We start from the raw sequence: 137,276 nt of genomic DNA, 5'->3' as shown, positions 1-137,276 counted from the left end.
AACGAAGAGAGCTTGAGCGCCTTCTCGGGTAGGGCATCGCGCGCAAAACGAAGGGAAGTTGCGTTGTAGCCATATGTGCAGACGCGAAATTACGCATATATGTATGTATGCAATGCATAAGACCTTTTGGAACGTGCACGAGGAGCCTAGCTACGCGTCGCCGCTGAGTAGAGGCGTATGCATCCCGCACGCTCTAACGCTGTCTGATTCGCCGTTTGGGTTTCCGTGCGCGTGTCTGGGAAGGACGAGATGGAGAGAAGAAGCTTGTGTTCCTGCTGGCCGTTCGATTGGTCTTCTCAGGAGCTCTCTCGGCGATCGTCTCGAAGATGGAGAGTTTTTTCTTCTTCACAAAGAAGCAGGACTGTCTGCGGTGCGCGCCCGTTCTCTCACTTGTCGCTAGAGGGCGTTTCTTGGGTTGCCTTTTGTGTACGCGTCAGTGGACTCTGGGGCGTCTCGCCTCTTCTGCACATCACTTCTGGAGAGACGATACCTACTTACAATGCGACAATGGCCTAGCTTTATCTTTATCTTCTTGATGGCTGCTTTGTGCGGAGTGCATGCCGCTTTCTGTCCCACTGGATCTGACAACGCGCTGCTTCAAACTGCGCCCTTCCCGCGGTCTTCAGTCGTTTTTTTTTCGCGTCTTTCTGGTTCACTCGTTGCCGCGTCGTCGTCTGTGGCTGGTGGAGTCCCAATTGCTTCTGACATGCGGCTCTCTCGTGTCTCTCTTCTCCGCCTTCAGGAGCATGCTCGCGGGCGATCGCCGCTTTGTGTTTCTGCGCCGCGGGCCTCTGTACCTCGTCAGCGTCGACAGTGTGTCTGCGAATGTGCAGCAAATTCGCAGCGCGTTGATGCTGGTTCACAGACAGGTATCTCCTGCCTCTGTTCTGCTCAAGCGGAGCACTCAAAACTTCAGCGCTCACCTCTCTCCAGTGGCTGTCAGGCGCGTTGCATACTGTCGGGTCTCCAGTGCATCGGCGCGTCTGAATGTACTTGCAAGTAAAACATCCCTTTTCTCTGAAACACCCTTCCTCAGAGATAGATCCATATTTGTATGTATGTATGTATAAATATAGATGTATATATCTATGTATGTATGCATGCTGAGTCACAGATATCGCGTAGCCGGTGACATTCGGCGTTCGGCTGTGGCGTCTGTGTCCTAGGCAAGGCGAGCTGAAGGTCTCTGCAGAGTGCCACATAGGCGGAGGCGCGTCAGCGAGAGCCGAGACTCAAGAATCTGCATGCGTGCGGTATTTGGGTCGCAATCGAAAGGCGCCTGGGTTGCGTATGTGGCTGTGTCTCACGTGCGCATTTCTCAGCTTCTCTGCATCCTCACGAAGGGCATCGAAAAAACTCTTTACAGTCGTCCGAACTTCGACGTTCGGCCTCTCCTTGGAGGTCAGCAGAGTTCCTTCGATTTCATCTTTTTGCGCGTTCCACGTCGCCTCTTTGCTTCATCTGACCGCCTGTCGCCGCGCGGTAGCGCCGGCTCGGCCTCGTGGGGCTCCGAGGGCTGCGGGAGGCCTCGCTGTCGCTGTCTGTGTGGGATTCAATGCCCTGTTTCCATGCGGCTTGGTCTCCCTCTGCCATGTTTTGCATCGATTCCTTCGCCCTCTTTCCCGCTCGCCGCAGCTCACAGGAGCGGTAGACGCGCCGCGCAGGCGGCACCGCTGCATGCAGATGTGCCCGCGGACCTGCGGCTGCATGCGTGTTCGCTCGTTCCCCCGAATGGTGAAATGAGGAAGTTATCTGCGGATGGCGTCTCTCGGGTGTGTACGTGTCCGCAGGCACCGACGGCATTCTGAGGAATCTTCTGTCGCACTACTCGTCGTCGCTGCTCTGCGTCTTGTACGCGGCTTCGGCGGCTTCGAGTCCGCGGAAGGGGCCTCCGTCTCGCTTGCCGTCGCCCTCCGCTGCCCTGGCGCCCGGCGCGGGCTCCGCCGCCTCTGCAGGGGACGTGGAGGCCCTGGAGACTGAGGCCCTGGAAGAGAAGGGGGGCTTCGAGCCCCTGCCGCTCAACTCGACGATGCGCCACATCGCCAACAACATGCTCAAATCCTTCGGCACTTCCCATGTTCTGTGAGCGAACAGAGCACCTGATTTATATGTAAATATATATATATATATATATATATATTCACGCGTGGAAGTGGGGTGGCGTCTGGGGGGCGTAGAAGGGTGGACAGACAGACCTGCAGGGAGGCGGTGCTCCTTAGTCTCCGCTGGAAGTAGAGATATTTTTTTAAGTTGCCACATCTATAATATTCTTGGCAGAAACAAGTTTGCATTAATTTCTATAGGCTCTACACTAGAACTCAATGAGGGGGAAAAACTACTCATATTTGTGTGTGAAATTAGTTAGCTTCCGCATGCGGCTGCGTGCGCAGAACCTTCTCGGGCACAAAGAACTCATCTGTGGAAAACAGACATCGGCGGGAAGCAGATTTGCGCTGTGTATCGTGTCGTGGATGGCGATGCTTTTGCCTCGGAGTCGTCACTGGAGCCCGCCTGCAGTTCTCTCTCTTTTCTCGTCTTTCGTGTTCATCCTCGCTGCAGCTTCCTCTGCCTCCAGTGTTTTCCGGTGCGGTATCTTTTCTCCTCAGGGCGGGTTTAGTTCTCGCGGATCACCGCGTCGTCGCGATGTCGCTCGCAAAGGATGTCGTTCTGCAGCCAACTGGTATCGAAAACGTTTTTGATTCGCCATTCCTTGCTGTGGTATCCATTGCGTCGTGCCTGGAAGGTGGCGGCGGGCCTCTGTGAGGAGCTCGGCAGACTGTGTTGCTTCGATGGCATGGATAGAGATGGGCGCAGATATGTGCAGATGCGTGCGCGCGTAGTCTAGAGATGAAAAGATGTGTGGAGTTCCTACGTAAGAAGAGAAGAAGAGGCCTGCTTGTGTAGGGGAGCGGAAAGCGTCTCTTTCATAGCCACGCCCTGGCCTCACTCTGCAGTCGCGGCGGCCGCAGGCTCGCCTCGATCTTTTTCTTCACTTGAATTCCTTCTAGCGAGCCAATGCCAAAAACTGCATACATGTGTATCTACGGCATATATTCATATATTAACGGAGGCTGTACATTTGTAAATAGGTGCTGTGTCGTGCGGGATGTGGGTCGCCTGCATGCCTGGGCGTCGTTGACGAGTAGCGAGTTCTTTCTGCGTCTGGTGCAACGTGTTCAGACATCATTCTCCTCATCAACTTCGTTGTCGCCTCTCCTGCTCTCCGCCAAGCGGAGAGTTGGACGCCCGTCTGCCTCCCTGGCTTCAATGACAGGTTCGCTTGCTTTTCGTCTCGCTCCAAAACCTCTCGTTCTTCCTCGTCTTCGTCTCTGTCGCTGCTCTGCGATTCACTGGGGCTGCTGGATGCCCTCGTCGTTCGTTTTTGGTTTCCCTCGTGCGTATGCATGCGCATACATGCATGCGTATGTAGGCCTCCGCGGAGGCTGGTGGGCGCTTGCGCAGCCTGTGGAAGCGGCAGCACGGAAGTACGCAGCTGCTTCAAGGGCTCATGTTCAAGCAGAGTCTCTGCAATCCAGCGTCAACGAGCGATGCCTTTCCTTTCGCGGATCAGGTTCTTCACTCCGCCTTCGTGGCTATGTCTACGTTGACTGTCGCAGTCTGCGCGTTAGGGATAATATCTCAATGAAACCCGCCCGTGTTCACCAGCCCTAGCGTCATCTCTCTCAGGCTCCGTATCTGTGCGTGCATGCACCAGCGTGCGCATGTTCACGCATATGCCTCCTCTGCCGACTTGAATTGCATATCCAGAATTCTGCGGAGGCGATTGTAGCGTGCCGCCCACGCGCCCTGGCATGTGCTTAGCGAAGCATTGTGGCATTTTGCGATTGTGGAAATGTCTGGCTGTGTCTCGTTTCAGGGCCTTCCTGTACATGTATGTGCGATACCTCGCGCCGCATGTGTGCTACATCTGCCTCTCCTCCAAGAACGACGGCGAGCAGTTCTTCGCGTTGTCTTCGCACTGCACCAAAACGTTTGCGGTACGTTGAGAAGACGGCGAGGAACCGTGGCGACTCTTTCTTTCTTTTCTTCTCTCGGCTGTCGCGGGTCTCAGCTCGTGTCGCCGTCATGGGCCTGTCTCCAGCCACTCGGCGCCAGTATCTTTCTTGAATGACGTAGTTTGCTTGTGTAGTCTCCCTCTTGCTTTATCTCAGATTTTCCTCTGCCCTGTGTCTGCTGGGTTTCTCCGTCTTTCGCAGCCCATGTCTCTCTGGCTTCAGCATTCAGCGCTTTGTGTCCTGCTATGTCTTCTTCCTCCTGAGTCCTCGTATGCGGCTCGTTGCCTCCGCTCTCTGTCTTCTATTCCGCCGCCGGAGTCCTCTCTCTGCGGGTTTTTTCAGCTTTTAACCAACACAGGTTGCCTAAACGCCATCGAGAGGTCAAGGGAGTACTGCCCCTACAGTCTGCGTACGTCTGAAAGGGGGATAGAGGGCGTGTCCGTTAGTCGTCGCCAGTAGTTCACCGCCCTCGATTAAGTTCCTTCTCGTTCTCCTGCAGTCAGAACCAGCGTGCGCGTGGGGTCTAGGAGTGTGCATCGTTGCGCATGCGTGAAACCCGCTAGCGGTGAATGCCTCCGAAAAACGCGATGAATCAGCCTTCAGTTCCAAGGGACAGTCACACAGGGTGGAATGTTTCTACAAGAGGAGCGTTTCCTTCTTTCTTTCCGTCTCGGGATCAGAACTTTTCTTTCTCTCCCTCCCTGTGTGGACTAGATCGTACCTGGCTAGCTCTTGAGTCCTCAGGCACGTGAGTCTTCAAGTCCACTTTTTTTTCCGCTCGCTTGTCGTCCGTGGAGAGGGCGCCCGCTCGTGTCGCGCAACGTCTGCGTGGATTACCTCCGTTTTTTTTTTTGGACATCTGGCGTCTGCGTTCGTATCTGCAGCGCGGAGCCTCTGGGGCTCTCTGGCGCTTTTGCACGTCGGGTTTTTCCTCCCGTCGTCCAAGCAATTCTTTTCCTCTGCCCTGTCTTCTGAAATCGACACTGGAAAGCATGCGATCCGCGAGTTAGTAGGGGCGGGGGCTGTTTAGATGAAAGAAGTCCACGCGGGGGATCACGCGAAGGAGAACGCTGAGCGGGTTAGGCAGCCTAGAGGGATGACCTTGAGAGACGCGTGGCGCTGATATTCGTTTTCCATTCTCTCAGCTTGCCTCGCGTTTCCCGCTTCGCACTGCTCGCCACATGTACGCATGCGTTCGCGTTTCACATCATGTGCGTCCTCGATTCTGTCGGGTTTCTCCAAAAGGCCGCGTAAAACAGAGAGATGCGAAGTTCGGTGTGACTCGACATCTGTGGTCCGGATATCTGTTTCTGTCTGTCTGCCAGCATCCTGAAGCTGTACGTGCAGTGCGACGAATCTGTGCAAGGCGCCAAACTGCCCACACACGCATACATCGAAACCGAGGTAAGGTGCCTCACCGCACGTTATTCCGACAGCCTAGAAGAGCCTCAGAGCCCGCGTGTTGGGGCGCGCGTCGGTCTCGCGGTTGTCGTCTCGAGTCTTCTCGCTTTCGAATTCTCTGCAGGGTTCTGAGTCCCCCCCTACCCTTCCCCCCCGCAACGACGGCAGAGTTTGTGAAGGTTTTCCGTCTCCAGCTCTCGCGGCGGCATCGTATGGAGTTTTTTGAGGGCGCGCTAGGCGCAGGGGTGAGGGTCCCGATATCTTGGAGGCATGTGGAGACGTCGCAGCTTGTGCGCGACGTTCAGCGCGGTGCGCAGAAGGCGAGGTGCTGTTCAGGCGGTCTGTGGGCTGCAAAGCAGGAAGCTCGTCGCGCAGGAGTGGGATGTTCATGCACGTGCAGTCTGTTGTTGTGTCGGTTTGCAGCGCCACAAAGCCTACGTCTGGCGGACGACCGAATTCCATCTCTACGCGGCTGTGCCTTCGTGGATCGGTAGGATCTCTCACTTTCAGGGCGCGTGCAGCTGGCGAGGGCTGTGTGCATCTCACGTGCGGGCGGACACTAGAAAGCGAAAAAGGGTACCGAACTCGAACGCGAGGCACGTTTTGGTTGTATTGCGCGGTAACGTCGCGAGTCCGCCTATAAAGACGCGTGTAGTGTAGCAGTTAGCTGTCCGGGGGCCGCAGGCCGCGTCTGCTTCTGTGCTTGTGGAACGGGAATTCACCGCTGTCGTGTTGGTTTGGCTGCAGAACTGACGACTGCTGTGCTCGAGCAACTCGCCAAGTGGGTGATGGACCAGCAGCCCTTCCTCTTCATCACAAACATCCCGACGATTGCAGGATGAAACGAGTCGGCAGATGTCGATGTAAAACGCTTCGCGCGCGTTCCCTGCGCCGAGCGACGTCGGCGTCATGCGAGCCTGCATCGGAGGGGATAGTTTCAGATGTGTGGCGGTGTAAGCATGCATATATATAAGTATACGAATATATATATATATATATATATATATATATATATATATATATATATATATTGTGCGTTGTCGACTGCAGTGTGTGGAGCTGGGTATGCGCACGTGCACTCATTTGCGTTGCGGTGCAAGGAGAGAATTTCACGTGTGTATGCATCCGTCAATCCTATTATGGAGAGACGGAGGTCGCGGTAGGTTAGTCGGTATACAGGTAGCGCTTCCATGCGTGCGGATGCGCACACCAGAGCGGAGGACTGTTGGGGAGAGCGCAGATTGGCGGCTTTGAAACCGGAGGCTTCCAGACGTCTCACGTTTCGGTTTTGGTGAGATAAGAGCCCGAAGAGACGCAGGACACACAGTTGCGTGTGTACATTGTGAGGGTCAGAAAGCCTGCTGTACAGAGGAAAACAGTAGCTGTGTATTTGTGGTTTTGTGTGTGTGTTCCCGACGGAGCCTCGGAAGGCACGAGGCATCGAGTTTGTTTGTTCTGTGTTAACCCTTTTTCCGTTGTTTCGCTGTTAATTACCGGCGTTGTTTGTGTTTCATGGGCGACACATAGGCGAGTGCGGTGTTTGCCGCATTTTCGTTCAACATGAGCTCAGGGAGAGGGTGACGTAGAAAGGCGAGTTTGAAGCAAAAGGTGTATTTATGTGTCTGCACCGTGCACGCTAGACTAGGTTGTATCTCAACAAGGTCACTCCCACAGACTGTTTGGGTTCTCCGCAACGAAGGGGAGGGCACACGCTTCCTCGTTACTCACTGACCACGTTTAGCCTCACGCGGGTTTCATGAACAGGCTGCTTGCTGTGCGCAGTGGAACAATTCGGACCTCTTGTGGGTCAACTGACAACTGCGGAGCCACAAAGTGTAGGCATCCGAAGCTAAGCAAGCGAAGTGTTGACGGGGCCCATACTCTCTTGCTGGTGCACGTCGATGTTGCCAATTCCGTAGAAGGGTTTATTTGATCCTTTTCACAAACACTGGAGTGTCTCTGCAGGCACATAATTTACCGCCTCCTCAGTACTGCAGCACGGAATTCTGTTTTTTTTAGCCATTCCGGACGGGTGACCGGTGGAGACGCAGAGCTCACATCGCCGATTCACTGGTAGCATGCGGCAAAGAGTCGTTTGCGATCTCACACAGAAGTGAAGGCACAGCAAGATATTGATTTTCGGCACTAGCACGTCGGGTGTGTGCGCACACGTAGAGGCATCTGGTTGAGGGATTCGTGTCCATCGTTCCTCGCTCAGTTCCGTGGCGGACGCGAGAAGGTACCTCGACTTTCTACTGCTGAAGGAAACGATGCCATTGGTTCCTTAGAGGCCTAACTCGCTTTGCAACGTGTCTTGTGTGGGCTTGTTCGCATTCACCACGCGTTTTACATCCGCAGGCCTGTGACCGTAGGCTATACTTTGGTGGTATGTAGCATGGCAAGTATGTTTGCTTGATCCACTAGTTTTGCCGGCACCTGGCCTAGACGGTGTACCTGTTCAGTAATTCATGAATAATTTCTGGCACTCCGTTGACTGCGGAGCGAGCTATTGTCTCGTGTATGGTTGGTGTTCCATGAATCGCCAAGCCTTTCAAAAAGCGTGTCAATACTGTATGCTCGGGGGGTCATTTGTCACTCTCCGCCCGCCAAAATGTTTAGACATTGCAGTACGGAACGAAGTGCTGTTGAATGATAGTAGTCTGCTATTTAACGCGCACGACAACTGCCAGTAGACGTTACGAACCTTGACGTTGCATGCTTGTTGCTCGGCTTTGGTAGAACTGACTCAGTCCTCGTCGTGGTCGCAGATCGAAGCATCTCGAACTGATCTGCCGCCGTGGAGGACAAACAAAGACAGCGGAAACGCCCAAAAAAGAGGAAGAGAGTGGAGACGTACGGCGGCACGGAACATATCGACTCTCAGGCTGTACGGAGACGAGGGCTGCAGCCCCAGCCCCACTGTACCCGAAGATTTCCTCCGTAGTGATTCCTTGCTAAACCACCGCTGCGAACAACCAATACACGTCCGTCCGAGCCTCTCCCTTTTTCTCCAAATGTTGAAGCGGCATTTCTGCTTCAGTGCCTCACGTCTGGTCATTGGGTAGCATCGAATGAAAGATGGAAGAGAACGGGGAAGCGCTATGGCAGTACGATGTCACGGGGGAACCCCAAGATGTAGAAAAGAACACTGGGCGAACAACATATCACGTTCAAATGCCTATCGGCGAGACAGAGGATAGAACGGGCGCCCACCGACGTGTCTCGTCTCGCGGTTCGGGGGATGAAGAGAGGCATGACCGGCAGAGCGCTTCTTACCAGCAACAGTGCCTGGAGCAAGGAGAGGAAAAGGATGTCTTGCAGCAGAGGACGCTGGGCGGCAATTCTTTGACAAAAATGGCGGATGACAGGAGAGAAGCAGGGGCGCATGAACAGGATGAAGAGAACGACGACGAAAACGCGGAGAGGGAGTTGGATGGGCACAGCGCGCCCGGCGGGGGTTTAACTGTAGAGCAACTCACTGCAAACGAAGGGCAGTTTAGAACTGGACAATGTGAGCAAGAGCTGCAGTCACGCGAGGCAGAAAATAGAGAGCAGGACGAGGCACGAGGGCACGGACAGGGTACTGCCGGTGAGCTCGACCTTGCTTCTGGTAGCGCGGAAGATAATAGAGCGCACGGTTTCCATTTCGCCGGCGTCATAGATAGTGACGCGAAACCAGAATTCCACCCCGATAACGAAGGTGCCCTCCTGACTCACACACCCTCTGCTGAGACTCCTGAAAAGAGCACATCCCCGAGGCCACCCGCGTCGTCGAAATCAGGGCTGCGTCTTCGGTTCAGGACGATCGCATCAATCGTTGACTGCCTACCACGTCTCCAAGATCCTGCGGCGCGACGCCGCGAAGCCGCAGCAGTGGCTGGCGAGATTCTCGATTCTCTGGAGCACAGAGCTGAAACACTGCTCTGCTGCTACAACACACGGAGTGTCGCACAAATGAACAAGCACGCAAGAAGCGGCCGCGCAGGCTCCGAGTCGGCAGCTTGGCCACGGTTTGAACCTTCACCCGAGCCAATCGAGGAAGGCGCAAGCACCATGTATGGACAGTGGAAACTTAAAGAGGAGGCGGCCGCTGGGGTAGCCACGGAAGCTCTCCGTGCAGTTGCCCAGCTCGCAATAGACCAGATTGCGACCTCGCGTATTTCAGCTCAAGCTCGCGGTGAGGACACAAAGACGATGTCCCCTAGATTATGGAAAGCTCAGACCGATAGTGAAGACCCGGTGAGAGGACCCGAGAGCACTTCAGCAAAAGGTGCTTCCTCGGGGTGGCTGCCCTCTGAGGAAAGAATGTTGGGAGACAGGACAGACTCGCGAATGACCGTGGACGGAGACAGTGCTGCTGCGACTGAAACGCGCCGCGAGGAGCCACGAGGAGATGTCACGTGCAAGCCAGACGACAAGGCTGCGGAGGAATTCGATCTTTGGGTTGGACGAGACGCCAAACTCTGTCCCCAAGGCATGCCAGGTGTAGGTCCGAGAGCTTTGCTGGCTCCTGTGGAGGAGGCAAGGGGAGGCGGTACAGGAACTTTTCTGCGGGATACTGGTTTCACTGTTCCACGGCATCAAGGAGGCCAAAACCCGACGCAGAACCGACAAGACTCCTCTTGTACTTTCGCGAATAAAGCCGACATTTCAGCCAAGGCCGCGGCTGCACGAGCTGCCCTCACGCCTGCGCTGAAGCACGAGAAGCTGTGGCAAATATTCGGTCGAAACACTGACGCAGGTAGGCTGTGGTATCGGGTGAAGATCCGGCTTCGCAGTTACGGAGCTACAAATAGGGGAGTGCCGAGACTTATTAGTTCAGCAAAGAAAGTATGGGCTCGCGCAACGTCCTCTACGGAGTTCCAGGTTGCCCTTCCAACGTTCAGCTTGTTTTCTAGTCTAACATGGAGCTTCTACGCACAAATTAGCACCCGCTGCTGGGCTGGGCCCTACAGACGAACATGGGGGGGCCTGGATGACAGCTGACGGAGATGATGTAAAAGGCTCAAACAGATGGCCAGGACGTTGGTCCTATTTAGTGGCGACAAGTAGTGATCCCGATGCAGGATTAAGAAAGACCAGCTTCTGCGCTGACCGACGTTCTGTGCGACTTCTTACCAAAAACTGTGAATTCTACTCAATTCATCAACCCGGCTGCACATATTCTTTCATCTGACGTGCTCTACGTTGTTTCTTCTGAGCCGCAGCACGCTCTTTCTGTATTTCCTTTGCAGCTGCGACACGATACCGAGAAACATTTTTGCATCGTTCGGATGACGCTTCCGCATGTTTGCAGCGGCGCGTCACTCGTTTAGAAGCTCTCAGGTCGCGTATGTTCTCGACTCTTTGCTTGATCTGTTTCTCATTTGTCCGCGTTCTAGGGCGGCTGCTCCATCAGTTGTACGCGTCAAAAATAGCTGCAGTCGGAGCCGCGGATATCGTGTATCCCGTGCCGAAGTCTATCAAGGTAGGTGGCTGCCGCAATCCAAGGGCCCGTGTTCGTCGTGCGGAAGCGACATATTCGGGGCACAAGCTGCGTTCAATCCCGTTTCTCCTGCCGTCCGCACAACCTCTCAGGATCTAAGGGGGAGCCCGAGCTTCCGTATCATCAATCCGCCTACGAGGAAACCTGGCGCGGGACCGGGAGGTGTGTCCAGTAGAGCACGAATTGCAGTTCCTCGTGTAGGCCGCCATCCTGTCACCCGGACCGGCATTTCTGAGGGGCCCGATGGCGGGGGTTGCGGCTCATCCGCAGTGTCAGGCCGAGCTGTGCGCGGAAAGCGCTCGTTAGCAAAGATAGCAGAAGGGGCGGAGAGACAGAGAAGAGAAATTCTAGCCGAGGCCACAGCAGCGGCTGTTAGAGCTGCAACATCATGCAGCGGACACTCACGGACTCGTGAGCACGCGAAAGAAGTCCTCCAAGAAGCGTTCTATGTAGGGGAATGTATGATTCTTCCCCCCGAAGCGCGCCTTCCCGCCGTAACTAAAACGGCGCGTGCGAAAGTCTTCGAGACTGTTGTCGGCACTGGACAAGCTACAGAAGGGCACACAGGGAGTGAGGGGCGAACAGCAGCGAAGTCGACCTTTAGTGGAAAAGCGAGTGAGCGCGATGGCCGCCACCAGACGGACCCCGAGACGGGGATGACCCTAGAGCAGCGGACGCTGTATGCTCAAACCATTCGTGAAATCCAGCATCGGCAGGAAAGGCTACAAAAACTTCGCGAGTCGCTTCCCGATGAGGTCCTCGCCGCAGCCGCGTTTCATGGGACTGAGGGTGGAACCAGCTTGGGCAAGTTCACTCAAAATAGTCACGCGAAAGCGGGTGAGGCTCTGGTAGCACAGCTGGCGCGCAGTCGTCGGGCGAAAAGAAAGGTTCAAGAAAATCTCTACCAGGAAACCAAGCTGGAACGCGAGATTGCAGAGCGTGTCCGTGACCTTCAGACGCTGACTCGGCTTTGCGAGGATCAGCTCCGCCAGCGAGACGGCTCAACTCAAGACTAACTGGCACGCGAATCTGTCTCTGATCTGCGAACCATGATGGCGCTTGCGTTGCCTCGCACAGGCAGAGCTCTGCTGACAGCCACAGTGCCAAGCGGCCAGTCGCTTCTTATACAACCGTCGTTTTCTGCTGATATGCGTAGAGACTTCGCCTCGCACTACATGCACCGAAGTCCGCGCCACAACCCCTGAGCGCACTGGGTAGGCGAGCTACGACTGACTTTTGTCCCGCCTCTCTGCTCTGGGATTCACCAGTAGTAGATGACCGGACAGTATACCATTAGATGCCACGAAATGTATGCGGGGTGGAAAAACCAAGGAATTCCTTCCACGAGTGCGTTCCCCCTGACCTCGCCCTCACGCCACGGGTCTACACAGCTCTTCATCTTGACTAGCTCCCTGGGGAAGTTAACGACAGATGCCTATGCGGCGCCTGCGTCCCGCCTCGTTCCAACAGCACTGTTGCCCGACAAGGCAGCCACGCACGGCTGGTGCCCTGCCACTTGGCACGTTACGTACTCGCTGTTAGTGCGCCTCTCTGTTTCTGCATCCACACGAAATCCTCACAGCGACGACAGCGCAGGACGTCGCAGACCGTTGCCTTCGTCGTAGAATGGAATCACAAGAAAAAGCTGTGATGACTGCCACTTCACCCTCGTCTTGGTTTGAGTCGCACGTCCGGCGTCTCCACGTTTGCTTACTTGAGGATCCCATTCCAACAGATGCAACGGAACGACACTGCCGGCGCAAACCCAGACGTCAGGGCCACAGTACCTGCCAAGGAACATGAGCAGAGCTCGGTACTTGCCATAAGGAAACTCACGTTCACGCGAGTTATATTAGTAACTGCAGGGTTCCTACGCCTGTGCAGCGGCATCCTAATATGTAGCTGTAACGACCCGCCGTCGGCTGCCGCCGCAACCCCAACACAGAGTCTCCCTTGGCCCTCCTCCCTCGATGTGCGAACTCGAAGAAAAGAAGCAATCGCTGCAGTCTTTCGTTGCTTCCTCTCTTCTGGATTTGCGGCTTTAAATGACCCGCGGAAGTTTTACATGGGGAAGAAACATTCCTCCAGGCAAAGGAAGAGAAATGCAGCGCTTCTTCACTGGATGGAAGCTGGGCAAGGGGCGCGGGGGGAGGGAGACTACGCGTCGCCCGGTGTAACCGCGAAAGGGTCGTCCGCGGCAAAGCAGGGGGAGAACGCAGAGGCCACAGTATATAAGGAAAAAATGCACTCTCCCAACACTTCTTTGTGCTCTCTTCCGCTCACTGACCGCTCCCCGGTCTTTCGATATCGCTCTATTCCTGTTTGCTTTTCCCCGTTTCCGGTTTCAGTTTTTCTCTGCCTTGTTCCGCGAACTTTTCGGAACTTGGGCCCTCCTTGCTTTCTTTGGTCTGGTCCGTCTCCGTAGGTCGTCAACACGTCCTTCCGTTCCGTGTGTTTGCCTGCTCTCCCTCTGTCTGCTTCTTACTCTATCCTCTGAACTTTTTCGGGTACCGCTGGTACTGCGGGTGCACCGGGCCTCTTCGTACTTTTTCCACTTTATCCGCTCACACCGACGCGCTTGCCTTGCTTTGCAAAGAAATCCTCATCTTCTCTTTATCCCCCCCAAGGGGGGGGGTCCGCGCCTCCCTCGTCTCTTTCTTTCTGTTCGCCCCACTTCATGCCGGTTTTTTGCGAGGTCTACCCGGGGGGGCTAGTAAGCCTGCGTGATTTTTTCCGTGCTTGTTCCCCCTGATTTTCTCGTTTGTTTTTTTCTCTTTTGCACAGTTTCCTTTATTTTTTGCGCCTGTCTCGTCCGTTTGACGCTTCGTACTGCAGCCTCCATGGTTTCTCGGGAGGCTGCTTGCGCTCAGCGCGTTTCTTCGGTCTGTTTTTTTCCGTTGTGTTTGCGCGTCTCTTCGCGTGCTTCGATTTGTTTGTAGTGTTCTCGCTTCGCGCCACTTCTTACCTCGTTATTGGTTTTTGCGCCGTTTCTCTGCAGTGAATTCCTCCCTTCCGGCAGGGATTGTCTGGCGTTGCTTCCGGGTCGACATCCGCTTGTGTAGACACTCCTCCCAGTCTGTCTCGTAGGGTTTCCGGATCGAATTCCTTTTCCCCGCGAGAGTCCCCGCCATGGGGGACCCGGGCAGGGGCGACGGCTCGTTTCCTTCCCTGAAGGCGAGCGCGGCGTCAGCCGCAGCTCCGTCCGCGGGAGGAAACTCGGCCGGTTCGCACGTTGGACCTGGGGGCACGTCTTCGGCGACTTCGGGAGGCGCCTCCGCGGGCGGGGTTCCCTCCACGTCGCCGACCGGTAGCAACAGCGGCGTCGTGAACGCTGAACTCCAGAGTAGCAGCAACCAAGGTGGAGGCGGCGCAGAGGAAGGAGGGAACTGTGGAGGCGGAAAACCCGCAGGCGCAGCGGGCTCCGCGACCACCGGCGGTAGCTCTCCAGCGGGACTCGCGGCGGGCGACGGCGATGGGGCGGCCGCGGCGCTACGGGGCCTCTCTTCGCAGCCTGCGGAAAACTCCGAGGCTGGAGGGGGGGCGAAGGGCGCTGGGCAAGGTGCCAACGGAGGAGCGGGAGCGGCTTCACTGTCTCAGGCTCAGCAGCTGGCGCAGGGCAACAAGCCAGCGCAGGACTTCGAGGCCGAAGTTAACAGCTGCTTCCAAAAGATGTACTCAGGTACGCATCATAAAGCCATCAGATACGACGGAGAGGCGAAGATCTTCACCACAGACGCATAGTTGTGTGCGTGGCCTACGATTCGACTGCCGTAGTGTGTAGCCGGGCACGAGGACGCGCGTTTTTTTCTCACTCATGTGGTGTAGACGAGCGCTATCTTTCTCCGGACTATGTTGACACACTATCCCGCTGTTGATTTTCTGCTTCCGCACATGCGTCATGTCGCACTTTGACTGGAATGCGTCATTTCGAGGGTGCCAGTATCCCAGACGGCCACGCGGGGGAGGGGAGGGGGGGGGGGGGAAGTTGGGGGGTTGGGGGGGGAGGGGGACGCGGGAAGGGGGGGAGGAAGGTGTTGTCGCCCAGCGGTGTGTTCTTGTGAACCCGTCCCTTGGTTCTCTTTTCGATTTGTTTCCCATCCCTTTTTTCCGTGTGTGGACTGCTTTTTCCAGGGATTTACTCGGTGGACATGGTGGTGGCGCTGCTGCAGCGGCTGTCTCAGGCGCCGCCGGGGTCGCGCGACAGCGGGTTGTTTGTTTCGATGATTCGCACGCTCTTTTTTGAATGCCGGCACTTCCCCAAGTATCCGCCGCACGAGTTGGCATTGACGGCTGAGTTGTTCGGCCAGCTGATTCATCACCACGTCCTAATCAACAGCGGCAACTCAATTCTGATTGCTCTGCGTTGCGTGCTGGAGGCCATCCGCAAGGGGCCGAGTTCGAAGATGTTTGTCTTCGGCATCGCCGCTCTCGAGCAGTTTCTTGACCGTATCTTTCTTTTTCCTCAATTCCTCGTCGCTCTCGCCTCTCTCACTGAACTCCAAGAACAACACCCGCACTACGCACACTACGCACAGTCCGTCCTCCATCTGATTCCTGAGAAATTCCACTCCCTTGTCGTTTTAGATCCCAGACTCGCAGCTTCGCTGCCCCCGATGCCCGAGCCTCCCCCTGTGGTCGGGGTCACGGCCGCGGCCCGGCAGGCGGCCAGCGGAGGTAGGAAAAGAAGACTTCTCATCAGCGACTCACCGACCTTTTCTCTGGCTCCCTTCCCACCGGGGTAGTAGGAGCGCCCAGTCGTGTTGTTTTTTTGCAGTCTCAGCATGTGCTTTGTTTCCGCTTCGTACGCTTCTTTGCGTAGAAGGAGCCAGCGCGAGTGTGCGTTCTCTTTCGTGTGGCGCAGTTACATTGGAGAGGAGGGCGACGGTAGCTTTCTCGCGTCGCTCGCGGTGCATGCCGCTCATTCGCGCTTCCCCGCCTGCGAGGACGGCCCCCGAAGCGCCCGTCACCAGCCGGCCGAGCGTCGGCAGTGTGTTTCTGTTTTTGGTTTGACTTCTCTGCAGTGTGGTACTTGTCGCGTGGTTGTCGGCGTGCAGCAGCGGCCTAGCGTCAGTTTCCCACTCCAAACACGCGCAAGTTGTGCTGTGTCTGTCTCTTTCAGGGCAGGCGTCGGGCCCTGCAGGCGGCGCGGCGGCGGGAGGAGGGCGGGGGGCGTTTGGAGCGGGCGGCAACACCTCGCTTCCGCACGCACTGTCGCACAGCCCGCCGCCCGCGTCTCTGCTTCAGGGATCCTCGGCGCTTCCGTCGCCGCCGCTGTCGGGCTCGCCGTCGCCGCAGGGCACCACCGGGGGGGCGAGCGCGTTGGGGGGGTCGAGCGCCGGCGGGGCGAGCGGCCCGAGCAAGGCTTCTCTCGGGGGCCTGGGCGCAGCCTCGGCGGGGAACGCGATCCTCGCGGGCAGCCACGGCGGCGGCGCGGGCGCCGTGTTGGGCGCAGGGGCCCTGCTGCAGGGCGTAGGCCTGGGTCAGGTGGAGGGCCTGATGAACGATCCCGACATTACGGCGAAGTTGGAGCAGCCGCCGCAGTGGGTGGCGGACCAAGTGATTGCCGCATGCAACAGCGTGTGCGAGGGGAACGTTGACGACAAAGTCGAGAGCTTGAAGGACGTGTTGACCGAAGAGCACGCCCCGTGGCTCACGTATTACATCGTTAAGAGTCGGGCTGCGAAGGAGCCGAATCTGCACAGCATTTTCGTCCTCTTCTTGGAGAAACTGAAGCTGCCGGGGCTGTGGGAAGCGGTTATCAACATGACTTACAACTGCATCCACGTGTTGCTCAAATACGTCGACGAAGCTAAGGAATCGAGTTCCTACCGAACTCTGCTGAAAAACTTGGGCCTTTGGCTCGGATCCATCACGCTCGCCAGGTACAGATTCTGAACGATCGAAGCGAACAGTGGCGGTATTTGAGACATTCAGCGAGTTCGCGCATGTATTTTCTTCGGGCGTGAACCACAAACGCAGCGCCTCTGACGGTGCCTCTGGATCGTCTAGGATCGGGCTCCTGCGTACCTTTGCAAACCGAGAGAAGCAGGATGCGGAGTTGGGTAAACAGCAAGAGTTTGTTAAAATTGTTGATTCCTTCAACACTTTCCTTCTTTGGAACACATGCGTGAGTTTCGTACTGTTTTGCGCGAACGTGTACACTTTGCTTCGAGCTTGCTGTGTATTCTTCCACAGAAACCGCCCGTTGAAGTCGAAGCGGATGGACCTGAAGCAGCTCTTGTTTGCGGGCTACGAACAGGGGCATCTGGTTGCGGTGTTGCCTCTTGTGTGTAAAATCATGGAGGGCATCAAAGCCTCGAAGCTCTTCAAGCCCCCGAATCCGTGGACGACGGCCGTCATGTCGCTCCTTGCGGAGATCCACCTGCAGCCCAACATCCGAACGAACCTGGTCTTCGAGGTCGAGGTCCTCTTCAAGCATCTTCACCTAAATGTCATGGAGTACCATAATCGCACAGAGCATCTGACCAAGCGGTCGCCGCCTCCGGGATCCGCCGACTTCGTCGTCCGAGCCTCCACGGCCACGGGGGCGACCCCTGCGACTGCGGCGTGCGGGCCTCTCGGGACAGCGGGCCCGGGGATCCCCCCGGGGGGGACGCCGCAGGGAGCGACCTCTGCGACGGGGACTTCCGGGCGCCCCGGGGCAGGGGTCGGGAGCGGTGGAGTACCAGGCGGCGTTCGCAGCTCGCCTGGCGCACTCGTGGGGCGTCTGCCGGGGGGCAGCCAAGGTCTTTCTCTGAATACTGCTGCGGCGGCCGCCGCACTGGGTCTTGGCGGGTCAGCGGGTGCCGGAGGCCCAGGGGCCGGCGGAGACCCGTCGTCGTCTCCGCTCGGGGTGCAGCACCAGCGCGGTCTCCAGGGCCTCGGCCCCGGCGGCCTGGGTCAACTGGACGGTGCCTCTGGAGCTCACGGGCGTCTCATGGAGGCAGCAGCCGCGGTTGCGTCAGCTGCCGCCGCTGCAGCGGGCATGGGCCGCCCCGGAGGAACCCCACCCCAACCGGGAGGCGGGGCTGGGCCCGCGGTCCCTGGCATTGGGCTCCAACAAGGCCCCGGAGGACAAGGCGGCGCGGCAGGGCTCGGAATGCTACAGGGACAAGGCGACGGCCCCGGGGGACCCAGCCCCGACGGCCTCGAGGTGAGCATCCATGTGTGGGCTGCGGCGCGGAATCGGTCGTCTTTGCGATTTGCGAGGGACTGGACTCAACCCCAAGGTGGGGGACGGCCGGGCGACGCCAGCGATTAGAGGGTCATTAGGGATGAGAGAGAAGAGCAGCAGAGGGGCGCTTAAGCGCGCTGCCTCTCGCTTTGGCTGTGGAAACACACGCGTGTCGTTGTGTCGGTTACTTCGAGTGCCGCCTTTTCGTCTTTCCACGGTGTTTGACATGGGTGATTGCTTCCTTTTTTTTGTTATGTTCAGCCTTCTCATCCCTCGTCGTGGTCTTCATCGCTTCTCCAAGGCGCGGGCGGCGGCGTGGCGCCTCCTTCGCACCACCCGCACAGGGCTCTGTTGCCGCTTCTCGGGGCTTTGGGGGCCTCGGGAGGGACCGACCAGACCTCAAGCGTCTCGTCGGCGAGCATCCTGCAGCCGGATCGTCTGCTGCAAAATCTGAGCCAAAACGTCATCATCTCGCCGTCCATCGCGCTTCTCAGCATCCAGCCAAATCTGCGGCCTCTCGTCCCGCTTGCTGTTGACCGCGCGATCAGAGAAATCATTTCGGCAGTCGTGGAACGCTCAGGTAAGCTTGGCACGCCGCCGTTTCAAGAGCAAGCTGACTCGCAGCGGACTGACGGCGTGCTGGTGCTGGAGGGGAATGCGGGCCCGGAATCACAACGGGCGAGGACAGATGATAAAACATTGAGAAAACATGGCGACTACAAACTGCCCACTGTCGATGGATCTTCATTTGCGAGGCGTTTTTGGCGTGGCGTGCTTCTGTTTGTTCACCGAGGCCTTACTCGTGTGTGGATATGAATAAGAATAATCTCGGTTCAAGTTATGCCTATGTGTTCGGGTGTGCCTGAGGAGTAGAGCAGAGTCCCGCTTAGTGGTAGTCCGCGCTGGCAGGCGTTTATGGAGAGCATCGCAACAAAACTGCCTGTCACTGTCTCGTTTTTGCTGTTGTGTGGTTTTTCAGTGACGATTTCTTGCGTCACAACTCGGGAGCTGGTATGCAAGGACTTTTGCATGGAGAGTGAAGAGTCTCTGGTAAAGCGGGCTGCCCATCTCATGGTAGCCTCCCTGGCGGGCTCGCTGGCTCTCGTCACGTGCCGCGAGCCTCTGCGAGTGTCACTCAGCCAGAACTTGCGCCAGCTTCTTCAGCCTGCGGCGGGAAGTGACTGCAACGACCAGGTACGTTTTCCACTATGCGCCCGAAGATCTCTCTCGCGGCGTATGTATGTCGCTGTGAGATGGAGTGTGGACGTCGCGAACGACGCGTTTTTTCAGCGGGTATGTAGACAGTGCATCTGCGCTAAAACGCATGCATGCCCTTTTTTAAGGCTTGCACAACGGCGCTCTTGTTAGATCCGAAAAGTTGCCGCCGTCCATTCATTCATGCCTCTGGCGCGGAACTTTTCAATTCCCGCTGCTCTCCTGTGTTGTTTTCGCAGGTGCTGATTGAGCAGGTGGTTCAGATCGTGTCTGCGGATAACCTGGAGCTTGGCTGCTCGTTGATAGAGCAAGCGGTAGTGGAAAAAGTTCTTCGCGACATTGAGCAGACTATGCAGCCTGCGCTGGCGATTCGACGCCAGGCGCGCGAGCGCGGTGTTCCCTTCGTCGACACGAATTACATCAATAGCAGCAGGTGGACGCTTAACCTCCCAGAGCCTCTCAAGCTTCGCCACGTGCTCAACAACCGCCAGCTGCAAGTCTACAAGGACTTCCTCAACTTGGGTCCGCTGAAGAAGCTCCACCAGGAGAGTGCAGCTCACAACAGCAACATGCCGCCGATGTCAGGCGGCGCAGGCGGCCCCCACGCGGGCCTCGTGGGGCCAAGCGGAGCCCATGGCGGACCTTCGTCTCCGGGTCTCCTCCAGGGAGGCGGCGCGGGGTCTGCCCAGATGGGGAGTCTGGGCCCGAACAGCGCGGGCTCCGTCATCGGGGGCAATCCCTCGTCCCTGCCACCGGGGCCCCACAGCCACCCTTTAGGCGGTGGCATGGCTGGCGGCGCCGCTGCACTGATGGTCGGTATGGGGGAGGGCGGCGGGCCCTCTGGAGGAGCTTCGCAGGGTCTCCCTGGGCGAACTATGGGGCCCAACAGCGGGGCCTCGAGTCTCATCGGCCGGGAGAGTCTCTTGCAGCAACACCTCGCGCAGCAGCAGGCCCAGGCTTCTCAGCACGCTGCGCGCCTTCTGGGGCAGCAGCAAGGCAACAAGCTGCTCGCCTCCTTCGCCGGTCACGCGCAAGGCGGCGGCGGGGGCGTGCACCCGCAGGGCGGCAGCAACGCCGGATCGGGTCCGCAGGGCGGCCCCCTGGTGGGCCTGGGCGGCGGCGGCACAGGCAATCTGAACGCGGGCTTGCTCGCCTCGCACCACGCAGCCGAGGGCGGCGCGAGGGCTGGAACGGGCCCGGCGGGAGGCGCCGCGCCGGCAACTGGCCTCGGGGTCAGAGAGCCGATTGCGGTGCAGCCGATGGGCGACGCGCCGCTGTCGACTGTGATGGCCCGACTCGAGGACTGTCTCGTCCAGCTGCGAGACGTCGTCCGCGACATCTTCACCTGCCCGCCGATCGTTCCCACGCCTTCCACCGTTGACTCTGTAAGCAAACAGGAGGAAAGGGAGAAGGGGGGGAGGGGGGGGAGGGGGGAGGGGACTGCCTTGGCTCTGGCGTCGACCCAGTGGGAGTGTCTTTTGGTCGGTTGCAGATGTCTGGTGGAGCTGCAACGCGCGCGGTGTCGCGTTCAGTGTGCTCCGCGTGTATTAAGTTGGGCCTCGACATGCGAGGGGGAGATGCTGAGTTCGCCTGCCTGCTGCATCCTCCGCTGCATCCCGCGGACTCACCAAATTTTGTTGCGTTTGCGTGTTTGTTGCCGCGCAGTACTCGACTCCAGCGGGAAGCCAAGTGTATGCACTGCCGGTGCCTCACTGCGCGACGCCAGTTCTGACAGTATTCGCGTGTCTGCCGTCGAACCACGAAGTTTTTCAGTTGATTCTCGCAGTTTCGGCGATCGCTGGCAGCTGCCCGCGCGTCGAGGAGCTCGCGCCCACTCTGGCGCACAAGCTGATCAAGAGTGTATTCGAGGGAGCTTCGTTGGCAGCCAACAGGACCAGCCACAACGCGATCCGAGGCATCGATCCCACAGGTAGGGGCTGGATCCCCCCTTCTGCGATACGAGCACACACGAAGTCGAGTCGTGATATTTGCGTACAAATCATCTCTCGGCGGTAGATCCCGCGAACCCTTTATCAACTCATTCATGGTGAACGCGAGCGGAATCGGGGAAGGCAGAGGAGAAACGGGGAGTGATGAACGGAGGTGTATCCCCCGCCGTCTGTTGTCTGCTGGCTCACATCGTATCCGCAACCTCCTAGCGGGCGTTTTTTATAGCGTCTTTTTCGGCGATGTGCGCGGCACCTCGTTGGTCGCACGGATGCGTGTACAGTTTTTTCTGCTTTTTTCTGCGGGTTTGGGTGTTGCGTGGTGCGACGGCCACTGGCGGGTTGTCGCGTGTTTGCTTGTTCTGCACACAGGCCTCTACATGGAGGTATTTTTCGCAGTTTTGGCGGCGCTGGGTTGCCAGAGCGACGTGGTGTCTAAGCTGGCGGGCGAGGTGTTGAGCATTTCGTGCTCGTCGGCGACGATTCCGCCCAAGAAGAGCAACACAACTGTCGCCGCGGGCCTGGTGCGCTACCGCCTCGTGAGCCTGGCGGCCTTCGACTTGGTCCTTGCGAACCACCTCGACAACGGCCGAAACGTCGCCGTTCTCGAGTTTATCTTGGCGCTGCTCAAAACGCTTCTGGATCAGAAAGCTATCACGCCAGATGACTTGCCAACTACGTTCAAAATGCTGACCGAGGCCTCAGCCACGACTCTGCCCGCCAAGCTCGTTCAGTTGAAGGGCTGGCAGCCGCTGCCGCTCGCGGAGGCGCGAACAAAGCTCATGGAGGCCTTCAGAGAAGACCAGGAGGAAAGAAAGGTACCGAGCTTCACAACACTTCTAGACGCTGGCGCTGATCCCTTTTCGTGCGTGGATGGGCTGATGGGCGATGCGGGGGGTGGCGCGATCAAGACCATTTTCCTCGTTCGCACGTACCGACGCACACAGAAAGAGGGTTCACATATCCGTATCTGTTGTTATCTGTCGTTTCACCAGGCACACGTGTTGTGAAGGGGTCTCATCCGCGTTGTCTCCATTTCGGTTTTTCGCCTGTTTCCCCGTGTTTTCCCCGTGTCTTGCCTAATTCATCGATGTGCTTTGTTCTCGTTGCGCATTTCCGCAGAATCACCCTCGCGAGCGTGTGACGACTATGACGGAGTTGATGGACACGTACTACAGCGCGAATCCCGTCTGCGTGCGCAGTCTGCCGCGTCTTCCTGCTGTTCCCGCAAAGGAGCGCCAGCTGATTGCGACGATCTTCAGCGAGTGGCTGCGCTTCTGCGCATGCGTCAGTCCCTCGTCACTGGGCGGCGCGGGGGCCGCCGACCGCCTCTCGGGGCTGGCGCAGGGCGCGGGGGGCGTCAGCGGCTTCGGCAGCACCGACAGCGCGTCGCTCCTCCGCGCGACATTCTTCCAGCGCGTCTCGCACCAGGGTTTGCTGCGCATGGACGAAGACACAGATCGCTTTTTCGCGGTCTGCGTCGAAGAAGCCGTGGCGCGGTCGCTCCGCTTCCGCGACGACAAGCCCGAGGCCGCCGGCGAAGGCCCCAGCGCCGGAGGCGAAGGCGCCAACGAGGCCAGCGACGAGGCGGAAGGCCGCAAGACAGAGGAGGGCAGCAAGGCGGAGCAAGAAGGGCGCACGACAGACGGTAAAAAGGGCAACGACGAGCAGGACGCGAAGGCGGAGAAAGCTGTCGACAAGAAGGACGAAGGCCGCTCGGCGGAGAAGGGACGAAGGAGGTTTTCCGGCGCAGCGGAGGACGACGCCGCAAAGGCAGGAAAGGACAAAAAGGCGGCTGCGACCGCGAAGAGTGAGGAGGCGAAGAACAGCGAGGACGGGGCGAAGGAGAGCGAACCTGAGGGTTCCTCGAATGAAGAGACTGCGGACAAGAGCTCGTGCAGATCGTCGACTGTCACGTCGTCACCGATTCTGGAGTACGACGCCTCCACAGTCACCCCGGAGTTCCTCACTGCGATGCAGACGCCGCCTGAAGACACCGAGCCGCTGCTGGACGTTGCGCCGTTGGACGCTGTCGCCAAGATGATTGTGGGCATGATGACCCTCGTGGATCCGGTTCAGATCTCCCCGGTGATGATTCTGCAGAGGGCGTTGGGCATCATTTGCCGCCACATCCACATGGAGGCGGAGCGTCTCGGTTCGGCGTTCAACCAGCGGCCGTATTATCGTCTTCTTCTCGTCATCCTCCTCGAGATCACGTCTTCGGCGCCCTCGCAGGGCGGCAAGGCGGGAGCCGGCGGGGCCTTTGGAAGTCCAGGAAGCGCCGGAGGCGCGGGCCTCGGGGCTGGAGGCCCGAACGCCTCTTGCGGCAACAGCAGCGACGGGAAGACGCTCTTGGGCGGAGGAGGGGTCAGCGAGACGCAGCTTCTCCACTCACTTCTCTCCTTCGCGGAGCACCTGGCGCTCCTGAGTCCGACGCGGGTGCCGGCCTTCGCCTTTGCCTGGTTGGGCCTCGTGGGGCACCGCGTTTTTATGCCGCGCCTCCTCAAGAGCGGCAGAGGCTGGGCGTGCCTGCACCGCCTGCTGCTGCTGCACTTTGAGTTCCTGCATCCGTTCCTCCGCAACGCCGCGCTGACTGACAGTATCCGGCTGCTCTACAAGGGTGCTCTCCGCATTCTGCTCGTCCTTCTCCACGACTTCCCCGAGTTTCTGTGCGACTACCACTTCTCCTTCTGCGACGTGCTGCCGCTGAATTGCGTGCAACTGCGCAACGTCGTTCTCTCGGCCTTCCCGCGCAACATGAAGCTGCCCGATCCGTTCCTTCCGAACCTCAAGGTTGATCTGCTGGCAGACATCAAAACAGTGCCTCGCATTTTGTCGAGTTTCACAGTGACTCTGCTCCAAAAGGGCCTGAAGAAAGATGTCGACACATTCTGGCAGACTCGGGACGCGTCACTGCTCCCGCTGATGCGCTCCAAGCTGCTGCTCGATCGCGAAGACGCTGTGCGCATCGGCACCAAGTACGATGTGCCTCTGCTCAACGCCTTCCTCCTCTACGTGGGCACCGGCGTGCCTGAACGCGTGGGCGGCGGCGCCAGCGGCAGCGACGGCCCCGGGTTGATCATGGACGCCATGCTGGGCATCGGGGGTCTCGGCGGCGGCGTGGGTGGGGCGTCTGCAGGCGCCCGTCGTCCCGGCGGCGAACTCTCGCCGTCGCTCGACATCCTTCTGTACATGTCTAAGGAGCTCGACATGGAGGGGCGCTACTTGCTCATGTCGGCCGTCGCTAACCACCTGCGGTACCCCAACGCCCACACGCACTACTTCTCCTGCGTCCTACTCTGGCTCTTTGGCGAATCGAGGGAAGAACTCATCCAAGAGCAAATCACCAGAGTCCTCCTCGAACGCCTCATCGTCCACCGCCCCCACCCCTGGGGCCTCCTCATCACATTCATCGAACTCATCAAAAACCCGAGGTGGGATGCCTGCACTTCCTGTCCTGGACTCGGTTGGAGGAGCCCACAACGCGGAGAAAAACGATGCAGCAGAGAGAGAATGAGAGACAGGGAGACAGAACGTAGACACGGCACTTAGGAGGGGGAACAGCAATGAGAAGGTGGGAGTTTAGAGTTTTAACGACGTATCCCGCAAGGCTCTTAGGCAGCATGCATATATATGCGTATATACATATATATATATATTATATCCGACAGGTGCATGCTCATGCGTGCATGAATGGGAGTGCGAGACGGCCATAGAAAAGATGAGCTTTTTGATTTTTTGGTGTTTGCGTCCGTTACAGGTTCAGTTTTTGGAATTGTTCCTTCGTCTCTGCGGCCCCCGAGGTGGAGAAGCTGTTTCAATCTGTCGCTCACACGTGCCTCGGTCAAAGCGGCGCGCAGCAGTTGCAGCAACAGCGCCGGCGCTAGTTTGTGTGTGCTTCGTTCAAACGTCTTTTTCCGGTTTTCGCCAGCCGCATTCGTCTGTTCTGTTCATGTCGCTGAGTGCTCGCGCGGAGACGTCTCCGTGCGCAGGGGGTGGGGGGGGGGGGGGGGGGGGTAAGGGTGTGTCCCACAAGGTTCATCGAGTCCCCCACTATGTGAATCCGTTGCACGGATAGACACACTTCGACGTGAGTTCAATTTGGCGAAGATTGGCTTCAGGGACCAACTGTTCCCTTTTTTCGAGCCTTCTAATCTCTCGTGGAGCTCCTGAGTACGTAATCCGTTGGGCAGTTGACTCGTGCGCCGTTGTTTTACGCATCTTCGCAATGCTCTGAAATCGTTTGCTTCGTCCTTTTCTCTGTTGTTTTCGTACGCCGGTTGGTGCCCGTTCACGGCTGCTTCTGTGTATTGTGTGCGTAGCTACGGAGCTCGTGCTGTGTATATTTCTGCAGTCTATGATCAAGGTTTTCACCTTGGATTTGAAGGTGTGCTGGCTGTCCTTCTGCACAGCAGAGAGTGGGCATCGCTTGCTGGTACGCGAGACTCGAAAAAGGACGGGAACTTTCGTCGGTCGTCGCCCATGCACGAACTTCGTGCTCGTTTCAAGAAACTGTCTTTTGTTGCGCGACGTCGTCCTGCCTCACAAGAAAGAAAGCGTGAGGCGAGCCTGTGAAGCGGACTTCCGTGTTGAAGTTTGGGGCCTCTTTTTTTATGTTCCCCTTCTGTCGGTGGTGAACGGTGTGTGCCGCACGCTGCTCTGCAAGACAGCAGTCTTCTCTTGTGTTTTCCTGGTTGCGCCCGATTTTTTCTTCAACAGTCGCTTGCGTGTGCATTCACAAAGACGCATTCGCAACTAAAAAGTCTACACCGTCTTGTTCGCCGTCGTCGCGTGTGTGTATACATCATCCACTCAGCAATTACGTCCCTTCGCCAGCACGCCGCAGAGCTTTGTGTGTCCATGGGTTTCCCCGGCAGTGCGCGGGTGTCTCTTTCTTTCGTGTGAGAGTGAAGGAGTTGCTGCTTTCATGAACAACGACAGATTCCACCATGAAGCATTTATAAGCACTCGTCCAGCCAGCCGTGTCCCACGACGCACACGTCCTCGGCCCCCACACCTGAAGCCGAGCGCTCTTTTAGACAGCAGCGAAACAGAGCCCTGCTTACCGCTCGACCGTCGATGTGCTGTTCACCTCCGCTCGCCGATGCCCATTTGTTGCGTTTATGTATGACTAGCTGTTTAGGAGTATCACGTGTTGCCAACATCGCAAAAGAAAAACATCCTGAAAGCAGGGCAACCGGTCCTTTCGTCTCTTACCAGCTGTCACCAGTATTCTAAACCTCCCTTCAGCGTCCCCCACAACGGTCACTCTGCGTTGCCTACCGGCCGCAGTCTCGACCCCACGGGGCTCCCGGAGTCTCAGCGGAGCCCGCTTGAGTCCTCTGACAAGCGCGAACGAGAGCCAATCTTGCTTCATGCATTTGAATACCAGACAACGGGAGCGGGCTGGTTCTCGAGACTCGAGTCCCAGTCAATATCTTATCCGAAGGACGGGCTTCAAACTGATGCCGTCAGGGGATGAGGGCGTTCTGTGAGATCCTGTACAGCGCCACTGCGCCGGGTTCAGGAAGAGCCAGCTGACCAGCACGCGGGATTCGTCCTAAGGGTCCCCTTATTGAATTGAGGAAGCAGCTGGAGACTGGATGCACACCTACAAACTCCCCCCCACACAGTCGACCGGTCGCCAGTGCTCATAGGAGCGGCTGCCGGCATGTGTCCACGCTGCCGTCTTTTTCTGGGAAAGCAGGGGACGGAGGAGGACTTCAACGAAGCAGAGGCTCTTGCTTTCCCCCCGGCACGAGCGGGCGCTGTGAATGGCAAGGCTGGCCATCTCAAATGGACACGAGCGAGGCACAGAGCCGTCGACAGCCTAAAGGCCAGGAAGGAGAGTCGCCGATCTAAATTCCGTCCAAGCCCTGGACATCTTCCGCATAAACGTGGATTGGAGCCCCTGAGGCACGCATCCATAAAACAAAGCTGCTGATTGGGAAACATGTCGAGCAGACGCACTTCTTGCAGTTGGTGACAGTGGAACACGCAAAATTGTTGAGCGTAGTGCCACTATATTCTGACCATCCATCTTGGCAACCACCGATAAAACAGCATGACGAGCGACGGTTTCTGTACAAGTTGCGGAGGACACACACCCCAGCTGCTGCTTGCTCTATTCTCCGTGGACAAGTGTGTCACTGTAGACGCGCCAGCACAGGCGGAGACATGCCGTTTGCCCCGAGGTGATGCCACACGCAAGAAGTTTTCTCTCAGGACCACGGGTTAATCACTTCGAAAACTGGTAATTGGTAGAGCAGTGACAATCTCTGATGTGCGGAGGTCCCCAGGTTCCCCTGATTGAAAGGCGAGGCAGTGCACACCCACAAATCTGCTCCTGGCTTGCAGGCTTAAGCGCCTGACAGAGGTAACACAGGAACCACACCGTTCATAGTTTCGCTTCCAAGATAGACGGGCGCCTGCAAGCTTGCAATCGCGGCGGCTGCCGGGCTTCTGCTTTGCTTGAGGCTTGGCTGGCCCGATGTATAACAGACAGAACCGTTCAGTACCGCCCAAGGGTATCGCGCTGGTCACAGCATTCTGCGATTGCATCGCTGTTCCTTCTGACGAAACGGGCGGATTCGCAGCCTCTCACCCCAACACGTGATGCCGTCTCCCCCCGCGGGCTGCGCCTCAGAGAACGAGGCAACCCGACTGAGCCCTCAAACCTAAACTGTGCGTTCAAGGCTTTGAATCGGCTGCGAAGATCTTCCAGGTTTGATAACCGAAATGGCCATTCATTGGCGTTGTGTTCAGTTTGGCTTCAGTCAGGAGAACCCTCCCCTTTTGGCCCTCACAACCATGTCCTTTGAGCAGACAGACACTTCCTGCCTTCGTCGGACGTCGCGTTCCAGCGTGGAACGAAGCGGCCACTATCGCGTTGAGGAAATTGGCGTCAGTCAACGACCTGAACCCACGAATCCGTTATCCGCGCCCCGGTCTGCCGTGCTCGTACAGGGCGCGTCCGGAAGGGCTGGGATACCGTTGTCGCCACCGTGGAAGGCCGTACAGCACCAAACTGTGTTCCGTAGGTCCAGACAACAGCCAGAACGGCTTGAAAATATTCACACTTCCGGACAGCCTGTTAAGTATTGACTGTAGACGCTCTTCAATCTTAGCACCAGTTGACCATCCAGGCAGAGCAGATGATCTTGCTTTTCATCAGCCCGTACTATTGACACAGGTTGAGAGAAAACGCAAGTACGACCCGCCGCCTTCATACCTGGCGGACTACCTACACCCCTATAAGCTGCTTCGCGCTTCTGTAGCCAGAAATGCGCCTGAAGACACGAAACAGGAAAGTCCGCGTCTGACGTGCCTCTCCGGCCGCACACGTGCGCTAGCCGAAACCAAGGTAGTGTTGTGTGTGCCCAGGCAAAACGGGTCACCACAAAAAGACGATCTTTCGCTTGGTAAACAAGCGTCAAAACTTCTGGTCTTGGGGCTATGGAGCCCTCTGCCTCAGATGGTGGTCGGCCGGATGTGGTTGAGCACGCAGCGAGGATTCGCTTGCCGACCCCCCCTCCCCACCCAATTGCCCCAATGGTACACCGGGTACTGTCGTGTTTACATCGGCTCCTGCGGCGCGATCCTGTAATTTCGTCTGGAAGACGTTTCATACCAGACGCAAGGGCTTCTGAGACCTGTGAAAGCAGCGTAAGCATGTGCGTTCAATTATGCCTGTCCACATATCGTGGACGCAGGCCCGGGACCCTCCGTTGAGGGGAGTCATGCCAGGATTGAGCAACGGCGATTTGCACACTCAACTCCGCTCTGTCCCAGGACTTAGGGGAGCCACCGGCCCGCTCGTGTTAACAAACTGCCCGCTGCTCAAGAAACCGCGACGCGCACTGCGCACATTGGTCACCTGCAGCACCGTCCAGCCACCAGGAGCAACCGCTTGCAGAATCTCTGGCTGCCCGAGACGCCCTCTAGAGAGCTTCAGAGAGAGGTTCCCATGTTAGAGTAACGGGGGACTCACTGTGAAATTCTTTGCAGTCTGGATAGCTTGGTGACGGCCGTAACTCTTGAAGCGCGAGGAAGTGTCAGACCATCACCGTTGGGTGTCGAGATACTGTTGTCTTTTCTCCTGAGCATAACAGACGACTATGAGGCAGCCAGCCACTGACACAGCTAGCATCTTCAACACATACCTTCATGATGCCAGGGCATCTTTAACTCCTTCCGTCGTGCTCTTCATTGAATAGCTGCCGTGAGAATGCTGAGCAAAAGGTGTGGTGTCTTTGTTCCGACTGTAGGAGAGTAACCTTGTGCTTCAGACATTTGAGCGCCGTGACCATCAGGAAGCCGCGGCTGGTGGAGGGATTTTCCTGTTTCCCATATATCCTGGTTGACCTAAGGACTAGGATTGCAACTGGCATTGACCGACCCTGCTAGCGCCACACTGTGAGTGTACCTCGGTTGTTGGCGGCCTGCACGACGCCCTTGCACATAGTTTATAGGGAAGTAGCACAATGGTGGGAGGCGCACTTTAATGGCGCGAAAACCTACCGAAGCACTCCGGCGGAGGCGAACACAGGCGGCACCGCAGCGGGCTGTATTTCTGAAATTCAGTACGGGCGACCTTCATGCTGGTTCTAGAGGGAACATGCTGATGGAGCGTGTAACCGAAACTGCGAACCGAACGCAAAGGCTGTTGAGGGAAACACGAGGCGATAAGCAGCGGGATACGGACTCCCGGCCCCGCGGTTTTAATGCCGCTCTCATCTCTGCCCCCGGAAACGCAACGGCTGGCGACGCTCAACAGGCCCCCCATGGCCGTTCCACACGGGGAAGGGGGGTCCCCGTATCCGCGGCTAAATCCGTGTCTACTAGCTGGAAGCTGCGGATTTATTCGCACGTTTCTCCCTATTTCTAGCGGAGACATATATCGCTAGTGTCTAGAAGCGAGACATGCGTTAAAAATATTACCACGGGGGTAGAAAAAGGAGTCAAACACACCGGCTACTGACTCTCAGTTCGCTCGTCCGAGTGCCTCCCTCAGCGGTCAAGCAGAGAGCCATACAGCTTCCCCGGGTCATCGCCGCCCCGTTGGTCGCAGTTTCTCCCATGCCTGTCTCCCCATATCCGACCGCCGAAGCGGTGTCTTTTTCGTGGTCCGCCGAAGAGGCAGATGACGGTGCCTGGTACCTCTCTGCCACGATTTAGACAATGGTATAGCCAGAAAAACTTCAGGGCAGGCGCGCGGCTCGCGGCTTGCGCTGGGGTCAACGAGTTTTGCGCTATTTCGTGGCTTCCCCTCCCGTCTCTCTCCGGTTGAGAGACCCGCGTTCGGTCTCCTCGCGCGGCAAGGCGCCTCAGCCACCCTCATGTGTCATTTGACTGTCCCGTAACCAAAGCTTTCCCTTCCTTTCGGTCACGAAATAACCTTAGGCAGGAGGGTGCTGGAAACTCCTTTCTGCTTGCCAGTGCCTCGTCTTTTCGCTGCTCTGCCTCTTTTTTGCTGTCCTGGTTCAAACAGGGGCGCCGCCCCGCGCCCAAGAGAAAGCAGAGAGAGGGACACAAAACAAAAGGGGGCTCTCTGTGGCGGGTGGCCCAACGGCTTCTTGCGCCGCTTCCGACTGCGGCGGACGCCCGACGAAAGAAAAATCGGACTTTTCGTCAACCTTTGGGCTAAGACCGTAGAAACAGAAAAAGTTGGCACGTCTGTTTTGTTGCCTCTCGTCCTTTCCGCCCTCGTATTTATAAAGTTCTTTTGCGTTTCTTCGCGTGTGCTCGTCCCCCTTTCTTGCAACGGGCATGAGAGGGCGTGGGAAGCTTCGATTTCCGGCATTTTCGTGTGTTGCGGTCTCGTGCAAAGGCTCTCTGGTCCATCGGATACACAGTCTCCCGCGCCAGGCTGAAGAGAGACAAAGCCCCGGCGTACATTCTTGTCTTCTCTCGCGTTTACAACGACAACGCTTCCTAGTCAAAGCGCTCGGGCCTGACGACCCCTACAAATTCTCTGGATCAAACGGCCCTCTCATGCATGGTGTGCACCTCGATGTGGTTTTTTAAAGGGATATTTGGAAGGGGACGCATGACCAGTTCTTGAAAAACCCTAGTTTGCGCCTTTTTTTCCGTCATTAAGCCCTGCACAGGCAACCGAACCAGCGAAATGGCAATGCAATTTCCTGTCCCTCGACTGCTTTCCCCATTCCGAGTCCCGTCTTGGTCTGTTTTAGCTCGTGCAGCCACAACTGAGGGCTGGGAATCAAAGATGGTCAACTTGCAGTCGCTTTTGAAGCAGGATACATCCTGTTTGCAGATGCATGCGTAGAACTGCGGGTCAATAAGGCATGAAGATGGAATAATTCATACGTATATGCATACTGCATACCGAGAGCGTGTGATCTTCAAGGTGTATGGCCGCGTATGCACGTGTGTCCATAAGTGTATACGCGCCTACATGCTGGCACCGTGATATGTATCAGTGTTCCAAGCAAAAGGCGACTGACCTAGGGGGCAACAGGCCTGTGCAGGATATTTTGCGTGACAGTTACACTATACGCGTGCGCTCAGCGGACCACCTGCTGCCGGAAGGTTCGTCGACGCGATCACGATACAATCATTGCATGCTTCCAGGTTGACAAGACACACGTAGGCTCCGTTGCCTTGCAGCCCATGTCTCTCCATCACACCATCTCTTGATCCGCATGCGTTGGCCTGAAGGGAGGTAGAGGCCGGACACCGCTGCGCTGCGACACAGTCCCTAACATCTCTACTCGACGTCCGTGACACCTAGCCGACACAGACGATTTCCATCGATTACACCGTTTGCCCCCGCGCGTTCTGGTTCGGCCGGGTGTTGACAGGCTTGTGTCTGTGACGGGGATGGATCCGTGAGTGACAGTGTGGCGTCCACACTCCCTGCCTGCGGGCTTCTATTCTTCCGGAGGGTCGCGCATCATTCCCTCCAAGTCGCCCGGTTGTGGTTTTGCTGTCTTCCTGTGCTGGCCGTAATTCGTTGATTTCCTCGATCCGTTGCCAGCAAGCGTACGCCTCCCTGCACACGAGTCCAGCGTGCGGAGACCGGCGCGCCACCGGCGAGTTTTTCTCCTTCCCAACGATTTTCCGGCAACGTTTTTTTCACTCCTATGGCTTCGCCCGGTCTCTCTCACTCTGGGGTCCCCGTTCCGAGAGGATCTGCGACTCCTCAGTTAGACGGACGGAGCTCCACAGCCTTCCCGGAGTCTCGCTGTTCGAGTGAGACGCTCTCGTCCCTCGGATTGGAGACGACCCCAGGCGGAGAGCTCCGCCAGGCGCCCCCGTCGGGCATTGTAGGAGTGACCTCACCGGTCTGCGGAGTCTCTCATTCTCCCCCTCCTCAGGCTTCGTTTCCAGGGAGTTCTCCGATACCCTCCTTCCGCGGCGCGCCGTCACGCACCCTCAAGAAGAGACACAGCGCTGGCGACTATCTCACTGGCGTAGCGGCGGCTGCTGTGGAGGCAGCGGCGGCTGCCGCTCTTGTGGGAGGAGGAGGGGCGCCTGGAAGTTTGACAGGCGGGTCACCAGGGGGGGGCGTGCTGTTCTGGGGAAAGACTGACGCCGAAGAGGGATCCTGCCGCTTCGCGAACGAGCTAGGGAACACCGCAGAAAGTCTTCTCTTCCCCAGCCTTGCACAGAGGCAGCCCGCCGGTGGAGACGGCACGATGAAGGCGTTCGATAACAACCCGGAGTGGATGCCTCTCCTCCGAGCTGGCCTCCAGAACGCCATGGACACCGACGCAAGAATACACACGCGCGCCATGAGGGAGGACCAAAAAGCAGCGCTGGTTAGTTCCTTTCGTCAGATTTCCTTTCTTCTACTTCACGAAATAGGCACCCCATACTCTGCAACGAAAAACGCCCGTAGGGATGTCCTCCACGAGAGCCACACACAGGCGCTTCCCCACAGTCGAAAGGACGGGGAAAAGTCTTGCATATAATATCTAGCGGCGGTATGGGGCGGCAAACCGGATCTTTCCCGCAAATATGCAGGGCAATCGGATGCATACAAGTCCTCCTGTTCGAACATGGACTGCGAGGGTGGGCTGGTGCATGACTCCCCACTTGCGGCGCTTTTCCAGCAACCGCTTTGGTTGCTTCGTAGGGGCGGCGTCACAACACACAGAAGCGCATTCCAAGAGGAATTTTACTGGTGTATGGAAAGGTGTCTGCCTCCATGTAGATACATGCATAATTGCGCAGCTATTATTGAGCGAGGGCAGCCTTGGCAGCCAGGACGAACTAGTCCCGCCAATGCACTGACATCGCACCGTCGGAATTGTTTCTGGATCACCACTCTTTTGTACGGCTTGATTCCTGCGTGCATTTTCCCTTTCAGCGAGCTCTGCTTACTCTCAAGCAGCACGCATTGCAAGCTCAACTGCAGCAGGTTGAAAAGCTGGTTGCCCCGCTTTACCACGGAGGAAATACCACGATCAATGCGTCATATCTGTTGACTCTCTTCCCTGATATGGCATCCCTGCTTTTTCCTTCGTTTCCGGCTGCCTCTACGCAAGCAAGCATCTCGCCGTCTCAAGGTACCGCCAGCACCCCTTCGCCGCATCCCCCTCCGGGTATTACCAGTCCTGCGGGTCCTCTTCATTCTCCCAGTCCCTCGAAGCCCGCCCAGAGTCAGGTGCCTCTCGGCGTCCTGGGAATGTCAGCTCTGCGGGGCGGCCCTTCCCCTGCCGGAACGTCTGCCACCGTCGCCACGGAGGTAAGCCCCGGCCGGCCTCGGCAAGCTGCATGTGGGCCTTTGTGCCCGTTTTTCAAGCTGAGCGGCCTGCGAGCGTTCCACTTGCGTTTAAATTCGCGGGAACTCCCGAATATGCCCACGGCAAACTTTGCTATCGTCTGCGTACCGTGTCCGTCACTACAGGCTTCCCAAAGTGCGTACGCAACTCCGAAAAGTCAGCGGGGACAAAGCAAGATCGAGGACAGGCTCTTTTTCACATCCAGTGGTTCGACGGTGCTGCCCAACCACCAACCTGGACCGAACGACGCCGACTGCCTCCACAGCAGCCGGAAAGAAACCGCAGAAGGATCAACAGCGTCTGGCGTCACCCCAGAAGTCCAACATTTTCACCGGAGGAACGCGACGAGGTCGAGGACGGCGCCGGCGTATACTTTGGACAATCTCGCGGTATGTGATGACCAAATTACCGTTTGTGGGGACAGAGTGGGAAAGTTGCAGTGGCGAACGGGACGTTCATGCGTATCTTTATGCGTTTCCCGGATCTCACTTAAGAGCCAGCGCCTCCGTTTGCGGCGGAAAAACTGGCACGCGTTTACGCGACACTGCATCCCAAAATCGGCTGATCTTCTATTGCCAGTTTGGTAGTCCAGATGATGCTGTGCTGTGCCAGCAGCAACGACGTCGGTACTGTATCCTCGCCCACAGATTATGTCGCGTACCCACGACGGCGGTGGTAGGCCTGGCAATCCAGCTCGCGAAATCAAAATAGATAGGGATGAGCTGACCGACCAGACCACGCAATTGCTGTTGTTGCTGCGCAGTGCCGTGGATCAGAGTCTCGTCCATACGACTTGACTTGATTTCCATGTGTCTTGTTGATGTGGTTGTCTGTTGTATGCTCGTGCGACGGGTCATGCAGTAGTGTTTGTGCTGTCTGTGTGAGGTTCGCTGCCAGAGCCTTTTCTCTTTGATCTGCGAGGACGCAGGCGGCCCCGGCTCCAGCTCTGCGGCACTCGCCGACGCAGTCCTCCGAGAGGGCCAGTCGGCGGCTGGCGATAGTGCCGGCCCACCTTCCCTGTCGGCGCAGAATGCTTCGCCCCTGAACGAGGCGGCGTCTGCCCAGCATCTCGTCGCAGATACTGCCGCGTCAGACGCTGTGGCGTCTCTCCTTCGAGAGACAACCAACCGCATGTCGACGCTGGAGCTGCGAGACCGGAGAGTGCGATTCGACGAGGAACATAGAGACCCGATTTTCCTGCGCCATAGCACTCGCTCGGCCTCCCTTGGGACATCCCGCGCTCTTGGAGGAAATGCCCTTATGATGTCCGCGGCGGCCACGGCCGTGGCAGCTGCGGTGGCGGCGGCTGAGGCAGCCGCAGCTGGAGAGAGCCAGGGAGAGTTCCTGCTTGACCAGGGCGCTGCTCAACTGACTGCTGGCGAGAGGCCTATCAGTCACGGCGGCGTGAGAGGAGTCTCCCAGGCTTCGCCACTTTCTCCCAACTCGTTGCAGAGCGCCTTGTCGAGCCAAACAAGTCCCTTGTTGAGTCTCTCCGGTGGCGTCGGGGGCGGGGGATCTCCAGGCAGCACCGCGGGCTCTGCGGCTCCGGGGGAAAACTGGCTTTCCGGTCAGAGAGGCAGCGGAGGTGCGTGGGATGCGCTAAGTGGCGTGTCTCGGCCGCAGAGCGTGGACAGATCCGCTACCAGTCCTTCCTATCCACGAACGCAGCGGCGCACTGCGACACTCCCTAGTACTACAGCGAACGCGCAACTACAGTCGAGTAAGAGAGACTTTGAACCGATGCCCAAGCCGGAGAGGGCACACAACAGCACACGTGTTGTGAATCCAACGCTTTTAGTTGTCTTACACAGGCCACCGGAAATGTGGCACCCGCGATGACGCCGTCCCTTCCGTCGTCGTGTCCAAATAGCAGGTTGGCTCCGGGAAACGTGTCGCGCGCACATGCGTATTCTCAGACTCAGACGTTCACACGAGAGTCACGCGCGACCGGCAAAAGGGGCTCTTTGCTGCGTCAGGGATAGGGCCTGCGCTGACCCGTTCCAAATTGAGAAAACCGTTTTCGCGCACAACGGACAATCTTGGTTTGCGTGCGTGATGCTTTGTCCGTGGAGCGCGTACGGTGTTGATACTGAAAATGTAGGAGTGGTCCTGAATGGTCGTTTGTGTTCTTGCAGTGGACGTACAGTGCCTCTTACATCTGCAAGGCTGGTGCAAGCCGTGCGCTTTCTACTACAACCGGAAGGGCTGCCGGAATGGAGCCAACTGCGAGTTCTGCCATCACGAGGTTCACTCGAAGCTGACGTTAAAGCAGTGGAAGAAACAACAGCATAAGCTGAGCAAGCAGGTACGCCGCTACCGTTGTTCGTTGCATTCCACTTCCTCTTGCCTGCAGAGTACTGCTTCCCTCGGTGCACCGGTCCTACGTGATGCGTGACGTATCTTCCCATGCGCGCTGCACAAGCCTCACAGTTGCCGATCCGTTCTTGTTCTTGATGGAGAATGCCCAATTGCAGCTGATGGGCTCTGGTTTTCTGCCCGTTTCGCAGGGCCGTGCAGGACTTGGAGCTGGAGACGACGAACTTGCGGCCGCCGCCGCTGCGGCCGCCGCAGCGGCTCGCGTAGGAGGTTTAAAGACTGGCGCCGGGGCGGCAGGGGAGCTCATGACCACATCGTCTTTGGGCGCAGGGTCGCCGTACTGTTCGCCGCCTGTGGGAGGGCCATCGCCGTGTAGCTCTACAGGAGCGCTCGAGAATGCTGTAATGCGTACCCTGTTTGGGGGCAGTGACATATCAACGAGCCTATCAGCCCTCTCCCTGGTGGGCGACACCGCTTCCGGAGCGACAGCCAGAGAGGACACAACAGAGGGCCTAGACATGTCCCCTGAAGGTGCGTTATGACCGCTGTGATCTGCTGCACACAGATGGGATTGCGGACGGCGTTTATGAAACTATTTTGCTCGAACTGCCACGATGCTGCTCAAAACGCAAATAGCGGCGCCGCAACATACGAACGTGCATCGCTTTCCAAGCTGTGTGCCGCGACGCTGTGCGTAGAATTAGACACAAAGAAGATATGCAGTTCGCCACGGCGGATGCATGCAGCACATGCACACTCGTTGTAACATAACGTAGCGGTAATCGACTAGCGGTCTAGACAGCGGGCTACTGCGCGCCCAACAGCGGCCACTGCAGCAGACTGCATCACGGGACCCGGTAGAAATCTTACGCGTACGCAGGCAGGGCTGCCACTTGGTCAGGACTAGTTTCTTGTCGCAGGGCCTGAACAAGTGTGCACATGCCTTATGCGCTTGCCCTAGGCTGTCGTGGATGAGATTGGAACATAATGCGAGGTTTTGTTGCGGCACACACTCCGCGAAAGGAAATTAGAGGGGGCGCTGCTGTCAAGGGTGGATACGCGATTGCGGGCATCGCCTCACGAACATGTCCATGACATCCAGTTGATTGCGTATGCTGTCCTTTCTTGCGCAGGCACATCCGGGCCTGCTGATCCAACGTCTCGTATCAGGGCCGCCTTGGCAGCGGCGGAAGGCACGCGCCTATCCGCAGCGGCGATTCCCCCCGCAGCACCTGCGGCTTCTGCGGATGGTGAAGGACAAGGTTCACCGGATGGAGGCATCGAGAGACCGGGCCGGGCAGACGACGAGTTTATGACTGGAACCTCGAGCGCAATTTTTACCGACCTTGCAGGCAGTCCTTGCGATAGCGGATCGCGCAGCATATCAAGCGGCGGTGCTGCTTCTGGCAGCCCTGCCTGTCTTACCTTGCTTCGAAGGATTTAGCTGGTACACACGGCCCACCCTCTGTACTCTTGGGCAGCAAGGTATCGGACCCCGCCGGTTCTTGCGAGATTCCGAAGCTCGAGACTGTTCAACGTAGGCTTGCGTTTCAGCTCCAGGGGGCAACGGCTCAAAGGCGTGGCGCCCCATTCTGTAAGGCCGTGTCTAACAGCGCGTAGGATCGACGCTCCCACTTCCGATTTTGTACAAACACCTAAAAAGGCTAACAAAGCTCGTTGTACCGGCTCCTCTTAAGCGGTTGCGCGAACCTTCCGGCTATGATTCATAGTGCGGAATCCGATGTGTTTTGAGGATGCGCTGGGTTGACCAGGCTGATTCGTCGAGGTTATACCAAAACGGTCGTCTGTTACGTCAGCCAGGATCTGCCCTCTGTGCGTAGTGGTGAACAAAAGGCCGTAGCACGCGTATCATGTGGAGCAGGCGGAAAGCTGGGAGTGGAAAAGCCGCAGGATTGTCGTGAACGTCGTGGCACAGAGGTCGGATTATTACCGCCGCCATACGGGGGCAATGTATAGGTACGAGACGTCACACAGTGGTTGAAATTTGGGTGTATCCGGTGCCTTCCACTGTGCGTTTCCGTCAGCTGCGTCCGGCGAGCGAGCCGGTGTGCTCCCGGCCGAGTATTCCAGCGAGGAAATGCTATCATGCTTGGTGCGTGAGCGTTCCTTAAACGGATCTCTCAGGCTTCGGCGTGGAGCGTCCTGTGCTACGCTGCGCATGCGCAGCCGGGTTTTCGTATTTATCATTGCGGTCATGGCCTATTTTCACGGTTCCCGTGCCTTGTCCCGCCGGCCGCTTCATGCGTCCGTTATATTGCGTTGCCATTACTGCACGAGTCATACCCTCCTTTCATTGTCGACAGGCTCCTGCGCCACGGAGCCTTTTTTTCATAACTGTTTCGTAAGGGAGTAACAAGATAGGAACAAGGCATTTCAGGCGTCACTCAAGGGAGCGTCCGATGTGCTGGTCTTATTGCACGTGGGGTTCAGCAAGTGCTTTCGAGGAAATGGCTGGCAGACTGGTGAAGTTGTGAGAGGTCTTCATCAGTGCTGTTCGTGGCTTCACCAGAGAAAGGGCTAACTTCGATTTCGTTGCTCCTTGGTTGCCGCATTGATCTCGAAGATGTGGGGTGCCAGGCAGGGTTTCGATGGCGGCCGTATAATTTGACTGTCCGTTGGGCGACAGTGCTCGAATTAGAAATACCTGGACGTCTGGTGGCAGGCAGTGAAGGCGTTCACGGTCGTTCCACTTGTGTGCATAATTCATACGTAGTATTTCGTCAGGGCGTAGCAGAGGTTAATGCATGCGGTTCAATGTGGGCTTATGTGTTCTAGTGACCTACGCATCGATGCGTTTCTCGGTTGTGCCGAAAGGCGGCTTACGAGGTGCCTAGATAATTGTAAGCCAAAAGCATGTAAGACGATACAGATGCTGCTCTCGAGGAGGCGATCCAAGCGCGTTCTGATTGGTAGTTCAGAGACTGATTCTGCGGGTAGAATGCCAGTTTATTCATCCAGGAAGCCTGCGGTTACGTGCTTGAGGAAGCACATGAAGTCATTTTGATGGGAGTCAACCAGTGCGGCGCGAAATAGCGCCTGGGTCCTCTTTTCGTTATTACCTCTCGACTGGCCACATCTGAGCCGCAAGCCTTATTTTAAAGATCCTGACTGACGATGTCGTCTCCCTCTGTCTTGGTTCAGTGAGGTCTGCGGATTAGAGGTTGTCTGCCTAGTAATGCATGTGCATGCGTGCTGTACGTTTGTCCTTCTGCTGGTGCCGCAGCACGAGTATAACTCGTGCTACGTGCCCTTGTGTCATATGCAGCGACAAGTGTCGATGCCCCCTAGAGCTATGAACACCTTGAGACAACCGTCTTCGTTATTCTAAGAATGTGGAACATGCGATGCCATTGCAGTTCAGCCGTCGCTGATATGAACCGGTCGTGATGTGCTCGCGGAAACTGGGGAATGAATTATGAAGCGGTCTAAATCATTTGGCAGTCATTTGTCAACGCTGTCTCTGCACTACGCGGGGCCCGGACGGCTGACGTTATAGCGTCCCCCCTCATTCAGTTTTATGATCCACAACACTAAATACAAACGAGTGCTGGTTGTTCCCTTTAACGCGGCTCAGATGGTGGAGCAGGCGGGTTTCCTTTTCGAACATACGAGTTTAGGAATTGTATCATTCAGTAAAAGCCCTACTGAGCTGAGTCCGGCGGCTCCTAATGAGATAATTGTGCCTTCCGCGTTCTAGGTGAGAGAGGTGTGGTGATGGATGATACCCGTACTTCTTGGGGAGTCTCGAGATCCTCTACAGTCTTTCCACGGCGCGGGTTCATTGTGAGCCTGCCTAAATCGGTAACGAGAAATTTTGGACTCCCCCGAGTGTTTTTTCAACGTCCTGGTTTTACTAGTGTTGCTGTGTTCTGCTTCGGAATGACCTCTCCAGTCCCACGCGTGGCCTGTCCATAGAGTGACAAGCCCTTTGTCGTGGTCAGTAACTACTGTGTGACGGCTGAAGCGGCCGGTCATGACATGACATTTGCTTCCACACGTCGGAAGCTCTCAGGTTTTGTCGAAGTGCTTCACTGCTACCTGATGTTCTCCGATGTGGAAGCGTGCTCGGAACTGCCGATTGCGGACCGATGTAGGCGTTCAAGAGCCAAGAGCAGCTCCTCTAGGGCGGAGACGCAAGCCAGGTGCACAGCCGTTTAAATAGGCCCAGAAGAAGAAGCGCAAGAGCTCCTGAGGAAATGTTGCGGCCTCGATTGTGTTTTGTGGCTTGCGTTTCCGTTCCTTGAACAATGACCCAGAAAGGGCAGACGCGCGCTGAGTTTTCGCGGTCGGGCTACGGGGCTGGGTCCTCGTGCTTCATTCATGCGGGCAGTGGAGGTATCTGAGAGAAGTTTCTCGAATGTGAAATCTCAAAAGTTCGTGGTTGAGTCAGCAGACACCAACTGTTGTCCATACGCTGCTTCGCGACTGTGATAGTTTGAACTTCTTGTGTGTTCATCGTATCGGAGCGTATATAAGAGGGGCACCACTCTTCGTTTGCGAGCGGGGTGGCACCCCACTAAGAGGCCTTTCCACGAAGATGACAGAACCAATGTGGGATCACAGCAAACACTTCTCTGGGAGCAACAGCTTCGCTGCCGTTTCGACACCAGGAGCTTCGCAGCATGTTCAAACATGATGTGGCCAGCCGACTACTATGGAGCACGCCGATCATCCGTTGCCTCGTTAGACAACAAAAGCACTCAATGATATTTCTTCTATTTCATCTTTTTCTTCGGCAGCCAGTGTCGATGCCTATGGGTCGCAGTATTCGCACCAAAGCAGACAAATTCCGAACGCCATGAGACACGCTGCATACCGGAATCCGTGAACGAGCTGCACTGTTTTGTTAGCGCGTTTACACATGCTACCTAGCTGACAGATCGCTAATCCATTAGTTACGCCGGCAAACAACGCATGGAGCTACGGTAGCGCTAGATAAGGTTCCGTGTCCACCTCATATGACGGACACTGCCTACTTACTCTCTTATTTCTTCTGACTCCGCCGTGTTTTCCTTTGCGCGTGAGCGGCGACTGGGGCCTGCTCTCTTTCCTTTTCTCTGTAACGCACGGGAGAGCAGCAGGCTTTGTGCGCACGTATACACGCACACTCATACGACGACTTCGCTTATTCCGGCACTTCGTCTCTCGGCAGTAGTTGCGCGGATGCATATGCGCTTGCCAGACGCACAGGCGTCTTGGGAGAGGAGTGCTGGTATATCCCCTGGATTGCTGACCGTCCGTCCGTGACCCAGTTTTAATGAGTGAAAGCCCGATGCAGGCTCCCAGCGATACAGTCAGCGTGAGGAGAGACGCTGTTTAATCACACTGTGTGCCTGAACCCTTTGCCTCTGGATGCCCTTAACAACGCACCTTTCGGTATCAGTTCCCTTCGGCGAAGTTCCTCTTTTTCCCAAAGAAATCGATGGTACAGCGCCTAGGCAGGCGTTCAACGCATCCGGACAACACACCACACCATGCGCCGTTCTACTCGCCCAGCAAGGATCGATATGGAAGTATTTGGAACTACAGAGGATACAGTGCCTCCAGTGTGATCCACCAAAGAGACAACCGAGGCCATCAGAGCAGCTGAACTGCTTTTGACTGGCCGCGAGCACCTGCTGACAAGCTTGCTAAGGCATCTGCAGCTCCTGGCGGGCAGTCTGCTGGTGATCCAGACGCCACCAGCTTCTAACCTTCAAAAGAAGGAGACCCTCAATTCTTTTGCTGTTGAAGTCCCGGCAATCCTGGTTCTTGTCCAACGCGTGCTCAACCAAGTGGTAGACTTCCATGCTTTTCAGCCAGTCGGTGAAGCTCCCGTCATTTGCCAACACGAACTCAAGAGAAGGAAACAGTCTACGGCATTCGCCCGCCATGACGGGATTTGCACTGAAAACGGATGAGTCTTCGGGTCCACAGGAATTCGCTGTCATCCCGGCGGCTGCGGCAGCAGCCTCTGACGTGGCCATGCCAGGGGAGGTCCCCACTTCGCGCGGTGCCGTTGGAGATCCCATGGCCGCCACCAGGGGTGCAGACGCTGGCATCATAGCGGAGTCATACGCTGCTCCTGGACCATGTCCCAAAGAGCTAGCGAACTCCACCGCGCTGAGAAAGCCACGAGCACGCCGAAAGTTCCAGGCCAGTTAAAGTAGCATGCGGTCATACAGAGACACCCCTTTGAGTTTACTGCGTCTGCGACGATGGCACCAATCAATAGCACTCGCAGAGGTCTCTCATGGCAGGGATATGTCGACACTGAACGCAGGTAAGAGTTCCAAGCCGCTGCGAGGCTCTCAGGAATGCGACTGCGTTGTGTTCCAGCGGCAAAGATGAACCACGTCTGGATAAGGAAAGACAAATGGGCATTCTTAGGCTACGCAACGCGAGGCATGTGTCCCAACAGGCGCTAACAGATAAAATGTGCCCCGTCAATCACTTTGTGCACATGCATATATATATATATAATATATATATATATATATATATATATATATGGGACACGATCTGGGCAGTGTGCACGTAGTTAGGGGCCTCGAGACGTATCTGGCGCTGGATGGTTTCCACATCAGGTACCCTCACCCATCTATCGATCGCATACTCGAAGCGGGCAGACGACGACATAGAAGCCTACCTATATTCCGGTGCCGCCTCGAGTTCAATCCCATTCTGTCGCAGCTTGACAATGAGCTCTCTGTGTATATCACCGCCACACGCCGGATGTCGACCGAAGGCGCAACTTGGCTTGCGTCCCGACAGAAAACTGGCCCTTCACAAAGTAGCAAGCGCTCGCCGACTCAGGCAACTCGTGGGGTGACAACACTCTGTACGCGAGTTGGCTGGCAGTTTTCATGTTCCATTGCGCTGGACCAAGCGCCATGAAGGAATCGATGAGGGTGAGACGCTGACACGCGCCAACGGATGCTCGCCAAGAGGGCGATCCCTCATGTCACACATCGCAAGCGCAATTCCATATGCCTTACGCTACAGTGAAGTCACGTAACCCAGCCACAGCAGAACCTCACGGGCCAGTTGGACGCCTCTGAGAGTTTTTTTCTTGACGAACCGTAGGCTGTCTGCAGCTTTAGTATTCGGAAAATCCAAGACGTGATCGGTGCTCCGCATCGCCGCAGCACTCAAGTTGGCAATGACCGAAATCTCGGGTTTCTTTCCTACAGAACGGTTGTTGAGGGATCCACAGGTCCGTCAAATGGCCTTGTTGTGGTGAGATAACGCCATCACATGTCGTGCAGAATGAGTATGTTGTTCGGCAAGAGGTCTAAAGTAAAATCCCTTGATTGGGTATTTTCGCGTTCACTGGGAAAATCTACTCCATCTAAAGCCGAAGAGAGCCAGCAACGCGGCTACAGCGTCACATCTGCGCTACACCAATAGCCCTCACTGTCCAGATGAACTTCACAGTGCCCCGCCTCTGCGTGTACAGCTTCTTGAATGTAGGAAGGGCATTCCTTGTTAAGTCAGTATACGCACGAAAGGAGCCACACACTTAGAAAACAGCACACGGCATTTCTGGTATCTTCTACGACACTGCGCTGCTCTGAACGCCCTCATCTCGTCCCCTTGGTGGGCCGTCTTTTACTCGTGCGACTGTATCAGCAAACAGTATCTTGCAAGAACATCCTCACTTCAAGCAACACTCGTCTGACGGCAACAAATCCACTAGCGCTATACCGTAGATAGACGACCCGTATGACGTTTTCCCAGTGTAACACTCGTCTCGCGCACCCGAAAAGGATAGGGGGCCGGTAGAGCAGAGTGAACCGACGCGTGGCCGTAGCTAAGCCTCCTGCTGGGAGTCGCTAATATCCATTGAAGCTCACTTACCAGACGCTAAGTGCTCTCGACGCTTCTGCTCGCACAGCCGCCGGGCAAATGCGTTGTGGTGCTGCCGAAGCTCTTTCACGTCATCAAGAGACAGGGATTCCATTTCCTGCGCACCGCCATGGAGCCGGGGCTTTCACATGCGTCAGGCTCGAGTTTTCGTTCCACGGACATCGAACTCGCTTTCCCCGCTTTCGTGCAGACGTCAAGCGCCGTTCGAGTGTGCATAGGCATGGTGGGTCCTTTTTCAATGCCATTCGTGCGCAAAGACCTAAGCGTACCCCTCCACCAAACGGGCGGAAAACTGAAGCAGGGAACACAAGCCCGAAGCGAAGGCCCCAGAGCTGACAATCGCAAAGGACGGGTATGCCTACCCCCTGGACAGCGCGATGGCGGCTCTTCAGTTGCATAATAGCAAACTCTGTTCCCCGATCGAGCATTGAGTTCGATTTGCGCGTGCCTGAGCTACCCTCCCGCTTGTTAATTCCACGATGATGAGGGGTCGAGCGGACCGTACACCCTGCGGTCGCAGCAGAGCCTGATCGAGAAGTCAATATGGCACAGAAGGACCAGGAAAACCAGGAGACGGACAGGAGGTTCTTGCACGTTTCTTCCCGAGTAATGCGGAGACGGCTAGAAGTCGCTTAACCCCTCGAGTGCTTGCATTAGCAAGTAGCCCCTGGCCCCACAGAGAATGCAGCGGTGCGACGTGGCTTTTTCTATTCCGCTTCCCTGCCAAACAGGTGTGCAGCTGTTCCGTCTTGATTTGCTGCGGACAGATGCTTTCATATCTTGTACAGCTTTTCATACTGCAAGATAAAGTGGTGTCTATGCACATCGTTCGCCGCCACCTCTAACCATTCTTGGCGCAAGGGTGTACACATTTTCACCAGCCGGACTGAAAGACAATTACAATCTTTACGTCATCGAATTTTACTCTGCAGAAGGGAGATGGTGACGTATGTTCTACCCATCTATATTGGGTATTGTAAATCGTGTCTCGCCTCCTTACCCAGCGTGTGTTCCTGTAGTACATACCCACGCCTGATGGAGGTTAGTCTCCTGTAACCGGGTCTCACAGTCTATTCGAGGAAAACATACAGCGTGCATGCTTTACAGGCGTGTAGGGGGAGAATCTACTGTGGCTTTGACGGCTGGCTGCTACCTATGCTTGAGTATCCCACGCCCTGGTTCGGTTTGCGCTTCCGCGTTGCGGCCTCCTCGGCGCTGTTTGGAGACGCCTCTTCAGCATTTGCCGAACAGAGCCCGGCGGCGCGGTTTGACTTTCCGGTTACTGCGTTGCGTTCACGATCGAAAGCGTCACTGTCTGCCGCTCTGGAGATGCTGAAGATACCTGGCAATAAATAGCAAGAGCACGGACGGGACACTCGAACTTGATAGTGAGAAATGCAACTCGGTTTAGAGTTTGAGGGGGGCCGTTAGGTATTAGTCTGAACTTCCGTGCAGCACAAGAGGGGTAAGTTTACCTTCGGCCGATTTATCGGCGCACGGGCTGCTCTGCCTTGGATCGCTGCTTCCGCTAACGACCTCACAGAAAGTGCGTCCATCACCGGAGGCAGAAAGTCCGCCTTGCCGATTTACGGGCTTAGTGATGTCAATTTGTCCACCGAACGAACCCAGTTTCCCATCTGCTGGCCGGGAGGCACCGAGGGCCTCAAGATGCTTTTCGACATTCGCTAAAAGAACATGTTGGCAGGGAAGGCAAGACTTCGCGACGAGACTCGCGGCGACCAATGCTGTTGTTGCCAAAGGGACAGCCTGAGGGGCACGAGACAATGAGCCGCCGTCAGCCACGTTGTCTGCGTACGTAATCTGGTCGACACGCTGCATACATCAATACAAAGATTCTGTCCCTGATGCACTAGATACCGTGGACGGTGAATCCCATTACCCGCGCGCCTCATTTTCCGACCTCCGCTGCGCCACAGCTCCCTTCAGAAATGGATAACACGCCCTAAGGCAATTAGCAGGATGAAGGGTGCATTCGAACGCAGATCATCCGGTAGCTACGCATAGCCTCATTATGCGCGCCTCCCCGCCGCGCCCCCCCCTCCGGTCCCCCGCCCGCGTGACTGTTTACGGGGTCGCTGCATCGTTTGCGAGACCGAGCAATCGCCCCTCTCCCCGCTGTCAGCCGGGGAGTGGTGCCCACGCTTCTGCCGCGATGGATGCCGGTACCTATCGTGTGACTGCTCTGCCGTAGGCCGCACCTCTAGTTTTTTCAGAGCCAGACCGGTTTGCTGGAACGTCGCCACCACCGCCGCTGCCTATTCCCACATTGGAAGACAGACGCTCAAAAACCAAATCGGCGACATGAGAATATCGCCAGCTGCATGAGTAAACCGGCGCAGCTGCTCGCGCTAGCTGCCGAGCGGCGGCGAGCCGTGGTCGACTCCTGGAGACCGCTGCATGGGTGACACTGGAACCAAACTGTAGCCTTCATCAAGCAACCGTTCCTCGGGGGAAGCCATGCCAGAACGGATTATAAATAGGCAGTGCCCGTTTCCGACACGAATAAGAAGAAAACCAGGACCCAACCGAGTCGCTCGGAATCGCAGCTTCCCTGAACCCCGTATCTGGCGCAGCGTCTCTGCCCTTATGGCGCTACGGCGTCAGTGGTGGTCTCTCACCCACTCTTGAAAGAAGACCCGGCTCAGCAACTGATGCAGCGTGCACTTCGCGTAGAGCGTCGCTTCCGGAAGGTTTGTGGCCTCGTCTGATGGGGAAAACGAAGTCGCCCTACAGTATCAACAGATGGCTTGACTAAAGAGAGGGGGCCTCACTATAGCTTATCCGTTGTGGCGCTCGAAAACCTGATGGTGGCTCGAGTGAAAACCACCAGCAGCGGCCGCGCACACGTCACAGCCCACACAGAGAGCACAGTTGCGTGTGTACGTACACCTCCAAAAGAGACATTGAGTTTCGTACTATGTGAGACGGAAACAGCCCGTCTGCCTCTTTTCGGGCCGGCCCTTGGCCAAGTGAGGGATCTACTGGCCGTGAGCGGTCCCATGCCACAACAGCAGCGTACTGAGCTGTACACCTTCTGTACTCAGCCTTCGAGGGCGCCGGGGGGGCGCGTTAGTTGGCTTCGATCACGGTAATAACAGTACACAAGCACATAAAGGCTGCACCACTAAGTCCCGGTCAGCTTACTAAGACTCCGCAGCTTCTCTGCAGCCTCTGGCGAAATCCATCGCCGTGGGCGTACGCTTGCCTTCAGAAACGATAACGCGGCTAACGCGTGATGCAGGGCTTCTAGTGTTCTGCATTGTAGTGAGAGACAACGTCGAAGGCGCTTGTCAGTTGCGGATAAATCCGCTATCCAGTGAGCCAACACTGCTGAGTTCTGGAAATTGGTTCATGCATCCCCCTCGAGTGTAACAACAGGATCCACTCAACTGCCTTTCGGTCATCTTGGCTGAACATGCTGGCATATCTATTGAAAGGAAGAGTAGGGCAGGGGAGGAGGACGAAAGGATGGGGGGGAGGGCGGTGGCAACGTTTGACCACACGCAGGGTGCCGGCGGGGGGGGGGGGGGGGGGGACTGGGGCGGGGACGGGTGATCTCCACTGATTTCCGAGAGCACGTCAAATGGAAACTAACCTGTTCAAGGAGCAAAGGGTGGACGCAAGATTGAGCCTCGTTTGAGCAACTAGTGCGCAGACTCCTGTCCACGAGTCCTTTACTGCTGTTCCTGCCTTGGCGATAAGGGCGCCACCTGCATCTGCTAGTGCTTCGTCCACTGACGCTTCATCTGAGGAAATCATTCGCGCCCCTCCCGCATCATGTCAAACTATCGCGCAGCAGAAGACACTGCGAGAAGAGAGGGATCGGATAGTGCAGCCAGAAGCAGATAAGCGACTGCTACCGGAGGAATTGTTTGTGCGGGAGCACAAGTCCCCCTACGCAGGAGCTAGTCGGAGCCACGTGAGAAACGCACACCCTACCAAACGTATTTGGTAGACTGATAATGGATTCCGACGTGACTGTGGACCTGGGAGCTTGCTACATGGCTGCTCACACAAGGAAGGCGCCACTCGTCGGGTTGATGGACGCATTCCGGGTGGGCATGAGTCACGAACTTTGCAAAGAACCGAGAGCAAAAATGGTTTCAGAGTCAAAGCTGAAGTGGCATGATTGCGGGTCATTCTCGGTTCTGCTCATGAGGATTCGCTGACGCACCCGTAATGGTATTTTGAATGTCGTGCAGCGATGCCACTTCGAATGCTGGTGTTAGAAGCTCTGGGTGTCTCGCGGAATCAAGATTGTCTTCGTCTCGCTCCTCTATTTCCCTTTTGGAATACGAAATGACACAACTCTGGACCGCGAATGCATGAACAGACCGACTAAACGTTGCGAAAATGGGGGAGCGGACATCACTTGAATGTTTAGCTAACATTCACAGATTCTATTTCAAGTTGGGGCTTCCCTTTTAGATAGAGTTCCATGTCGCAATGCATGAAAATCTGTTTTCACATGCATTGCCCACGACGCACTTAAACAATCACAACAGCTAACTCGCATAGGAAAGAAGGAACGTTGGTCCTGGGAGTAGAAGTTTTGAGCGGCACTGTTGTGCGAGTAACGTAAGAAGGCAAGCGAGCTATGGAACAAGCCTTTAAATTGGACTAACCGGAGCGCGTCGCCTAAACTTGCCACCTCGGTGTCGTCGTTGGTTATCCCCGGAAACGGCCTTTTGGCGCATGTTCGTAGGATTCGTTTCTCTAGCGCCTTAGCCTCGTACAGGTATCTCACGGTTGTGTGTTCCTGATTCCGCCTGAGGAATGAAGGTGCATACCAGACTCCCGGTGACACGATGGCCTGCGGTTGTTGGCACAGGGGCGGGTCCCGTGAACCCGCTTTCGGTGCTCGAAAAAATAGACTACGCTGAAAAGGAGGGTAACGAGGGGTTTCCAGCTAGTAGCTGTGGCTAGAGATACGGAGGTGTGCCGGAGGGACAGCATATGACGACCACCGGGCTCAGAACCACACACGATTTCGTTCAAGTATCAGTAATTTAACCCAACGTGCAGCTTTCACAGGCGCACAGGGATAGCAGCTTTTTCCAGCGAGGCCAAAATGCCCGTAGCCCGCGTTCTTCAGCTCTCGGAGCACGGCGCCTGTGCCTCCGCTGTTACGGTTCTCTGGGCACTTCGGGGGAACTGACCGTCTGTGAAAATACGCGTAGGCGTTCAGAACTGCGATGTTGCACCGAAGGAAAGCTACTGCTCCAGCTGCGGCTTTCTCTTGCTTCCAGTACAACAGAGATGTCTCCGCCTGCCTCAAAGCAGTTCCAGCTTCCTCGTACTTCCGCTCCTGCTCAGGATGAGCATGAGGCGAAAGCCACCAACACAGCCATTCGCATGCGGTCGAAAAAGAGTTTCTCACCAGTATACGTCACGTATCCACCGCGGCGGATCGATGCTCGTGTGTGCCATGCTGAGCCCCTCACACGGAAGCCTGTTCGACTTTGTAGCAAAGCGGATTCTGATGCGTTCCAACTTGGTTCATTCTATGACCGTAACGGAGATCCTGCTCTCAGATAGTGCGAAGACGTGTCGTGACAGCTGCCCATACATATTGACATCCACAAACGCGCCTTCAATAACCCCGGCTGCTGGCGATGAGAGGCATCTGCACAACGTCTGCGAACTCACTTTCAAGGCTAGCGGGCCCGTTAGTGTGTTCCCGATCAAAAAAGCCATCAGTTGGCGGCCCCCACATTGATGTATGGCAGGCTCCCATTGCACCACCCTGGAGTGCCACGGTACCCAAGGCCTGTTAGCCCGTACCTGAATTCGCTGAATTGCTGTTTGCGTGCTCGTGGTGCACGCCAAATAATACTGTACTTCACATTCTCGTATGTCCGCCCTCTCCTCTTCGGGTTCGGAATGCGCTATTTCAAGTTCAAGCTGATGCAAACAGGAGAGCATATGATATAGGCAGTCATGTGAGGTGCTCTCGTGCTCGCGCGATGACCGCCTACACTATCCAGAGTTTTCGCTCATGCTGGAGAACGAGGTTCCCCTTCTCAATATCGTAATCGCTTTTCCACTGGTGCCGCATCCATGGGAAAGTAGGCGACGTAGCGCCTCGGGAAGTGTCTCTGCACCGAATTGAGCTGGACACACCACTGGAGATAATTGCTACAAAACTGATACGAAAGGCACATAAATAACATGAAGATATCTATCTTTGTGGTGAATCTAGGCTGCGGCATAGAGGCTTTGACGGCTCGACGAAGGCCACTCTCTACCAATTGACTGTAGGCCCCTCACTGTCACAGTATCGTCAGCGTCCTTCTGCTGTACAGACTGGGTGTCTTGCACAGCAGCGCATAGCAGACGGGTGAAAGAGTTCGGGAGCTATCGAGATGCGCCGTCCGACCTGTTGTCGCGACGCCTCGACATCCTTGAGAACCAGCTGTATGTCTGCTTGAATTTGAACAGCCGCCGGACCCAGCCGCGCGGTCCATCCGCGGTAATCATCTTGATCGTCATCCGCCATATTATCGTCCCGTCTTTCGGCTCGCTGGACAAAGCTTCTCAACTCTTAGCACTCACATGGCGCACGAGGGATGATCAACCGCTGACATGATAACTAGTATATAATGCTGCTCTTTCCCTGTAAAATTGAGGGAGCTCGGGACCAAATCGAGGGAGGCAGAGAGTGTGAAGTTTTGGTGCCCAGCACCACGCGCTGCGCCTCTCGCGTATTGAGGTGGCCTTTCGATGAGATTATGGTGAGAGAATCGCAGCTTTTCGAAGAGGAAACGAGGTCCGTTTTGCCTCTATGAGCGAGAACGGCAGCTCCCACGAGAGGGCAGAAACCCCCCATGAGGTGAGGTCTCAGCAGGCGCCACCAGCGCGTCTCGAAGAAAACAAGGGGAGACAAGGAAAGCCAACTCTCCAGCTGGGTAGCCAGTCGGGGGGTCTTCGTCCGTTTCACCACGGCAGCAGAACAACGGGGCTGGTTAGAAGCGCCCTCGAGGGTTTCCGCGCGAACACGTTGGCAACCCGGTTTTTAGGCTGCAGGCTGTTACCGCCGTACTTCTGTTTTCCCCCCACAGGAGAATTGTTTTCGCCGCCGCAGCATTTTAGTAACTGTATACACGTTCTAAGGTCCGGGAGGTGGCCTGCATCCAGTTCTCCGTTTGGCCCCACAGGCGTATCGAAGGAAAAGCGGTGCTCCGCTAGGGCAGACCGTGAATACATTGAGAAGCAATGCCCAAGCGGCTGCCTTTTTTAATTTATGGAAAGATAATCACACAATGGACTTTGAAGAGCAAAAAATGGAAACTACAGTGGGGGGTAGTGTGGCAGTCCAACTACGACTGTTGGGCGCGAAGCCGTCCAACACCAGTCGCACCACAGCTCCACACAGCCAGGGGCACTAGAGGTCCCACTCTCACGGGGTCGAACAGCGTAAACTGCACTGTCTTAACACGGATCATACAGATTGAAGGCTTTTAGCAAACCCTTTCATCCCCACATGTGCTACCAATAACTCGTACTACCTAGAAAGGAGACGGTGACTGTGTGTCTGTGTGTGAAGGACAACTGAGCCTGACAATCGTTGAAGTAAACACCAATGGAGTTGCATCCGGGTCAGGCGAGCACGGAAGACATCCACGTATTTTGCCCGACTGCTTGAGTCTGCCAACAGAATTCTGAAGTTAGAGGCATTCATCTCCAGTGTGAGATGCATCCCCTCGGCCTTCTGGCAGAGACATCAGGATGAGCGAGCTCAAGGAAGTGCAGCGGTCTGCTTCAACAACGGCCTATGCTGAACATGCACTTTATCTCTTTCAGCCAGTAGAAGACCGTCTTCTTTCTTGCGGTCCTCGTGGTTGTAAGGTTCCCTCTTATTCCCAATGCAAGTTCTGGCGGCATCATATCCCGACCCATGAGCATGCTTGTATTGACATTTTCAGTTTGCTTTCCCTAGCAACTGGAGAACATAGGACAGTTGATTCTCCGAGGAAAGACAACAGGGCACGTCAGGATACGGACTTGATCACTCAGGCATAGGCGCACAACCGGGAGCATAATAAAGGTTCCAACAGCGCCCCGCACACACCAGACAACCGCTGCGTCGTTGCCTCAACACTTAAACGCCAGGATAGATAGGTTGCCCTGGTAGAAAACCAGAAGAAGTGCTTCCTCCTGCACACACGGCATCATTGAATCTCATCGAAACCATGTTGCTACAGCACCATGGGTGTTCGGTTACCAGGTTCTAACATCGCGGCACGCGTCCTGAAAACCTGAATGTAAACTTCTGGACTTCGGGTGCTTCCGGTTCCCCGGCTGAGACTATGCTTCGATCTGTCCCCGTAAGAAGCAGTGGCTTCTGCTCTATTGCAGCAGCTAACCTGAGCCGTGACGTCGAAAGAGAAACCCTCGCCGATAACACAGTGCCACGACGCGCCGTATTGTCGATCCAAGGTATCCTTAACAAGCTTGGCTGCTGGCTGAATGCAGCGAAGATACGCAACCGGACACACATAAGACTGTGCCTTAGTTGTGCGTGTCGCGATGAGGGTCTGTTGTCATGTTGATCAAGGGCAAACAATCGTAACTGGCTCAGTGCTCGGTGGTATTACGACCTGGTGCTCGGGGTCGAGAAGCGCGAAGAGCGCTCTGGCGGAACAACGTAGTCGCTTGTATCAATATGAATGTTTATGTGGCCTTCTGTTTCGGTTCAGGATCCAGAATGTCGTCGGCTCCGTTAGATTTAGATCATTAACTGTATGCGATTTCTCACCTCCACGTTAGGTCCCTTGCTACCAGTGAATTTGTCGATAGCACCGATTATAATATCGACGACTTCTGCTTGCATGTCCGTGTTCATCGTAGAATGCTGCAAGCAGAATTCGTCACCACCAGACATGGTGATTGTCGTTGGCAACTTGATCCTTCCCACTGGAGCATGAGTTCACAAACAGGCTGTCTACCACCTACTGCATCGCATACCTTCACTAAAGGCCTTTGCATGACCTGTTGGAGGTCTTTGTTGAGTCCTTCTTTACCCATCTTTGCCTTCTCTTAGTCACAGCTAGCATGCGGCCTCCCCCCTCTTTTTCAAGGCGCTCCACGCGCTTGCGCTGACGAGGGTGCTCGTTAACAGCTTTACGGCGCCTAATACTTTTTTGGTGCAACCCTCGTGTTCTTCGTTTCCGAATGAGGCATATGACACATGTAAAGGGACGTGCCGGCTCCGCGTTGCTACACGACTGAGTACCAACAGGTGAGGGTACCCCTCGAGGAATGTAGAAGCAACGTCCCCAGTAAACCTCTGCGGCGCCGATGAATACTTACAGTTGGGTAGCTGCGTCGCCTTAAATACACACCAGAACCAACCACAGGGAGGACACGCTGATTCTTTCAGTCGCAAACCAGGAGCTGAAATGGCGTAAGAGTATGCCGCATTTGCGGGGCACAAGCTGAGTAACCGTTTCTGCTTGTGTTTGTGCGGGTTTCGTGCCGCTTTAATCTCCGCGGAACTTCCAAGTATGGCCACAATTGCAGCGGTTTTTGAATAGCTCGCATTCGATTCAACACGATGCAGGCTAAGGTGAAATATGTTTGACGAACGCGTTAACGACGTTGCGGTTGCCTGCCTCGGCAGTCCCCCTGGACGTGCAGCGTGGAGATCGTCAATGCCAGGTGCGCAAGCAATCGTGCCGTGGCGGAGTGTGTCCCCAGGGGTCATCGATGACAAGATATTGAGAAGGCCGCCGTCGGCATCTTGCTTGGTGATCGGAACAATACTGGGTGCGGCGTACGCACCTTTCCGTTAAAAAACATGTGGATTTGTCTGGACTCGCACTGTCCCGCTAGCTGCTGCGATGCTCGAGGAGGGTTCCCGCGAAGCGGAGCAACAGGCTCTGAATCCATGCCAATGTGAAAAGTGATTCCGGTCTCTGCGGGATGCAGGAATATAGAATATACGGGACTTCATCCTGTGACCCTTACACTGATGGAAACGCCTCACCTCGCGCCCCGCACACCCCACGTGATCTTACGCTTTATGCTGGGGCTGTGCCGATCTCTTCCCTCTGCCAACGTTACTGGTGAACATGCAGAACGCCACAGCAATCTTGAAGCCAGCAGAGTCGGGGTGATTCTCCTTCGCTAGCGGAACAGCACAAAACATGGAACGCAGCAGACCGTTTTCAGGGCAGCGGACGCTTGGGTATAGTTTCAGACAGAAATGCCTATCACTATAACCAGTCGCACGGTGAAAGCCGTGCTTTCCTGAGATGGCGCTGCACAGCCTGTGGCGTGCTGGCAGTCGCGCACTGGACCTCTCATGCCAACAATCCTATAACATAATATACACGATGAAAAACACTCTTGCCTGACTTATCTGCCCACTTTTTTGAGGGACTTGGTTTGAGACGTACTGCAACACAGGACCACAGCTAGGAGCTTGTTGCGTAGGTTCGTCCAAAAAGCAAGGCTCACTAGGCAACCACAGATCTCGATGCAGACACGGCGGTGTGCCTGCTACGGCGCGCGGAAATGCGGTGTAGCCACAGGCGAGTGATTGCGCAGCCGCGAAGGTACTCGCAGCGCGGATAATGATTCATTTCGGAAAAGCGACTTCAGGGTTGCCGCTGTTGACGGTGCACGAGTGTGGTCATCGCGGGACCTTGAGCACTGCCACGAGGACAATTTTGGCTCGAAACGTGAAGGTTACTATGGCTTCCAATCTACCGCAGACGTGGGGATCGTTGCGCGAAAAGATGATCAATAGATGGCATCTCCTCACAGCGTGTAAATGGTGCGGGCATGAGACTCCTGCCTTGATTGAGTATGGCTGGAGGTTCTTGGGCTTGGGACGACACATGCTAATGTGAGTTGCGACAAAGTCCTACACACTGCGGACCTCCTTTTCTTGCAAGGAAGGTGCCATTGTGATGCGGTTCGTACATAGCTTTTTCGGGGTGCCTGGGAGATCTTTCGCAAAAAATCCGTGAACCCCTCCTTATCGGGAAGACTTTGATTCAGAACTCGACAAGACATTTCTTGTAACCGTTTCAGGTGGCGATCCCAGCCAACTTTCCGTCAGAAATGATGTACTACATCTTTTGTTTTAGAACATGTTGGTCTCCCTTTCAGGTCGGCAACGCGTGGTCGGTAGCGCTTTGACCGGGCATGTACGATGGTGTCAGTGAGAAGGCAGACGTGATGTCATGCAGTGCTCACCTATGACCAGTTGCATGTGACAGTCGTGAGTTAGTCCTGTGAGTTGGGACCTCGCGACATTTCCGAGCAGGAGTGAGTGAAAAACTAGTTTGACGTGACCCGCTGAGGCAGTCGAATTGCTGCCTCCTGTGTATGCCAACAGAATCCTTGCGCGCTTACACGTGTATGCATTCTGGAAGGACAAGGCAACGCGATTGTTCTGGCTGCATCCAGTCATTCATAATGAGACGTCTCCCCATTCCCGTTTTTTCCCAACCAGGGAGAGAGAGGAAGAACCTCAGGTGGCTTTTCGAGAAGTTCGACCCCGTGACGTGCAAAGCCAATCTGAAAATGGCAATGAGCAGAGGTATGAATCATCTTGCTTGCCTCCGCCGGCCGGAACCGCAGGTCTCGGATACGTATACGTTGACTGCCTGTCAAAGGGAACATAGCGACGACAGCAAACACACACGAGAAACAGCTGCATTTCCCGTGCTCCTGTTGTGTCCGCGGAAACTTGCTTTCTGATTAGGGGAGGCGAGTACCCTCCACAAAGATCTGATACCCCTATCGAACTAATTAACAACTGAGCCGAGCTGGCCAGTCAGGAGGCATTCCTCTGGCGATCACATCAACCATAGTCATGCCTGGACTCATATGGCTCATAACAGAGATGAGGCCAAACCACGTGCATCTCCATTTCGGTGTGGAACGTACAGTTGACATCCGCTAGCGTGATTCTGTTCTGCTGTCCTCCCATCATGAGTGGCTATTGCCCGCTCACACGCTTATGACATCCTGAAAGAGACAGGTGCGTTTTTGTAGCGCCGCCGTGTGGACAGTGCAAAAAATATGATATGCTCTCTCAAATGCTTCCCCACCGGAAATGCTGCACAAGGTTGGTTGCCTTGAATGTGGCTGCAAATGTACTGCATTTTGGCTCATGCCTGCAGCGCGCATGAGCCAAAATCGGTTGCAAGACTCCATCCGAATTCAGCGAACAGAGATCGCTGTCCTCCTCAAGTAAGGCATGGCGCTTGCCGCATGCGAGACCAAATCGGTGACCTGCATACGTCCACCCTGTACCCAGGTATATATACACTTTTCATATAGCTGTCCCCTATGATGGAGCGAACCTGACGAAGAGTGAACGTAATTAATATCTAGTCATGGTGGGGATCCTCGATCACAGCTGGCGGTAGACATATTCTGAGGTTGGCTGAGAGGACGGAAAACACGACTAGCTGTCCGTTCGTCTTTTCTTCTGCTTGGTGGCTATGTGTCGGCGTGCGCCTCGTATGCACCAGGGATATAAAGGGGCTAGTAGTCACACTGTGTAGCAGGCCAGGAGCGCTGCACTTCGGCGTCTTCTTCCCCTGTGCTGGCAACGCTTAGCCCGCCATGCGCCATAATGGGGGCGACTAGGTATGGCAACGTTCGCCCAGAGGCACACTCGACCATAACACTTTCTGTGGTGTCAATGAATTCTTTTTGCGAATCTATGATAGCTCAGGCAAAGAAGAACGTGCGCGATTGAAGGCCGAGCATGTGCTGAGGGAGCACCGAGTGGAGAGAGCGATGGATATACTCTACACACTCTGTGAGCTCATCGTCACTCGCATGGTGGGTCATCTGTACCGAGCAATGCCACATATAAACTGAAACAAGCACTCAGACGTTCTTGGTGTGTAAATATCTACACGACCGATGTGATGACCTGAATGCTGACAGATACGCGGTGTGGTTTCCTGTGGGTTTGGAGACTGTTTGGAGGGGCACACGTTCGACAGGACAAACGTGAATACAGGAGTTTCAGTTTCCTCAGTTGTCTCCATGTGAATGCATGGATAGACAGTGCAGTGGTGGACCAAACTATATTGATTACCTTGTGAGATGCTCTACGTTTTCAGCTTTGAAGTTTCATCCGGTCCTGTAGCGCTTGGTCCCCACCCATACAGTATCCAAGTAAATTTGAAGGCGCACAGCTCACGTCGTCGGCAGACCTAATGATATAAATGCGTATTGGAAAATATTAGTAGCGGCTCCGCCTTGGCACAAGTGCCACATCAGGGGAATGTACACTGGGGGATTTTCTCGTGTGTGTCGGTGGCATTTCTGAGCAGAACTATTTGACCTCGGAGAAATGCTGTCCGTGTGATCTTCTTTCTCCAGTCCACAGTGTACTCTACTGTGAACCGAGACTGAGTAAGGAATGCTACCGATGGGAACTCCGTCGCCTTTACCTCGTGCAGCCGAAGGGAAGAGTTCTTCCTCAGCCGAAGGGAAGAGTTCTTCCTCATATAAGCAGCGACGACAAGAGCGCAATCGCGTCCATATCCCATGGTAATTGGATATTGTTTCTTTCCTGTGCACGATCCACAGATATCGACGAGCTCAAAGTAGTGAGGAAACAATTCGCCATCAAGTATGGCCAACACTTCGTGGAGGAAGCCGTCAAGAATGCAAAGCAAGAGGCGCACTTCAAGGTATGCCGCAGGAGGGTGCTGGCGGATACGCCGCACCAATATCCTGTCTCGAATGATCCCACCGTTCGTGTTTCCCGTTATTTCTGCTCTGAATGTTGCCGCGGAGGTCCGCACAATTGTACTCAACCGTGGGACGGTAATCCGGGTGCCAGGGGCTGGCCCCGTACAGAAAACTTACGGCATCACAGGCTGCAGAACGCCCAAGCAGCCACGGAAAGCATTTGCTCGAAACATGTCTATATGCATGCCTATGCGCTTGTTTCAGCGTTTGATGAGGTTTCTCCCCATATTACACTTCTCGAGGTCGCTTCACGTACCAGTCCCAACATTCCCGAGACTCTCCCGCCCCCAATTGCAAGCGATAGCGTAGACGTCTCTGCCGCTCCAGATGACGGCTAAACTATCACTGCTGTAGTGTTTCGGAATCTCCGCCGCAGTGGGTACCAGTAGGTACCCACACGTGTACTGTGTCAGCTTGCATACTTTGCTACAGTTAATGCGCCAACATTTGTGCGCAGCTGGTGCATTCCCTATCGCTGTCACAACCGGTCGAGCTGGAGATTCTGGAGGTTCTTAGGAGCGTGTCAAAGGAATATGGCGTCGCCTCTCGATTGTCACTGACAGATGAAGAAGCGGTAAATGAAAACGGTAGTCAGCGTATTAGAACACAGAGTGGTGTTCTGCGTGCATGCAGAGCCGATGGTTGCGAACCTGTGCCTATTAGGTGCTCCTCCAGCCGCTACTCAGATCCTTCGCCTGGCCCTTCAGCAGAATGCACTTTCTCTAGCGATTGACGCTCATATATTGTGCACAGGAAACTGAAATGATATGGCAATTCAAAGGAAAAACGCTACGCAAGAAAATGCGTCGCTCTCAGCAACTTTACCACAACCGAGTGCGAATACGTGACGGGGAAACGAGTCAGAATAAGAAGCTGTGCCACGGCCGACGCATTCCCGATGCATCGTAGACGAGTAGGTCAATTGGGATCTCTCCCATGCGAATGGAGAAATGTATACCTTTTGTCCTGTTACTACGAGTGCAGGTACTGGTGACGCCGAAATCAGTTGGGTTCCTTCCACGGGTGAGCGAAACACCGCAAAACCGGGCGGCAACGGCGCGGCGAAAGAAACGTAGAGAAGCAAGGTCGGAAAAATAGTCAAACCGCAGGCAAGCGACCATGAAAAATACGACGGCGGGAAAAGTGACGATTGGGACAGCAGACAGTAGGTACACGCATTGTAAGAATGGGCAAATCGCAACACCGGATTCACAATCAAATCAGACTGCCTTTATCTATCTATCTATCTATCGATCTATCTATCTATCTATCGATCTATCTATCTATCTATCTATCTATCTATCTATCTATCTATCTATCTATCTATCTATCTATCTATCTATCTATCTATCTATCTATCTATCTATCTATCTATCTATCTATCCATATGTATGTATATATATATATATATATATATATATATATATATATATATATATATATATATATATATATATATATATATACGTATGTGTGTCTCGAAATATACCAGCGTTCACGACGTTACTAAGCGGGTCGATGGTCATGCACTTTGGATTCTCGTCACATCTTCAGCATTCTTGTTCGTTCACGCCATCAGCAGAGGCTGATCGCGGGATCCTCACGGATTGCCAGCCACACGCGTTATCCCCAGCAACTTCAGAAAACGGACGGAGCTCGCACACACTGGCGGTACACCCAACAGAAATAACGACAGCGCGCGATCTTTGACACGCTTGACACGATTACGACCCCTCGTACACTATGTGGAATGTCTATTACCTGCGTTTTGAAAACGGACTACCGCCACTAGCCACTTTCAGGCTTCTCAGGCTACGCTCCAGCGCAGGAAGATACGTCGGCATTTCCCCAGTGTTACGAAGTATGCAGTTCGTACAGCAATGGCAACCAGGTATGGAACCTCGGGCGCAGCAGAGCTGAGAGAGACAGACCGGTTCGTTGAATTTACAGCAGTAGTCGTCTTAAGCGAAAGGACTCTCTTGCGTGCACGTCTATACACGCGCTTCACGGTTTCCTGGCCGCTCCAATCATAGCCCATCAGACCATGCGCGCCGCCTATTTCCAGTATTCTCTCGGAGGCTGATAATCCACCTACTGTCTTTGTTGTCTAGCACGTTTCCTTCACGTGATAGTCGACCCTGACATAGGCACTACTGTACCTGTACTGCTATGTTCTATCCGCTTGTAGTTTCGAAATGCCCATCCATGCAACAGTATGGCCTTTATCATGCGAAAAACACGGACCCACAAAGTCGTCTGCTGACGTTCCACCGGTAAAAATGATGTGCCTAGATGATACCCAGCCCTCTCGGAATAATTGTAGCGTCTTCTAGTGTCTCGGAATGTACTGTCGCCCTGCAGAGCTGCCTTAGGCCAGTACACAACTGAAAGACTTGATGTGTCTGTATGGGTTCAAACCCAGACTAGATTTCAGACGTTCAACGACGGTTCAACGACGTAGCCCCGCCGCGTTTCTGTTCGTTGTGCAGCAGGCAGCAGGCCATCACTTGCCTGTGATTCGCAGCTGTCCTCGGAGTTCAGAGAGCTCCCAATCTCTCTCTAGGCTTGCCGCACTAAGTCCTCCATGCACGCCGCACCCGATGCTCAGTCTTGGGAGCGCCGAAAATGAGTTGCTTGCGTCTTCGCGCGAAGTACTGCCGGCCACTCTACCTCAGGCGTTAATCGAGCACGGAAGAAACTCGTTTGCATTTTGCCGCGAGATACTCCCTTCGGTTCCCCGGCCTTCTGCTGGTCAACGCGCGAAACTGAAATCAGCAGCTGCGAACGGTTTGCAGCATAGCTGGCGTCACTCGAACGAGAGGACAGCCCCTGCATTCCCCTCGCTAGCGCCACCGCCACCGTATCCTGGTACATAAGGAAAGCAGCAGAAAACGCGAAAAATGGGAGGGAAGGACTGGAGTTTGCCCAGAACCAACGGCAAACACTGTATCTGTGGCAGTGGACTGGACTGGTAGCAGGGCTGTTGCGGTTTCCTTTGCGGCATCGGGAGGAACAGAAGACGCTTAATCGAGTGTGCAAGGTCCCTGCCTCGTTTGTCTGAGATACGTACGTGAAATACGATCGGTGGCGCTTACCCATACCTTAGGCGTGTCCTTTGGGTTAGTTAGATGTCACTAGCCGCTGCTTTGGTTCCCCATTTCTGCACTTGCTCTGTTTCCTCTCGTGAGCTGTGTTCGTCTGGCTATTGTGCTGCGTCTGGGTCCTCGCGGGTGCATCTTCCTGTCAGCTTTCTTTGTTCGCTTTGCGTAGATTCCTCTTTCTTCCGCGCGCGCCTCCCCCTCTGTGGCTCGCCAGAGAGTCCAACGGGTTCGCCGGCTGCATCGGATGTTGGGGAATTTTGCAGCAAAGAACACACTCCTGCTGACGGAATGCCCATGGGAGAGAAACCTACTTCGGCTGACGCTTTTGAAGCTGCCAGAGAAGACAGAGTAGCGGATGCATGGAAGGAAAAGCATTCGAAAAAGCCGAGAGGCTCGGCAAACGGTGAGGAGAGGAGGTTCAGAACTCAGATGAAAAAAAGCACCCCCAGGATGGAGCTTGCGGAAATACAGAGAGGCACAGGCAATATTTCCAGGGCTCGAGGTCAACGGCTCACGGCTTTGCTTGCGATGGGTAACACATTCACGTTCCCATGCGCTCGTGCGCCCGCGTCTGCGGCGACTACTTTCCCAGGAGATCTGGGCTCGCCTACAAACGTGCGCCATTTGACATTTCCTGATTCGCCCGACAGGCCTGCGTTTGGCAGGTAGAGGGAGCAGCTGCAATGAAATTTCCAACTGCCACGGTGAATTTTCTGCCGCTCGCTGATGGCCAGACGGTCGCGCAGTGACTCTCGCGCGTGGGATCTGAGTCCTGCGTTTCCCTAAACTCTTCGTAGCAGTCACCTTCACTCGCGAGGCCCCACAACAGCACTGCTGTGGCTCGTTAACGGTTTCATTCACTGGCCTCTCTGTGCCGCTGCTGCGTCCATCCCATAGAGCCAGAGAGAGCGGTGATGCAAGAGGTGGGCGGATAGCGAGGGGCTCGCGGGAGCCTAGAACGCAGAGGACGATGGAGCCCGCGCAGCCTGTCAGAGCCTAGGAGCTTGAAGCCTTTACGTTTACGCAAGGCAGTACAGAGGAGAGCGGAAAGGGGAGACCGGAAAGGGAAGACAGCGATCATGCGCGTTATTTTCGCCTTTCACAGCGACTCCTTCACAACTTGAACGCTCGACCGTCCTCCAGCCACAGAAGAACTGCCGCCTCGCCGCGGATGCCGTCCGTGTCTTATCTAGTAGGCGGTTCCAGATTTGTCTTTGCATTACGGAAAAAAAGTTGTTTTTAAAAGTGAACTGTCGCATGTGTTTCTCTGCGCCGAAAGAAGCCTCCATTCCCTTTTCGCGATTCGGCACTTCGAGACGAAAGACAGCAGACTTGTCGCATGCATTTTTCACACTTGTGTGTTTGCCCGATCCACATAATGAAGCCACGACACATGAGCTCGACGCCAGTGTGAAATAACATACGTTCGTAATTCAGCTACTTGTTTGTCTATATCCGAATCTCGCTACCTGCTCACGGGCCTTTGTGAGAACACATAGGAACGTGACATCTGTGCAGATACATACGGCCATGCACTCACACACAGAAGAAAATACATTCATAAAATATTTTACTTCGTGCTCGTCAACGATCTGTGGGGGGGGGGGGGGGGAAGGCTCTACACGCTACCGCCTCCCGTTGGTAGGCGTCTGCTCTGAAAGCGCACGGTTCGAGACGAGCGACAACGTCCCAACGGAGAAGAAATCGTGGCAAAAGCAACCGCGGCAGCCCTCTTGTAAAAACGTGAGAACTCTTCGATACTTAGTTGAACACCTTTGGCAATGGAACACCCCCCCCGAAGCAGGCGCCCCTGACAGGAGTGAGAGAACCCGCAGTCCGATTTTTCGCATTTCCTGCACTTTAAAAAGTCGCACGCTGACTGGGAATGATCGTCCAAGCGCTGCTGGCCACCGCAACAGGAATACCTCTGCATTTATGGCACCATCACGGCCAGCCACAACCTCCGGTCACATCAAAAAATACACGCAGCGCGCGCGCTGCCTGTGCACCACACATTCACCTGCACTACACGCAGCGCACGCACTACGCGACACGACCCCTTCTGCGGCTACTCCCCCCCAGCTGCCACTGCCTCAAAAAAACAGGGAGTTCAAAACGCATGCGGAGATTCGTTGCAGCCCCCCGCGCTTAAACCTCAAACCTCTTCGTTTCCGCCCTTCATCCCTGTACCGTGCAAACGCCTCCTCGGGCTGACCTGCCTCGCGCGGCGCAACCGCTTCGCCCTGAACTGCCCGCGACTTGCGTGCTCGCTACACCCCCGACAATTCTGGTTCCTCTCGAAACCCCTTTTCTCCGCCCCGCTCGCTACAACCCGGACACAGGCGGGTGCCATCCGCGCCGCAGACTCGAGAGACGTAGCCTTCTCCTCTGGGCCGTCTCGCGTTTATGTCTCCACTTGGCGCCTTCGCCCCGCCTCCGCTTTAGTCCTCGTCCTGGTACTTGGCGTACTGGAGAGTTCGCCAGCTGCCGAGTTCGAAGACGGCGCTGGTGCTGCCTTGCGCCTCAAGCAGCTCTTGGTAGATCTGCCGCGTGAGGGCGGCCGTTTGGCAGGGGACTTGGTAGCACTTCTCGCCCCGTCCTCTCCAAGCGGCAGTCGCGGCGTCGCCTCGCCCCTCGTGCGACGACGCGTGCGAGAGCGGCGCCGGCAGCGGCCGCTGCCCCCCGCCGTGGGCGCCGCCCGCTGTCGCGGACTGGGCGCTGAGATACGTCGACGAGGCGGAAGGCGACGCTGTGTCGCTCTGTGGAGTCCCCCCAGGCACGGAGGTCCGAATGATGATACCGTGGGTGCTCGCCCGAACCTCCTTGATCAGAGGGATGCTGACGTGCCAGACAATGTACGCGCGTGTGCCTTTGCCGCCGTCTTCTGAGTCGTCCGCCGTGGCTCCTCTCCTCGCGCCCGACGAGGGCGGCACGCCGCGGTTGCCGTATAAGTCCACGAAAAAGACGTCCTTGGGGTAAAACAGCAGCGCAAGGTGCCGCGCCGGAAGCGTCTCCTGGCGCAGCACCGTCACGCACCTGAGCAGCCGCCGAATCACCTGGAGCCCCAGGCACTCGCGCAGGCACGCCTCGCGCTCGTCGTAGGGCCTGACACCACGCCGCAGAAAGGACATAGAGAAAATGAAGGAATGATCCGAGCCAGTGTCGACTCTGGGGACAGGACATCCGCGCAGCAGACGCCGACCCACGTGAAACGAAAGCGGCGCTCCCGACATCGAGGTCTGGCAGCTCCACGCAGAAAAAAGAAGCAAACGAGAATCGCACATGAAGGCACTCAACGAAGAACACGCAACTGGTTTCCAGGCAAACTGCTTCACTCGCTTCAAAACGAAAATGGAGAGCCTCTGAAGCTGCCGAGGCACGCATCACAGTTCGTTTTCGTCGGAAAAAAAAAGCAATTGGGTGGGAACGACAAGCTCGCGACGGCAGGAAAGCACGCCAGAGAGAAATCCCGTGAGCGCCACGGAGCTCGCCACCGCGGCTTCGTCTGCGCACGCGGCCCGCGAGAGACAACGGATGTGCGTGCGCCGCCCCTCCGGGCGAGTATGGAAGTCCTGATGCGACACCGGCCGGCTGCCCATCCACTCCCCCCCCGCCCCCTCCGCCTCGCCCTTTCCCCCCATCCCCTGCCGTCGCCGCTCACCTGATTTCTCCGTATTCGCCCCAGAGCATTCTGGGCTTCCGTCTTCGCTCGGTGCGGCACTTGGTGCCTCCCAGGGGTTTGGAGACCTCCGCTTTGATTCCGCGGGTCATGTCGGAGACGGCCTGCCCGACTTTGTCGAGGGGCTTCACGAGCGACCCAGCCAGGCCTTTGCCGATGCCCTTGAAGAATCCGCCGACACCCTCGCGCTGGGCGCCTTCGATGGGTTTCGTGACGATGTTGGTCAGCGACCAGACGCCCTCGCCGATGTTTTTCCCTGCGTTCAGGAAACCGTCGCGCATGCTGCTGGCGGTGCGCACACGCTCGCGCTGCCGCCGGTTGATGTACTCGGAGTCGAACGTGAGCGTGGACAGCAGTGAGCCGAGGCCGGCGCTCACGCTGTCGACTGCGTTCGCCGCCAAGCCGATCGTGTTTTTCCCGAACTCGTAGGGCATGCGCGGCAAGTTCAGCAGCGAAGACTGCCCCAGCGACGAGAAAATCGAACTCAGCAGCAGATGCGTGTACCGATCGTGCAAGCACGCCAAAAACGTGCGCGCGCTTCCGCGAATGGCGCGGAACTCCTCGCGCTGGAACTGCAGCCGCGCACCCTGAGAAGGGAAGGACGACACCGCAGGGAGAGAGGCCAATCTAGACGCTGCCCACAAGCGCAAGCGACTCCCAACGCATTGAAGACGACGGAGAGGAGAGGATAGCCGGGAGGGTAACAGGAAAACGACCCACAACACAGAAAACACAACAGAGACAAAAGCAAGAGACGTCACCCGAAAGGAACACGCGAACCCCAAGAGGTAGTGAAGAACACCTACGCAGACATCTTGCTGTGGACGTTCATTTTCAAGCGTTACGAGGCAGAATGGCCAGCGGCCTCGCATAATATTCCAGCATGCAAATACCCATGAAAGCCGCTGGAGCCGCGCGAGAGGAGGGGCCGAGTGACAGGGAGCTCCGCTTCGTACCATGAGTTCAAGGCGTCCAGACGCCATAAGGATTCGAAGCCCGACTTTGAGAAGATCGGAGAGCATGTGCATTTTGTCGAGGACGAAGGAGCACCAGCAGAAAATGTCGAATTTCTCAATCACGAGGCTCTCGAGCGACAGGACCGTGGGCAGCGGCGGAGGCACGTAACCGTCCTGAAGGGGATGCGAGACCCACGCCTGCAGCTCCTTTCCAGTCACGCCCGCTCGCTTCCGCCGCGTGTGCTGCGCGTCTGGGCCCTGCGAGGCGCCGCCCCCGCGTCCCTTCTTCGCGCCGAGGCCGAGCGAGTCTAAGCAGGCGTGGAAGAAGTCGTTCAGGCCGTTCAGCATGTCTGCGTCGATTTCGACTTCGAGCGTGTCCAGCTCGACGTGCACGCGCCTCAGCGCCAAGTCTCGGCTCAGCGCGTGGTGCCGCACCACAAAGAGCGTCAAGAAACTCTTCGAGGCGTAGCGATCCGTGCCCCAAGCGTCGTCTTGGCTGCTCCCCGCCCCTCCACGGTTCGCCAGGAGCACCGGCTTCTGCGCGTTGGCGAGTTGGTTGTCGATCTGAATGTCCGCGAGCCGAATGAGTAGCTTCTGGCGCTCGCCTTTCTGCTGAAACCCGAGCGCGACTTGCGAGAGCTCGGCGAAACATAACTCCTGCCGCAGGCTTTCGGAGATAAGCGAAATGCCCAACTCAGCCATGTTCACCGCCAGATGCACGCTGGTCAGGTCTTCAACGCCAGAGTGCTGAAAACAAGCAGACAGCCAAACACACGCGCGGCGCGATGAAACACATGCAAAGAAGCCGCCCACCGATGGAAACAAACAGAGGTATGCGCGATCCCAAAACACGCAGGCGCCACAGCTCCCGACGGTCGAGACGAGGGCCTGAAGGCTGTTAATGAGTGAGGCCGTAATCTCAACCAAGAGCTCAATCCACATTCCATGTCATGTCTCTATATGCGTCTATATCTATCTACCTATCCATATCTACCTACATTTATATCTGTATATATCTATCTACATCAGGTACGTGTCAAGGCGTGTCTGCCCTTGCCGGCGCAAGTTGAGGGTCTCCCTTCTTCGCGTCGAGAAGCGGTTTCCATCCTCTTTCGTGCCTCACTTCGCGCTCGTTTTCGGAACTCACCGTGGCGCTGTCGGCAGACGAGGGGTCGCCTGTGCCCGGCTTTGAGCGGACTTCGATGACGACGCAGTCGCCGCGTTTCTCGGTGCGGACGATGATGCGCGGCATGTTGCGCAGGCCCAGACTGACTTCGTACCGCTTGTGCTGCGGTATGCGCAAATCCAGTGCGATCGGCTTCTTCGGCGCCACCGTCCGGCTGTCAATCCACAGCAGGACCTGGCACTGCCCACACGCGCAGCAAGACACAAAGAATTCCTCACCTTTCTCGAATTCAGTCTCGCGCGAGGGACTCCACCGACACCCCCCCACCCGAGACGGACCTCGCGCCATTGCGCGCCCCCCCCCCCCCCCCCCCCCCCCCCCCCCCCCCCCCCCCACAGACGCAAAGCGCAGCCCACAAAAATATAACTCTGTACACATATATTGTGGACCTGTGAATACAGACCTCACTTAACAAATACATATCTATATATACGCTTTCATGCACAGATGATTGATGCAGCAGAAGAGCCGTGGAGCCATAGACGGTCGTTTTCGCGGCCCCCCGCAGTGCAGACGTGCCCTCTGCGTGTCGCAGCCTCAAGGGCTGGTCCGTTCGCCCACTAAGGCGACACCACTTATCTCCATCCCCGCCTCGCGCGCCCAATAAACCTCCGTTCCTTTTGCGGCGCCCCTGTTCCCACCGGTCGTGATGCGTAGGTGAAGGGAAACGGCCAGCCAAAGTGCACGCTTTCGCCGTACTGGGCGAAGAAGTGGAAGTCAAAGTCGGGGACTTTGCGCTCGTCGCCGCGCGCGCTGGAAGGCCCCTGAAGCGCCATCTCGTAGTGGTACGTGTGCACCATGACCTTCTGAAGGGCCTTGCATTTGTTGATCACCACGTAGCCCCCCGGTGCTTCGCTGCTGTGCCGAATCGAGACGCTCTTCACGCCGTTGTCCGGGCACACCTCCACGTCGAAGACGCCTGCAACGCAGCCCACCCACACACAACCGCCACCTCCATGTGAATACATACATACTTGCATGCATATATACAGAATACATGTTTGTACAGACATATACATATACATACATACATACATACATACGTATATACATATATATATATATATATATATATATATATATATATATATATATATATATAGGTATAAGTTGCTGTACGCGTATTTAGAGACACGGGCGCGGGTTCAGGTCAGCGCTGCATGTGGATGATCGCTGAGCGGAGCACCGCAGTAGCGTCCTCTGTTGAGCCTCACAGGCAAAGCATGGAAGCGATCAACCAGGGCGGAAGACGGCGGGACCTAGACATCTGCAAAGATGTAAACGCTGTGGAGCCCAGACTTAGAGACCAGACGACAGCTGCGAACTTAAAAGCACCCGCCAGTCGGTCCCCCCCCCCGCAGATCCTAGCCGAGCCTCTCAGGACGATTTTCGGCTCCTCTGGCTGCGGCTTTCAGTTGCGTTTCTTGCCTGGAGTCGAGTTGCTGATGCCGTTGTAGAGCACGAGCCAGTTCTGTCCCGCGAACTCCTCAGAGGCGACGATGGGGCCAGACCACGCGTAGCCCTCCGTGGTTCCCGGCCGGAACTGAAACGCGAACGGCAGCTCTGGGCTGCTCCAGTAGATCGGGTAGCTGGTATTGGGTTTCACTAAAGACAAAATCGAAGCAAAGAAAACGCTGGTAAAGTGCTCGACACCCCGCCAGATGCACAGGAGACAGACGCGTACACAGTGACACACGATCTCCACGCCCCCATGGCGAACGCCGGCGCAGCAGCCAAAGGCCAGGGGGGGAGGAGGGGGCGGGGGGACCAGATATCCAGGAGTCTATTGCGGGCACGCCTCGTCTTTTACCGGTGTGGTCTCGACCTAAATCCATCTTCCATCTCTGGTGTCTTAGTTGCAATCATTTTTGCACCCCAAATAACTACAGGTGGGCGAAAAACACAGAAAGGCGGCAGAGAGACGGCACGAGGCACCCGCCGAGCAGAAGTGCCACTTGGGCCGCAGAGTGACTTGCGCAGCTGTTCAACGAGAGAACAGGGTGTCTGAGACGCGGCGTGAGTGCCGGCAGAGCTCTGACCCCGACGGCAAGCTCGCGGGCGCGTCCTCCCTAGGCGCCGTTTCGAAAGGTCTTCCGCTTTTTACTTTTCTCACCTTCGATCGCAGGGCCCTGCGTGCCGTAGTGGCGGTAGTAGATGACGCCGTGGAGGAAGTTGGAGATGATGTACTCCGGCAGCAGAGACACCACGCGGCTCAGCACGCCTGCGAGAGCAGCGACAAATAGGTTTCACACGGGAGGGAATCAGCGTGGGCAATTGAGCCGGCGCGAATGCCTTGCAAACATGTCGAGCGAGACAATGGTGTCGCATCAACGCACGGTATTCAAAGTTCGAATGCCAGATAAGAGAAAACGCTAGGTTACTCAGAGATGACTGTTTTGATACATACCTATCAATGCTTGTCAAAGTGCTTGCATCTAGTGGGTGTTTACTGTACTGAAGATCCTGGTGAAGCAATGACACCGTTCGGGCCGCGTGGCTCAATATCCTACTCTATTACGCTTATTCTACATCAGCTACGGTCGAGGCACCTGTCTCCGCAGGCGCGTTGCAGGCACTGTCAAGTCACTTTTTTCCCACCTCCGGTTTCGGCAGGGTCAATTCGCTCCGTGTTCATGCAGAGAGAAAAGCACCGGTCCTTCGTGACGGCAGTGGTGTGGCTGAAGCCTCCGAGGGCCGGGACGTCGATCGAGCACTGGACGATCTGGCCCGCGGGGTCCTTTGAGGCCCGCGTCTGCGTGTAGCCGAACGCGGTCGCACCCGCGCGGTACGACGGAAGAACAAGATTCACCTCCGGGAGCTGCGCGACACAGACAGGCAGGCACACTCAACGTACACGCCTTGGGGCGGGGGGCGGGGAGGGGCGTTGCAGGTTTGAAGTCCGCTCCCAACGGGTACAACCCGAAATACGAAACCCCGCCTCAGCAGGCAAGCTCCACGACGACCACCCACGCGCTTGAGCGTCTCTTTCGGTCTTCTAGGTAGTTCTAGTCGTTTTCTCTCCTCTCTACTTTCTTCCGCGTCCAGAGCGACTCCCGCCAAACGGGTACCGCCTGGCACTGCTGGCGTCGAGTTCATCACAGCCGTCTGTGAGACGTTCAGTCCTCTATACCCTTCGCCATCGCCTACCGTGGAATCTCCGAGGAGAATGATTTGGTTGTCGAAGACAGGGTACTGGCGCCCGTCCTTAACGGGGAGAAAACCGAGGCCCGTGCGGTCGATGAAGCAGCGGGGCGCGGAGATGACGACGGAGAGCTGCTTTTCCTTCACGAATGAGAGCGAGTGCGCCACTTCGGTGCTGTCGCGCAGGACTTCCAGCTCCACGGGAGCAAAGTTCTTCGCCGGAAGCAGAAGTCGACTCACAACTTCGTCCTGAACGCACACGCGAAAATCCGCGAGTCCCTCTCGTCTCCGTCTCTTTGCGCAGTCGGCTTTCACTCAGCCTCACCACAGCCCTCTTGCGACTTTAACGCGCACCACCACCATCATGGACTCTAGCAAACGAGCTCATCTGCGCATTTTTCGCATTTTACAGATCTCTCACTCTCTCTCGCCATTTTCACACTGCCTCAGGTGTGCGGCGTTCATTCAGAGCCCGCTTCCCACGCGTCTTGCTCGCCCTCTCACACTCTGCGCTCTCGCTGCCACAGCTCCACGCGGTCGCCGATCGATGAACATAGACGCCGGTCATCCTCGCTCTGCTGGCTTATTCTTCTAACCCTGAACGCTACAACTCCCTACGCTCTTCGCGGATCCACGCTACCTGGTACACGACCTAGACTCTAAGAGTTATCGGACAGCACATTTGTGTGAATATATACGACAAAAAGTATCTCTCTACGACAAAGACGCCCTGCAGTTTTCTGTCTTTTCGGCTCTCGTCTCGCCCTTGCGCTGTCCTTACCGCCGTGTTCACGAGGTCGTTGATGGTAGAGGACCAGCCAGCGTTTTCGAGCCTGGCGAATTTCAGTTTCATCTTTAGCTGCCGGTTGGGCGGCACTCCATAAGCGTAGAAGGTGCTTTGCTTGAGCAGCGTGGCGCGGAGGAGGGGGTAGGCCTGCAGCTGCTGAATCTTCTCAACTCCCGCGAGCGAGGTCGCGAGGAGGTGCTTCAGCTTCAGGTCGACCGACGACGGCGCGAGCGTGACGTCGAGGTCAACTGGCGTGGCGTTGATCAGCGTGAGCGCCGGAAAAATGCTGATTTCGCGGACGTCCTTCTCCGCCGGCAGGCCGCTCTTGCGGCCCTCGATGTTGACTAAGAAATACATGTTATGCTCTGTGTCGACAAGCACGCCGTCGCTGCCCTTCCGCCCTGTCCCTTGCGCGCCCGCGGCTGCGGCGCGGCCTTCCGCGTTTTCGCGAGACGTGGACGCCGCAGAGGCGCGGAGAAACGCCGCAGTCCCCGCCTTGCTGCCCTGCTTGCCGGATGAGACACCGGCCGCGGACTTTCGCATCCAAGGCGGCACATACGCACTCTGCCGACATCGAAGGCCCTCCATGCGCTGGCGCGTGTCGACTAAGTCAGTCCAGCCCGCCAGGCTGCTCATGTCTGGTGGTGAAGGCAGCTCCTCCGACGAATCCTGAGGACGAGAAGAGCCGACACACGAGATCGGAAACAGGGTTCGACGCGGACGCGCGTTGGGGAAGAGAAGCGACAGCTGCCACAAACATCCGCGAAAAAGGCTATGCGCGCTCAGAGATCTACTCTAGCAGGCCCGCCCACAAGTCGATTCGCGCCGAAACAGACAGCGGCAGACAAGCAACGCGCGCGTAGGGCTCCTTCGCTGCCTCGGGGTTTGCCGAGCCGTATACTCCCCCCCGTGAGACCTGTCTCCCAGTCGACTTCTACGAACGTCAAAATCCAATATCGAATCACGCACGCAGCGGAGGAAAGAGCTGCGCATCCAGCCGAGATGTGCCAGTTCACGTGGCGAGCAAGGCGCGGAGGTCCCCTCACAGCCTCCATGCACCCCGCCGCCGCGCCGCGTCCAGCCTGCAGTGGCGGCGGTGCAGACAGTTTACCTCCGTGCTGTCGTTGCCTTCGTGTCTGCCCTGTTTCGGGTCCTCTTCGCCCTCTTGCGCGAACGCCGCGGGGCGGAAACAGAGGTAGCACCAGCCGGCGCCGAGGATTGCGGGTTGGGGCACAGACATAAATTCCTTGTCTTCGAGAAGGAACGTGTACGAGTAGGTTGCTTTGTAGAACGCTCTACGCTTCTCTTTTTCGTCCTCCAGAGTGATCCCGCCGCCCCGGGGGTCTCCAAGAGACTCCCCGGGCGACGCGATCCGCTCGCGGCGCTCCGCCTCGCCGTGGTCGCGGGCGCCAGCGGCCCCCGCGCCGCCACCGGGCTGCGGCAGCGACGTGAGCGAGGGCGCGGAAGAGCGCAGCGAGCCAGATGACAGCGAGTGCTGAGTCGTGAGACCGCTGGCGTCCTCGTCGAGGAGGAGGACGTTGCCGATTTGCTCGTGGACGTCCCGCGCCACTTGGCTGTCAATCAGCGCCTCCTTCTCCCGCAGCCAGGGGGGCACGACTTTCAGCTCGCCGTGAGACGAGAAGACCTCGTGGAAGGACTGACCGCCGCCAGAGGCCGCGCCGCCCTCGCCAGCCGCCCCGCCGGCGCCGAACACCGCCTCCGCCTTCGCCTTGCCCGCCTCGGCGCAGGGGAGCAGAAGTGGATTCAGGTGACTGTCAAGGAAGCAAAACTGCAGCGGCAAGCCGCTGTAGTTGAACAGCTTCACTGTCGACGTTACCATGAGCAACTTGTACGAAGGATGCGGGCTGAGAACCTCGCAAATCAGCTCGTTCTTCGAAGACGAGAGAGGCAAAAACGGCAAGGGCTCGTCGCCGCTGAGCAGACCGACCGATGGAGAAGGCGAGCGGCTCGCCGGCCCCGGCCCCGCCCCCGCCAACGCGCCCACGGGGCCGCCGCGGGGGCCTGGAGGCGTCGGCGGCAGGGGCGGGAAAGAGGGGACCGCGCCGGCGCGCCCCGGCAAAGAGGAGGCGAACGCGGGGCGTGCCGAAGACGACGAAGAAGGCGTGGGGACAAGACTCGCAGTCCGCGACGACGCGAGAGAAGGCGCGCTGGCGTCTGAAGAAAAGTCTCCGTCGCCCACGCCTGCCGCCGCGTCAAGGAAATCACGGTAGCCTGAAGACAGGGAGAACACACCTGCAGGAGGTGAGAGTCTAGTGAAGACCTCAGAAGGGCCACGCTGAGCCACTCGCCACCGCGAAGCACAAGTAAACGTGACCGACCGCCGCCTCCCCGAAAGGGTGCGGGGGGGCGGGGGGGAGACCAAGAAAGGAGAGAGCAAACCGACAACGCACAACCTTTTCTCAGAAACGATCGGCGAATCCGAGGACGCTCGACAGTTAGCCCAATCAGGACTCAACGCAAAACGCCCCCGTGACGGGAGCGACCACTGTGTGCTGACCCCCAGCCCCCACACTCGACGTGCGTCTAATGCATGATTATTCAGATGAGAAGTCGTGGGACAGAACTCCTCAGCTGTGCACGCACCGCACCATACCTGATGCAGTCGGAGGCATAATGAGGCTTGTCTCTCGCTGCCTGGGGCCCCGCCCATACGGCATCTCCTCAGACCTCAGGACGCCGTCCCGAGTCGACGCGTGCCCGACGGTTGTCCGCTTCCCAAGCGCCCCTGAGAGCCCCGAGAGCCGCCCACTCGGCGGGGTCGCTTCGGGGACCAAAGCGAGACTCCCTGCGCTTGGCCCTGCGGGTCGCGAGGGGCTGACCCGCCGCTGCGTCAGGCCCCCGGGGCCGCCGGTGGCCTCCGAGCCCGCCACAGACGAGTTGGAGCCCAGCCGGCGGAGGCCGCCTAGCGTTTTGGCGGTCGCGGGCGAGGAGGAGTTGCGCGAGGAAGTCCGCAGCAAACCCTGAGAGGCGGCCGTGGTGACGGCGTCGTCCTCCCGAGGAAACAGACATGTCTCCCTCTCGTCTCTGTCTCTCGTCGGCGTGGCGACCCAGGGCCCTGCAAGAGGGCCGAGCGAGGGGGCAGAGTCGCTTCCTCTGCCTTTGCTCTTTTCCGCAATGGAGGAGCCCAGCGCCCTGAGGCTGCCGCCCTCGCCGCCCTCTGCCCCGCCTCGGGAGCCCGCCAGCGAAGTCGAGGACATGGTCTGCTTCAGCTTCTGAAACTGGCGACTGGCGAAGGTGCGGGGGACGAAGGAGGCCGCGGGCTTGAGGGGACTGCTCGCCGCCGGGCCTGTCTCCGTCCAGGAGGTGAAGTCGGGCGCCCCCTTGGCGGCGGCCCCCTTCGCGCCCTTGCCGCGGGCGCTGGCTGGTCCGAGCGCAGGCAGCGAGGAGGCCCACAAGAGCGCAGACGAGGTCAGATCTGTGAAGTCTGAGCAATCCGCGCCAGGCACGCCGGGCTGCGACCCTGCCTGCGGATCCGCGCCGCTGTAGGTGAAGGGCGGAAGGAGCGTGACGCAGCAGTTGCGCATAATGTCCACGGCCACCGCCCGCATGCCTCGCGGGAAGGGCCCGATGTCTGCGGGCGACACGTCCCACCCGAGCTTGCCCTGAGAGGACCGGTATGAGTCTCCGTCGCCCCGTCCGTCGTCAAACCGGATCGTTCCCTCGTCTTCGTCTGCGTCCTCCGCCCCAAAGCCGCCTCGCCGGGCGCGCGCGTCGGCCTGCGAGGCCCGCAGCTGGCTGCGCACCAGGAATGCGTTCGCCGCAGCGGTCACGTCCTGGGTCACGTTGAGGTTTCGAATGATCGCCGCGCGGGGCACGTCGGGAAACATCGCCGCCAGCCGATCCACTGCACCCGCCGGCGGGCACCGCGCCAGGTAGATCCGCTGCCGGCGGCGCGCGCGCCGCGATGCCTCCTCCGTCAGGCCCTGCGTCAAGTCGTCCAGCGGAGTCGCCGTCCCCGTCGGCTGCAGCAGCACCAAAACTCCCACCGTCTGCTGCACCTTGGCTGTCCCGAGGCCCGGCGCCGCGGCGACAGGCGGCCCACCCGCGCGAATCACGCTCGGCGCGACCTGGAGCTGAAGCGCGTCGGGTCCGGAGGGAGGCGCGGACGCGTCGGCGCCAAGTGGCTGGGAGAGACAGGCGCCCGCGCCGCACTCGCGGCCGCTAAGCGCCGCCTCCGACGCCGACGCGTCCGCGCCTGTCGGGCCTCTGGCGGTCTGGGGCACGCCGGGGGCCTGCGAGGACGCTAGCAAAAGCGAAGAAACCCGTCTCCGCTGACGTGAAAACTGCTGCAGAGAGGGCCCCACGACCGAGTACTGCCGTCCAAGGGGTGCGTTCTCCATGAGCCCTCGCGCCTCGAGGAGAGTGAAGGCGTACAAACAGTTGCCGCTCAAGTTGATGTAGCGGAAGGCCGCATTCGACTTGCTCAAATCGTCGCCATCGGCGGATCGCTTCTTCTCTCCCCGCGACGTTTCTTGCCGGCGCAGCGGAGCAGCTCCATCGTCTTCGGCTCGCCTCCCACGCGTCGCGGGCGCGTACCGAACGGTTTTTACTTCTTGAGTCACGCCGCGCGGGTCGTCCGCCGCCTCGCCGGCCCCCGCCGTCGCGCCGGCGACATCTGCGGGATCTCGATTCTTCTCCTCAGGAGGGGACAGGCCGGCGGCTTCTGCGCTAAGGCGACTCAGCGACGGGGCGAGGCCCTCGAGGGCGCTTTCGTCGTCCTCAGCTCGGTCTCGCTCTTCGAGCTCGCCGCCGCCGCGCTCAGTCGCCCTGCTCAAGTCGCCGAGGTGGACGGCGAGGTAAGGGACGAACCAGGTGAGCAGCTTGCATAACTCCGGGGTCACATTGAGCCAGAGCGGCGACGTGGAGGTCACCAGGTACGTCTTGACGGCTTTGAAGGAGCGCCAGGGGTCCTCGACACCCGCCAGCGTGCCCGAGCCGCCACTCGTGGCGGGCTCCGCAGCTGCGCGCGGTCTGTCGCCCCCCGCGGCTGCAATGGCAGTGGAGGCCGAGCTGGCGATGCTGTGCACCGCGGCGGTCGTCGCGGAGACGGACGGCTGAGAGGCTGGGGTCGGGGGCGCCGGGGCGGCGGCGGTGGGGGCGGAGGGCGGCGTCGCTTTGTTTTGCAGCTGCTGCTGTAGCCGCGTGCGTTCCGCCTCCTCGTAGTCGAATCGATAAATCGCTGTGATGCAGAATCGCTCCACGAAAGGCTCCCAGGAGCCGATGCGGTGATTCAGGTAGTCCAGGCCGCAGTTGAAATCCTTCAGGCGGAGGAGGAACTGCTGTGCGTTCTTCTCGATCAGGATGCTCGCCACCGAGAGACGCAGCCTGACCAGAGGCACCACCGAGGCCCGCAAGTCGTCTAGCAGCAGGAGGTGAACCCCCTGAAGCTTGATGTCTACCTTCAGTGCCCGGCTCACTGAAACCTCCCCGCTCCCCGCGGAAGACGCCGCGACCGCCCGCGCGCTCGCCGCGCCCGACGCAGACGCGGCAGACGCGGTGCCCGCGGCTGAAGAAGAAAGCAGAAACGCATCCGGCAGCGGAGGCCGAATCGGCGGAGACGGCTCGTCGGGGTTCACCGAGGGCGTGTCCGCGTAGATCGTCGTCGCGGCAGCGAGAAGCAGCGCCATATCTCGACTCGAGACGCGGAGGAAGAAAACTGAGAAACGAACAAACAGCGGAAACGCAGAAGCAACGCGGTGGCTACAAAGCCGATCCACGCTTGGCGGAAGGGGGGGGACTGCGTTAGGGCCCGGACGAAGACAGGGCGAGCAACGATCGTTGCGACATGGACGAGAATGCCAACGCACGCGAAGCAGAGAGACAGGAGAAAACGCTGCCACGGGGGGCCCTGCGGCGACCACAGCAGCCGAGAGAGATTGCAGACTCCAACTACCACAACTGGGCGCCGACGCACCTTTGCGACGACATGAAACCAAACCGTAACGATCGGCGCGTTAGACAGACGACTGCCGCGAGCCAGCGGAAGGCGCGCCACACCACCAGCGCGCACACGGACAGCGAGTATATACGAGAAATGAGAAGCCACGTTAAATCGGGGGTCTGATCGTAGAAGGGTTTCACTCTCACAACCTCAAATTCCTTCGTTCCGCGGGCTGTCTCACCTGGAATATCGAAAGAAAACACAAGGTCGCTGAGCAGGACCTTGCCCTCGTCTTCCTCTTCTTTTCCACCTCCGGCGACGCGTTCGCCTTCCTCGCCTTCGGTGCCGCGTCCGCGCAGTCCCTCAAGTTTCGCGCCTTCGTCCCTGCTGGCTGCCGCCGCGTCTTCGGCCTTCTTCGGTTCTGCGGCGCCGGCCCCTGTCTCCCCCGCACCACGGAGCTCCTCAGAGTCTGCGCTTCCGCGCCGGCCGCCGACAGCCTCCTTGAGCTGCTCAGGCACGAGCGCAAAGGACAGTGAGGCGCCCTTCCCCCCGGTTCGCTGCTTCAGGGCGCGCTGGAGCTGCCGCGTCGCCAGTACCGAGCTCCTGTAGATGTCGCCAGTGGCGCGCGACGAGCTCGAGGCAGAGCCGGCGGCGGCGCCCGCGGCATCGGGCCCAGACAGCCGCGAAGCCGCGCCTGGAGCGTGCTTTTCCTCCAAAACGATCGCCTGCGCCTTCCGCTGGCGAAACTCCTCCTTGGCGTCCACGGAGCGATACGTCCCCTGGCCCTGGACGCGGAACGCTTCACACAGCAGCACCGCAGACTGGTCGTCGAGGATCGGCACCAGGTGTGCGTCTCTGGAGAGCGAAGAAGTGAGAGAGGAACGCGAAGACTGGCGCCCGGCTGCCTCCCCCTCGGCGTCCCTCGGCTCGCTCGCGTGGCTGCCGGCAAGCGAAGAAGACGACGAACGTCGGGACAGCGTCGCAGGGGGCAGCGAGGTGCTGCCGCGGCGGCTCTGCCTCTGCGGGGTGTTGGCGCAGAACGAGGCCGCCGGCGAGGAGGGCGGTGGCCTGACGTCGAGCCGCGCAATTCGGCAGTCCAAGATGTCAATGTTTTTCATCTGCAGGCTGTCTGCCGCGCTGACCATGTTCACGTAGAAGTCGTTCGTCCACTGGAGCACCGGCGCCGTCGGCTTCTTCAAGTCCGTGTAGAGAATGAACCGCCCACTCGAAACCGTGACCGTAATCCGGAAAGGCTTGTCGCGCGTCGGCCCCATCTCGGGGACGACAGCGCTCGCCGGCAGCAGCCGCTGGTCTTGGAAGGCCGCCGCGGTCGCGTCGCTGCGCTCGGCCGGCGGGGGGTCTTCGTCTCCGCCGTCGGTCGCGAAGGATGCGAAGCGGACGTGCGGATTGATCTCCACCGCCGACGCGCAGCGCCCCTCCGCGTCAACGTCTGCGCTGGGGTATGACGAGAAGCTGGTTTCAGAGCCGACGACCGGGACTCCCTTTCCGGCGAAGGCGACACCGGAGAAGGCCGCCGCTCGCTCGTCGTCGCCACCGTCGCCCCGCTTGCGCCCTTGGTCCCCCGCGTTCGCCTCCGAGACAACCTGAGGGGGAGACGGGCCCGACAGCGGCGAGGCGAGCCGGCGCCCGCCGAGAGACAGTCTCGCCCGGGCGCCGCCGTCGACAGGCGCGGCCCACGACGCGCCGCCAGGTCCCCCGTCGGGCCCCGCGTCGACTGGCGCGCTCCGGCGGAGCACCGGGGGCGCGGGTTTCGGGTAGCACCGCATCGTGCTGAACGCCCACGAAGACGTGAAGTAGGAGATGAAGTCCATCAGCTCCACCGTCAGCAGGTAGATGGTCGCGTTGTGAATCGAGATGTGCATGCCGCCTTCCTGCAGGGACGAGGCGAACTCGATCTTGATGGCAGGCCGCAGAGGCTGGACTGCGCCGTCCGCGTCGGCTCCGGCGCCGCCCTCGCCTGCTTGCGGCGCCGCAGGGACTATCCCCAGCTCCTCGAGGCTGCTCCACCGCCCGCGTGCCCCCAGGCCCCCTGCGGACTCCACGCTCCCGCCGCGAGGTAGGAAGCTGTCTGCCGACAGAGCCGTCTGCGGCGAAAAGGCGGGCAAGGGCTTTGGCGCCGAAAAGAGCGCGGACTGCTGCCCCAGGCTCGAAAACTTCCGCGAGAGAATCCCTCGCTTGTCCGCCAGACCCGAAGTCGCAGCTTCTCCCTTCATCGCCTCTCCACGCTCTTCGCCTCCAGCGCGTCTTGCTGCCGCCGCGCCGCCGCGCCGACCACTCCAATCATCCTCGTCGCTCGCCGCAGCGCCGGCTCGGCCTGCGTCGTCGCCTTCGCGGCAGAAGGAGAAACCGCGCGCAGCGACGGGCCCGGCGGGGCCTGCTGCACCCGCGGGCAGCAGGTAGCACTCCGCGAGGCGTTTGTAGAAGTTGGCGCTGTTCGTGCGGATGTCGTCGATGGCGAAGGACTGGGCGCAGAGGACGAAGTGGTAAGTGAAGTAGAGCGAAAAGAGAGACACTTCGGCGCCGGCGACGACGTTCTGCAGCGAGAAGAGCGCGAGAGGCGCCTCCTCGCCGAAGGATGCCTCAAGGAGAAGTTGCGGAACGGTCATGCGCAGCCGCACGCGCACGGTGGAGTCTTCCAGGGCCTGTCGCACCTGCTCAGCGCGCTCGGCATCCCCCTCGCCTCCCCCCGAGGAGTCTCCACCGAGGGACGGATATGTCCCCGCGCCCTCGACGTCGACGCCCGCGGCCGCAGACGGGGGGGTGGCGTGCCCATAGGCTTCGCTCCTGGCTGAACCCAAGGCGGGCAGTGTGACGACGACGGGCGCGGGCCGGTACCCCTTGCCTGCGAGGTTTTCGTTGATGACGTCCAGCACGAAAGTGAGTTGCTGGCGCGAGAGCCGAAGGCACCACGGCGTGGTGTCGAGATCCACGTCGACGAACCCGCGAGAGGAGCGGAAGGCCACCGCAGCGTCCACGTTCTCGAGGAGACAGCCCTGGACGTTGCGCGACACGTAGCCCCCCCCGCCCCGGCCTGTGCCGCCGCCCGCCGATGCGTTGTCCGCCGCGCCGATCGTGAGGCCAAACATCTCAACGCTGAGTGTGAAGACGCGAGTCGGCGGCAGGGCTGACGGCGTGAACGACTTCGCCCGCAACAGGTAGGTGTACTCGTCTGCAGAGAACGACGACGAAGCGAACGACGCAGCCGACCCCAGAACTGGGTAGGCCGCAGACGGCGGTCTGCTCGCGCCGAAGGAGGCGGACGACTCGAACGCGCCCGCCACGTCTTTCCGCTGCCCGGTCCCCGCCGTCGTTGAGGACATTCCAGACACAGAGCCACTCGCGCCGTCTCCGCGTTTCACCTTCCACGCGTCGTCCCTGAGCGAGGCAGGAATGGTCCGCTTCGCCGCCTCACCCGGGGCCTCCGCAGTAGCTCGGACCCCGCCTCCGCGATCTCCCTCCGTCGGGTGCGCTGGTCGCGGCGGGCTCTTCGCGGACTCCGGCGGCGGGGCGGCCGTGCCCGCGCCCCCTGGACCCGCGAAGAGCCCGCCGCGACCCAGCCGCGCAGGCAAAGAGGGCTCGCAGACCTCGGGGTCGCGGTCGTCCCACACATACGCGTTTCGCACGCGCAGGTGCCCCAAGTCCAACGTGACGTAGCTGCCCAGCCCCTTCAAGTCGACGGCGCAGTGCGAGGCGGCGTAGGCCAGCGCAGAGGAGGATGACGACGAGGAGGGCGAGGCCGCAGAAGCCACCGAGGCGGCGGCGGCACCGGGGTCGCGGAGCGTCGAGTGCGACGACGACGCGCGCGAGAGCGTCGGTGGTGTGAGCGCGGAGACTGTGCGCGCAGTGCCCGGGGACGACGTGCGGCGCGGACTTCTGGTCGCGGCGGAGACGTCTCGCCGCTTTGGGACGGGAGGGACGAAGCCCGGAATGATTTCCTTGTCCTCACACAAAATGAACACGGGACACGCGATCTCCACAGCGAACAAAAAGTAGAGACGCGTCGCCGCCTGCTTCACCGCGTGGTACGACTTGGTGATGAACACGTTGAAAATGCCGTCGTTCAAATATTCCAGCAGCTTCGCGACGTCCTTCTGGAAATAAACGTAGCAAACCTGAAACGACGCACAAGCAGCGCAGGCAAAAATGAGAAAAAAAGTGCTCCCCCCGGCGCCTGCCCCCCCGCGCAGTGTGCAGAGAGAGCAAACACAGGCGACGTCAAATATCCATGCATACATGCAGATAGAAATACGTAGGTCGATGGCCGTAGCCACAAGAGCCGTGACGTGCAGTCCAAATTCACAAAGGTCAAAACAAACAGACATTCGTATTCATACCCAGGCGTGCTTGTCGCAGGAAGCGTATATATCTATATATATGTGGAATGTATAGCCGGCACGGTAGATATATACATATAGATGCATATTGATGGATTGATACACATAGAGGGACACAGACAAATATGGATAGACAGATCTAAGTAGAGAGACAGATAGACAGACAAATATGGACTCACATATATAAATAGATATAGGAAGATGGACGTGACCTCACCTGGTGCAATACGCCCTGCAGGCAGACTGAGTACGGGAACGGCTTGTTGGTGACGGGGTCGACTCCTGCGTAGTGGCGGATGCGCGCGCTGAAGAGAGAGGTCGAGGGGTACGCGCCCGTGCTGCCTTTTTTCTCTCCAGCGACCCTGGGGAGACTCTCTAAAAAAGCGAGTTCACACAGAGCAGAAACAGTTGCATGAGAGGCGGCTCGAGTTCCGCATCGCCGCAGCATCGTTTAGGTCTCTCGCCGTTCGCGTCGCCCCTCTTGCGCTGTCGCTGTCGCTGCCTGGCAGGTTCGTCTCGCATTCCGCTTTGAGCTGAAGAGCGCCTTTCAGCACGCGTCACTTCACGAAAGAAGGGATTTCCCGCGTCCCTCCCATGACTCACGAGGACATCATGCCCATCGCACCTCTTCTCTTTTCACCCGCCCTCTGCCTCTTCTTTCTGCTTCTGTCTCTTCAAGGATCTCTGCGAATTTTGCAGGCCCAGTCCGCGACGATAGCTACTTGATGCGATAATAACGCTTCAGGAACTTGACAAGCATTGACAGATTTGTTTCGCGTCTGCGGGAGCAGCACTGGAGTCTCACCGCAAGAGGCTCCGGCAGGGCCCGCTGCTGAGTTGGGTTGCTCGCCTCCTCTAGGCGCGAGGATGCATCGCTCCTCCATGATGATGGCGCCACCGCCGACTTCCAGGTTGATGGTGCCGTCACCGTTCTCGAAGACGTTGTACTGCATCTCGAAGTCGCGAACCCCCATACGCGAGAAAATCTGCACGCAGCCCGGGCACACACTCTCTCGCATGCAAACCCCAAAGCCCCAACATTAACCTATATACGTGTATTGCAATGGAGAGACATAGCTAGAGAAACGCATATATACATATATATAGGTAGGCCGACAGGTGCTTCGAATAGTTGGGCCGCGGGATGAGATCATCGATGGACGTCTTGACAGCCGGTTGTCTGGAGCTGCATGGACTCAGTGACACGTAGAGTGACTCTTGCGCATGCGCTGTAAGCCCATGCGCAAGAGTCACTCTACGCGCGCAACCTGGTATTGGCACGCGGGAGATCTCGAAGAAAGCGGATTCTGTCCTTTTCGCCTTTGTCTGTCCGTTCTCGCAACGTTTCTGCCCTCAGCTGCGCGGGTCCGCGGCAAGCTCGAGTCGCCCCCTAGACGAGCCAAGCTCGTGGCAGTTATATGCACGCCGCAGAGTCTTTCGAAAGGAACTGGCCTGCACGCCCTTACGTGTTTTTCCTTCCAGAAGGCGATCGCCGCTCCCTTCACCTTGAGTTCGAAGACGACAACTGGTCTGACTGGCGCCTCGATTTCCCCCGCTGAGGCCGCACCCGCCGCCGACTTCTTCTCGCGCTCCTGCGCCAATTTCTCCGTGGCCAGCGGCGGCATGTCGCCGTCGTAGGACAGCCCCGAGGTCATCCAGGCTTCCGCGCATGCGTCGCGCACGTCTGCCTCTCCTGCTTCGGGGGCCTCCGGCGGGCTGAGTGGACTCAGGGAGTGCTGTGCGGCCTTCGCTGGCGCCTCCGGGCCTTCCCGCCGCGCGCCTGCCGCCTCTTCCCCAAGCGGGGCCCCAGGCCCCTTCCGCGGGCCCCCGGGCGCGGTGCCGGTGTGCGCAGTCGCCGCGGGCGTGTTGAGGTGCTGTTGGACGTCGATGTACGAGAGGGACTTCTGGACACTGTGGAGGGTTTCCTGCATGGCGACGACGGCTTCTTTCGAGAGAAACGTGTAGTCGCCCTTCTCGGCGGTCTTCTTCAGCTCCTCAAGGTGCAGCTGGAGTTTGTTCTGCATCATACGCTTGTACTCGCGCAGCGTCCACAGAATTTGCTTGATGCTGTGCTGCTGCCAGTGAACCTCGACTGTCGCAGTGCTCACCGCGACCCACACCTCGGGCTGGCGCCTCGCAGCGGGCGGCGGCGGACTCAGCGCCGCGCCCTCCGCGGTCTCTGCCGCGGCCGCCCCAGATCCCACGGCCGCCGCCGCATCGTTGGGGCCCGCCGGCGAGGACGCAACCGCCGAGGGGCTCTTGGGGAAGACGGCAGTCATGTCCACGCGAACCGACTTCTCGCGCTCTTCAATCGCGTCCTGAAACTCGTCGTCGTCCTCTTCGGCCTTCGGCGCCTCCTCCATTCTCGACGGCGCGGGCGCCGCAAACGAGGGCGCGGGCGCCGCAAACGAGGGCGCGGGCGCCGCAAACGAGGGCGCGGGCGCCGCAAACGAGGGCGCGGGCGCCGCAAATGAGGGCGCAGACGCTGCGAAGGGCAACGGGCTGCGATGCCTCCCCGAGACAGGCGACGGGAGCGGCGAAGATACCAGGCCGCCCCCAGAGGGCACCGAGGTGCCTGGCGCCATCTGCACAGAGGTCGCCATCGTCTCGTAGAGCTGCGCGTCCGAGAGCTTCATGTCGGTTTCGTGGAGCGTGAGAAAGAGCGGCGATGCCGTGGACGGGTCTGAGACGAAGACGCGTTGCAGCTCCGCCCACCCCGAGTACTTGCCCTCGAAGACGTCCGCCTCCATCTGCACAGTCATAGTGCAGAACTCGGCGCGCAGGACGGGCATGCCCGCGCGCCTCGGGTCGCCCGCATTCCCCCCGGCGCCGAACGCGGTCGCAGTCGCGCCCTCCGCCGCGGAGAGGGACGAGCCGCTCGCTGTGTGGATGACGAAGCCGCAGTGATCGATGCAGCACGTGCAGCTGATGTTGAGGCGTGTCTTCGCGGCGACGGGCTTCTCCTCCGCCTCGTCATCGCGGCTCGGGCCCCCCGCACCCTCCGCCTCCGCTCCGAGGCCCGACGCGGTCGTCGCCGCCTCGATCTCTTTCGCCGCAGAGACGGTCGCGTCGGAGAGCTGGATGTCCCGCTCGCATGCCCCTGCGGGCGTCGCGCCGCCCCCGCCGCGGCTGTCTCGATCCGCCGCCAACGCGCGCAGCCCGGCCGCGCGCCCGCTGCGCCCGTCCCCTCGATGGGCGTCGTCTTGCGCGTCCCGTTTGCCGGCTTTGCCCAGTGCCTCGTCCGCGCGCCTCTTCTTTTTCTTCTTGATCTCGATCAGACTCTTGGTTACGGACGCGGGCACGGCGAGGAGGACAGCGAGCGCCTCCGGCGTGATCTCCAAGAAGATCTCTTCAAGGAGGAAACTGACTGTCAAGTCCTCGCGGCGCTTCAAGTCGAGATGCACGCGGATGGGGATCGGCCGCAGGAGCGAAATTTCCTCCTGATTCGGTGGCTGGCAGATGATTCGCGTCTCGTTCAGCTCGACAATCCCTCGCAAGTCTTCATACGGGCACGTTCCATCTGTCCGCAGCACCAGAGTTCCGAACTGGAGCGCGACCTGGCCGCGGCCGTCTGTGGAAAAGTGCAGAATTGGAGCCGCGATGCACACGTCGATCTGCAAGAGGGCCGGGAAGCGCTGCACAGCTGCGGTGTAGACCGTCCCGCCGCGCGCCTTGAGGTTCTCAACGAACTCGGTCTTCTTCATCTCCTCGACTTGCTCCAGCCGGCGTGCGTCCTCAGCCCCGCCCGGCGGTGGCGTACCATCGTCGCTCTCCGGCTCCTCGTCGTCCCCTCCCCCTTCGCCCTCGTCGTCAGACACATATGTGTCTGACGACGAGGAACTCGACGCCGCGCTAGCTCCGCCGCGCGCGGCTCTCCGACCGCCCCCCCGCTCGCTCGGGGTCAACTGCGCCTCGCTCGTCCCCTCCGCGCCTTCTCGGCTGGCGCCGCCGCCTGCCTCCGCCGGCGTGTCAGTTTCGAGGAGGCCGCGGGACAAGGCCCTCGACGGCGGGAAGGCAGCCACGCCTGACGCCGACTCGGCGTCCGTTGCCTGGCTCGCCTCCGGCGCGAGGTGGCCGCCGTCTCGGCGCTGCCGCTCTCTGTGGCGTCGCACGTCCTCGGGTTCTTCGAACACGAAAAAGGAAAGCAAGTTCTTCAGCAGGTCGGGCCGCACCGCCGCGACCAACGGCGCCAAGCGCATCACCACGCCAAGGATGTTGCCCGCGTCGGTCACGTCGTGCGACAGCTCCAGCCGCGCGGCCGCCTGCTGCGGAGACCCCAGCGGCAGCGCCGCCGTCGCCGGCGCCAGCGGCGCCAGCAGAGCCAGGGGGGAAGGCTCAAGCGCTTCGGCTCCAGTTGCCGCGGAGGGCGCGTCGGCGAAGGCCGAGGCCGCCGTCGCGGCGGGCGCGCGCGAGCTGTCCGCGCCGCTGCCCTCCATTGCGGAAGGCGAGAAGGCCGCTTTTCCCCCGTCGCCAGTGCCGAGCTGTGCGGCGTCTTTGCGGAAGTGCATGATCACCTGGTCGCGGTGTCGCACACAGAAGTTGGATAGCGAGAAGGAGAAGCTCCACTGCGAGTTTTCCGCGCCGGAGGCGTCCTGCTTGTTTTGTAGATTCAGCGCCGCGCTCCAATTGAACAGCTCGATCGCCAGGAAAGCATCCTGCGAAGAAAAAGAGACCGGCAGCGACGCCGAAGCCGACAAGGATCCCGCGCCGCCGAGTCTGTGCATCCCCACGGCCGCGGCCGCGCGCTGCTGGAGGGCGAGCGGAGAAGAAAAAAAGGACGAGGTCTCGCCCACAGCCGGAGGCGAAGCAGGCCGGTCGCCGGGCGCGGAGTGGACGTCGTCGTCGCGGAGAGATATGCCAAAGTGCACGAGGTCAAAGCTCAGCCTGTAGACCGTGGGGACGGAAATGTTTTCGATTATCGTATCGCTCTGCGCACAGACACATACAGCACTCGCGCCAGTCACACGCCAAGCGAAACTAACAACCGACCCCACCGAGAAAACTCCTCTTCTGCTTTCAGCGTCAGCACACACGCGCGTTCGAGTAAAGCTCCCGACGCCAACCCTCGCCGACAGCGCGGCGTGCGAGGCCTCGAGCGACAGCCGCTCCTTCCTTCCGTTGCCCCTGCTGTCTCCCTAACTGCGTGCGTGGCGCGGCCGCTAAATGCGCCGCCTGTGCGTCTCGCCCGCAAGTCTGACGGAGCGGATCGCGCGCCCGTGGAGCCTGCGCTGCCCGCGGGCGCTTTTGTATTTTGTATCCCGTGGAGCATGCGCTGCCGCCACGTTGTGCGTTTTTTTTACCTGAACGGAGTTCACGATGTAGTCGACTTCCTCCTTCGTGAGCAGCGGCTGGTCGTCCTCCTCGCCGGGCGCCGGCGCGGCCGCGGCGGAGACCGAAGAGAGCGACGCCGTGGAGGGCAGCGACGCCGGAGCCTCCGACTTCTTGCGGCCCTGAGTCGCCCACTGCCACCACGTGAGGCGCTCGGGAGGCGGCGCGAGCTCCTGCTGCCGCAGAAGCTGTCTCTGCTGCGTCTGCTCGGCGATGCGTGTGAGCGCCTCTTTGCAGATAGCCTGCCATTTGGCGAGCTGCACACACGCCGACATCTCCGCACGGCACAGCGACGTCGCGCAGAGGACCGCACAGCCAGCTCCTGCGCTGAAACGTCTTGAAGAAGGAGCGGAAAAGACAGGCAACGGCCCCCGCTCGGGCGCTGGCCGTCGCGGAGGGCGGCTGTGAAGCATGCGCAGATCGCATGCTGACTTCAATCGCAGTGAACTACAGGACTACATAAAACTGAGAAGTCGAGAAGCGAAGCCACACAACGACTGAGTTTGTCACTGTGTCCAGCTGGACTGAGAGTCCAGGTTTAATAGTTTAGACGCTAGCTTCATGGCAAAAGCTGAGTGCTCGGGGCTCCAGCTGACCACGGCTAGGTGAGCGGCGGGCCGCGGCGCCGCTGCCGCAGCCGAGAGGACACGGCTAAAGCTCAAGGCGCCCGAACCCGCAACCCTAGCGACGGAGCGGCGAGCCTCCCGCAAGCGCAGCGAGGCGTCACTCAGGGCAAGGCAAGTTGTTTTGAGCCAGAAAGAAGCTGCCGTCGGCCCAAGGCGACCGCGCAGGCGTGCGGAACTCACGTGTCGCACGCCGACGACGTCATACAGAATTTGCAGTCTCTCGCGTTCTTCGGCGTTGAGCGGCAGGACACCGCGAATGTTGGCAGAGGCTTGGATCTCTCGCGTGTAGAGGCCGATGAATTCTTTCTCTGTGATGCCCTTCAGACCTTCGGCGTCGAGGCGAACGGCGTGGACGCTGCGCAGGAGAAGGCTTTCGCATCTGCGGCGTCTCTGCGCGGCCTCGTGAGAGATATCCAGCAGTGCCTTGAGCTGCGTGCGCCCGATCTCAATCCCCTGCGACTCCTTTTTGACCTCCAGACGCGCCGACAACTCCCCCAGCGCAGTGGAGTGCGATATCAACAGGCGCATGTGCAGCGGCTTCAGCACGTAGCGACACTCGGCGACCGGCGCCGCGAAGAAGGCCTCTGCGTCTTCGGGGGAGAATGCCGGCAACGCCTGCAGCAGCGGCAAACGCATGCGAGAGAAGAACATCAGGAGCCAAAAACCAACGAGTGGCTTCACAGACAATCACACGCAAGCGCGTGGGGGAGAGGGGGAGAGGGGGAGAGGGGGGACGGGGTAAACAAACATGTCGCGGCTTTTCGCTGCTCAGCTTCGATGAGGAAAGAGGAATAGAGAGCCAGCAAGTCTGTTGCAGAAGAGACACGTGACAGCGACGCAGAGAACGTGCAGAGAACTGAGCCACGGCACACAAATAGACACCAACGAGCTCAAGAGCGCAGACCAGCAAACGAAGTAAAACTCCAAAAAGAGGAACGAACATGCAAGGAGCCAAACCAAGCCGACAGCAGCCACACAGAGACAGGGAGAGAGTAGCCTAGCCACAAAAGCAAACACGAGGCGCGATAGCAGGCCGAACGGACCTCAGCCACAGCTCGTGACCACAGCTAGAGAAAAAGAAGGAGGAGAAGAAACAACGGTGCGTGGGCATCCAGAGGAAGCAGCCGAGCCGCCGGCCGGGTCAAAGCCCGGCTACAGAGAAGGCGGGAATCCGCGGGGCTGCTGGATCCAGGGCAAGACTCGTTTCTCGACAGGCTTACCCCTTCTGCAGGCGGCATCCCTGCTTTTTTCGCGCCTGATTCGCGCAGGCGCTCGTCGCCCGCCTCCGCGCCCTCCCCCGCGGGCGGCGCCTGTTCGTGTTCATTGTCCTCTGTGAACAACTTGCCTCCGCTGCCGCCCAGGTCAAGCTCTGTGTCAACCATGGCTTCGTGCGCAGGCGACGCAGCCTGGGCTGCTGAAGGTGCCGACGACAGGCTCTGAGGCGGCCGCGGCGGCCGGCTCGCCGCCGCGGCGCCCGCGCCGTCGCCCTCGCCCTCGCCCGCTGCGACTGCCTGCCTCTCCACGGGCGCCGGCAGGGTTTCCTCCGAACTCCTCGCCTTTGCCGCCCAACTGGCAACCTCCGGCGACCTTTCGCTGGTGGCGGGGCGTGGCAGGAGCGGCGCAACGATGCGCAGCGGGGGGCACACCACAGCCGCTCCCACGACAGCGGAGGCCGACGCGGCGGGGGAAGATGCGTCTGCGTCGGCGCCCTCGTGGGACGCTGCGGCGAGTGAGCAATACACGGCGAGGCCGTTCAGCTCGCAGGCCTTGTAGAGGACAGCGGGCTCTCCGGGGCCCTTCGCCGCGCTGTCAGACGCGCTGCGCCGCCACAAGGCGTCTGTGTTGTGCACCGAGCAGTCCGCTGAAAATGCAGAGAAAACCAAACAACGACCCTTTCCAGCGGCAACGTGCTACTCAGCTAATGGAGAAGTCATACATCTGCAGGCGCAGAGAAGGAACCCAGGCATATACATAGATAGATACATACATGCATAGATAGATACTTACATACATGCTCGCATACTTACAGTAAAATATAGATATGTATGTAGAGGAAACTCCGTCTTCTACTTGCATACATATCTAACTACATATAAACATGCATACACCAATTAATATATACATATATATATATTCACGTGAGAGACAAACGCTGATTCGGCGACTAAGAAGGGATTCCAGGACCCAGTATGCGAGACACTAACCGATGAAGAAACCGAGCGCGCGAGTTCGCAGAGGCCGCCCGACGTGCGGATATCAGAGTGCCGCAGTGTGAATCTGACAAACCCGTGAAGTGAGCCGGTGGCATCTGTTCCCTACCCAAGAGAACTCCAATCTTGAAGCCCCGCGAGGGGTCGGAGAACGCGACGTGGATGTCGCTCACATCGATCTGAACGCTGTTGATGATCTTGTTTGCGAACTTGAAGAAAACGCCGCGGTCTGCAGAGGAGGCTGCCGCAGCGGAGTCACCCGCCTTAAGCAACTGCGAGCGAGTCTGAAGCATCTGCTGCTCACAGACGTCGATCTGAAAACAAATGGTGCACATTTGCATACTGAGCTCGAACAGGCGGCGCATCGTGTAAATGCGGTTTCTGCTAAAAAAAAAAAGGAATCGTGCACCCCTGGCCTCGCGCTGCAGCAGTTTTGTTTGCACGCCGAAATTTCTACCCTGATCCCGGTTCTGCGCTTCTCGTCTGATCCCAGTTGCGGGGGTCCCGACGTCATGCGAAAGTCCGTTATGTGCTTCCTGAGCCCCTGCGTCACTCCGCTGCATCTCCTTGCTCCAGTCCCCCCGTCCCCCCCCGTCGCCTGTCCAGGAGCTGAAGGTGCTGCGCGGTCCCCGGTTGTCTGTCGTGCCTCACTTGTTGCCTCTTTGTTTCTCTGAGTTGCTGAATCAGCTCTGCATCGGTTTGCTCGGGAATCGGCTTGGGCTCTAGGAGCAAATGCACGCCCTCGATCTCGAGGCAGACCGGGGCGGCGCCCAGCTTGGACCAGGGGATGGAGAGCCGGATGCGCTTCAGTCTCCCCCAGACGACTCGAAAGGGGAGGCCAAAGAGGTCGGAGATCTCCGGCTTGACCTGCAAATCCTCCAGCTCCACATCGCCGCTCCAGACGGCCACACTCAGCTTGTCGCGGCTGATGCCCGTGACGTACGGCGCCAAGTAGCGGCTAAGCAGCCGCTCCACCAGCGCCTCCAACATCTTGAACGGCTGTGCGCTCTCGCTAATGCTGCAAGGTCGCCCACGGAGACAAAACAAAATGCAGACGAGAGGCAGGCAGAGAGCCGCGGACGCGGAGGCAGAGAAGGCGGCTGAACAAAAGACAAGTGAGGAAGATGACCGCCTGGGATACTCGACCACGCAGGACGAGAGTGGGAGAGACGCTCGGAAGAAAGCGTGAAGAAGATAGCAACGACGGAGATGCCCTCCCAACACACCAGCGAGGGCAGGGCGCGACACAGGCGCAGGACAACTAGAGATGCGAGAGGAAGTGTACGAGTCTCAAAGCAGGACAGCCTGAACTGCGCGCGATCACCAAGACTACAGGGAACTGGAAGCGGCAAACAGAAACGCGAGCGGCAGGCACCGGCCAGTCGCACAACCCGACGAGATGGAACGAGGTCTGAAACCGACTGCAACCGATGCCGGGGACGCAGCGGCGCTTGCAGGAGACGCTAGAAATCGAGTTTGGAAACCCTAAGGGAAGCCGGTAACAGATGAAAGTCGGAATCTATGTCCCTGTGAACGACATACGAAGACACTCGACGTCACCGGTAGACAGCTCTCCTTGGGTGTAGTCGAGGAAACACCATGGATGCCTCGTTCACGTTCCGTGCTCGGAACTCTCTCCGCGTAATCCGGAAACGGTCAAAGTGAGCAAGCTGTACAGGGCGATCTAACATCGCAACAAAGAAAATAGTGCCCCTGTAGCCACGCGCGGTTGCCGCTCCGCGCGGAAAGCGTCCTGGGCGGAAACTGCGAGAAAGGGGAGAGGGGGCTAGAGAACATCGACAGGACAGATGGATTTGCTGAGAAGCCAAAGCAAAGTAAAAGAGAGACACGTCATCCACAGGGCACAAAAGAAACGGAAAACTTCGATGTGGGCATCCTGCTCGTCCCCCCCTCCCCAAAAGGCGTGAACACCCAGGTGTACGTAGACCTGCCGATATGCGTACACGCTCGCAATCAGCGACAAGCGATGAACGTGATTGGGCTGTCGGCAATGCAGAACAGAGAACTAGACAGTGAATTCGTGTCGAGTAGAGGAAAACACGGCCACTGCTGCGGTAGTTGAACAGCCGGCAGACCCCGGGACCGTTTCGCACAGGCCAAGTGACCCAACGGCGTCTCGAATGCTCGGATGCGCCGAGAAGAGCAGGAAAATGAGGTCGTGTCGACTTCTGAATAAAAAGAGAGTGGGGAGGAAACACTAGATGGAAAGCACGTTGCCTCCCTCTTTTCCATTTTTCCTCAAAGAGCGCGTAGAAGACAGCATCTGTGCACACTGCTTCGCCAACAGACCGACCGCACGGTTGGCGCAAGCATTGTCATCGGGTGAGTCAAAGTACCCCCGCATAACCTCTCCATTTTCCGCATTTCTCCAGAGATAGGTCCGCCAAACAAAGTCTTCCACAGTTCGCTTTCCTGTCAGTAAAAGCGAGACACGGCAGAAAAAGCGGAAAGGCGGTTGGAAGGGGGGCAGGAAAACGCACGAGGCGGCGCGAGACGGACCACGCTTTTACAACAGAGATAAGAGAAGCAGTACAGCCAAGGCTTCCTTGTTCACATGTGTTCGCCTTTGTCCGTTTTTATCCCTGCTCTGTGGCTTCTGTTGCAGACGCGTGCGCTTTGCACGCCTTCGCAAAACACTGGTCTCGATTGGTAACTTGCGCAGCTGCATAGCTGGATCTCGCTGTCGCGTGCCGCCGGTGCTGTTTTTCGAGGCGATCACCGAGCAGAGGAGGCCACAAATAGTGACAATGCGCGCGAAACGTACCAATCAAAAGCGAGACAGCCCGAAAACGCTAGAGGCAGCTCCAGATGCACGGTCTGAAACTGAAAAGGTCACAGGGGCACACGAGCTTGCCAAAACTTGGCAGGTTATAGGGGGGGGCAAAGGGACGTGGAAGCCACACCCCCCCCCCCCCGGCGCCGCAGTGAAGTAACAGACACACAGCCAGCGTGAACAGGCGCACCAAGGCTCATGCCTCAGCTCTTTCCTGGGGTTCAGTGCACACGTGGAAGCAAGAACGGGCTTTCGCATCAGCTCATCAACACAACTGTATCTGTTGGAAAGCGGGTAAAGCTCGATACGCTGGGCGGACGTGTGGGCATTCAATCACGCCCCGACCCCCCCCCCCCCCCCCCCGGTCCCCACCCCTTTCAGTTGTATGTTTACGTGTTCTTCGTCGGAACTATAAGCGAGTGTCTTCGCCTTTGGCGCTGCTAGAGGCCATTTGACACAAGGGTGGTTCGCTTCCTGGCTTTTATGCGTCACAACGTCTGCAGAGGAGCGCCACAACCTCCTCCAGCGAGACAGGCGTTGCCTCCTCCATAGCGTCAGCCAAAGAATTAGGCGGACAAGCTTGCCGATTCCTGGCTGGGAGGGGATGTTGCTTTTTGCAGGTACCTCAAAACATTCAGATCATAGTGCATGTGTAAGTGAATCCGCATACAGTGGCGCTGAAGCACAATAAAGCAGGGCGCTCCGGGTGGGTGATGATAGCCCTGCGCGGGAATGCGAATGAGAGGTTTCAGAGAAGCCGTGTCGGGAAGCAGAGCAGACGGCAGCGGAGAAGAAAGTGGGCATTCAGAGGAAAGAAGAGGGCAGCGCGAAGCGGAAAAACTGGGCAATGCCGAAGAAGGGGTGGAGGTTCAAAGCAGACGACACCTGAGCCAGGCACTGCAGGCAAATCCTTGCGAAGAAGCTGCAGTGGGGGCTACACAGTTTCGACTGGGTGAGGCACCCTGAGCCCACGAACCGGGGAAATTGGTCAGACGAATTCTGGGACAGACCATCGGCTTCAGAGCATGCACACAACTAGATATGGCGGGCGTGAAGCTGTGTAGGTCTTGGGGGACCAGAGTTGTTCCGAAGCAGCGAAGGCAGGTGAAGACCCGAAGCCCCACCAAGCAGAGAATGGTGCACAGCTTTGTGAAAGCCCACACATCCCGAGTCATCTGCGGCGCTGCTAGCTGATATGGAAATTCCCTCAGCGGCTGGATTGCTTGTGTAAGACGCAAGCAATGCTAAAGGCGAATAAATGAGACAGATTGCAGGGTGCAGTGGGTAGGCAAAGACAATGGCGCTCTAGGGTATGGGAAACTGCCTCACCTCGCGATCGCTTTCCACTTTGTCAGGCCTCGTCATACCGTGCTGACTCCAAAGGGTAGCAAGCAGAGTGCAACACAGAACAGAGCCAAATCAGCTGGGCCCTGCTGCCTACTTGTTGATTGACTTTTTGTAAGCTTCTCTCCTCGATTCCCTCGTGCTGAATGTCTCTCACCGTCTACAGCTTGTCGCACTCGAACATTTATCTGCTCTCTTCCGATTGTGTGATACACGCTGACGAAAAACCCACTGTTTTCAAGTCTGCTGGCGTCCTGACTAGATTGGCTCTGTTACTCGCCCCCGTTAGCCCACACGTCGCGGCGCTACTGCTGGACTTATTTGGGATTTTTCCGTCATCTATCGGTGACGCTGGAAGGCACCACGCGTGAAATCCCGAGAAACCGTTTGCGGACCTTGCCCCATCCCCCCCCTCCCCCCCAGGTAACTGGCAACTTTTCTATATCCACGGACAGAGGACTCGCGCACAATTGAAGGTGCTACTGTCAAGCCTACGTGGGAATTTGAGGCAGCGACATTGGTGGTGCCTGGGCTTGATGGAGACGTACAGTCCAGCGGACGGTCCCCTTTGCCTTGGAATCGGTCCGTGCCTCTGCGAAAATCGCATTCCATTCATCTTTGCGCTGCTTCATCTGCCATATAACCGCTGTGCTGCGCGAAGACCTCGCAAAACGTTCAAGAGCGACGAGTGCGGCCGCCCAAAGAGCTGAGGCCCGACAAAACTATGCAGTGCCACCCCACTAGCGGCAAACTACCACAGAAACGAGAGCGACGAGGTGAACGCCGTTTGGGCTGCGATACCGGACTGCTGCTTGCGAAGCCCTAAACCCTAAACGGCACAAGGGCGCGCTTGCGCGAGTCCCTGTAAGCGGCTGCGGAGACACTATGTGAGATCTGGCTCGCTCGCCGCTGGGGCTCCGCTTCGCTGAGCGCCAGCCTCGCCCGCAAGAGCAAGGAGCGCGAGAATTTCTACGCATTGTGACGCCAAACGGCGCAGTCCGCCGAGATGTTTTTGAAAGAATTCATACGGACATAGATGTGAAGTGAAAAACCACTAGAAAACGCACGGACGCCGATACCGTGGTCATGGAGCCACAATCGGAGAGCCAGAGGACGGGAGGCACGAAACACCGCGAAACGACTCCAAGACACGTCATCTTCCATACTGTGTCACCGGAAAACCGCATGCCTGCAGCCGCAAGCACCACATACGTGGAAAACTCGAGTCACATTATTCCACAGATGCACCACGACGCCAAAGAAAGGTTTCAATTAGAGGTCGGATGCGGTTCGAAGCGAAAGGATGCTGTCGTCTCGCTTTCTTCCCGCAGCCGACAAAACAAAGCTAGAGGCTCGTCTTCCACTCCCCCCTTCCGATGGTCCCGCCGCACGCCTGGCAAGCCCCGCCCCAAGTCGGTTAAACGTAGAGAGAGAACGGGCTGACAGGGACTCGAAGTCTCTCGCTGCGCCCCCCGCGACCGTTTTGCCGAGCCGCTCGACCCTGAGCACTTTGAGTCTCTTCGAGCACCAGCCCCTCTGCCCTCTCCCCGCTGTTAGATGGAAGCAGACTATCTGCCTGGTGTATTTCTAAAAAAATCTGCCGCTGAGAAGATCCTCCGCCACATGCGCTCCTCGTCGCCCCGCGGGAAAAAGCCGCGATATGCTTCGTGGATCTCGCGCGCGCCGATGAGAGGCGATTCCATGCGACGCTGCAGTCGCCTCCTCACAGCCGCCCGTCTTCGTGAAGGCTGGGGTCGCTGCAGAGGCGACTCTGCCGCTTGCGCTTGACGCACCACGACCTCGCAGAAGCCCGGAGTCTTTCATCGGAGGCTGAGACGATCCATATCTTGAGTCTTCAGGCATCGATCCTTCTGCAGACCGGCCGCTCCCGGGGCGCCTCGAATCCCCTCCTCTGCTCAGTCGTCACTCCGCTTGGCTGCCGGTTCAGCGGTCACGTAGGCGCCCCCCCGTTTCGGAGTTTCGATTTGAGCTTATCGCAGCACGTAGGGCGTGGTCAGGTGATCCTGCCCGAGGGAGACGGAGGAGGCGACGCCGGCGCCGAATCCGCCGGCGCCTTGGGCTCCAAAAGCGTGTGGCGGGCCGTCCTTGCGGGCCTTGTCGAGGCCGCCCTTGCTGCGGGTGATGTCTCCGTAGGTCTGCTTGCCCCAGGAGAAGGGCAGGTACTTGTACTTGATCATGCGTTTGATTTGCTGCTTCATGGTGAGGATGAAGAGGAGAATAAAGTAGACCAGGAGGATCGGCCAGAAGACCGGCAAGTCGAACACGGAAAAGAAGGTCATGCCGATCGAGATGAGCACCGCGCGCACGCCCGCGAGCCAGCACTTGAACTCAGGCAGCTGCCGCTGAAACGGCCGATATTCCTCCGTCTCCCGCACCGGCAGCACGAACTCGTCCGTCTCGGGGTCGATCTGCGGCGAAATGAACCCGATGAGCAGATTCAACAGGTAGATGCCCAAGCCGTAGGTGACCACGAAAAAGCCCGCGAGGAAGTAAACGCGCAGCACGTAGAGCCCCAGCAGCGAAAAAAAACGCCAGCCAACGCGTCTTGGGGTACAGCGTGGTCCAGTCGAGATACGACGACGCCACGCGAGACAACGACCGCACCAAACGCGAAGAAAACGGAGACGACACGAGGTCGTCAGAAAACGACGACGAAGTTGAGGACATCATGGTGAGCGGCGCGCAGAGTGAGCGAGGCGAGACGGACGCCTAACGCCGACAGCAGGCGCTGCGAGAAAAGCGAGAATAGAGAGAAGGGAGGGAGAAGAAAAAGAAGGAGACCGTCCTCGTGCACGCACAGGTACAGCCCTCGAAACCGCCGCCAGACCGGCTCTATGGACAGGCGCGTCTTTCCTTTGCCAAACGCGCCCAGACAAGAAACCTGCTCGTGCAGCGCGCACCGGACGCCCACCGGAGAGGCGCAAAACAGACGTGCCAACCCCCTTGGAGTGCGGAGGAAACGAACTCCGTAGGACGGAGGCACGATACCGCGGTTACAGAGAGAGAGCCACGCGAGAGAGACGAGGGAGAAGAAAAGAAAAACGAGAGAAAGCTGAGGCGGACGGCGGACATCCGCAGCGCGAGCCGTAGAGAGAGCCCCGGGGCAATCGCCTCGATGAAGCAAGATGCAAACGTGAAGGGAACAGGGCTGAAAACGAGAAATTTTGGTGGAAACACGCAATTTACCGGGCTCGAACGACGGCGCTTTTTCCCGCTGGGAGAAGACGACAACTGGGAACGCTTTGCTGCGAGAAGCTGCAACGGCGGTTCATGCGGGGACAGAGACGGAGGAGAGAGAGGAAGCAGGCCGAACAAAGAGATCTAGAAGGAAACAACTTGGGAATCACCACGAAGGAAAACAAAATGACGGCACAACGCGCCGCTGCGACGACTCTCTCCCGAGCCCAGAGGAGCTGCTGCAAGCGCCAGAGCGAAACTGCCGCCGAACTCGCGAGCAGACGACAGACGGAAAAGGGGGACAAGAGGCGAAAAATAGGAGAAAGCTGAGGCAGCAACCACTTTTTGACGACAAGAAACTCACTGGGGTCCAGCTACGACGACGACGAACAGAGACGACACTGTACGCGTTTCGGAGCGCGGTTGTTTGGCCAAGGCAAAAAAATCCCGAAAAAATACCCGAAAAACGAATGCGAGACCGCGCAAGAGAGAAGTGAGACGAATCGAGAGAAGCACAAATGCTACCTTGAGCAGAGAAGAAGGGGAAAGAGTTACCTTCCTTCTTTTCTTCTTCGTTGTCTTCTTCTGTCCCAGGGGCGAGCAACGACACCTCGGCGAAACGAGGAGAGAGAGCGCTGGAGCGGCGAGGCACTGAGGCGTCTTCGAAGCGAAAAGAGGATAGAGAAAGCTCTGGGCGAGCCCGATTTTTTCAGCGCAGTCTTTCGCGGGAGCCTGAGGAGATTTGAGCGAACACACAGAGACTGCAGAAAATGAAGCGACGAGGCCGCTTGTTCATGCCTCATCTTCTTCGCCACGTAACGTACTGCGCCCGGGGCTCCAGCGGACGAACTGAACTGCGCGCCGCGCGACTTTTTGGGTAAAAGCACGCCTGAAGGCACATGTGCACTCAAGCAGAAGACTAGGCTGGCAGCCGAGAACGCAAAATTAACCATACACACACGACGCTCGGGGGAAAAACGGGTATTTTCCTCCGGCCTGCGGGGGCAAAACCCCCGCCCGTGTGCGCGGCGCGCCTGCTGCGCCATTGAAGGCAACGAGACAGAAGAGGATTCCATAGAAGATAAAAAGGACAAACACTACACTGGAAACGAAACTCCACGACTAGCTCCCTGCGAGAGTGCGCCGCCCTCACACGCGTCCGTAGGCGCTGTCTCTTCGTCAGCGCGAACGCTAATGGACACTGCCTATATATCTCTGTACATACATACACACAGTGTATATATATATATATATATGTTGTATTACACTATATATATTATACATACGTAGTTCTGTGGATAGTAGTATGTCTCTGTATCTGTGCACATGAGTGAAGGCTTGCAGAAACAGGCTTTCACGAGTCAAAGGGAGAACGATGGCAGTGCCCTCGCGGAAAAAACCAGAAAGTTTGAACAACTCTTCGCCGGTGCACACTGTACCGTTCATTCGTGCTGTGTAGGTTCGCCTCCTTTTTCGTACCAGCACTCTCCAATCCTCATTCCTGCATAGGCGTGCCTCTCTAGTGTGTAGGGTCTATCTCTGTACATTAGCAATAATGCATGTGGCAGTGACTGTTCATCTTCACTGGTATGCTTACGGAGTAGCGACATGTTGATTTGCTTCCCTTCACTTCCAGCAGTCTGCGTCGGCTACATGGGGCGTGCGGCAGTGGCGATGGGCACGTGGGGGGGCAGGGGGGGGGCGGGGGGTATAGCTGTGTGAGCTCACGCCGGCCCCCCCGCAATTGCATTTTCTTTGTTTTTAGTAGGTGAGGAAGGAACCTTGATGCTTTCACTACCTTCCTGTAACACGGGCTTCCACGGAATCCATCTCCGAGCGACATGGAGAACCACTCTCCTCCAAGCTTTCTTTCATGTGTGCGATTTGGTCACATCTAGGTATCCCATGTATTATATTGAAGGGTGGTTGCTGAAATATATATATATATATATTTGTAATAGGTATATTTTTTCCTATCCGCATTTCTGTCGATATGTATGTATGTACATGCATATTTGCACGCCTGTGTATTTCCGCGAGACGAGCGTCCATGACTCGAAGCGATCCGGGGGCCTACGCAGATTTAGCAAGGAAGAAACCAAAGCTCTCTGCGCGCAAGCAAACGCCTCCATCTCCCGAACAAATGGAAGCAACGCAAGCTTAACGCCGAGTGAGGAAGCGACGCATACAGACGCCGATTATACAATAGTCTGGGCTCGCGTCGCGGGGTGTGCGGCGGCACTGCACTTTATATAGCTTTTGTAGGTTGCATTATCATCGTGTTACACATATTCTGTTTACATTTAAGGGACCCTGCCCTTTTTACTCCGCACTTCAGTAAACTTCTATCCTCGCCCAGACTCGCGGCGGAGGCGCTTCAGAAGCTGACAGCGCGCGCAGGAGAGTTTGGAGATTCAAAATGATTCACGACAGTCTCGGTCCTTTTGATAAAAAGATCCTTTGTGTGAGGTTTCAGAGTGAATGGCGCTTCTTTGTGGCATGCAACGAGAAAATACGCAAAGGCAGACAGGAGAGGAACAGAGAAGCCAGCGGAGCGAACAATCAACATCATTGAGTCCGCCTGGCGATGCCTCTCCCTCGCGAAAAGCCTGCCCCAGAAAGGAGAGGATTCACCGTCGCTGGCGCCCCGAAGAGCGTGCTTTCAAACTGCGCCTCTTGTGGTTCCGCCCTCAGATCAGCTGGGTGCCGCTGACCTTGTCAAATTTGCCCTTATTCGACTGCAGGATGCCAACGATGACTCCAAAGAGACCTGCATACAGACACGGCGGAGACAAAGAACACACACAGTGTGGCGCATGCAGTGCGCAAAGAAAAACCCGGCAGGGAAACAGACGAAAGAGGCACTACACACCAGCTCCAGCCCACAGCCGCGCCACCATACACATGAATCTATCTATCTATATATTTATTATCAATCTCTACGTATTTATTATCTGTCTCTACGAGTTTACTATCTATATTTGGATGCACGCACATGTGTGCGTGCCCATGACAAGAGCTGCGACCGCGAGACCGGACCGCCAGAACGCTGAACGGCCTCGAAAAACATCTAGCCTTGAGACTAATCACAGCTCTATACCCACTCTGAACCTAATAAGAATACAACTCCAATATACACATATCTATGTACTACCATGTCCCCCCCCCCCACCTCCCCCCAACGCACAAGTCTTACCCAGAGCGGACGCAAAAATTTCAACGACAAGCATCTTCACGAAGAGCTCGGGGCGCTGAGCGTCACCGAGCGCCGCACCACTTCCTGACACGCCGACGCTGATTCTGCAGAGACACGAGGGATGCAGCCGACAAAAAGCGAATTCCACGCTGCGAACCAAGAAGAAGACTCCTCGAATGCCTCGCAAGCGACGGAGTGAGGAAAGCCAGCAGACGGCCAGCGAGAGGCAACACCGCCAGCACAAAACACCGCAAAGAGACGCACCCCGAGATTGAGCCGCGCTACAAAGAGAGAAAAAGAGGAGAGAGAGCAAGAGAAACGAAAGCAGGAAAGTTCCGCTCTTGTCCCTACCCGCAGAACAGGTTGGAGAGTCCCACAGTCAGACCGCAGCAGAAGAGGGCCCAGCCGGCAACGACCGCCTGATTCTGCCAGTCCTGAGGAGAGAGAGACAGAGAGACAGAGAAAAAAAAAATACGGAGACAGAGACTCATGAGGGAAGAGGGGGGGAGAGGGCGCAAGATGAAACGGTGAAAGGTCTGGACACGCATGAACAGTGAACCTGAGACAGAGACAACCCCGTAGCCGGGGTGAAAAGACAGAAAGCTCGACTGCGAAGACGAAGGAGCGACGGCCCTTTTGCGCCGCGGAGTTCCAAAAGGAGGCGAACCCAGACACACCTTCCTCGCACTTCGAAAGTGCGAGAGAAGTATAGATCGACTTGACAGACGACGAGAAAGAAGACGCAAGTGGAAGGCGGCGACGACCTTACAAGGGCTAGAGAGACGCGAAGACTTTCAAAAGCGAAGGAACGCACGCGCACCTTTGAGACTGTGCGTTTGGAGGATAATCCCAGACAAAACAGGCATTCTCCCTAGTGCGAACCGAAAAGCGCGACAATGGAAAACGGAACGAAGAAACAACCCGCCCACCAAACCCTCCAACTAGGCAAACAAACAAAAAGAAAGAAAAACGCGCGCCTACGTTCAATTTTCCAACGATGGGCGAGAAATTCGGCGGCGCGTTGTCCATCTGGCCTGCATGCGTAAAGAAAGAAGACACGAATCCATCCGCACACATCCGTCTCTATTTGTATGTGAGCTACTGCCTCAGAGACGCTCTCCCAATATCCGCGCAAGCGCCTGCATGCGGTCGCCAAATCAACGCGCTCGACAGGGCGCACCGTTATGCCTCACTCGCAGAACACCCACAAAGAGGAACGCACGCAAACACGAGTACCCAAATTTGCATGTCTTTTCACGTCTGCCCTGACTCGTATTCACAAAAATATGCGAGTCAAAGACGACGGGATTCACCATCCTAGCTCCTGAGAAGCCGCTGCCTCGCGTTGATGTATGACGACTGAGAAGTGGAATCCGCATCCTACGCGTACCCCATACCGGGAGGGGGAAGTAATCGATGCGCAGGTACACGTCACGCCACGCAGACAACGCGATAACGTCGAGATATGGGGACATCTAGGCGCGTGAGACAGACACGCGACAACGTCATGTCCGCAGACGCCGCCGCGTGCGCATGCGGATACATATTCTTACACAAGGAGAGCGAACGCGCATACCTGAAATAATGATGGCAATAATGACACCGTAGATGGCGACAGCTTCGCAGAAAATGACGCTGACGAGGTTTTTGGAGCGAATGCGAGGCGAGCGCACAGCCGCGCCACAGATGCTGCTGCCGCAAATAAAAATGCCCCTGAAGGACGAGCGAAAACGCACGAGTTCCGAGATGCAAGCCTCTACGCGATGCAAATACATCAAACGGTCCTCAGATACGCGAGGACAGCTGGTGCCTGGAGCAAACAGCGACAGCCTACGCCAGGCGCCGCCACCAAGCTAGAGGCGTTCAGACGCAGGGACGCCTGACACCACACCGGTCTGCGTGTGAATCTACCTTTCTATACAATGCTCCGGCCGTCTCCACGTCGTAGGAGGCCTATTATTTCTTCTAAAATGCGGGGCTGCCTCGTGCCACACTCGCCGACAGAGTCTGCCTCCCCGGGGCCCTGGGCGCCGCCCCCCGTTGTTGATGAACCGCCGCCACCTCACACCCACCGACATTTATAAATATACATATGTATATATGTGGACGGGAGCTGGAGTGTTGACCCAGCTTCAGAGCGCGGCGGGAAAGAACGCGCTTTCAAGGGGCTAAAGTATCCTCACCATGCAGCCCCGACTACGCTGAGCCCGAGCGCGAAGGCGACGCCGTAAGCCACCCAGTTCATCGGCCCAATCTCGTTGACCAGGTCAGCCCAGGAGGCGTAGCTGGCCTGCGTGGGCACAGAGTGCAGTGGATCGAGAGGGGGCGCCATCTTGAGGAGTCCACGAGAGGCAGAAAAGCAGAGAACGAGAGAACTGGCGAATACGCAGCGCAGGCGGGGGAGTAGGAGGCGAGGGCCGCGCACACACTGCGTCTGAAGAGAGGGGAGAAAGACCAGCGGAGCAAGAACGCGTCGAAGGGAGAAGCGAGAGAGAGAACGACGGAGGCGACGCAGCCGATGCGAGGAGGGTAGTGCAAGGGGAAGGGGAACAGAAACGAAGGACACTCGCACTCGTGTCCACGAGGAACGCCTCGTGGGACGGCGCGTGACGCGCGCGCGTTGAGAGCTGCCTCGATGCCGAGGATGGCAATGGCGCAGACGCGCAGCGAAGCGAAGGCGCACAAGCACGGCCTGGTGAAAGGGAGGAATTGTGACAGAAAGAAGAAATATCCAGCAGCGAGGCTAGAGAGGACGGGACAGCACGCGAACCAACTGACCACAAAGAACGAATTCCGAACCCCGAGACAGTGGACAGCTGAACCAACGCCGTGCAGAGATGGGCACGAGGCCTGGTAGAGAGGAAATCGGGTAATGAGGACTTGGGACACGGAGCGAATCAAGAGACGAACGATATGGAAGACGGGAATGCCGCAGAGGAGAAGCGACGAAAACACGTGGCCCAAAAGGGGATCACCACGAGGGAGAGGAAACTGAGGACGTAAGAAGCCTCAGGAACCGCACACGATCAGGGCAGCACGAAACACGAGGTCCCAAGGCGAAACGACGACCAGTTGTTGTCCAGAAAAGTCGGGCTCAAGGGAGACGGATGTGCTACGCAAACGCTGCGCACAAAGCGAAGCGAAAGGGAACCCGTAAAAACAACGGATTCCGAAGGTTTTTTTCCGCTCACGTTTGACCCCCTGAAATCGATAGCCCCGATACAGTTCTTCGATATTTGAGAAAAAAAAAAACATTATGCAGTGGAAGGAGGCGCAGCGTCCGCCTTGCTCGATTTCCGCTGGTGTCGGGTGTCAATACACCCGAAAACATGTCCCGCGCTCCGTGCCGACTCCGTTCCTTGGCTTCTTTTCGCTTTTCTCCTCTAGAATGTGAAGCTCTCGTTTTTGCCACTAAATCCTGAAGCCTCGGTTCTCATCTGACCACGGAGCGATGAGGATCTTCCCTTTTGGAGGTGAAACTGTAGGAGGTTCTCTTTCCTCTGTATGGCGCCTACAACCCTTGTAGATACAGCACCGAGTATAGTGTGAGACAGCGTAGCAGAATATAGGCCGACTGGCGTTTTGTCCACTACAAACACGGAAAGAGCCTATGTTTCTTTATTTTTGCTTTTGCTAGCGCTATCAATCGTCTTCTACTTCGCCAGGCGGAAAATTGGCGCGCCAGACTGGGGCTTGGCTGGGTTTGCCGTCTTTGTTTGTCGAGCCTACATGGCCCCCTAGCGGCGGCGTTTTCTCGTATCAAGCATATCCCCCGTGGTAAAGAGTCGCTTCATGAAGCGCCTCTTCTTCTTGCTCAGCGACTTGCGTTTGCCGCGCAGCTCGCCGCCTTCTGTGTTCGCTTTCGCTTCAGTCTCCGCCCTCTTGCCTCCGCCTGGCCTCCTTCTGGCGAGCCATTCCATGTCTCCCGTCGTCTTCTTTTTCAACAGCGACAGTCTGAAGTGCAGAAAACGGGGACTACGACTGCAGGGCGGCGCGTAAAGAACGACGCGGTGAAGGACAGACCTTCCTCCCCTGAAGGCGGCTGAGAAGCCCGTGTTCACTGAGACGCTTCACTTCGCTGGGAATCGCCTGCTGCACTTCCCCGCGCCCCGGCCGTCGCACAGGCGCCACGCCAAGCGCGAGAAGAGGTGCGAAGACTTCGAAGACTACGTCTGTCATGTGGGCTGCGAAAAACTGAGGGTAGCTACGGCTTGGCAACTGATTGAGAGGGAGAAGGTCGGGCTCCGCTTCGCAGCATCTTCTGCGTTCGTCTTCGAATCAACGACTTGCCTCTTTTGAGAGGGCTCTCAGGCGCCGTCGGCCCAAGCCTGCGTGCTTTTGCCCTCTTGTCTGCAGCAGCTGCCCGGGGCCTCTCTTCCCTTTTCTCTTCTTCTTCTCCTGTCTTATCGTCGCTTTTGTTTGTCGACTGTCGCTACCACGGACCTCACTATGCCGTCTCTTCGCTTCCAAGTCTTCCTTAGAATGCTCTACGTGCGCCTCGCAATCGCATTTCCGCTGGATTCCTTGGGTTCACAGCCCCGTCCTTTTCGCCTTCCAGTCCCGTCTGCGGTCTCCAGTCACCGGATGGAGCTGTTTAGCGCTCTCTCTTTTTCTGGTTCTTTCCCCCGCTTTTTTCCTTTTGTGGTGCCTACTCCACACTGAGCCCTCTTCTTTGCTCTTTGTCCATGCAGTCCTTCTCCTGCGTGCGTCTCGTCGATTCGCGCACTTCCTTGTCTCGCGCCGTTTCATATCTCCTCCGTTTTGGAGCCGGACAGAAGCCTTTCTGTTTTCGCCGCGGCAGGGTGGCCCCCTGGCGCTCACTCCTCCATAACTCGGTTCCTCGTTCTCTGCTGGACTCCAACTCCTGGTGGCTGCAGTTCTTGTTCTCCCTCGCTCTCGCCTTCGTCTGCGACCCCGTCGGAGCGACCCCGTCTCTCCCTCTGAGCACAGACGCCTCCACGGTCGCAGCGGCGCGGGCGAATGCGGACTGTCCCTTCTTCGGGCCCCGGCTGGGGCGCCGGCGCGGGCGACCTCACTGGGGGTCGCGGGACTGCGGGGACGTTCGCCGGGGGCGCGGAGAGGCGAAGAGACGACGGAGAGCCTTCCTACCCCCACTGGTCGCAGGCCGGGGGGCCGCTGGGACCCGACGCTCAGGGGTACGGGTCCCACAACGGGCCTTCCGCATACGGCGCCGCGCCGCCCCTCATGAATTTGTGGGGGGTCCCTGGGGCGGACGGCCGCGATGACCGCAGGCGAGAAGGCGACTTTGGGGGGAATTATACAAATGAACCGAAATATCACTATCTGCACCAACAGGCTTCGCGGCCCTTCGGAGGCCCCGCGGGCCAGGGCGCGGGCCCGCTGGGCTCGCCGGGCGCCGGAGGCGACAGGTTCGGGGGCCGAGAGAGAGACAGGGACTTCGAGATGTACGAGGGAAGGGGGCGCGACGGGGTCGCGTTTGGTTTGGACCAGGGACGACGAGACGACGACGCGCTGCGGAACGACGGAGAGCGGGGACCAGCCGGGGGCGAGAGCCCCGGGGTCGGGGACCGGGAGACCCGGCGCGAGGCGCAGAAGCGAAGGAAGAGTGGCAGAGACAAGGGGCGCAGGAAGAAGGGCAGCGTCGCCTGGGTTGTGAGCATCTACACGGTCGCCCTGCTGGTCCTTTTCCTCGGATGTGCGATTTCTGGTAAGCTGCAGCGAGGCCCAACTTGAGACGCACTCGAGAAGCAGGCTTCCTGAGGGGGGAGGGAACCCCTGAAGGACAGCGAGGGGGCATGATGCGCACGCAGCCAGACGAAGAACGTGAAATGGAGGGAAGTGAACTCCGAGGTTCACGCAAACAGCGCATCGATGTATGCAACGAGTGGCAGGGTCGGAGGCCTGTGGTTTTCTCTTTGATATGCCGCGCACACCTGAAGGTCCTCTGGGCCCAAGCCTGTGGCCCCGCACTCTTGCTGCCGCCATGCCACCGACCCCGAGGGGCTTTCTCGCCGCCTGCGACACCTTGTCGTGCTCTTCGCGGGCGTCGCTTCCTTTCCTGCTTACGCGGTCGCCCCAGCTTCTCTTCTGACTTCGCTGCGTGTACGTGCAGGCGTCTTCGTTGGAATTATCGTCACCTCGCCGACAGTCCGCGTCGCGAATACTGCACTGCGTGTCGACGGCCAGGAGACCGTGCCAGAGTCAGGTGAGTGAGAAGAGGGAGTGCATCTGCAGCTGTTGCATGTGCGACGCAGGCAGCACTCAGTGAGGAAGCGACTCGTGTGCCTCTTTACCGGCTGTGCGGCAGTTTGCGTGTCTGCCGGGGTTTCGTCGCTGTTTCGTCTCTGCCGCGAGTCTCGACATGTGCTCACGCCAGTTCACGCTCAGCCCAGTGTCTGCCTTTCTCCTCTCCCCCTTGCATGCTTTGCAAGAGGCATGCGACACACGTAGCTCGTGCTTGCCTAGGAGGGCGGGGCAGCTGTTGGAGGGCCGGAGCGAGTCTGCCTCTGCGTCCGAGTTGACGCGCTGCGAGCCCTCTGTGCGGGAAGACCGTACTATTCGAGGAGAAAGCCGTGGCGCACTCTGAGCGGCGCGTTCGACGTTTTCCGTGCCCGTGAGGGACGCCGCGTTCTGCGGGCCGTCGTCCGCCACGGTACCGCGAGCCGATACCTCAAAGTCCTACAGGCGTTGCTTCGTGCGGAGAGGCCTCGAGCCACGCCTAGTAGCCGTTGAACCAACCCCAAACCATCGACGCGGTCACTGCGGGCGTCTGCGTGGCGGTTCAGATGCGTATGGACCGTCGATTTGGCATTTCCGCGTGGGCGCGAAGGGCGAGTTGGAGATGGGCGGCGACATCGCGTTCGTCTTGCCGCTGGTCAACCCTTCTATTTTCACCCTCCAGTTCGTCGTTCAGAAACTCTCTGTCTTCTACTATCCCATAGGAAAGACGTTCCAGTGTCTCCTCTACCACGGAGGTAGGACACGAACCCGGCGCCTGCATGCGTGTCTCTCCTGTGCTTCCACGCCTGCCTCCACCCGTGGATGAAGACTCCAAGAATACGCGAACATACATACAGATATTTATGAATATGTATCTTTAGATATATTCACGTTTGTGCGTATTGGACAGGCAGTAGGGACACTCGTCTTCGGCGCGACGTATCAAAAAAGCCCGGTCTCCCAACTGAACAGCTGTTCAATCTGTTCCACCTAGACAAGTATCTATTTATATATTGAGAGAGATAGGTACGTGTAGATGTAGATGTACAGGTAGATGCATGTGTGCGCGTGAGGGACCGAGGAGTGGGAGGTCTGTTCGCCTCCATAGCGCCGGCGTGCGTGGCGCTCTGTGCGTTTCAGGAGTCATTGGCAGCGACGACCAACCGCTGTTTCGGCACCGCGAACTCTTCGCAGAGCCCTCCAACGGAAACGCCACGCGGTACATTGGCGCTCTCGATGTAAGCCTGGGGAGTATGCCTGGGCAGCTATTCGTGCGTGCGCATCTACGCGGTACCCTGTTTTCAAACACATATACATATACCTGCAAATATATGGATAGATAGATATCCGCGTTTTAGCGGTTCGTACGCCCTGTGCAGTTGTCAACGGCTGTGGCTGTCGGCCGACGACTCGTCGCGCTGTGGCCGTGGTGGCGGCCTGGGGGCTGCAGTGCACATGCAGCTTTTTTCGGAGGCGCGTGTCGAGGTATCTTTCTTCTCTGCGTTAGCTCGCTCAGCGTCTCCTGAAACTCCCGTGGCCGCTCATGTTCTTCGTCTTCTTCGCTCCTGCGGAGCGCGGCACGCGGGGCATAAGGTTTGTCTGCTGACTTTTTTCAGATGGTTGTGAAGCCGACTGAAGGGGCGGTGAACGCGGATAGGACGTTCCTGATTCAGACGCAGTTTGGGCTGACAGTCCCGCAGGCCTACTTGCCGCAGGTGAAGCCGCTGTTTGACGACTGCGTGGAGCACAAGATGATGATCTACTCTGTGGAAGTCTCTGAGGCACACACCGAGTCTCCGCTAACGCTAGTCAAGATGCCAGGGCCTATCGAGGTGCTGACGACTGTCAACTGCATGGTCGGGCCTGGAGTCGACGCGCTCTTCAAAGGACTTGATCGCGCCTACCAACCAGTCATCCTCGAAAACCTGCCAAACACCCCCATGACCTTCCCTTAACCCCCAGACGCGAGACAGACGCAGAAGCCGAACGCTGCGCCGGTCCTGAATCAAAGATCACACACAAAATATGCATATACATACATATGCATATACATATGCATATATATATGTATATGAATGTATATGCATATTCGGATGTGTGCATGCATATGTGTGTGGGCGTTCGTGTGGATTTGCGGTTTACGCTTCGGGCGCCTGGAGCGTCTGCGACTGCGACTCTAATACTGCGCCTCTGTGATTCTTGTCGTGGGAGACTAGTTTGCGTGCGTGCATGGATATCTGATGCCGCACAGCGGTTTTGCACGTTCTCGGGTTCTTCGGCTATGATCGTGCCGTCTCTATCGGCGCGCAGGCGTGCATGCGCTTGATCGCCGACAGTCGCCTGCGGTGTAAAACCCTATGCACACAAAGCATCTGCTGCGTTTCTTTTGTTTCTCTTCTTTCCCCTGTTTTGCGTCTCTTTTTTTTGGAAAACCTGTCGGTGTCTTTCCTTTCCTTCGATCCCGTGTACGCTCCGCTCGCCGAGTTTGGCTCTGATGAAGCGGCGCAACGAATTCTTCCATCCCTTCTTTTCAATTTGTTTTTCAAGACGAGGGCGACCGAAAGTCGCCGAATGCGACACGTTTGTCGTACAGACACGCCAGAAAAGAAAACACCCAAACGACGAGCTGAGCCTGCAAATGTGCATTGAGACAGAGTAAACTAGTCGAGATACTCGCAGGGTGTCTCGCTGGTCGCCACAGAGGTAGCGCGCGCTGCAGTATTGAACTTCGCTGCGAGGCTGGCCTCCAGTTGGGCTTTCGCCTTGGATTCGGCGCGCATACGCGTTGCTTCGTACTCGCACTTTGACAGTCAAGATGGCATGTGCATTCGACGCACATGCAAGTCATTTTTCGTAGGGCCTATTTCCTACGGGTTTGACGCTTCAGCAGGAGGGACTAGCGAACCGACGCTCTCAGGAGAGGCGTAAAAAGGGTTTCGGGAGAAGGCGGCTGGTCACAAGCGAAGTTCTTAGGCGACAAATCACAGCGGAAAATACCGCTGAAGAGGTCCAGTAGAGGATCGGACTGCATGCACGGATACCGTAATAAATTTATATTATTTTCTACTTTATGTGCTAGATGTCGCCTGTATGCGCGAGTTTCGGTGATGTATGCGCCTCAGTTCCGCTCAAGCAAGTTGAGAATTGAACAAGCGGGTGGGTGAAGGCGCACTACAGAGTGACACATGCAGCCATGCCTACGTAAGACATGAAAAACTGGGCATTTCACCTGGGTACAGTGATGTTCGCGGAACATCTTCACACGCACACGGCAGTCAAAGACCGCCACGCGTCCCGCCTCCTCCATCGGCGGGGAGTCCGCTCGTAACCCAACCTTAAACAACGGCTTTCCAGTGTATCTCTCCTATCCGGTACCCACAGAATTCGTTTCTTATTGACATACATATGTTTGTGCAGCGTATGTGCGCAAGCTCACACAGCACATACTGTTCATGCGCAAATATTCGCGTTCCTTCTTGGAGCTCGGGATGCATCTGTCGCTTCCTCCCATTGGTGGCACCAATGAGGTATACGAACGCACTTCTCGTAGACTTCTCTACATGCGCGTGTTTTATTTTATGCTTTGAGGCGTCTACACAGGTTTAGCTGTTCCAGCAACTCCTAGCCAATACCCTATTCCAGACACCACTACCCAGCCGTCCTCATGTTTGTTTTGAACAAAGGTGGCACGTTTCATTCTCTGTCGTATGCGTGCGCTGCTGCTCCTTATTGAGCATTTCCTCGTCCTGCATTCCACACAGAACTGAGGGAAGATGGGACGGGTTGAAAACCAGTGCGTTTTAGGTGGATGCCCTTTTTTCCTTTCTATCGAAACGCCTCTTGCCTCGCGTGTACGGGCATCTCACACACTCGTGCCAAAGAGAGAAAGCGAGAGAGAGAGAGAGAGAGAGTACACGTTTACCTCCCAAAATTCCAAGGCCGGCGTGCATGCAAACAGCGGCAAGTGTGACTGCGCGTCTCTTGACAACTCTCTCTGCTGTGTGCTGCCACCGGACAAACGTCGACTTTGCTCCTCGCTTGCTGTTTGTTTTTCCTCTGCGGTGCTACCCGCACAAACGTCTGATTATTTTTCAAACAGGGGTTTGCCGTGAGTGGAGAGCTCGTGCTGTTGAGCGAAGAGCCGAGGGCAGTACACCGCGATCGTCGAGTCTGTCCTCGGTGTTTTCCTCGGAGGAAGGTTTCCTTATCTGTCTTTGTTTTGTCTCTGCTTCGCTAGAACTCTAGAATTCTCAGTTCGTTCCGTGATCTTCGTCTCCCTCTCTGTTCGCTTCCCCGACAACTTCAGTGCTGGCGGCGCCGCACTACTGCGCTGGCAGCCCCTATTTCTCTCGCGTTGTTTCGCAAGCTTTCCCGTGCGTTTTCTCCGCTCTCTTCTTTCTCGCCGACATCTCCTTCGGTTGCCCGTTTCGTCTTTTCCGCCTCTTCCCTGATTCAGAGAAAACCCGCCCTCTGCGTCTTTTTGATCGCATGTATACCTTGACTGCAAGTCTCCCTGCCCTGCTCGCGCCTGCGGACGCCCGACTTTCTCTTCTGCTCGTTTCTCCGTTCCTCGAGGACTCTGTTTTCGTTTTGGTCTGTTCTCCGCCTTTTTCGCTTGCCTGCGTACGCGATCCAGTCGACCCCGGTATCCCCGCCCTCGCCTCGGTTCTACAAAAATACAGTTTTCTCTGGTTCGTCATAAACTGTGTGGGGGCCGCCGACAGCAGGAGCACGCGAAGAGCAAGAGGAGAATCCTGCAGCGAGGCAACCGACTTCCGACGTCAGACTCTGAGGTCTGAGAAGTCGAAATGACGCAGTCAATGCTGGACATGAGTTTAGGTACGTGCACAAATTCATCGAGACGACCCTGAAAACCAGAAAGTCCGCGACAAGTCGCGCGGTGGCGTTTCCTTCCGAGCTGCTACTGGCGCGATGTTCTGGCTCTGCGACGCATACACGCTCGATCAACACATGAGAAAATATACATGTTTAGAAGACTCTGTATTTATATATAGATAGAACAAGGGAAAGGAACGAGACCGGGAGGGCCCGTGAGTGTCTGCTCGGCGGAGATGGATTGCTCGTTGTCTCTACTCTGCTTCCGCCGCGTTTCGAATCCCTCTGTGAGAGCCAGCTTCTCGCTTAGTGCATGGCGATTAGGACTGCGCGGAAGAAGAGGGGACTCGAGGACCTTCCGCCGACGAGACAGAGCTGAGGCTGTGCGTGAATCGAGACGTGTCGTGGAGGCCGAGGAGGCCCCATCTAGGGTTTTTCTGCGTACTCTTATACATATATGAACATAGATGTATGTATACGTGTACAGATATGTATAGACATGTATATTTTCACGCGCACGAAATCCAAGCTGACTCGCCCTCTCCTTTACGTCTCCGCTTCTTCCTGCGCGCCTCCGCCGTAGACCGCGGCGGCCGCGTGCGTCTTCTAAAGATCCGCCTGCGCATTTTTGTTTTAGAAGAAAATCCGCGAACGCTCCCTTTGTCGCCTATATCCGCTTACGCAGAATCTATCTGTATATATATGTATATATATCTGTATATATCTATATGTATATGTCTGTATGGCTCTGGAGAAAGTCGTCAGCGGCAGCATGTGGATGCCTCTTTAATTTTTTCCTTTTCTTCTTTCTCTGCGCAGACGACATCGTCGCGGCACATCGTGCCTCCGCGGACGATAGCTCGAGCCGAGGAGGGCGAGGCCGCAGCGGCTTCGGACCGACACGCGTAAGGAGGAAAGGGACTTCGAGGGAACGGATAGACGTCTGCCTGGGCACTGCTTTCGCGTCTGTCTTCTCACGAAACCCAGGCTTGGATGGTGTCTCGAGTTTCTCTGGATGCATTCCCTGCTTACATCCGCGGCGGCTGCAGCGCAGCGTTTTGGCGGTGGCGCCGAGCGCGTGGCTTCTCGCTCGCTTGTGCGCCCCCCCCCCCCCCCCCCCCCCCCGCCCCCCGGCCCCCTCTTTGTGCCTACGCATGTGCGTGGTGACTATTTTCACGTTATTCTCGTTGCGTACTCAGAATAGATGCGCACATGTCCAGATGCGTCGCTTCAATCTGTGTCGGTGCCGCATTGTGTGCGTGTGCTCTCTGGTGCGTTTCTTCTGGCGGGTTCGCAGCGGGGAGCTTCTTCGTTCGGGGGCGCTGGCGGCTCCTTTTCGTCCTCGCGCGGTCGCGGCGGGCGCTTCGGCTCTTCTTCGTGGGTCGGTGAGGACTCCTGGGAGAGCGGCCGGTACGCGCGCGGGCGGCGCGGAGGCTTCGGCTCGCCCTACGCCTTCGAGGACAGGGGCGGCGACCGCCGCGCGGCGCCTTGGGCGGGCGCGAGGGGCGCTGGGGCCCGCGCCGCGCGGCCGCAGACCGCAGTTGTGCGCGTGAGCAACTTGGACTACAGCGTTCTCGAGGAAGACTTGAAGGAGCTCTTCTCCGCTGTCGGCGAGATCTCCAAAGTCTGGATCGACTACGACCGCACCGACAGATCCAAGGTGCGCTCAAGGAAAAAAATCCGAAAAGACGCATAAACATGCCCCATCCGATGATGAAACTCTCGGCATTTAAGGCTCGAGCAAGGAAGAAGGCCTGCGGAGAGTATAGAATAAAAAGAAGGACGGACGTGACTTTTGACGTTTTTCGCGACGTTGGAACTCATGAAGAGGCGCAGCGCCTGGGCGAATGAAACCGGGTCCTTGCGTAATGACGGCGGGTGGATATGTGTGTTCGCTGATAGAAGTACGTATGTTGCACCAATGCGCCGTTATCTACCGCTTTCCTTCTCTATTTGCGCTCGCCTACGCCTTTCTTGAGACCGCATGAGGAGCGCTGCGCGGCTGTGGCTGTCTCCAGACGTAAAAAAAATGTCCTCTTGGCTTCGTCTCGTATCCTTCAATGCGTATGCACTGTATGTGGGAGCGCGAGGGGGGCAGGCGCGTTGACGCGCTCGGCGTGTCTTCTTTCCTTCGGCTCATTCGTCCAGACGCTGCGCCTCTCCATGAGTTCCGTATATAAAACTGTATACATAGATACATATGAGTGTATGAGACCTACTGTGGTGTCTTACGTATCTTTACGGATGTCACGTAAACGCAGTGACTTGAGCGAGCCTTGTTGTGTCGTTTTCTCTTCAGGGCACAGGGGGCTGTGTCTTCCGGTCTGTTGCGGACGCGAAGCGCGCGATTCAGACGTACGAGGGCCGGCGCATCGAGGGCTTGCCGCTGCGCCTGGAGCTCGTTCCCCCGCGGAACCCCGACAGCCGCCGCTTCTCGCCGTCGCACGCGAGCGGCCCCTACAGTCAGGAGAGTGCCTTTCAGCGCCGGGGCGGTCGCGGCGCGAACTCCTGGCGGGGAGTTGCTCAGAACGAGAGACTGGAGCCGTGGTGAAGGCGCGCGGGGCTCGCCGGCGACGAACTGTCGATTTTTTCAACGCCTCTGCGACGCGGCGAGTGAGGCGGTCGCGCGTGCCAGCTTGCCCTCCTTTAGGGGTCTACGCGGGAAAGCTCCGGGGCCGTCGTCGGCCCCGGGGACGGGTCTCAGCGGCCACAGTGGACTCTGGGTGTGTGAACATATGCGGCGGCGCCAGAGTCGCGCCTGCGCATGTCATTCTGTGCATATAATATATATGTATATCCTGTGTTTTTTGTTTAGGACCGCGTGATAAAGGAAAGAGTGCACGTGGGGGGGGGTCCCTGACCATGCAGGCCGGTTATAATAAATAGTGGAAAAGTGGACGCGCGCCTGCATTATGTGCAGGACGTGTTCGGTGTAGGAACGGCCTCTCGAGGCCCGCGGGTCCTGCTCTCGCGTGGTCGCATGCGCGTTCTTCTGTGGCATCTGCTTCTACTTCTGTATTTCTTTTCGATGACGGTGGAGAGGGGGCGTGCAAAGCCTTTTGAATGTGACACACTCGAGGACGAGTCGGACGCTGGTGTTTGAGCAATCGCGGAAGGTCGAGAGAGTGGGAAGTCGACGCGTGGAGGGGAGAGAGTCCAGTGGGCTGGAGCGTACGTAGCCCAGAGGATGTGGCACGCGTGAATCTCACAAGACAAGAAGGAAGAAAGACACGCATGTATGGGGGACGCGGGTGCTGCTGATGAGTGTGGCGTCGTCCTCGTTCAGGCAGCAAGTGAGGGGAGACGAAGGGAACGAGATACAATTCGTGGCGTTCACGCGTTTCAGTTGGCCTACTTTCGTTGGCCTGTGCAGTCTAACTCGCCGAGCGCGCAGGCAATTTTCTCCCATTTTTTTTTTTCACTGACCTTGTAACACACGTTCTTGAAATTGAAGTTTCCGTCTATCGCCGAACGAGAGGACCGGGATTCGTCTTGCGTCTCAGATCCTCTCCCCCCCCCTCCGCCCTCCCGGTGCTGTTGCTACCGAGAGCTTTTTGTGAGCAAGCGAATTCGCTCTTCAGAGCAAAATCCCTAGACGCCGCACGTCCTTAGTTCTTTCATTCTTATTGGCTCAGACATCTCCAGGGACTAACGCCAGAGTTTGGGCGCAGCCTTACAGCGCCTGCATGCACTTCTAGACAGGCGGCCCCTTCCCTGGTGCAGACAACCCGCCAACTGGCCCCGCGTGTGTGCGCTCGCTTCAGCTTCCCTCGTCCTTCCGTGGGCGTCCACCCATACGTATTTTCACGCGCCTAACTTTTCGCAGACAGATGTATGCATGGATATTGAGAAAGGCGGCAGTCTACCCCGCAGCTTAGCGCACTCCGCGACGCCTGACCACGTATGTAGACACGAACTAGATGTAAGTGTAGGCCAATGGATGGAAAGGCCGCATTCCTTCTCAGCGGTTCTTATGCCGGATGCCCACTCCTGCCGCCTCAAAACGCTGAAAGTTTCTCTATCTTGTTCCTTCATCGCGTATGTGAGTACACATATATAGTTACATAGATATTGTATATATTTGTGTATATATGTGTCCAGTATGTGGGTGTGGCTGGGATGAGTGCGCGGGTTTAGAACGGCACTAGAGCGTTTGTCATTCGCGCGGTCGTTACGCTCCACTTGACTTCAGCCCCGCGGCAGCGTGGGGCTTGTATCCGCCAGTCTGCTGAGCTATGCATCCACTTGCATGTTCCTGTTGACTACCGTTCTGTCAACACACAGGCATTTCTGGCTCGTGCGCATTTTGGAAGCATGACCAGAAACAAGTCTCTGAGGGGAGCGTCGAGTCTCTGGCGAGTAAAGGAATGGAGCTTCTTTTTGCCGAGTACCCCATCTAGGTGGAGTTGTCGTACCCACCTCTACAAGTAAATAGAATTTGTGTGTATCTCTTGTGAACTTTGTGATATTGCCACCGAGTGGAGCAAAGCATGAAACGCGCGTGCCAGTCCCGCTGCCAGCTCGCAGGTGTTCCTGTGTCTAAAGCGTTGGAGGGCGGTGTTGTAGCGACGCTGCATGAAATGTAGGACATCAGCTTTGCTTTCCCCTTGAAAATAATCACGTGGTTTAGTCTGCGCAGCTGTCCTGGTGTTGGATAACTTGCTCGATTGAGGGAAACAGGTCGCGGCCGAGGAGCTCCGGCGCACCGAGTAGCACGAGCATATATACCAGAGCTTTGCGCAGAAGGCCTGGCTGAGCAGTGAAGTTGAAGTCGGGTGAGTATGGGCTCTTCGCGGCATCGTTCGCCGTGGCCTGCCTGTTCGCAGCAGGCGCCCTCTCCTTCGCGCCTGTCTGGTCACGGTCGCGAACCGCCTTGCTGGCGGGGTTCCTCCCCCGTCCCTCAAAGAGGAAAAACTGCCCCCCTCTGGGCGACAGAGGCGAAGAGACGGAACTCAGCCGCTCACAATTTGGAGTTTCGTGTCTTTCCTGCCCCTGCCTCGCCCCCGTGTAACTCCCGCGCCTTTCCACTTGCTCGCTAGGCCCCGCTGTGCGCTTCCTCTGTGTGCGACGTTGCCTTCTGCTGAGCCGTATCTCAAACGGTCGCTCGCCATCCATCTCGAGTCCGTGCACTGCGCGACCCCTAGAAATCCCATTTTCATTTTCCTCTCTGGTTTGCTCCCTCGAACGCTCGTGGCTCGTCTCTCTAAGGCGAAACTGCGATCGATGCTTCGGAAGCGCCCCTACTGGGAGGCTGGCGTCTCTGTCTCTGCGCGCTGCACCTGCAGGCGCGGCGCACTTGCGCGTTCCGCCGCTCAGTCTCGCGGCGTCGCCTCTCACTGGGTCGTCGGCGGACGCGCCCTCGCAACGAAACCCAGATGGAAAAGAACGAGGCGGCGACTGGCTGGTGGCCGCCGTCCCCATTGGCATGGCGCGGAGGCGGTGGCCTCTGCGGTATTCGTAGCTCCGTTGAAGGGGAGGCCGGGCCAAAAGCGTTGGTCTGCCGCCTTTTTCGGATTTCCAATCAAGACACGCGTATCGGGGCAGTGGACTCGTCTCACCTGCTCGCCGGGCCATGGCTGAGCGACTCACGAACTGCTCTCCCCGTTCTAGTTTACCCAGCAAGAAACTGCCTACCGGCGTTTGGCGAGCAAAGAGTTCCTGCGCCGCGTGCCCCCACGTCTGGTTCATATGCATGCGTAGACACACGCACGAAAACTAAACACAATGGAGCCACGTAACGACTAGTCGTCGCCACGTATGCGTATATATATCCCTATATATATATATATATATATATGCATATCGATATATTCTTGTATGGGATGATGGTAATGTATGCGTGCGCCGGCGGGCGAGCAACAGTGCGTCGTAGGTGGAGCCTCGCTTCGCGCTTTGGATGACCCTTCTTGTGAGCCGAGAAAGAGTCTCTCTATTCACTTGCGTTAAAAGGCGCGCTGTTTGCTGCCAGCCAGAACACAACATGAAGACGAACTGCAGCACAATGCTGCAGACAAGGCGTCATTCCGGCTGGCCAAGACAGACAAGCCCTGACGAATGCGGCAACGAGACGCTCCACGAAAGCAATTGAAGGCGCCTGCTTGGTGGGCACTGGCAGTTCAGTACAGCAGCCTCGCCTGAGCACTTACGCTTATACCAGCCAACGTATCCGCCTCCGTTTTGTGACGGGAAAGCTTTGAAAGCCTTGCGGCATGCAGATGATCGTTATTTGGACGATTTCCAAAGTGTCGCATGTGGCGGCCGTCCAGTTGGGAGAAAGGTCAACGGGTGGTTAGGCTCGACGTGGACAGAAAATTCATGTGCTGCAACTGAGAGGGCAGTGACGCGTGCGGAAAGTCACCCGGAACAACACAACACCTTAGCTTTTCTCGCGATGAAAGATTTCTTTGCCATACTGTTTCACCTGAGAACGCCGACCAAAACAACAACAACAAACTGTTCTACCCACCGCTGCGATTGGAGAGTTCGTCATCTAAGAGGGACTCATGACAGGAATATCCCTTTTTCACACTTGGTGATTAGTTATTTCTACGCGTGTTTCAGAGGATTCTACTGTGGCGGCCCACTAACAAGCATGACGCGCAATGATCTGAAAGCTCGCATGTGCTGACGTTGATCAGAATCGACTCTTGTGGGGCCACAACACTAGAAAGCGTGAGCCATGGGGCGTGTACAACGTCGGTCAAGCAGCTACAGCCCCGTGAATAAGCCAAGAGGAGAGAGCCAGCGTCATGTGCCCCTATTCCTCTGTCTCTTTGTTGCAAAAATCTGACGAGGAGGCATGGGCAAGCTCCTCCAGAAACCCCTCGGAAATGGGGTGAGAGGACACAACGGCGAACTCCGTGAAGAACGCCGAAAATCTGTATAGCCTTGCCACATGCAGAAGCTCACATTAGTCCGTCAGCGTAGACAAGCGAACATTAAGGCGACTCGTCTCTCGCCTCATTTGCCGACTGTTCTGTCGCTTTTCGCCACAGGCTCGAGGCGAATTAGACCGCGATACTGCCTTGCGCTAATAGGGCCGACAAGGACTGGCGGAGCATGCATGATGCGAGTGTATAAACCGTGGGCTTACCTCTATTTAACACGCCCGAGTACAGAACGAATCCCGTGGATTTTAAAGCAGGCGACGAGATCGCTGAACAACGCAAGCGGGGCGTATTCGTTCAATCTTGGAAGCGATATCCATATAGAGGCAAGGACAGAAACCGTACGATTGGCACAACCGCTGGTGCTGCGTGTGTCGGCGACAGTATTACCGGAGGAAGCTGTTGCTCTCCTCGCTTTCCCGCTCTAGCACTCTCGCGCTCTTCGCTGTGTTCTGGTCGCGAGTTTCACGAGCTTAACACAACAAAGAAAACTGCGGTTTCCGCCCCCCAACCGGACTCGTGGCTGCACTCGACATGTCGTCGGCCGTGCAGCATCTGATCAACCCGCGCGCCTCACGAGCTCGGACGGGGCTGTTTTGCTTCCTTTTTCTCGTTTCGCTTCAAAGCGCTGTTCTCCTGGGTTTGCACGCACACTCAGCAATGGATTCTGCAGAAACTTAGTCTGCGTTGAAGCCGTCATTGGGGCTCTTCTGCTGCATTTGCATTGCGTGGCGACCCGCAACCGGCTGTCGTAGACTCTCAAGGCAACGGGCACGCTGCCAGAGTCCCCTTTTTTCTCAACTTGTCCTTCGATTCCGAGCCCCGGCAAAGACACTAGCAGCATGCGATTCGCTTCGGGCCGTTGGAATTCGTCTCCCTTCCTCTCTATTAACTGCTGACCCCTCTCCCGACTCGCCTCCCTGAAAACTATCGAAACACGATTATGTAACGCTGCTTTCCCTTATTTATGTTTAGTATAAGCTCAATCCATACGCTTTGCGTTTTTTAGACCTTACTCGTCGTGAAGTCCGATCTCGTCTTCCCTCCTTACTATTTGAAACATACATGTGTCTACATCTATTGAATCAGACGCCGGCTTGTGCCCTGGCGTGGCTGGTACGTGTGCTTTAGCTTTTTTTGCGTCTGCTTTTATTCAGAATATTGCAGAGGCAGACTTCCTGTGAGAGAGAGCTGGCCCATTCGTGATTGCATTTCGTCTGCCAAACGGCAACCGGCCTGCCTGGCTCGGTTGCGCGCCGTTCAGCCTCGCTCTCTACCCCGTCCGCTGCGCCGTCGTTGCTGCGGTTGACACTTCGTTTGTGCGTTGCCCTCTCGTCTTCGCTGCGCACCGTTGCCTCCGTGATAGCGCCTGAGAATGACGTCGACAGAGGTGGAGGCGCTAAACGCAGCTCTGCTACGTGCGCGCCAGAACAAACACGACATTGCGGACTTTCTAACTGAACTGGAGAACGAGAAGTTCTCATGGGGGACCGGCTGGGCGGGGTTGGAAGCCGGAAGGGCTTACGCAGCTGACGGCCTGGCTGCCACTCGCTCTCCCAGCGCCACTCCAGCGTCTCCGCTCTTGCACGAAATTGAACGCGCGAGAGAAACGGTCAGCTCGGCCTCTCTTGGCGCGGCGATAGCTAAACACGTTCGCGCGACGACTCCGCGAGGGGATGGTGGCGCAGAAAAAGGCTCCACACGGGAGCCAGCCGCCTCGTCACCCCTTCCGGCGGCCCCTGTGCAGCGCACGCCCTTGAGAGAAATTGACAGCTTCGCTGTCGGGCCTCCGAGAATGGAGGTCATTGTGAGGTCTTACCACCTTGGAGGCGAGCTAAAAACGAATACGGACGCTCGTGGAACCAGTGGGTGAGCGCCAACCACAGCATGTGCACAGAAACACACGTATACCTGGGAACGGAAACGTTAACCTATATTTTTTACAACAGTTGCCGTAGCTGTGGATGAATGCTAAATCTAGAGTGTCTCTCCCAAGACACTGCACGCTCCTTTCGGCACTCGTTGACAGTGTGTACCACGGGGAATTAGAACATAATCCAAATGTGTATAAATATAAACATATATATGCATACTTGACCGTGCGCAGGCATTCAAATTTGAACGCACGCCACTGATACACACTCATGGCTACCTATGCGTGCGTGGATGCGAATGTATCGCCTTGCAAGCGAGCACGTGTCACTGTGTGTTGGCGTATATGTGCACCACCAGGAAACTAGAGTTTCAGTAAAACAATGTATTGCGCTTGACCTCAATAGACGCCGTGTTTGCAGCCCAAGTCTGCAGCGAAGAGGCTACGTGTATTCAGCCGCATCACGTGCCGTTAAACTCGAAGGCAAATCTCCCGCGGACGGAGCTGTCTCAACTCTCCGCGGATCTAGGCGTGCTGCACTAACGCTCGGAAGAGTCGCTTGATGAATATCGCATAAGAATGTCGCGTCCGCTTATTTATGTTTCTGCGTTGCTTTCTGCGACTCACGCTTAGCCCTGCGTTCTCGCTTTTCTCCCGTGACTGAGTGGGCGCCTGTGCCTGTGTGTGGAGTTTCGCGCGCATTTCCAACGCGTCCTGCGCCATTCCCGTGTCGCGTTTGCTTCTTTCGGGTAGATCGTCCGCTTGCGCCTCTGGCCTGTGCCTCGACTTCGTCTGGGATCTTTCGTTTTTGACTCAGCCCCGCCTTGCTCTGTCTGCCTTTCGTCTCGCTTCCTCCGCGCCCTGCTTTTTGCCAGTCTCTCCACGCGGTGTCTGCGACACACGCGCGCGCCTTTGCCGCCGCCCGTCTTCCGCGCCCTTCAAAGTCGATACGCGTCGAACTTGCCAACTCCCTCACATCCAAGATCGCCGCCGTCTCCGTCGCCCTCTGAGGCGCGCGCGTCGAGCCCGAGTCCGCTGCTTCGCGAGGACTCGGTTTTTGCGCTCACGAGCGTGAAAGATCCTCCGTCGTCTGCGTCGAGTGCGTCTGCCGCCGCCCTGCCTTCCTCCTCTTCAGGCGCGGCTCTGCGGGAGCGGTCGCCTTCGCCCCAGGCGGCGCTCGCCATTTCCCCGTTGGGCTTGTGCGAGGGCGAGACCGTGATCCTGCCAGCATTCGTCAGAAAGTACTTTGAAACGACCCCCGATGGAAAGCCGCTTCCCCTCGACTACCAGATCGACACGGTGGGAGAGGAGACTTCGTCGAAAAAGCAAAACACGAAAGCAGACGCCGAGGACGATTTGTACGAGCTCCACCGGGGCCCACTCGCCCAGCTGCACTGGTCGACCGAAGACGAGGGTTGTCTCTTCTCGTCGGTCATGAGACAAGCCGAAGGAGGAGTCAGCAACGAGGCTGATGGAATCGTTGCCTGCGACAGACTCGCGGCTGAAGAATCGGGTACTGACATTGCGAGAGCAACGAAAAAATGGCAGCCTAGGACGAAAGAGCTGCGGCAACGAAGGCACGGAGGCATGCGTCCCTGCACGTGACTGACGATGTGCAGGTGAAGTTTGCGCGCACATCTATACGTATGTATATGTATATATATGTGTACCTACATATATATATATATATATATATATATATGTGCATACCTGTATATACATATATTTATATATATATATATATATATATATATATATATATATGACGAGACCACGTCGGTAGGCGTGTGGAGAGGAATAGGTTCTGCTACTTCACTACGTTGATATATAGACTTATATTCACGTGGATATGTGTGTAGGCATGCACGTGGCGCCGCGTCAGTGCGTTGCGTGAGCTCCCTACGCAGCCGCGCCGACTGTCTTGCAACTGCTGGCGGCGGACCGCGAAGCAATTCTGCGCCAGAGGAACTTGATACCCGACGACGAGTTTTCTCGCCAGCTGAAAGCTGCAGAAGACTTGCTGTCGGGCTGGCGAACGGTGGAGCGACTCGACTTGGCGCTGGAACAAAAAGAGTCGCAGCTGAGGAATCTGAAGGCCGAGATCGCGCGAACCCGAGACCGCATGCGGTACGGCTGAAACATGAGAGATTTCGAGCGTCGATTGCATGTGTGAAGCCCTACAGGAATTGAAAAACATCCTCGAGTAGCGAGGAGATAGCGAAATGCTATGAGCTTGGAAACCGCGGAGCGGAAGGCCAACCTTCAGCTTCGCTCATGCATATATAGATATATGCATTAAGGATATCCGTGTATATAGGTAGTGCTGCATGCACGATGGACACACCGGGTTGTCGAATCCGAGCGCAGATGCTGGCTAGCCTCGATGAGTTTAGCACCCGGAAGCATGTAGGCAAACAGCCATACGCCCTGTGTAGCCCAAAACGTCTGCACTTGCCATGCGTGAGGCCTGCAGCCTTGTCTCACGCTTGAAGAGATTATCGACATATCGACGTATATATATATATATATATATATATCCTTGTAGGTGTTACGGGTGCCTTTTCGAAACTCAGGCGCTTCTTCTATACGCAGGTGGCTGCCTTGCCAGGCGGGCTGCCGAAGGCTGGCGCGGCGCTTGCTCTCGTTCCTGCGCTCTTCTCCTTTCCTACGCTGACCTCGAAGTCTGGCTCGACGCTGGAGTCCAATTCGGACGACGGCGAACAAGATGCCGTCTCTCCCCTGAACCTCTCTGCCTCTCTCGACTTGATGCTTCAAAGCCAAGCCGTGTGCCCGCGCGCTGCACCGCCTTCTGCCTTCGCCTCCTTTTCTCTTCTCGCTGCACTCGATCCGCACAGTCCAACGGCGCCGAGCCACGCCTCGAACCCGAGCGCGAGCGCCGCTGGAGCCTTTTGCGAGGCTGCCAGCCGCATTGTAAGCGTGTGGAGGCGCGCGGAGGGCGAGGCGCGCAAACAAACACACGAGCTCCTTCCGCGGCATCTCCGCGAGAGACGGCGCGCGCGAAGCGAAGCTCACCGGTGTACAGAACACACAGACGGGGGGGGTAGGCGAGCATACGAAGCCGGGGCAAGCAAAATGATTGCGAGGGCGACCCAGCGCCGCGCGAGGCCGCGCAGCAGCCGCGCGGCCCAGGCTACGGCCTCTTCCGGCGCGAGCGGCGCACGCACGTCGCGTCCACCTGAGAAAACAGCGCAGGAGGCCGGCGCCCAACCCGAAGAGGCGCTGGAGGGTCATTCGCCCCGCTTGCCGCTGGAAGACCGGAGGGACGGGGAGGCCGAATCGCTGGCCGCATGCAGCGTCTTGGCGAGGGCGACACTCGGTGATGCCTCGCGGCAGATCATCGGCTTTGAGTGCGCCGTCTCTGACGAGCGAGAAAGACAGGAACGGAGAGCGACGCGCAAGCGAGCGGAAGGGAGGAAGACGGAGAGGCTGGAGCGGAGCGGAGAGAAGGCACGGACAGACCGCATGCGACCCGAAAGGCGCGACGGCGCACACAAATCGGCAGCACCGACAGACACCCAGCAGGCGAGCAGCCGGGCGCCAAAGGCAGAGAAGCCGCTACGAAGCACGCGCAAAGAGCTGCGAACTGAGGGCGCTCGCATGCGACATGTGGAGGGGGGGGCGGAGACATCCGGCGCGGACGACGAAGGGCCTGGGGAGCTCTCTGAAGCGGCTCCAGCGGCGCCACGGTCGTTGGGGCTGCAGGAGGGCGACGGGACAAAGACGCGGTCTTCAGGGCCGCCTCCCGCGCCGGCGGCGGCGCCCGCTGGGGATCCACTCGCGGTGGGGACTTGCGCCGCGTCGCCGTTTGCGCCTCTCGCAGTGGCCGGCGGCGGAGAGGCCTCTGATCCACGGCTGCGTCGCCAGGGCAACGGAGACGCCGCAGCACCGCGCCCCGAAGGACGCCAGGAGACAGGAAAAGACGACGAAGAAGAAGACGGCGATGCAGCGGACAGCGAGGTGGCGACCAGCTTCGTCAGCCCCTACAGGTAGAAAGGCGGAGCAAAAGAGACGGCGAGAAGAAAAGCGAGAGCTGAGCTCGCGAAAAACGAAACGCAACCTCCCTGCTCAATCAGTGGAGCAAGAGAGGAGAGGAAATAATACGCGACGAAAGCATCCCCTTCTGGCACTCGAAACAAGCAAAAACGCCCGCTAGCGGCAATCTGCGCGACGGCATGAGGCGGAAGGCCGCAGGCATGGGCGAACTGTATGCATATACACATGGATATCTATGGATGTATGCGTGGGTATCCGATTGCGACAGCAAAGAGAGCGTTTTCACTGTTTCCTCTCTACGCCCGCGAATCTCCCGCGCAGCTGTGACGCGAGGCCCGCAGAACTCGGCAGAGCGATCAGCACCCTAGAGGCTCGGTCTCAGCGAGGAAATGAAATCACGTGAAATTCGTTATCTCCCGCGGAATTCCGGACCCACTCGAGAAGCCGTGCGTGCGTCTACAGATATAACCTCGGGGTGGAATTCGCTTTTCTTTGGCGTCCATGCCGGTCTTTGTTTCAGGCCTTCGTCTGCCCAGCAGACACGGCTGTCGGAGATTGCGGCGCGTCTCAGTGACTTGACATCTTCGTCTTCGTTGCTCTCTTCTCTGCGGCCGTCCCTCACGGCGTCTCTCGGCTCGCACGCCTCCGTCCTCAGCCGCACGTCGAGTTGCCGCTCGAGTCTCGCGCCCGCTTCGCACTTGCCGCTCGAAGACCGCGGAGACGCAGGCCGGCGCACGGCCGCAGACGGGCGAGGCGAGCCCGACGCAGGCGGCGAGGAAGAGCCTGAGGGGGGCGGCTGCGCTCATAGACGGAGGGCGAGCGAGGCGGCGGAGCGCGCGTCGGTCTTCTCGGCATCCGCTCCCTTTGCGGAGGGATCTCGGCACGACAAACAGGCAGCGAGAGAGGAATTGGCACATGCAGGAGGGGAGGCAGCAGAGGCTGAGGCTGCGAAGGGCTACGGCGACGCGCCGTCGAGGAGCACGCAGGGGGCCGAGGGAGAGAAAGAGGAGAGCGGAGACGGCGGGGGAGAGCCGGTGCCGCGACGGCACGGAGAAGCTTCAGGAAGGAGTCGGGAATCCGCAGCAAAAAGCGGAGACGAAGACTTTGAAGGCGATCTCCCTGGGGACGACGGAGCGTAAGGAGACACAGCTAGACGCAGACGGCGAATCACGAGGTGGAGACGCTGGCGGCAGCATGGAACTAGGCGCTGGCGCGTGGGCTCGTGAGACGAGATTCCAACAGGCATGAGCAGTCATGCCCCTGGCTCGCAGGGGCGCGCGGACCTCTGCCATTGACTGCGGAGAAGCATTCCGCAGCGCCGTCTCGCTACGCATCCTTGGCCCTGAGACTCTCCGTCACAACGCGTTTTACCACGCACTTACAATCCCTGTAAATGTCGGCGTTATTCTTAAAATGCACGACGCATGTAGATGCCAGAGTCTTGTCCGTGCAAGCGTTATCGTGAGGGTCGTCGATACGCGCACTCGGATGGACTTCTGGAAAAAAATGTAGCCACTACATTCACACGGAATCGCGTGCGTGAGTGAGCCACCCAACGCTTTCTGAGCGACTGCGCCCTCGGTGTTTGGCTTCGGATCGTTTTGCGGCGCTTGAAGATCCTCATTTACCGGATCCAAGTTCTCTGGAGCTTCTCATGACCTTCATGTTACGCGCATTAGCAGAGCACAGTTGAGATGATAACGACTGTGGATATGTCCTCTCCGCTGCGTTTTCTCGTCGAGGTTCTTCGCAGGCACGAGCTCGAGCTTCGGCGAGCCGTGGCCGCGCTCGCCTCCCTGGAGAGCCGCCTGAGTCTCCTGCGGCAGCGCCCCGCCTGCCGTCGCCCCAGCCGCGCGGCGATAGAACAGCTGCTGGCTGAGGCGGCGAAAGAGCAAGGCGACCTGCGAAGCGAGAAGCTCTCCGCGTGCGCCTCCTTCGCGAGCTGCGAAAGATCTGCTCGGTCACCCAGTCTCTCTCAAAGCTCTTCCTTTGCGCTGCGGGCGCCCGCCGACAAGCGCGGAGACCGCAGGGAACACGCGCGCGCCGACAGAGTGCTGGGCGAGATGGAGCAGACGAGCCGCGAGCCAGGCGATGAAGACGCCTGCAGTGGAGACGGCGGCGCAGAGAGAGGGTGGGGGCCTGCAGAGGCCGACGCGAGGCCGTCTGAGCCGGGCGCCGAGGCGGATGAGGAGGCGGGGGAGGGTGAGGGAGTCGACGACGGCGAAGTGAACGGAGACACGCCCTCTCGCCCTAGCTGCCGACGCTCGTCGAGCCTCCTTCGCTTCATTCAGGAGCAACAAAGCCATGCCGAGCGCCTCTTGAGCGAAGCGGAGGAGGCTCTGAAAGCAAGACGAGACGAGGAACTGCAGCGGCGCCAGGCGTCACTCGTCCTTGCGCAGGACGCAGAGGCGATCTTCATGGAGATGCAGGAGCATACGTACGAGAGCGGCGACGCGCCAGGCGCACCCCACGGCGACCAGCAGAAGAAGGAGCAGGGGCGAAGGGGGACGCGGCTGACTTACGGCGGCACAAATTCCACGGAGATGGCGAGGCGCCTTCGGGCCTTGACTGACGCTCAGGGGTCGCGGCAACCCTCCCACGCCCCGAGCGAACCGGCGGAGACGCCGTCGGTGAGCCACGCCACCCTACCGGTAGCGAGCGAGAGAAGAGACTCAGACGTCGCGCCGCGAGGAGGGTTGGAAGACGGCCGCGCGCAAGAGAAAGACAGAAAGACGGACGAGGCGGGAGCGGTACCTGAGAGCGCGAATGCCGTCGAGGCTGAAAAAGGGCGAGAAATCGGCGCCGCCGTGGAAGTCACGGACGAGCGCTCGCCGAATGCAGAAGGCCTCGTCAGCCACATGGACTGCCTGCAGCAAGAAGTGAGGCTGCGCATCTAAGCTGAGACTATCGCTCACATAAGTTAGACGCTCGCGTCCCGGCTAAACATCCCTTTCCGTTGAAGCACGCTTCCCTTCTCGCCGCTAGCCAAATCTCAAAGTTTCAGAAGTCGCTCAGCTAGTTATTGAGAGACACTCAGGAGCCGAAACCAAACTTCGTAATCTCAATGGTATGCGGCAGAACCCTAACGCAGTGATCTTTACTATGCGGGCGAGAAGAGTAACGCGAGGATCAAAGTGAGGGAGAGAGAATCTCTGCGACAACCCGCTCTATGCAAGCATGCGCCAGTCACGCAAAGCAAGCAACCGAAACTCCGCGAGGCAGTTCAGGGTTTAGGGATGCGCAGTCTGCTTGGGCATGAAGCACTGCACACGCTGTGCCCTGGGGAAGGCTGTGTGCGCCGGATTTTCCATCTGCGCTGAAGAGACTTTTCTCTGCCTGCCTTTCGCAGATCGGCCTTATCTTGGGGCAGCTGGAGAGGCGCGAAGAAGAACTCCAGCGCGATGAAGCAACAGTGGAAAGAGCAGAGGACGACTCCGCATCACTCCCCCCCCCCCCCCCCCCCGCCCTCACGCAGGCAAGAGTTGAGCTCATGAAGCCCGTCCACAGAGCCGAAGAGACCGAGGGGGACGCCTACGCAGGTGATCGCCCAGCAGGAGGGCAAAAAGTCACGCAGCCGAGATACTGAGCTGGTATACAGCTCGGGAACGATATTAGGCATCTCGCAGACGCCACGGCGCAGCGGCAGCAGAGGGCGACGAGGCGCGGAGGCACACTGCGCGATACAGCTGGGAACGGCGAAGTAGCAGAGACTGACACGCGGCTTCGAGGCGACGTATTTAGACTCTGAGGCGGCCGGTGTGCCCTACACTCTTACTCGCAGCCTCGCCGAAGAGGCAGGCGTTTGCGTTTTGATCTCTTATGAGGTTCCGCGCAACCAATCTGCTCTAAATCGTCTGTGGCCATGCTCGCTCTCTCCAGTGAAGACCTGTTGACTGTCTCAGGCCTATGGGGATGTGTCTTTCCATCGATTTTCTTGTTATGTGGAGCTCGCAGAGCCAACTCTATGCTCTTTACAAACTCGCGAGTTCGCTAGATCATGCATCTGAGCTGATGTCGAGGCACGGCTGCAGCGGCGGAGCGCCGTGTGCGCCACGGTCAAAAATAAAGGCACCTGGCAAAGACGCACCAGCCACTCGCGGCGTAGCCGCAGGCCGCTCGGCCTCGCTCCCGCACGTAGTAGCATCGCTTTAGAGACGCAGATTTTGTGAACTAAAGGAATCAAAGAGACAGAGTTTGCTGCTGACTCTACACCGGTTAGCTAGGGCATCACGCGATGCAGCCGATGTGCCTGACACACCTGCAGGTAGACGAGGCGCTCTAAGAGCAGCCAAATAGCGCGCACCGAGCAGCAAAACAGACGAAGCCGAAGCGCCAACGACAGCTGTGTTGGGCAGGAAAAACGTATGCAAAGAAAACTCGAGGCGAAAAGCGTCCAGTCGATTACACAGAGACCGTGCGGCGCGAAACGTGGTCTGCGAACGTGCGGGCGCCATCCGGCAGGTCCTGGAGCGCTGGCAGGCCGTGAGGCGTGGCCTGAAAAGGACAAAGGAAAGAGAAACGTCGTCAATTGCAGAAAACACACAACCTCAAAGCGACCAGAGGTAGCCCCGAAAGTCACAGGAAGATAACGCCAGAGCGCACGCCACACACGTAGCGATCAGTCGTCGAGGACGAGGCGCGGGGCAAAAACGAAGCCTAGACACAGTTCTCTCAGCCGACAGATGCGACGAAAAACGGACCAGCCATCGGGCTATGGCGAGGCTCGCGGCCTCACACAACGCGATCTAAACGCCAGAGCTGAAAGCTGCAGCGACCCAGCAGAGAGCGGGAGAAGAACGCGCGAGTAGGCCACACCCGAGGCAGGCGACTCTTGCCCCTCGACGAAGAGGACCGGGCTGAGCGACGAGCCAGCCTACGATCGCATGCAGCCCCATCTTTCAGAGACTTCGGCCGCCGAAACAACGAGACACGAGGGAAGAGCGAGAGAGTGAGAGAGCGACGTCGCCCCACTCGCGCAGGTGAGTCACCACGAGGGCTTTTTTTGGGTAAATACGGGTTTTCTCGTTCGAAGGCTGCCCTCTGCTTCTCTGCGCGGGGGCAGGCTGCTGAGGCTTCGCTCGGGGCTACGTGCAGTGGAGTCGCTATCTGGTGGCGCGGTCGTAGAAGCTTACCAAAGCTGCCTGCAGAGTAACCGCGAGCGCATCCAAGACCGCTGGGGCCAGCTGCCGGAGCTGGTGAAGCATAGCGAGCCTGCGCGCAGCGGCGAGAACGCGGAAAACACAAACAATCCGCCACAGCTGCGCGCCCTGTAGCCAAGCGACCAGCACTCAGATGTGCCTAGGTCGCCCCACAACGTGTGCAGCTCGAACACACGCAGAGGGAACTGCGCACGAACGGAGAGAAGGAGGTTGAGCGGCAGGCAGACCGAGGAGGCTGGCCTCAACGATTTTGGTTCTGAGTACCGCGGAAGGTGAGAGAGACAATAAGGGCGAAGCCTGGTTGCACTGGGCATGCCGGTGGTGCGTGGCGCAAGAAGCTGATTCGAGAGAGGCCTGCGGGCAGACAGAAGACGCAGCCCTCTAGGCTGCCGTTCTTCGCGACTCCAGTCGCCCCCTCCCGCAGGCGAAACCTTACTTTTCAACGTAGAAGGTGAGAGGCTCGATGCAGACGTCGAAGCACTCGAGGTCGACGTAGTACCTCAGGAGGAATTCAGCCATTTCTTCGGGGGTCGCGGTGCCGACTTTCCGCATGCCTTCGCGGCCGAGGATGTGCAGGAAAGCGTTACTCCAGTGGACGTCTTTTTTGTGCGGCGCGCAGAGCTGCTGCGTGCGCGTCGGGGGGGTCGGGCCTTGGAAGGAGAAGTGCACTGCGTGAAGCGAAGCGAGAAGCAGCGAGAGCAAACGCAGATTCAGAGACGCCAGGCGATAGTAAATACTCCGCAGGAGCGACACGATCGCCGGCGACAGCACTGGAGGGCTCCGCGGCGCGGCCGCCTCAGAGCTGGAAGGCGCCGACAGAGCAGACCCCGAGGGCGGCGGCTCCAGCGGGCTGCCTGCGGCTCCATGCCCAGACACCGCCGCGTCGCCACGACCGCCCGCGACGGCTGCTGCGCCTGCCGGCGGCCTCGCACTCTGCGTGGGCGCGAGGTCCTCAGCGCCCGCCGCGCCCTCGCCGGCAGACCGTGTGCCCTCCGGGGTAACTGCCTCGGCGTGCCCCAAACTTCTCAGCGCGCAGAGCAGCGCCGCGTGCTTCGGCTCGCGCCTGGCCTCCGGCGGGAAGAGCGAAGACGTGGCGAGCATCTGATCCAGCACGGAGATTCGCTGGAACGGATGCAAATTTGACAGATGAAGTTTGAGCAGACTCAGGAAGCGCGCCTGAAGCCTGACGTACAGCGCGAGCCACGGCCGCAGCGAGGCAGGCGACGACCCGCCTGAGACCGCGCCGGCGAGAGGCGCGAACGCAGCGGGAGGCGCCGCAGGGGACGGCGAGGAGGATGCAGAAGAAAGCGGCAGGTTGGCGGCGTCGAGCGCATGCGCAGCCCCCCCGGTCTCGTGGGCGCTTGGGCTGGCGCCCGACGCGTCGCCGCTTCGCCCCGAGGGGTTCGTGCCTCGCTCGCCGCGTAGAGTCTGAAAGGCTTCGTCCTCCGCCCCGCTGCAAAAGTCCTGCAGGAGGAGAGCGAGCGAATGTGAGGCAGGGCACGCGGACAGCAGCAGCGCGTCGAGGCACCGCACCGCTGTGCTCAGGTCGGCGAGGTCGTCCGAGCAAAACGCATGCGGCGGCAGCTTGTCGGCTAGGCACGAGGCAACGTGGAACAGCGGAAACGACACAGAGCAGGGCGACGGCGCCGCGCACAACGCGTCAGCGGGCGACGCCGGAGGCGCAGAAAGCTCGGCAACCAGCGAGGCCGTGCGCGCCTTGCAAAAAAACGTCAGGGCCCGGAGGAGACTCTTTGTCGCCAGCTTCTCGCCGCGCTGGTGGAGGACCGACGCCTGCAGACGGAGATTCAAAAAGGGCAACTCAGCACGCTTCCATGATCTACGGACGAGGTTCTGAATGCGCGTAGACAGAAAAACAACGCAGCCGGCGCATGCTGAGTTACCGACTTGCAGAGAGGCCTCCCTCACGCGCGCTCTCTAGCTGCTCTCGTGAGGCTTGCTAGCCGTTCGCAGCTCTGTGAAAAACGCCATCCGACGAGAAGGCAACACAGCTGAAACAGGCTGCGTATGCTCCCGGTCAATTCGAATTGGACGCTGGCAGCAGCTACGCAGTTCCCAAGATACCTGCTCTGTTTTCGCACCCGGAATCCGTGCGCCTTCTCTGCTTCTAGGATCTATGGCGTACCTCGGGGTCGTCGATGTAGTTGGTCACTAAATCGCCGGCGAGGCGCACGAACTTCTCCGAGGGCTGCACTCCGCAGTTGACCATGCCCTTCAGCCCGAGCGCCAGAATGGAAAAGCTGAAGCGGTCAGGGACCGACGAAGACGAAGCGGACGCAAACGACGGAGCCGCGGGCGCAGAGGGCGCGGAACGCGCCTGGGAAAATTGCGCGCGATGAAGCGCCTCCAGGCTTTCTTCCAGGACGCGCGAGAGACGTTCGAAGAAGTGCGGAGGATGGCAGTTCGTTCTCGCTGAGATGGGATCATTCAAATCGAATAAACAAAGTTCCCCCCATGGTTGTTAAAAGACCGATGACGACAAGGAAACGCCGAAAAGCGGGGGGCGGCAGTGAAGCTACAGTCCTGAACGACTGGAAATACCGACAATCCAACACACATCTCACACGCCTGCATGTCTGTATGCGGCGGCATACAGACATGCAGCCGTCTGTGGGGGTGCCTGCCGCCAAGTTTGTCTCTGCGCGTCTCCCTCGTCGAATGTGGAGTATGCATGGGCTCGCAGGTTTTTTCGACTTACAGTAGGAGTTGAAGAAGAAGCACGCGTGCGTCGCAGTGAGGTCTTCCTCCTTCTCGCTGACCCAGGTGTCTCCACGCTCCACGCCCCCTCTCCTCACCGAGCCGCTGGCGGCGTCTCTGCGCCCTTTACGCTCGTCGGCGTCGCGCTCAGACGGCGTCCGCGGGCGGGCGCTAGGCGGCGCCGTGAGGTGGTCTGCGATCGCCGCGAAGAGCGGGTGGAAACCGGGGAAGAAGCACGACGAGAAATCCTCTGTGATAAGCTGCAGAGACGTCACAGAAAGATGCCGGTGGCGGCGCGCGAGTGTGAGCGCCAGGTCCTCCAGCAGCCCGCGATCCGCCGCGTGCGGATAGAGCGCCGAAACGCGCAGAAACCTGGCGAACAAGAACGAGAAAAACACGGAATCTGGAGCTTGGGCACACACGAACCCGCCAAAAACAACGCGCCAAATCCCACAGAAACAGGTACCCGTGTGTGTTTGTCGCACGCGGAGAGCAGGTGCCCCACCGAAGGAAGAAAAGAGACACGCTGGCGCTCCGGAGAGGTAGCCAACACTGAAAACAGCGCTTCCTGCCGACAGAGGTCGTTCAAATTACACGCCTCCACGCATGCAGGCCCACGGCCTCGGCAAACGCACAGACACTGCGCACGACGCGTGTCGGCGCGCCTCTCTCCGCGCAGGTGAGGCTCAGCATCGACTGCCTCCTGCAACCGCTGGAAGGGCGGAGAGACAGCCACGCAGAGCGCTTTGCACAAGCGAGGAGTGTCTGGGTCTCTCTCCCCTGCGAGCGCCGCGCTACGTCCACGGCGAGCGGCGCGGAGAGAAAATCCGGACAGCGGACGCGAAAAAAGAAAGGAGAACGATGCAGGTGCGGCGAGAGATGAAGGAGACGAAGGAGAAACAACAGAGCCCCGGATGCCTTTTGTTGTCGTGTGTCTCTGTTTCGCTGCTGCGCGGGACACTCACCTGTGCAGGGCTACCGGTGCGAGGGTGCGCGCGGGGTCCTGGCGGAGGACTTGGACCAGGAGCGCCTTGAGCAGCTCAATCGGGACGTCGCCTTTCTCTTCACCGCCCGCGCCGGCTTCATACATGGTCGCGATCAGGTACGCGGCCTCAGCCGCCTCGTTCGCCTTCAACTGCGGCAGGCAGAGGTACGTCTCCCTCAGCAGGGCCTCGCGTTCTTCCTCTCTCTCGCGCGCCCGTGCCGAGCCTGCGCTGGCGGCGCCAGACGGCGACGCCAGCAGCGACTGTGGATGCATCTGCGCCGCAGACGGCCCAGCGGAGTAGAAGTTCGAGTGCCACTGACAGAGACGAGAGACGCGCGCAGACAGGCAAGCCAATGCGTAAAATGCAGCGCAAACAAGGACAGACTCTCCGCGAAGCGTCCCGCTCTTGCTCTCCGCCCCCCCCCCCCCACCCCAGAGAGCCGCCAGCAGCCAAAGGCAAGGCGGACGGACCCTACACAGGAGGCGGAAAATAGACAACGGGCGGACAGAGAGAAGACACACACGCCGTGCGAGCGGTCGCGCGAGAGGCTCGCGACACAGGTGGAAGAGCTGCGAAGGCGCCGAAACCAACCGGAGACCCTACAAAGACGGCAATCACCTGCTCTCCTCTTTCGCCAGCGTGTGATCCCAGATTCTTTTGTGGAGGCTGACCGCTACCTAGCTGCGTCTACCTCCGGATCCCCTGCGACCCCACACTGAGATTCAGCTCCGCCGATCCAGTCTGATCCGCGTCCCCAGCCACAGGCCTCACGACTCTGTCCTTCCGCGCACCAGACACGCTGTGCGCGCTATGCGTTTGTTCTCGTTCACGGCCAGACAGTAGGCGGGCTGGTTCTGTTTTGGAAAGCAACTGGCTGCCCGAACCCTCGTGAAAGCGTTCACTGCTTGGCTCTCACGAGAGATCATGAAATGGCAGCTGCTTCATCGTGGAGAATGCAGAAAGAAAACGCATGTGCAGAGCGAGATCGAGTCGCCCGGTACGACCCAGCTTCCGCATGTCTCTGTGCGAGCAGTTTCGCTATCGCGGGCGTCGGATGCTGCGCTGAAGTTAAGCTTTCGACTATGTGGATACGTAGTCGCCTACGCATGCAAAGACACACACGGCGCAGCGCGAAGACTCTCACCTTTAGCCGAAGAAGCAGCGCGCCTGCGCCTCCTTGCCCTCGGCGCTTGACGTCGGGTGGGTCGTCCTTTCTAGGGGCCTGATGCGGCCTCGGGGCGGAAGAGAAGAAACGCAGCGGCGCCGGAGGCGCAAGTCGCGAACGCCGCGAGGCGCTCTGAACCACATCTTCTTGGGTCTTCAGAAAGCAACCGAAGTTCACTGGAGAGAAGGAGGGAGAGGGCGGAAAAGAGGAGTGGAGAGCCAGAGCGGAGAAGCCAGAGGAAGGCGTGGACGCACACCGCGCGAATGCGCCTGGCGACGTGCTTGCCACATGGGCTGCCGCTTCTTCTTCATCCCAGCGAGTCGGATCTCTCGCGTTGGTGCACCGAGAAAGGGCACGACGGTGCTCGTGAGCGCCGGAAGAAGCACAGTCGGAAAGCGGCTTGGGGGCGGAAGGAGAGAACGAAGGTCGCGCCGAGAGCCTCGAACAGGAAGCAGGAGAAGAGTCAGACACGGAGTGGAGAAAACGGGCAGGGGCGCGTCGAAAACATCTCATTTTGCTGCATGCGTTCTCTATTTTTCAACAGCTCCTTGTCTTCTCGTTCCGCGAGAAATCGAGAACCCGCGCACGCCGTATTATGGTGGCGGCAGAGAGATGCAACTGGCGCAGGAGAAAAGCAGGTTGGTTCTCTCTCTGCTTACACGAACTTAACAGTTATAATGACATCTTCCAGCTGAGGAGACGTGAAATGCAACACTGCGAAAATGAGAAGGGAGGAAGCGCGCCCGACGCCTGCAGAGTAAAGTTCCCACGCAAAGCAGCGAGCTCTATGCAGTCGGATGACAAAACAGTCAGCAAAGAGCTCCTGCGAGAGACGGCAAGGCCCTCGTCGGTCGCCTTCGCCGGGGCTGTAGGGTCTTCAGAGGCGTTCGGTCGCGCATCAAGAAGGGCCTCAGGCAGAAGGGAAGGAACCGCGATCGAAACACCCCACAAATGCGAACAAGAAAGACGACGAGAAACTTCAGGTCCCTCCTTCTAGTGCCTTGCCGAAGGATAATGTTTAGGGCGTTTTCAAGGGAGTGATGATTTGAATTCGAGCGGTGTGTTGTGAGAACGTCTTTTCTCGCGGCCGCATGCGAGGCTGCAGTCTCCATGCGTATCCAGGTACAGGAACGCGGCTTTAATCCTCTTGTCACCTTCTTTCACCTTTTTCTCCCCTTGAGACGAGTGTCTCTGGCTCTCTTCCGCGTCCGCGGACAGTCGACTGAGTTGCAAAGGTGTTGCAAACCCAAAAACTTCAGTCGAAAAAAAAACCTGAAGGGCGAGGGCTGGCTAGAGACGAGCGACGCATTACGCCTTCTGTGCCTCGACGCTGGACTGGGCGGTTGCGACCCCCCGGGGTTTCCCTGGGCGACAGTCGCGGAACTCGAGGAAAATAGTGCCTCTGCGCCGTCTCCTCCTCAGCAAGCATGCGGAAGTCACCAGCTTGCTGATCTGGAGATCCATACACTTCATTTTGTCTTCTACGCCCCGAGGGCCCTGGTTCACAGTCGCCGATGTCGCGCCCGTAGGGACCGTGACGGCGGCGAGGACGTCGCCGCTCGCCGGGCGCACCGTGAACCCCGAGAGGCTCCACAACCACTCGAGTATCACCTGACAGCGATCTGCTGCGTCAGTCGACGCAGGACAACAGAGACCCTGGTCGTGGGCAGAGAAACGACGAGATATACTGCATGCTTCTTCCAGTCCCCTGCAGTGTCGCGCGGCGGATAGGCTTGTCTCGCCTCCGTCGTCTGTTGCGCTTCCGATGTATCTGCTTTGTCAAAGCGTGTTGTGACTCTCCTCTCCAGGTGATCGACGCATTCCGCTGCCAGTTTCCGTGTAGATATATGGATGGTGATGTGCACGATGAGACCAAGTGTAGACGGGCGTGTAGAACACAAGCGCAGGGGGAGGGGGGGGGGGGGGGGGGGGGGGGGGGGGGGGGGGGGGGGGGGGGGGAGGGGGGGGAGAGGGAGGGAAGGGTGGATGGAGAGGAAGCGGTGCTTTACCGTGAGGTAGCCGAAGTCAACTCCTTCCCGCAGCTTTCTGCGTTGGTATGTGGCCTTCGCCACGTCGTGCGGAGGTCGCCTAATGAGAGCAGCTCGCGCCGGCGGTACGTCCAGTTGTGGAATTTGGGGTTGTGAGGCTCAAGCTCCAGTACACGCCGGCGTCGAGAAACTCCCCTTCGTCGACGTAGTAGCGTGGGGTCGGAAGAGCGCAAAAGTGGAATGCATTTAGAGGTCGGTGAACAGTCAAGCGTGCGAGCAGGGACATAGAGAAAGAAGGACATGTGAATAGACGAGCGCCCGAAACGGGGTCTGCGACGCGACCGACCCCGAAGCGTAGGCAGGTTGTTTCTGGAGGCCGCCGTTTTACGACAGTTTTGCACCTTGTGGGTTCGAGATCGTGACTCATGTGTCGCCATTCAGCATTCCTAGGCATGCTGGGCGCGCTCTGATACCACAGCATCTGAAGGCGCCCGCCTCTATGACCAAGCTCGGCTCGGGCAAGCGAGTGGGAGGCGGAGGCACGAAGAGGCGAAAGGGCACGCATACAAGCAGAGAGAGCCACATGAATAGACGGCGAGGGAAAACCGAGGTGTGGTCACGAATCGCGGCTTCAGTCGAGAGAGGGTCCAACACGAGTATACACACGGGAACCAGCGTGTGTCTCGCAAAAAAGAAAATGTCGATTGGATTCCGGCGCCAGCGAGACTGACAGCCTCAACCGGAATCTCCGCCGCTCCGCGTGCAGAGACACACAGAACAAAAAGCTGTTGCGCCGCGAAGCGAAGATAATACTGACAGAAGTGGGGTTCGAACCCACGCCCTTTCGGACTGCGGCCTTAACGCAGCGCCTTAGACCACTCGGCCATTCTGCCGACAGCTGGTCTTACCGCACTCTGCACCATGGACTAGTCTTCAAATGCATTCACTCGGAAAACGTCTCGTCAGTCTTTAATTTGCCTTTCAAGCTTGGAGGGGAGCGAGGAGTGAGTGGCAGTTGGCATCGCTGCGATCTGTTGCCGAGGCTCCCGCCGTCGGCGGTGACGCTGCCCGATACTCTTGGCTGTTTCGTTGCGCCTCGGTCGGATGCGATTTTTCGCAGCGATGGAGGAGAGGCAAGATGCCACCAGCGCTTCATTGGATCCTCAAGAGGACCCGAACTGGCGGTTTGAGTAGGCTTGGAGGAGGCAAGCGTACAGGCAGAAATAAACAGAATGACTCACTCATGTCTCGGAGAGCGGCAACGGGGCGGTCTGCGAATGTGCGCATGCGGCAGAAGCACCGCCGAGCTCGCGGGCGACAAGTTGGGGGGAAGGACGAAAGGCGCGGTCTACTGCTCGATTTGTCTCCTCCTGGAGAAGTGTGGCTCCATTTCCGTCTCCGTTCCACTTCCCACATCACTGTGGAGACCCTCGTGTTCATGTTGTTCGTCTACGGCGGGAAACAGACAGAAATGCAGCGTTTTCTGCATACCTCTTGCGCTGCACAGGCCAAGACAAAGAAGCTTTTCGCCTTTGCGAAGGTGCATGCGCGGCGGGAGCCCGTTGACTCGACGGGAAACAGCAGCCGCAGATCGGCTGCAGGCACTTTTTCTCCGCCTCGTCTACCTCGCTGCTTTTTTCATTTCTTCCCTCTTTATGCCATCGCTTCGAGCTGCGGGACGCCAGGTTGTCAAGACGTGAGGCAGAAGGACGCTCAGGCGTGGCAC

The 137,276-nt window shown here is 57.9% G+C and overlaps 15 protein-coding genes and 1 non-coding gene across 16 annotated transcripts in view; 8 read left to right on the top strand and 8 right to left on the bottom strand.

Moving 5' to 3' along the window:
- The window catches only part of BESB_019410 (trafficking protein mon1 subfamily protein), a gene marked incomplete at both ends in the record, with an annotated part of 8,859 nt that extends 2,600 nt beyond the window's left edge, over nt 1-6,259 (top strand). The window contains 13 exons of the mRNA XM_029360650.1: nt 1-28; nt 301-370; nt 743-869; nt 1,323-1,401; nt 1,791-2,082; nt 2,607-2,680; nt 3,181-3,274; nt 3,878-3,998; nt 4,359-4,425; nt 4,901-5,021; nt 5,342-5,420; nt 5,841-5,907; nt 6,165-6,259. The exon at nt 1-28 is cut by the window's left edge and continues 7 nt beyond it. Coding sequence (XP_029216009.1) covers nt 1-28; nt 301-370; nt 743-869; nt 1,323-1,401; nt 1,791-2,082; nt 2,607-2,680; nt 3,181-3,274; nt 3,878-3,998; nt 4,359-4,425; nt 4,901-5,021; nt 5,342-5,420; nt 5,841-5,907; nt 6,165-6,259 — 1,314 coding nt within the window. The remainder of the gene's footprint in view (nt 29-300; nt 371-742; nt 870-1,322; nt 1,402-1,790; nt 2,083-2,606; nt 2,681-3,180; nt 3,275-3,877; nt 3,999-4,358; nt 4,426-4,900; nt 5,022-5,341; nt 5,421-5,840; nt 5,908-6,164) is intronic.
- Nucleotides 6,260-8,495: 2,236 nt separating this feature from the next.
- On the top strand, nt 8,496-11,918 carry BESB_019400 (uncharacterized protein; the record flags this gene model as incomplete). The annotated part of the gene is made up of 3 exons (XM_029360649.1): nt 8,496-10,158; nt 10,799-10,884; nt 10,995-11,918. 3 exons carry the CDS (start codon nt 8,496-8,498, stop codon nt 11,916-11,918), a joined length of 2,673 nt encoding a protein of 890 aa, XP_029216008.1.
- A 2,113-nt stretch (nt 11,919-14,031) lies between these two features.
- Nucleotides 14,032-25,124, top strand: BESB_019390 (uncharacterized protein; the record flags this gene model as incomplete). Its single annotated transcript, XM_029360648.1, has 11 exons — nt 14,032-14,581; nt 15,034-15,576; nt 16,022-16,784; nt 17,098-18,055; nt 18,338-18,656; nt 19,056-19,270; nt 19,531-20,676; nt 20,957-21,221; nt 21,610-22,055; nt 22,360-24,671; nt 24,998-25,124. 11 exons carry the CDS (start codon nt 14,032-14,034, stop codon nt 25,122-25,124), a joined length of 7,644 nt encoding a protein of 2,547 aa, XP_029216007.1.
- A 7,218-nt stretch (nt 25,125-32,342) lies between these two features.
- BESB_019380 (uncharacterized protein) lies at nt 32,343-37,746 on the top strand (the record flags this gene model as incomplete). The annotated part of the gene is made up of 8 exons (XM_029360647.1): nt 32,343-33,020; nt 33,572-33,949; nt 34,112-34,375; nt 34,884-35,481; nt 35,509-35,706; nt 36,122-36,291; nt 36,494-36,833; nt 37,436-37,746. The coding sequence occupies 8 exons, from the start codon at nt 32,343-32,345 to the stop codon at nt 37,744-37,746; spliced, it is 2,937 nt and encodes a 978-aa protein (XP_029216006.1).
- Nucleotides 37,747-41,953: 4,207 nt separating this feature from the next.
- Nucleotides 41,954-42,367, bottom strand: BESB_019370 (uncharacterized protein; the record flags this gene model as incomplete). Its single annotated transcript, XM_029360646.1, has 1 exon — nt 41,954-42,367. The coding sequence occupies one exon, from the start codon at nt 42,365-42,367 to the stop codon at nt 41,954-41,956; it is 414 nt and encodes a 137-aa protein (XP_029216005.1).
- A 9,919-nt stretch (nt 42,368-52,286) lies between these two features.
- On the bottom strand, nt 52,287-53,219 carry BESB_019360 (putative dynein light polypeptide 4, axonemal; the record flags this gene model as incomplete). The annotated part of the gene is made up of 4 exons (XM_029360645.1): nt 52,287-52,349; nt 52,559-52,657; nt 52,951-53,046; nt 53,160-53,219. The coding sequence occupies 4 exons, from the start codon at nt 53,217-53,219 to the stop codon at nt 52,287-52,289; spliced, it is 318 nt and encodes a 105-aa protein (XP_029216004.1).
- A 10,246-nt stretch (nt 53,220-63,465) lies between these two features.
- Nucleotides 63,466-90,184, bottom strand: BESB_019350 (uncharacterized protein; the record flags this gene model as incomplete). The annotated part of the gene is made up of 22 exons (XM_029360644.1): nt 63,466-64,129; nt 64,686-65,290; nt 65,660-66,406; nt 66,807-67,025; nt 67,487-67,764; nt 68,274-68,450; nt 68,959-69,066; nt 69,444-69,663; nt 69,993-70,235; nt 70,768-71,442; nt 71,885-73,005; nt 73,388-76,450; nt 76,917-80,808; nt 81,248-81,405; nt 81,836-82,016; nt 82,497-84,798; nt 84,937-85,958; nt 86,331-86,615; nt 87,165-87,659; nt 88,205-88,845; nt 89,304-89,508; nt 89,846-90,184. The coding sequence occupies 22 exons, from the start codon at nt 90,182-90,184 to the stop codon at nt 63,466-63,468; spliced, it is 17,640 nt and encodes a 5,879-aa protein (XP_029216003.1).
- A 2,542-nt stretch (nt 90,185-92,726) lies between these two features.
- Nucleotides 92,727-92,954, top strand: BESB_019340 (uncharacterized protein; the record flags this gene model as incomplete). Its single annotated transcript, XM_029360643.1, has 1 exon — nt 92,727-92,954. One exon carries the CDS (start codon nt 92,727-92,729, stop codon nt 92,952-92,954), a length of 228 nt encoding a protein of 75 aa, XP_029216002.1.
- Nucleotides 92,955-95,323: 2,369 nt separating this feature from the next.
- On the bottom strand, nt 95,324-96,625 carry BESB_019330 (putative RER1 protein; the record flags this gene model as incomplete). Its single annotated transcript, XM_029360642.1, has 2 exons — nt 95,324-95,897; nt 96,540-96,625. 2 exons carry the CDS (start codon nt 96,623-96,625, stop codon nt 95,324-95,326), a joined length of 660 nt encoding a protein of 219 aa, XP_029216001.1.
- Nucleotides 96,626-99,220: 2,595 nt separating this feature from the next.
- On the bottom strand, nt 99,221-102,058 carry BESB_019320 (putative V-ATPase subunit c' proteolipid; the record flags this gene model as incomplete). The annotated part of the gene is made up of 6 exons (XM_029360641.1): nt 99,221-99,300; nt 99,727-99,830; nt 100,078-100,160; nt 100,708-100,760; nt 101,303-101,439; nt 101,910-102,058. 6 exons carry the CDS (start codon nt 102,056-102,058, stop codon nt 99,221-99,223), a joined length of 606 nt encoding a protein of 201 aa, XP_029216000.1.
- Nucleotides 102,059-104,706: 2,648 nt separating this feature from the next.
- On the top strand, nt 104,707-107,882 carry BESB_019310 (uncharacterized protein; the record flags this gene model as incomplete). Its single annotated transcript, XM_029360640.1, has 5 exons — nt 104,707-105,415; nt 105,821-105,913; nt 106,494-106,682; nt 107,068-107,165; nt 107,544-107,882. 5 exons carry the CDS (start codon nt 104,707-104,709, stop codon nt 107,880-107,882), a joined length of 1,428 nt encoding a protein of 475 aa, XP_029215999.1.
- Nucleotides 107,883-110,735: 2,853 nt separating this feature from the next.
- On the top strand, nt 110,736-113,314 carry BESB_019300 (RNA recognition motif-containing protein; the record flags this gene model as incomplete). The annotated part of the gene is made up of 4 exons (XM_029360639.1): nt 110,736-110,766; nt 111,583-111,668; nt 112,061-112,423; nt 113,063-113,314. 4 exons carry the CDS (start codon nt 110,736-110,738, stop codon nt 113,312-113,314), a joined length of 732 nt encoding a protein of 243 aa, XP_029215998.1.
- A 2,075-nt stretch (nt 113,315-115,389) lies between these two features.
- BESB_019290 (uncharacterized protein) lies at nt 115,390-116,337 on the bottom strand (the record flags this gene model as incomplete). Its single annotated transcript, XM_029360638.1, has 1 exon — nt 115,390-116,337. One exon carries the CDS (start codon nt 116,335-116,337, stop codon nt 115,390-115,392), a length of 948 nt encoding a protein of 315 aa, XP_029215997.1.
- Nucleotides 116,338-119,025: 2,688 nt separating this feature from the next.
- On the top strand, nt 119,026-127,123 carry BESB_019280 (uncharacterized protein; the record flags this gene model as incomplete). Its single annotated transcript, XM_029360637.1, has 7 exons — nt 119,026-119,519; nt 120,399-121,036; nt 121,431-121,650; nt 122,097-123,530; nt 124,058-124,672; nt 125,291-126,416; nt 126,887-127,123. 7 exons carry the CDS (start codon nt 119,026-119,028, stop codon nt 127,121-127,123), a joined length of 4,764 nt encoding a protein of 1,587 aa, XP_029215996.1.
- Nucleotides 127,124-127,938: 815 nt separating this feature from the next.
- Nucleotides 127,939-134,075, bottom strand: BESB_019270 (uncharacterized protein; the record flags this gene model as incomplete). Its single annotated transcript, XM_029360636.1, has 7 exons — nt 127,939-128,031; nt 128,670-128,748; nt 129,133-130,487; nt 130,840-131,126; nt 131,413-131,783; nt 132,377-132,711; nt 133,542-134,075. 7 exons carry the CDS (start codon nt 134,073-134,075, stop codon nt 127,939-127,941), a joined length of 3,054 nt encoding a protein of 1,017 aa, XP_029215995.1.
- A 2,288-nt stretch (nt 134,076-136,363) lies between these two features.
- On the bottom strand, nt 136,364-136,443 carry BESB_021950. The gene has a single exon. It is a non-coding gene; the product is annotated as a tRNA-Leu (tRNA).
- Nucleotides 136,444-137,276: the final 833 nt, after the last annotated feature.

Source organism: Besnoitia besnoiti, chromosome XI (assembly GCF_002563875.1).
Source record: "Besnoitia besnoiti strain Bb-Ger1 chromosome XI, whole genome shotgun sequence".
Classification (NCBI taxonomy): Eukaryota; Apicomplexa; class Conoidasida; order Eucoccidiorida; family Sarcocystidae; genus Besnoitia; species Besnoitia besnoiti.
Note: the sequence above shows the minus strand (reverse complement) of the source record. Positions and strands in the feature narration are given on the sequence as shown.